The sequence below is a fragment of the Geotrypetes seraphini genome, chromosome 16, assembly GCF_902459505.1.
Source record: "Geotrypetes seraphini chromosome 16, aGeoSer1.1, whole genome shotgun sequence".
In the NCBI taxonomy this organism is placed as follows: domain Eukaryota; kingdom Metazoa; phylum Chordata; class Amphibia; order Gymnophiona; family Dermophiidae; genus Geotrypetes; species Geotrypetes seraphini.
In genome coordinates this window covers 11,708,108-11,852,286 of record NC_047099.1, presented here as the reverse complement: position 1 = coordinate 11,852,286, position 144,179 = coordinate 11,708,108, and the positions used below count along the sequence as shown (strand labels likewise).

The following is a 144,179-nucleotide window of genomic DNA, read 5'->3' as shown; positions in this document are numbered from 1 at the left end:
AGGATTTTCCCTCTCCCTGGCACAACAGATTGTATTGTTTACATTTGTTTTAGCCACCTACATTCTAACCATCACTGGGGACCTGATTATTATTGCCCTAGTGAAAGTAGATATCGCCCTCCACACACCCATGTACTATTTTGTCTCCAACCTCTGCTTCTTGGGAATCAGCTACACCTCCACTACTCTTCCCAAGATGCTCAGAGACCTGCTGGCAGAGAACAAGTCCATCTGTGTCCTCTGTTGCTTCACCCAGTTCTATTTCTTCTTTGTTTTGGGAGCTATTGAGCATTTGCTCCTTACAGTGATGGCTGCAGATCGCTACATGGCCATTTGCAACCCACTGCGTTATTTAGCCATCATGAGTCAGGATGTCTGCAGCAGGCTGGCCATTGGGTGCTGGGTTTCCTGTGGCATGGCTCTCATGATCCCAACCATCGGCCTGTTCCAGATTTCCTTTTGCGGCCCCAACAGGATCAACCATTTCTTCTGTGATTTCACCCCCTTGCTGAAGCTGGCCTGCTCAGACACGGCTCTCACTGACGTTGTGTTCCACATCCTCTCGTGGTCTGTGATCATCATCTGTGTTGCTCTCATTGCGGTGTCTTATTTTTTCATCATCTCGACAATACTGAAGATTCCCTCAACCACCGGGCGTAAGAAAGCCTTCTCCACCTGTGCCGCCCACTTCATGGTGGTCCTCATATACTTCAGCACTATCACCTTCATCTACCTACGGACAAATACTAATGATTCATATAACTCTGACAAAGTGGCATCTCTCTTCTACTGTGCGGTGACCCCTCTGTTGAACCCCATCATCTATGGCTTCAGGAACAAAGAGGTTAAGGAGGCATTAAAGAGAACTTTGGATAAAGTCAAGAATTCATTCTCTGACTTTCTGATTGGGAAGAAAAATGTTTCTTAAAAACAAATGCAGACAAATATATTTTGAGGTTTTAGTGTAGATAGTTCTCTTGAGTTTGGAGGGATCCAGTTTGCAAGAATCAAAATGCTGCTGACAAAACTTTTTATTTATTGCACCTGCTTGGATCTGTTGTTGAAGTGGCATATTAAATTTTAATAAACATATATATAATCTAACATATAATGGAGCTCATTTTCAAAAAAGAAAAATGTCCCAAAAGAGGCATAACGGAGCAGATAAACATTATTCTTGTCAAACTCTTCCAATTCGCTATTTTTGAAACCTATATTCAAGACGGATATCTATGCTGTTGATCAGTAGTTTGTCTAAACTTCAAAGGGCATGTTAAAGGCATGGTGTGGATGAGACTAGGGCGGGCTTAAAACTTGGACGTTTTTCTGACATAATCGAACATTTAAGAAAAAGTCCAGGTACAATATGGACATTTGGGGCTGCTTTTAATAATGAATAAATGCCAAAAAGGTGCCCACTCTGACCAAATTACCCCTACACTTCCCCAGTGGTCACGGACCCTGTCCCAACCTACAAATAAAACAGTACATTCCTGCCTGTATGACAGCTTCAAATGTTATGGCCACTCCTAGCAGAGCAGAAAGCAGGTTCTTGGAGTAGCCTAATAGGCAGTGCAGTGAACCATAGAGATGGAGACCCAGGTACATATCCCACTCTTAACTACTACACTTATGGTGGAATGTGTCAGCCTTCCAAAATTCATCCAAATCCCACTGTACCTATGTATAGGAGACACATGCAGGCATATGAGTTATTTGTGTGGTGTACAGTTGGGTCCAGTAGGTTTTGGAAGGCTCACCATACACCATAAGGGGGTTATGGTGAAATGTGTATCTGGGACTTTTTATATGAAGTTCACTGCAGCGCCCCCTAAGGTGCCCCACAGTTCTGCTGGGATGTCTATGTGGCTAGTATATTACAAATGCTGGCCTCTTCTTCATCCCAGTGACTTGTTCTGTGCATTTTTCATTTGGGCGTGTTTTTTTCAGGAAATGGTTCAAAAAGATAAAAATACTGAGCACAAACATATCCTTAAAAAAAAACAAAACCCAAGATAGACATTTTGCAATTCTAAAAATGGGCATGTTTGGTACTGGATTTTGTGTATCTTCCAAAAAACGTCTAAACTCAGATTTAGATATCATTTCAAAAATGGCCCTCCATGTGTCTCTCCAGCATTGATTTTTTTTTTTTTTTGTCTCTTTCATTTCTTTTTTTCAGATTCTTTCATCCCTTCATCACCACCTCTGCCTTTGTCCCCATCTCTCACCCCTCTGCTTTCCCACTTGTAGTCCCCACTATTTTCTTCACACGCTTCATCCCTCCATTGGCTTCTTCCTACTTTTTGGTCTTCCCTTCTTCTCTTCCAGTTCTCTCTCTCATGACCCAATGTCTTTAACCCTTCTTTTATTTCCTCCGACTCATTTTTGACTGGCTGCAGACCGAAGGTGACAACATGAGAGAGAGCTCTTCTGACTATTCCCACAACTAACCATCTCCTTCCTCTCTCGAACTGAACCTAGAAAACTGAAGGAAGAAGGAAAAGAAGAAATGGATGAGAGGAAGGGGGACAGTGAACGTACTCTTTCACAAGCTGGTGCCATAAAGAATGCTGGTCTGGTTGTATCCACTCTATGGCCAGGACTCAACTTGTAATGTATAACTGAAAATTCAATGTAGGTCTCACTTCAGAAGAGTGCAGGGGACCATTCATCCTTTAAATAAGGAGATCACTACACTGTGAGCTCAGCTTATTTATTAAGTTGCCTTCCCCCATTCTTTCCCACCCAACTAAATGTTGGAAAGAAATTATACATAACTAGTGTTTTAGCCCGTTACATTTGTTACAGTAACGGGTGCTAGAATAGCCCCACCTATACCCTGACCCTGACCCCACCCATGCCCCACCTCTACCATGCCCGGACCCTGCCTCCCACTGATCACAGTCCCACCACCTCATCTTTCACCATTTCCTTAGTCCTCTGTACCCTTTTGGCCCTCATAGATCCTCCACTGCATTTATCACCTGACACGGCCTTTCCCTCTGTATGGGTCTGTCCTCCTGGATCCCCACTACTTACCCGAGGCGGCAGCAGTGGTCCTGATGTACCAACCCCTCCTCCCTCTGTACCCCAAAGCAACAGCGGTCCTACCATTTCCATCTCTCCCTTTCCTCCTTTCACACCCTCTACCATCTCTCTCTCTGACCATGTTTCACCCTTTTGCCATCTTTCCCATTCCTGATCCCTCCGTCCTTCCCCAAGGCCATCTCTCTCTCCTGCCCCCTCCATCCTCCCTGAAGTCTATCTCTCCCTATCCCTTACCATCTCTCCCTGACCCCCTTGTAGCCCCTCTGTCCTTCTCATCCATCTATCTCTCTCTCTCTTCTTTCCTCACTTGAGTCCAACATCTCTCCCTTCTCCCACTCCCTTCCCCGAATCCAGCACCTCCTGCCTCTGTGGAGCTCTCACAGCTCCTCCTCGTCCTACTCCAGCCAGGCTTCAGCCATCTACACTGGCTCCGGGCTTGCAGCGTCGCGGAAGGAGGGCAATGTGGAAACCGCCACAGGCTCCTTCTTGTGATGGGGATGCAGGCTCCTTCTACTGCACATGTGGAGGCATGGAGGCACAAAGCACGGAAGCACGGTGTTTCAAGTGCGCATGCACGCTAAGGGTTTTATTATAGTGGAAGGATCTTAAATGTCTATCTATCTTGGGGCAAAATTGCTCTTCAAAAATCTAGCATAACTGGACTAAATTTTACACGGAGGGAAACCAAAGAAAAACCGCATCAAGTTTGAAAACTGGCCACGCTAGACAGGGGGATCTAGAGCAGTGGTTCCCAACCCTGTCCTGGTGGACCACCAGGCCAATCAAGTTTTCAGGATAGCCCTAATGAATATGCATGGAGCAGATTTGCATGCCTGTCACTTCCATTATATGCAAATCTCTCTCATGCATATTTATTAGGGCTAGCTTGAAAACCTGATTGGCCCAATCCTGTCCTGGTGGTCCTCTAGGACAGGATTGGGAACCACTGATCTAGAGAAATAAAGTCTCCAGAGAAAAGACCCAATGCATTTCTATGGGAGAGGCAGTTCAAGCAGCTGCAGTATAGAAACACTGATGCATTCAAACATCGTGCGTATTGATCAAAGAGGCAGATTATAAACCAGACAAGCCTTTGACACTGTTTGTAACCTTGAAGATCACATCAACTTTCTTTGTCTCAGGGTCAAAGGCATGAGCTAAATCCAAAGGAAAACTTAGATTATGAGCCTGTTTGGGAAGAGAAATAATTCACGTACCTGGATGTAACTCACCGTTAGCTTAGATTTGAAAAAGGAAATAATAAGTCTACAAATCCGAATCCTGATCCTGATCCTGATCACAGACAGATATTCATAGGGTTACCAGATGTCCAGGAAAACCCGGACATGTCCTCTTTTTAGAGGAACAGACAGACTTTCCAAAACCCGGCAGTTTGTCCGGATTTTGGAAAGCCCTGATCTCCGGCCGCATCTGGAGAGCATCTGAGCATGCACAGATGACATCACACACATCTACGCATGCTCCTGGCCCTCCAGAAATGGCCGGAAATTGTCAAGAAAGAACATAAGAACATAAGCAGTGCCTCCGCCGGGTCAGACCATAGGTCCATCCCGCCCAGCAGTCCGCTCCCGCGGCGGCCCGAACAGGTCACGGCCTGTCTGAGTCACCAGAAGGGGCCCCCTTGCCACCTTGGTTTCCCATTGAGTCCTATCTTCCCATCGAAGTCCTAACCCTCCGGTCTTGCACATCCACGACCTGGTTGGATTTCTATACTTATTTCCTGGTTAGCTTTCTATACCTGTGTTACATCCCAGAACCTCTCTCAGTATCCCACGATCCCCCTATCCCTCAGGAATACGTCCAATCCCTGTTTGAACCCTTGTACCGTACTCTGCCTTATCACTTCCTCCGGTAGCGCATTCCAAGTGTCCACGACCCTTTGGGTGAAAAAAAACTTCCTTGCATTTGTTCTGAACCTATCTCCCTTCAGTTTCTCCGAATGCCCCCTCGTGCCTGTTGACCCCTTCAGCCTGAAGAATCTGTCCCTATCCACCCTCTCTATGCCCCTCATGATCTTGAAGGTCTCTATCATATCTCCCCTGAGCCTCCTCTTTTCCAGAGAGAAGAGCCCCAGCCTATCCAACCTCTCGGCGAAGTGAGGAGGTTTGTGGGGGCGGGGCTGGAGGCTGAACTGGGAAGGATTAGGGCGGAACAGTCCAGAGCCAAAGGTGGAACTGGGCAGGACCAGGGCAGAACAGGGCGGGGCTGGAGGCAGAATAGGGCAGGGCCATGTGTCTGGATTTATGCAACCCAAAAAATGGTATCCCTAGATATTCAAAGCATTTTAACTGGGGAGGGGAGGTTCCTGTACAGTTAAGCTGCTCCTGGTTGGTTATCTGTGGTTATTCCATGGCACATAACTAGGTTGTGCCACTGATTACTAAATGGCCATCCTAAATCCGGCAGGAGAGGGAAATTACAGGGGGGAGTCTGGGTGGAACTGACCCTTATCTGAACACTGGCAATATTCAGTACTGGTGTCCAGCTGGTAACCACACAAAAAGTAGTCCTATCTTTGCCCAGTTAGCTAACTTGGGCACTAACCCTGAATAATGGCAAGTACCAGGATAACTTTCTAGGAATGGCCTGAAGGTTTCTCTGGTTCCCGTTACCTCCCGATTCCAATCCTTGCTTCCTCCCTCCCCTGATTCTGATTCCCCCTACCTCCTCTTCTATAAGCTCCACCCAGGCCTCTATTAAAGATCTCTGGTGATCAGGGGTCCAACAGGCAGAAGCGATATCTACTCACTCCTACTCAATGTGACTCAGGCATCAAAATGGCTGTTGCAGCCTCTAGCAGCAGCCTCATGGTATTAGAGCTAATAACACAAGTCTGTCACTTTAGGTAGCAGAGGCCATTTTGAGCCCAGAGCTGCAATGGCCTGAAGTGAGTGGGCATTGTTCCTGTTGGTTGATCCCCTAGACCACTAGGGATCATAGAGGTAGGCCTGTGCATGGGATCTTGTTAGGGGAACTAGTTATCTTTGGAGGGAAAAAGAAGAGAGGGGTATCAGATTTGAGGAAGGGAGGAAAGGGGGCTATAATCAGGGAGTGGGGAGGGGTCTGCTTTCCCTTATGAAGGTCTTGGCTGATATTCAGTCTCTTAGGTGGGCCCCAGATGAATATTAGCCAGGACCCGCAAAAGATCTGGCAGCCAGCAGATGCCCTCAGAGCCTATATATTCAATGCCTTTACCCAGTCATGGCTCAGCACTGACTATCAGGACCATTTTAAAACACACTGACCACCACCGACCAAATTTAGATAGAAATATAGATGTGTGCATGTATGAGGGTTATATTCAGCCAGAAGAGGTCAGTAGTTTTTTAAGAAAGGCTGAATTAAGTCCAGAAAGTCAGTGTCAGGCTATGTCTGGGCTCCATAATCGAATATCTGGGTATGTGTGGTCACCTGGAAATTAACCAGGCACCAGTTAATATTGCGGTGGCCAGTTAGCAAACTGAATTTTGCTGCTAACTGGTTAAGTGCTGGCTCTGTCCTAGCTCCAAAACTTAGTGGAGAATATCTAGGCAGTCACATGCAGTGGCATAGTGAGGATGAGAAGGGCCCGGAGCGGTGGCGCCCTTCCCCCGCCCTCTTCTCCACCCCACCCCATCTGCTACTTCCCCATCCTCTCCGGTCAAGCACATGTGCCCCTTCCCTTCCCCTATAGCTCATTAACGTTTGCGGCGCGAGCAGTAAGCCCAACCTGCCGTTCGCGCCAGTGTCGGATCTTCCTCTGACATCACTTCCTAGGTGTGGGCCCAGGAAGTGACATCAGAAGAAGAGCTGATGATGGCGCGAGCAGCAGGTTGGGGGTTGCTGCTCAAGCCGCGAATGTTAACATGAGGATGTTACTGGCCTGTCTTTTGGAAGATATCCTGCAAACAGGATGGTTGGATAGATTGGAGAGAGCTTGGATGGCAACTTCAGCATTTGGATCATGGAATACCAGATGGACTTTACAGTCTATTTTCCAGTAATATCAAAGAAGAGCCAAGTTAATTTAATCATGAATTTGTAATGGGTATAACTAGTGGGCAGTCTGGATGGACCATTCAGGTCTTTTTCTGCTGTCATTTACTATGTAATGGCGGAATAGAAGTCACTAATGTAATGCAATGTAATGTATATCTAATCTAATCTGATATTTGTGCGTCCCGCATACCTGTACACGCTCAAGGCGACTTACAGTGTAATGAGAAAAAACAGGTTGCATATGATAAGGGGGAAAAGAAACACACACCCCTATACAGTCACACACAAAAACATACACACAGTCGCCTACAAATACACAGGGTTTGGATAGAATTCCATTCAACGGGTTTTTTCCATCACGTGTTCCCCTACTGTCATACTCCTATCCTTGCTGAGCTGCAACATTCCCTCTGCAGTACCCAGGGGTCTTTCATCCATATTTCTGCTATTACGGGTAGTGCACTACTAGCAAAATTTCCCCCGCGAGAGGGTGGCAGCTCCCCTGCAGAACTTTCCTGCCTCCCTCACAGTTGAAACCATGATATACCTACAGCACTCTGAGGCTGTGAGTTTGATTCCCATTGGGTAAGAGAAGAGTGTGGTATAGTGTTTAGAGCTGCAGCCTCAGTACCCTGAGGTTGTGGGTTCAAACCCTAAGCTGCTCCTTGTGACTCTGGGCAAGTCACTTAACAGTTTATTGTCCTAGGTACAAAATAATTACCTCCCTAAAATATGTAAACCAGTGGTTCTTTATTTTTGGGTAGGGTTCTTTTTTTTATTTGGTTTTTTTAAAATTCTTTATTGATTTTCAAACTACAAATGCGCAATAAATGATTCACATTTTTGTACATTATGTAATAAGCGCAACAAACTTACAAATATTACTGCACAAAAAATTTTCCCCCCTCCCAGCTAATAAACAAATATATCAAAACCTTCATGAAACTATTCATAAAATCCCCGGATCAATTCCAATTCCACTCCCTTCCCTTACCCCCCTCCTCCCCCAGGATATGTATGTTTACTTGTCTATAAAATTAAATTAATTATTCCTCTTTACAGTATTTAGCCAATGGCTCCCAAACATCCATAAAATTCTTAAATCGTCCCTGTTGTACGGCCATGCAACGCTCCATTTTATATGTATAACACAGGGATTCCATGGTTCTTAAACCTGTCCTGGGGAATCCCCAGCACGTTGGCTTTTCAAGATATCCCTAATGAATATGCATAAGGCAGATTTGCATATAATAGAGGTAACCTGTCACCAGCAGGAGTGGGATCCCTAGGATAGTAGACTTGGGGGTGGGTCAGCAGACCTGATGGGCTATGGCCCTTATCTGCCGTCATCTTCTATGTTTCTATGTTTAACAGGCATGTAAATCTGCCTCATGCATATTCGTTAGGGATATCTTGAAAACCCGAGAGGCTGGGGGAGGGGGGGTCCCCCAGGTTTAAGAACTACTGGTGTAAACCACACAGAAAAAGCAGTCTATTTATTTATTCAACCTTTCCTCCCATAGAAGCTCAGAATGGGTTCCAAATCAGGTACTCAAGCATTTTCTCTATCTATCCCAGTGGGTTCACAGTTTATCTAGCGTACCTGGGTCAGTGGAGGATTAAGTGATTTGCCCAGGGTCACAAGGAGCAGCACAGGGATTGAACACACAACCTAAGGGTGCTGAGGCTGTAGCTCTAACCACTACACCATACTCTTCTCTTATCCCCTTACCATTGATAGTAGGAATGTTACTACTTATCAGTTCCATAGCGTTAGACGTACACAGAGCTGTACATCGCACATGTAAGAGGCAATCCCTGCTCAATAGAGCTTACAATCTAATTAGAACAGACAAACAGGACAAATAGGGTTTAGGGAATTTCTCACAGAGGGAATGATAAAACAGACATGGGTACTTTTCAAGTTAGAGAGAACTAGGAATTAAAAGCAGCCTGAAAAAAGGGGGATTTTAGCCTAGATTTAAATACTGCCAGAGACAGGGCCTGACGTACTGACTCAGGCAGTCTGTTCCAGGCATACGGTGCAGGAAGATAGAAGGGACGAAGTCTGGAGGTGACAGTAGAGAAGGATACAGATAAGAGAGGGTGGAGAACTCTCCCATGCGCCACAGAGGGAACAAAGTTAGGTTAGCTCTTAGCCATTTAGAGATGTATTTCATTTTCTTAGTTGAAAATTCTGCTGTGAAACCTAGGCTGAACCTGTTACCTTTCTTAATGGTTCTAGGATTATGACAACTAGAGAACGTTTGGAATGGAGAGCTTTCTTTTAATATATTGTTTTTTTTCCTACTTAATTAGTATGAAATTTTGACATTAACAAATTGTTGTGTTTGACGGCTTTTTGAACTAAAGGCGATGAAGCTGGATAATTAACGCTGTGAGATGAGCTGTTTTTTGTTTTGATAGTGATTTTTAGGGAGCAACGACTTATTGATTTTGGGGGTTTTTTTTCAGCATTTCCCTGACGAAGCTTTAGTGAAACAGGGGCCCTGTTGGAAATTATGGTGAACGGTGTGCAAGCGGTGGAGATCGAGTGGCCACTTTGCACTCAGCTTATGCTCCACTTTGTGGGCTTTTCCTGCTTCTACAGCCCAGCACCATGAAGACAACTTTTTTTTAGATAAGTGTGATGGTGCACCTGGGGCAGTGGAGGGTTTCAAGACAAAGTTGGGCAAGTTCATGCTACACTGAAATGTACGCAGGTGAGGCTGGACTCATTTAGAGCACTGGTCTTTGACCTGAGGGCCGCCGCGTGAGCGGACCCAGCAGCGGCAATTCTTATGTTCTTATGTTTTGGCACTGATTTTTATGTAACTCTTATTTAATTAGATGAAAAGTATTTTCACTTATCTTTGGAGTCTTTCAGATCAGGCTGTGTCTTCCTGCCTCAATAATTGCATATTGAGGCAGGTTTGTGTATGTGGGTGTGGAACTTTGATTGTACCCCTATTAGACAATGAGGTCTTTTCTCCAATTTTTTTTACATAATCTGTGCTTCATTATATTGATGTGTACAGTGCTGGGTGCATTATTGGATGTTTATTTCTGAAGAGAATCTATTGGCATCCTTTCTTGTGTTTTTTTGTGTTACCTAGAGAGTGAAATCTTTAAGACTTGGCTAAACCACAAGTCAATATAAACCCAAGTTGGGTGCTATGGAGAGGTACTAGGGATCTCAAGCGCTCACAGCTATAAGCCTGATATATTTTTCAAGCTAATAACCACAAAGTGAGCTATCATCGGTCCCATATATTCTCCTTATTAATTGATTTCAATTTTTCTTAAAATTTTAAAATATTAAAAAAATTGAGAATACTTAAAATATTAAAATATTAAAAAAATTGAGAAGAAAAATTGAAATCAATTAATAAGGAGAATATATGGGACCGATGATAGCTCACTTTGTGGTTATTAGCTTGAAAAATATATCAGGCTTATAGCTGTGAGCGCTTGAGATCCCTAGTACCTCTCCATAGCACCCAACTTGGGTTTATATTGACTTGTGGTTTAGCCAAGTCTTAAAGATTTTAGTGTGTTTCACAAGAGTTTAAAGGCTTATTGGTATTACCTAGAGAGTGAACCATGAAATTTGCTACTAGTTGCTATAGGGTCAATTCTACATGTACAATTGAGCACCTCCACTTAGGTGTCTTGAGGATGCAAAGTAGGATCTTATTCTATTAAAGAGCCAGGGTACCCAGGCTCCATTATAGAATACTAGTGTAATCCAGTATCAGTGCACCTCTTATTTGCAAAGCTTCAGTTACACCAGCCAAAGACTTGGCATAAATGCAAGTACCTAAATCCATCAGGGATGCCATAACTGACAGTATTCTAAAAGTTACATGTGTAACTGTGATCCCAACCCATGCCCTGGACATTTGTATGTCCCGATTACAAATGCTCTGTATGTTAAAGTGGGTATCTGAAGATTAGATTGCGGTCTACAAAATCCTGAGTGGGGTCTAGGACTATTTATCCTGGCTGATCCAGCACGGCTGTTTCATCGTGGTTGTTTCATTGCCGAATCAAAAGTAAAAAATGTTTATTTATGTACACATCCAGGGACGGATGGGAGGAGGGGGTTAGTTCTGTCATAATTTGATCTTTGAATATTTATACTTGGGATGGGTGGGGGATGGAAGGATATGACTAATTTGAATAGGGTAAGGTTACTGGGGAAATCTATGCTGGGTTTTATTAGATAATCATGGGGTGAGTGAGTGGGTGGGAGAAAATGGTTGCTTATGTATATTTGTAAGTTAAGTGTGTTTATATTGCTTATTATATGTGATAAATTTGTGTATGGCACTATTGAAGTTGGAAAAGCAATAAAGAATTTAAAAAAAAAGCAAAAATGTAAAACCCAAAGTGGATCTTATTACCGGTAATTGCCAAAAGGTCTTAAAAATAGAAACATTAATATTATGTAATAAATCAGCCCCAAGAGATATTTTGGAGGAAAGAGCTCAGAAAGGTTGCTAATGAATTCAAGTCAGCTAAAATAGCTGTTCAGCTACGACAACCATATTAAGAACATAAGAACATAATCATTGATCTTCCACCAACCTCCTTAAAGCTTATAAATGTGCAAACTGCAACTATATCACTTGGGTGTACAAAAAATGCAAATTTTCAACTATGCAAAAATTGATTATATAAATAATTTATAAAAAAATTTTGTTCACGTACTCGTTAACATTTCATCTATATAAAACGCATTATAATAATTGTCCAAGTGATTCATATATAAGCGATTCTGGCGGGCCCTCCAGACGCAGCCCGAGCTGGTTGTAGAAGAGAGGAGGCTTGCTGGAGGTGGGGCTTGGGGCGGAATGGGGCGGGTCTGGGGGCAGAGCTGGAGGCGGAACAGCGCCGGGTTAGGTGTCTGGGGTTTTCTTTTTCAAAATATGGTAACCCTGTTCTTATGGCATCTATGGGGTCCTTTTATCAAGCCGCGTTAGCGGGCTTAGCACGTTGGACATTTCATCACGCGCTAACCCCTGCGGCCGGCTAAAAAACTAATGCCTGCTCAATGCAGGCGATAGTGGCTAGCGTTAAACCCCTACCGCAGCTTGCTAAAAGGACCTCAGTGTAAGTAATTGCACACTTTCATGCATAAGTACTAGTATTTTAAAGGGTTTGCAAATTTGGGTGCCTTTTCTATTGGTGGAAAAGCATGACAGTATCCCCTGCCTTAAGTCCGTAACAACCTTTGATGAAACTGAAAAATGCATTCTTTGACATCTGTTGACAATGAAATCAAATAGCAAGATATACTCTCACTTGGTTTCATTTTATTGCTCTTTACATAAGAACATAAGAAGTTGCCTCCGCTGGGGCAGACCAGAGGTCCATCCTGCCCAGCGGTCCGCTCCCGCGGCGGCCCATCAGGCCCACTGCCTGAACAGTAGTCTCTGACTAATTTTGTAATTTACCTCTAATCCTGTCCCTATAACCTTACCTCTACTCCTATCTGTACCCCTCAATCCCTTTGTCCTCCAGGTACCTGTCCAGACCTTCTTTGAAGCCCTGTAGCGTGCTTCTGCTTATCACATCCTCCGGCAGCGCTTTCCCTCTGGGTAAAAAAGAATTTCCTGGCGTTTGTTCTAAACCTTTCCCCTTTCAATTTTTCCGAGTGCCCCCTTGTACCTGTGGTTCCCCTTAGTTTGAAAAATCTGTCCCTATCCACTTTTTCTATGCCCTTCATGATCTTGAAGGTTTCTATCATGTCTCCCCTGAGTCGTCGCTTTTCCAGCAAAAGAATATGTGGCAACAATTCCAAAGCAACACTTTTTTTTTCAAGTGGCTTTTTTAAATTGAAGAAATGAGTTTGGGATGGCAATCTGTATTTATGTAGTTATTGATTTAATAAGACAATTTTCAGTTTGTATAATAATAAGAGTTTATTTTTATATACCGCCAAACCATCAGTTCTTGGCGGTTTACACAATAGTAATTACATCAAGTAATTAAAATACAGATCCAAATAACAATGTCTTATACAAGGAAATAACACAATTCAATAAAAGATACTGACTAACAAAGTACAACCCTAACTTATTGAAAATAAAATATGCACAATACAGGTGTATTTATACTAAAATAGATAAGCAACTTTAAACTTTACTCCATAAAAATAATAAAAATCCGCCGATCATAATAATTTATTAATCTAATTAATTTTTATTTGTGATGTTTTAATTGTTATATAATTTTATGGATTTTTAAAAAACTTTTCTTTTCTATTTTGGAATGGAGTTCTTTTTCTAATTGTTTTGAAATATATATTGTAACCCGCTTGGATCCTTTTTTTGGCTATTATGCGGTATATAAAGTTTTCAATAAACATAAACAAATACCAGCTATTCACATCTCCCCCCCCCCCCAGGTGTGGGACATATGTAGAGACAACACAGACATTCACACGCTTACATGAAGAAACTGGAAAGAATTCCACGAGCCATGCTCTGCATGCTTTCCTCACTTCTTTTAATTTGGCTGAAAAATCAATAATTAAAATTCATGAGGCAAAGTCGATGGCAGATGTTGGTATCTCAGTTCTCAGAGGAAAGTCTGCTCTGACTATGATCCCCCAGGTCCTCTGTTCCCTCTTTTTATAGTCCAATGTGTCTTATTGTACATGTCATTCTAACATATCTACCCTGCACTCTTTTCCATCTAATGCCACAGATGTCTGTCCTTTCCCTGTCCTCCGCGCATATGGAGCAAGAAAGCAGAAGGCTGTGATTCCAGCAGCTGAGGACCGGCTTACAACCCCAAGGTCTGTAGATCCAGATGTTATCTTCCACCTGTTTTTACTGCTGTATCAAGGAGGGTGCATTTTGCTTGTAATAAATGCTGCACTATAGTGGTATTTTAAGGTTCTGATATGAGGGCACAGTTGGGATAACACAATTCTATTCACTGAAAATTCATCTCAAAACTCTCTTTTTCCCTGCTCTTGTCTCTTTTGGTCTCTGATACATACAACATTTCCAAACAAATCACGATTATTTCTGTATTTACTACATATTTGAGGAAATTCACCTAAGTTGCTGGACAGCAAAAATTACACTGCCCAACAAATTTATCTTTTTTTTTCTGGGGCAAGAAGAAAATGAGGTTTACTTTATAGAATTTGACCCCCTGTGTATGAAAGTAGCCTCAGTTTTCTCCTATCACGTATAGTTTTTGAGCAAATCGCAAATTTTTATAGCATGAGAAGTCATAATGTAACGCATTGTGCCGGTTTAAGAGTTCCTATAAATATTATTTTCTAGAATCGTTTTGCTGTTGAAGTGCATTTATAAATGAGATTAGGAGCTTCTCTAATTAATGTCAAACAATAGTCAGCCAGCATTGATGAAGTCCATCTGCCCTGATATCGTTTCTCCATTGGAGAAACCTTTCCCCGTTCTCATCACCAACACTACCAAGATTATCGGGGGGGAAAAAAATCTCATTTGAGGCAAACTGTTTTAATATTTCAGAGATTGTTATAACATTTACTCCAAGCATTAGAAAATATAGCGAAAATGTTAGTTTTTGCATTATAATGCTCTTTTTCCAAAAATCTGAGGGTTATACTGAAAAATTAAGGTCAGTTTTGAATTCACTGACCCCAAATCACTATAAAACACACACTACAGTTCATGCCCCAAAACTTCTGTTACACAGTGTTAGCAGGACACGGACAATCGACAGTTTCAATAATATAAAATATTCAAAGACAGCACAAGATATGGCGTGGTATGCTAATTACAATGTTGAAACAATGCACGTTAAAACATCTTGACACACAACATAGGATATAAGCGGAAGTGGACCGTATAGACCAGGGGTCTCAAAGTCCCTCCTTGAGGGCCGCAATCCAGTCGGGTTTTCAGGATTTCCCCAATGAATATGCATGAGATCTATGTGCATGCACTGCTTTCAATGCATATTCATTGAGGAAATCCTGAAAACCCGACTGGATTGCGGCCCTCAAGGAGGGACTTTGAGATCCCTGGTATAGACAGATAAGATAAAGTAGTTAGAAAATAAGGGTGACTAAGTTAGGGCTAGATTCACTAAGCAAACCGATTGCGTACCGATCAGTTTATGACCCTTTTGTGACCCTGACCCGATTCACTAACCCTGTGGCAGATCTGATTCCAATCCACGCATGCAAATGAGGGTAAATGGCATGCAAAGTAGGAAGGATGTGATTCACTAAACTTTTCAAGGAACACTGGCTGGGCTGGCCGATCCAAAAAGAAGCGACTGGTGGCGACAAGTTGCTCACGACCTTTCCTGCTCTCTGCCGGCTTTGCCTGCCCTTTTCAGCCCAACTTCAGCCCCGACTCTCCTCGCCCTGTCCTGCCTTTTTAGCCTGACTTCGCCTGCCCTTTTCAGCCTGACTTCAGCTCCGACTCTCCTCTCGCCGCCCTGCGCCCCAGCTCGCCGCTCCGATTCTCCTGCCCTTCCCCTGCAGTGTGAGCCCGTGGTTTTAACCCGTGGGTTAAAACCATGAGCTTGCGTAGTAGTAGTAAAAAACAACAAAAAAAAGCAGCTTGCAGTTCCGTAAGCATGCGCAGATCATCTATAGATGGTCTGCGCATGCTTCAGGATTATTCACTAGCTATCTGTGTGGTCGGTGGGAGGGCATTCCTCTGATTGCCCCCATTTGCATGCTGAGCCTTGGTGAATTGGTAGGCCCTGCCCCTGATCGGGCACGGAGAGGCAGGTTGGTTTGGCATTGTTGCTCAGAAGCAACATGTGTCTTCTATGGCTCTCATTGGAGATCTGCATCGCCAAATGCCTGTTACTTGGCACTGTTGCTCTCGTTCAACATCAAGTTACATAAAGCAGCCATTTTCAGCATCTGCCAATTAAAGTGTTAAGAAAAATTGCATGTGGAGTCAGAACAGGTACATGAAAAAGATCTCAGCTAGGGCAGGATCCTGCTACCCATTTCACCTAGGATTATTTTCAAAATACTACTTCTTACTTTTAATGTTCAATCTAATCACATTCCATCCCATATAGATAGGATGTTAATCCCACACGACCCACATAGGATGCTAAGCTCCTCCCAACATCTTTTAGCGGTTCCCTCAGTCCGCCAATTGTTTTATGATACAGTACGTAAAACAATCTTTTCCGTAACCGCAAGAATCTCAATAATTTTAAATCTAATCTTAAATCATTTCTTTTCAGAGATGCTTTTGAGATCTATACTTAATTTTTTGTTCAAAAAACTCAGACAATAGGCCTCACTTCAAAGACTCCCTTTTTTATCTTTTGGTTTTTCTTCCTCTTTCTTTTATTTTAAACAATGTATCCTCCCTATTTCCCCATGTGTATCATGTTATGTCTGTATTTTAATTGTTTATGCATTCCCTTTATGTTATATTTTTTTATATTTTAAACTTTTTAACACTTTCTATTAATTGGAAACCGCTTTGATTATAAAAGCGGTATATCAAGACTTAAATAAACTTGAAATTTAAATAAACTATGATCAGCTGATCTTAGTCCTTCTGTGCAGTGGCATTGCAAGGGGAGGCAGGGGGCAGTCCAACCCGGGCACTGTCTTACTCGGGGTATTGGCACCCCTCCTCCTCTCTGCCCCCCCCCCCGGGCTCCTCTCCTTACCACACACACACACACTTTGCCTTTCCCTTGCCTGTACCACTCCAGACTCTAGAGACTCATTGAAAATGTCAGTCAAAGGAGCTACCAGAACTTCCCTAAGTTCCTTCAGCACCCTCGAATGTACGCCATCCAGCCCCATCGCTTTGTCTACCTTTATTTTAGCTAGCTTCTCACAAATACAACCCTCCATCCCTATTCACGTTTGTCTTCTGCGGTACCACTCCCAGTACTTCAGCTGTGAACACAGAACAGAAATATTTGTTAAGCAATTCGGCCTTTTCTTTATCAGCTTCTACATATTCCTCCCCTTCACCTCTGAGTCTCACAATGCCACTTTTGCACTTTTTCCTATCACTAATATATCTAAAAAATGTCTTGTCTCCCCGTTTTACTGTGTCAGCTATTTTTTTTCATTTGCATCTTTGCTTTCCTGACTACACAACCAGCCTTTCTTAACTCTTCCAGATATTTTTGCCTATTTCTGCAATCTTTTGTAGTTTATGAAAGCTAAACTCTTCTTCCTTACCTTCTCAGCTACTACTTTTGAGAACCAAAGCGGCCTTCTTTTCCTCTTACTTTTACTTACTTGCCTAACGAAAAGGTTTGTTGCCCTTACAATTGCTTCTTTCAGTTTTGCCCATCGCGTTTCCATTCTTTCCAGATGTTCCCACCCAGACAACAATTCCTTGACGTAAACCCCCATCTGAACAAAGTCAGTTTTTTAAAAGTCTAAAACCTTTGCTTTTGAATGAGCCCTCTCTGTACCCATCTTAATATTAAACCGTAACATGCAGTGATCATTGGATGCCAGACGATCACCCACTGTAACATCAGAAACACTTTTCCCGTTTGTAAGCACTAAGTTGAGTATGACCCCATTCCAGGCGGGTTTTATTACCAAATGCTGGAACAGTTCTCCTTGTAGAGAATCCAGGATCGCCCTACTTCTAGAAGACCCCACAATATGGATACTCCAATCAACAACTAGTATGTTAAAATCACCTATTAGCAAGACTTCCCCTTTTTTAGAGAAATTCTGAATGTCTACTATTAAATCTTTATCTATTTCTTCCGTCTGTGAAGGAGGCCTGTATATCACACCAATATAAATATATTCACCATTCCCTCTTTCCAAATTGATCCACAGTGCCTCTTCCTTGCCCTGCATATCCTGTAATCGTGTGGCTTCCTACCCTGTCTTTCCTGAACAGATTATAGCCCAGTATAACTACATCCTATTCATGGTTCTCCGTGAACCACGTCTCCGTGATTGCCACTATATCCAACTCCTCTTCTTCCATCACAGCTTCTAGATCCAGAATCTTGTTTCCTATGCTTCGAACATTAGTAGATACTGCTTTCCAGACATTGCCCCCTTTTCCTATCCGTGTAGAGGTATTCAGTGATTTACTTACTTGAAGGCTTATACTCACCCGGGAGCTTTGATCACCCTACCCCATCACTTCTAGTTTAAAGCCTTCTACAGTAGATTAGCCAGCCTGCCGGCAAAGACACTTCTTCCCTTCTTTGATAGATGCACACCATCCCTGCTCAGCAGCCCTTGTAAACCGCCTAGAAATCTGATTAGGCAGTATAACAGATTTTAATTAACTTGAAACTTGTCATATCTGTCACTCTGATTCTTTCTTCTCGTTCCGCCATAGGCTTCCTCTGGCCCTACTATCTTCCCTCCTTGTTTTCCATGTCTCTTCACTTCCTTACCTCTTTTCTTTTCCATTCACTTATCACCTCAGCTCCTTCTATGCTAGTTATATCTCTTTATGTCTTTGTTTAGGATCACATGAGGCTCATTTTCAAAAGAGAAAAACATCCCAAAAATGGCATAAACCAGTACTTGGATGTATTAATCGCTGAAATGTCCAAGTGCCGATTTTCAAAACTAATTTTTTAGACGTCTTGTAGGTCATTTGCCCTCCAGGATGTCTAAATGTTAAGAGGGCATGTAAGAAGTGTGTTTTGGGTGGGATTTGGGTGGGCTTAGCACTTGGATGTCTTGCAGGGATAGTCAAACCTTTTTTAAGACATTTTTAGACATTTGGTGTTAGATCTGTTTTAAAAGTGAATAAGGGACATTAAGGTACCCAAACTGAGCAGTTGACCACTGGAGATATGAAAGCATGGCTCCCTTCCACACTCCCCCAGTAGTCACTGACCCCTTCCCATCCCCTACCCTCAAAATGTAAATGAAACAGTATCTGTCTCTAGAACAGGGATAGGCAATTCCGGTTCTCAAGAGCCACAGGCAGGTCAGGTTTTCAGGATATCCACAATAAATATGCATGAGATAGATTTGAATCTCAAAGAGGCAGTGCATGCAAATCCATCTCATATATATTCATTATCCCACAAAACCCCACCAAAAACATACTGTACTGCCATATAGGTGGCACCTGAAGCAATAAGGGCGATTGGGTAGTAAGGTGGGTATAGTAGGTTTTGGGAAGTTTGGGAGGGCTCACCATACACCAAAAGGGGGTTCTGGTGAAATATGTACCTGGCACCCTTTATGTGAAGTTCACAGGAGTGCCCCCTAAGGTGCCTCACTGCCTTATTGGAATGTCTGTGTGGCCATTCTATTAAGATGCTGGTCCTTCCCACATCCAAATGGGCTTGATTTGGATGTTTTAAACGTGGATGTTTTTGTATTTGAAAATGGGCAAAAAAATTAGACAGCCTAAGGGCTAAGACATCCAAATAGGTCATTTTCTAAAAAGAAATTTGGACGTCTAACAGCTTTGAAAATGGATGTTTTCCCACCCTCACTTTTGGACATCTTAGGGGAAACATCCAAAGTCAAACTTAGACACACTATTGAAAATGCCCGCACAACCTCTCTACACCTTGTTTGAAGTTCATTCAAAGTATTTGGTTTGAGTTTCTTTTCATGTTATATAGAAATCTTCTATGCTTATCACACATATTTTCCATCATTCTTTTTCTCTCCAGTCCCTCCATTACCACCATCCATCTCCATCTCTGTGAAAAAGTATTTCCCGATATTACTCCTAAGTCTCCCACCCTGTAACCTCAATTCATATTCTCTAGTTCTATCGCTTCCCTGTCTCTGAAAAAGATATATTTCTACGTATGTTAATATCTTTTGAGTATATCAATGTCTTTCCATATCTCTCCATCCTTCCTTTCTTCTAGGATATATATTTTCAAGTCTTCAAATCTTTTCTCATACATCTTCTGGCGCAGACCCCATAAAATATTAGTTGCCTTCCTCTTAACCACTTCAAGTACAAGAGAAAAGGAAAGAGATGGATGCTGGCAATTGGACGCGTGTGGAAGAATTCATCTTTTTAGGATTTTCCCTCTCCCTGGAGCAACAGATTTTAATGTTCACATTTGTGCTGACCGCCTACATTCTAACCCTCACTGGGGACCTGATTATTATTGTCCTGGTGAAGATGGACACCTACCTCCACACACCCATGTATTATTTCATCTCCAACCTCTGCTTCTTGGGAATTGGCTACACTTCGACCACTCTTCCCAAGATGCTCACAGACTTGCTGGCAGAAACCAAATCCATTTGTGTCCTCTGTTGCTTCATCCAATTCTATTTCTTCTTTGTCTTTGGAGCCACAGAGCATTTGCTTCTCACGGTGATGGCCGCCGACCGCTATATGGCCATTTGCAACCCTCTGCGCTATTCAGCCATCATGAGTCAGGATGTCTGCAGCAGGCTGGCTGCTTTCTGCTGGGTGGCCTGCTGCTTGGCTCTCATGGTCCCAACTATTGGCGTGTCCCAGCTTTCCTTCTGTGGCTCCAACAAGATCGACCATTTTTTCTGTGACTTCGCACCCCTGCTGAAGCTGGCCTGCTCGGACACAGCTCTTACAGAGGTCATATTCCGTATCATCTCATGGTCTGTGATCATTAGCTGTGTTGTTTTCATTACTGTATCTTATATCTTCATCATCTTCACAATACTGAAAATCCCCTCAACCACCGGTCGCAAGAAAGCTTTCTCCACTTGTGCTGCACACTTTGTCGTGGTCTTCATATACTTTGGTACAGTTATCTTCATTTACCTAAGAACAGATACTAGTGATTCATACTATGTGGACAAAGTGGTGTCTGTTTTCTATTCTGTGGTCACCCCTCTGCTGAACCCCATCATCTATAGCCTCAGGAACCAGGAAGTGAAGGAGGCACTCAAGAGGTTTTTGGAGAAATGCAGAAGTGTGGCCTCTGATGCTTTCATTCAGGGGAAGAATATGTCTTAATTAAAGTACAGAAACATTCATGTTAGGAGATTAGAAAGGTAAATCCAACAATTATCTTGAGTTTGCCAAAATCAAATCATACTTCTGAAACTTTGACCAACATAAAGCTTGTCACTCCAACATTAACCTTTTCATCTCATTTCCCTCTTCCTCTTTTCCTGCTCTGCTTGTTTCTTCTCTCCATCGCCACCATTTCACCTCTCTCCATTCCCTCCGTCTTTTCCTTTTGTCCCCATTTCTCATCCTTCCACTTCCTCTGTTTTATTCCTCTAATTCTTTCTTCTCGTTCCGCCTTAGGCTTCGTCTGGCCCTACTATCTTCCCTCCTTGTTTTCCATGTCTCTTCACTTCCTTATCCCTTTTCTTATCCCTTCACTTATCACCTCAGCCCCTTCTATCCCTTCCTGACTCTGCAATGGGCTGAAGCCAACATGAAAAAGCTTACCTGACTGTTCCTATAAATAACCTTTCCTTTCCTCTTTCAAGCTGAGTCTAGAAATGTGAAGGTAGAAGGAAGAGAAGAGATGGCCAGAGAGACAGTGAATACTCTCTTTCACAAGTTGAATCCACAAATTGTGCTGGTCTAGCTACACACACCTCATGGCTGGCAGAACTCATGCTTGTAAAGCTCTCTGGAAAGTGAGGGAATTTGTTCAGGTTGTATTCATTTTTTATTTATTACAAATTCTTGATGTAGCACCATTAGCTTCCTGGCACAACATAGCAGTTGGAAAACGGGAGAGGCAGCAATCTGCAAAACTTGGAAATGGATACAGGAGCAGACTGGGACCAAGAAAACATAAAAAATTAAACTTTAATAATACAACATTTGGAGATAAAGGTAAGCCTGACTTGCACATACATGGGATGTGTTAGATGAACAAAAGATATTATTAAATTTATGAAACTTTTGAAGGGATTTTTTATTTTGTAATGCTTTTTGAGCAAACAATATAGTGGCTGATATAAACACTTTGACTAGAGGTACATCATATCATAGGATCTAGGCAAAATGTTATTTTTATGTTTGTGTTTTTATGTAAATATATGTAAACTGCAGATGTTAAATTTTTTTAAATTTGGGGGATTACCTTTTTTTATTTTTGCAGATTTATAATATAATTCACAAGAATCCACTTGTTACAGATACACAGAACCATAAGATGCAGGTTCTACACGCAATTGAATTAGTATTCAACAAGAGGAAAAGACCTCAGAAGCCTGCACCATCAAGAATATTTAATTCTACAATGGTTACTCAGCAGGACAGGTTCTCTATCATTGGTCTCACACACCTCTTATAACCGATTAGCAAAAAAACTTTTTATTTGTGTATTCAACACATCTCACTTTTTAACCGGTGATATAAGCAAAAATGTAATGCACTTATCTGAATTAATGATAATTATCATTAGGGCTCTTATCATTAATTCAGATAAGTGCATTACATTTTTGCTTATATCACCGGTTAAAAAGTGAGATGTGTTGAATACACGAATAAAAAGTTTTTTTGCTAATCGGTTATAAGAGGTGTGTGAGACCAATGATAGAGAATCTGTCCTGCTGAGTAACCATTGTAGAATTAAATATTCTTGATGGTGCAGGCTTCTGAGGTCTTTTCCTCTTGTTGAATACTAATTCAATTGCGTGTAGAACCTGTATCTTATGGTTTGTTGTCTACATTTAAGAGGTTCTTATCCATTTCAGTTTCACAGGCGGAGGAAGATATCTTCTTTTTCAAGGGTCCCACGACAACAAGAGGGCATCCGTTGAAAATCAGGGGCGGGAAACTACGAGGTGACACCAGGAAATTATTTTTCACTGAAAGAGTGGTTGATCGCTGGAATAGTCTTCCACTACAGGTGATTGAGGCCAGCAACGTGCCTGATTTTAAGGCCAAATGGGATCGGCACATGGGATCTATTCACAGGGCAAAGGTAGGGGAGGGACATTAAGGTGGGCAGACTAGATGGGCCGTGGGCCCTTATCTGCCGTCTATTTCTATGTTTCTATGTTTCTATGTTTGTGTACAGATACACAGAAAACAAATCCATAGAAGTAAAACTTACACAGATAGTAACAACTTCCCCTTCCCCTTTTCCCTTAAACCATAATAAAAGGGTGAGAGTTTCCAAAAAAGAAGGAGATTTAACAAGAGAAACTACTAAGGAAATGCTTTTAGCACAACAAATCTAAGGCCATTCTTCAATAAATCCAGCCTCTTTTTATTACATCAAGCAATTCTTTTCAAATCTAGGAAAGTTTTCAGTTGTTCATGGGGAAAGGAAAGGCCATTATCTCTTTCTCTCTCCGAGAGATCCCATGTGCCTATCCCAGGCCCTTTTGAATTCAGACACAGTCAATGTCTCCTTTACCTCTTCTGGGAGACTGTTCCATGCATCTACCACCCTTTCTGTAAAAATGTATTTCCTTATATTACTCCGGAGCCTGTCACCTCTTAACTTCATCCTATGCCCTCTCATTGCAGAGTTTCTTTTCATATGAAAGGGAGCCCAGTACAGGACAATCGAGGCATTGTGACATCACTGATGAGGTTGGCTCTTAGGCATTGGTGGAATGAGGCATTATGACATTATGACATCACAATGTCAGCTCTGATTACCAGAGACTGAAACTCTTCACACTAAGGGGGGAAGGTATCAATGTGGGCATAGGGTCCAGGGTCATATTTTATGCAATGAAGCCTAGTGACTAATAACTGTGGTTAACAGTAAAACAAAATGTCTTAATGGTAGCCCACATTGATATCTTTCCTCTAGTGTTTTGTCATTTACTTTCTTATCCCTCATTTTCCCATCCCAAGCGCCAATACATATATACATATGTCCACTACTCCCTTTCCCCTCTGTAAGTTACAGCACTAATTTTTTCAGTGCTCCATTAGAAGATATCACACACCTGATTAAGGAGAATTAAAGTACAACTCTGTTTGGAGTTAGGTCACCCTCCCTTTTCTTCTTGTCATCTTCCTCCAGGCCCCTCTCACCTCCTGGTTCCTCAGGCTATAAATGATAGGGTTTAACATGGGTGTGATCGCTGTATAAAGAACCGACCCCACCCCACCTCTCCCTGCCAGGCAGGTGGCAGCCGCACTGCCATAAAACATGGCCACTACCATAAGGTGAGACGCACAGGTGGAAAAGGCTTTGCCCCTCCCCTCTCCAGTAGCACGGCTCCTCTGTGCAGTGACCATGATGTGGGCATAGGAGATAAGGATGACAGGAAAGAAGCCACTCAGAACCACACCTGTGAGCAGAAGAGCAAGTTCATTAATGGTCGTGTCACCACAGGAGAGCTCCAGAAGTTGAGGTGCATTGCAAAAGAACTGGTTCACCTGGTTGGGCCCACAGAAGGGTAACCGGGCTGCGAGCAGGGCATGGATTAATGAATGCAGGCAGCCGCCGACCCAGGAGCAGCTTGCCAAGTTAATGCACATACCTCTGTTCATGATCACTGCATATCGCAAAGGGCAGCACACCGCCACATAACGGTCATATGCCATTACTGTCAGCAACATCAACTCTGTGGTGTTCAAGGCCGTCACCCAGAAGAGCTGTAGGAAACAGCTTGCAATGGAAATGCCTTGCCTTGGCTGGAGAAGGTCTACCAGCAGCCGGGGGATCGTGGTGGTAGAGGTGCAAATATCCAAAAACGACAGGTTGGCCAGGAAGAAGTACATAGGGGTATGGAGACGAGGGTCCAGGCAAGCGAGGAGGAAGAGGAGAGCATTCCCCTGCAGGGTGACCGCATAGGTGAGGAAGAAGAAGAAGAAGAGGACCCCCTGCAAGGGGGGAGCTTCGGAAAACCTCAGAAAGAAGAACTCAGTCACTGAAGTTTGGTTCTCCCACCTCATCATTTCTCATGGGTTTACCTGGGGTGTGTAAGACAGAATGAGAGTGAGCAGAGAGCAGTGAAAGGGACGGCTGAAGAGTTTGGATTGATTGATTTATTTCATTCATTTTCTATCCCGTTTTCCCCAAAGAGCTCAGAATGGGTTACAGGTTAAACATACATAATATACAGTTAATACGTAATTACATGTACAAACAGCTATATTCCTATACCATAGGGCTTTTTGGACTCCTGCTAAATCAGCCAAAATAAACCGGTCATACGATGGTTGTTGCTGGACCTGTAAATCATCTGATGGCTCCTTACTTCATATGCTCTACTCCTGTACATATGTCTCATCTTTCTGGCCGAATGTATGGTCTACAATTGCCCGTATCTTGCAAATTACCAATGCGTTTTCCTTTGACTTATTGTTTAATGGCTCTTCGATACTCTGTTCCCCTTTATCCATTACTCATGAACGGTTGTTAATTATACTTTTATTTACTGCTCTCTCCACTATTCTCCACAATTGGAAAGATTCCACTAAATTACATGTCAATCAATGGTGGAACTCAATTTGTCTCCTCGTGAAATATGAATGTCATTTTGCTGAACGCAATAATTCCATGCCCTCTTATGCAAAAATTTGGTCCCCCTTGCTTGAATATTGTAAATCAGACCCTTGACTACTGCACTCATTAGTATAATATGTATCTTGCCTCACCCTTAGTCATTTAATTTCAGGCACCTCTCCGGTTTTACCATGTTTCATTTAATATTGTTTATGTCAATTTCTTTATTTTATGCTTGGATCATTTAAACTGATTACTCTGGTACATTGTTAGAACTTAGCACCTAATATGTTTTATTTCCTTTTCCTGAACTGATGTCTTTTCAACTTCTATTTTATTTCTGATGCATTCAATCATTTATGACTATTATTCCACTATGGATGCACTTCACATTTGTTAATGACATTGTTATAATGTGCTCCTTGTTGGAGCACGCATATTGTTGGCTTTGTATTTCATCTTTTATAAAATCAATAAAACTTTTTGAACTAAAAAAAAACAAAAAAACAAAAAAACAATACAAGTTTGTGATACAAGTTGACACATACTAGGTGTCTATTAGTAATATACATAATATACAGTTTACAGGTTATAATTTGCCATTGTTAGCCTTATAGTGCAAGTTTTCCAATGCGAGTTTTATCCTTGACTTCAGATGTAAACTGACAGGGATTTGAGATTACTTTGGTCAAAAAATGCCATCTTATCAACACATTTGCCTACAATTTCAAGTTACAATCCATTAGCTGACTTAAAAGCAACAACTCTCCTTCAAAATGGCTGTAATCCCTTTATTTGTATGGCTTAAATCTCGCTAAATTTAAACTGCAGGTGTCATTCCTGTCGGGAGATAAAGGGGTTCTTTATACAGTTATTTCAGTTTAGTTTTGTATTCAGCTAAGACAGATTGTACAAGACAGGGCTAAGGGAAGATCCCTGCCTCTGGAGAGTGCAGGCACCCCGCAGACTCGATGTGTTGATAGAACTTCAGAGCCCTGAAGAAATGAACAGTAGATCATGAAACGCTGGCCATCGTCAACTTAGAAAGTAGCAGTCACGGCAGTTAAAGATAAGTGCTGCTTTAATTTTTCCAAGCATGACCTAGGGGGTTTTTCGCCAATGATAGAAAGCTGAAAGGGAGCTAATGAACCGTTTAAGCTCTCCTTTCTAGTCTCAAAGCAACGTTAGCTTTGCAGCATCTGAGGCGTTTCCCCTATTAAGTTTTACTGGCTTGAAGGTAGCTTGCAGTTGCATGTTCACGAGGGTTTAAGGTACTGAGCATTTTTCACCAGCGTACATTTAAATTAGAAAAGGAGAACTCAGTCCCTATTTACCTTCCCCCCATTCAAAGGTACTCAGCGCAAGAAGATGTTTGGCAACCTATTAGCAACGCAAGCAGCGAAACTTGACCACACCATCTCCAACTTACTGACAACAACGAACGACTTTAAATCATTCCGAAAAGAAATCAAAACCCTGCTCTTCAAAAAATTTATACAGCTCTCCTAACCCCGCCCCTTATCCCCCCTCCCTTTTTATTCCCCCCCCCAAAAAAAAAGTCTCTTTCTATTCTGCAATTTCTTCATCTCCAAAGACTCAACCATGTAAACAACTCCTCAAATTGGAAATCTCCTGGAAATGTAACCAACTCCCTAAATTTAATTCCCCTGGAAATGTCCAGTTATCTTTTTTGTAATCCAAAACTCCTAAATTGTATTTTTCCTGGAAATGTCCAGTTAGTCTCTTTTGTAATCCGCCTAGATCTGCAAGGTACGGGCGGAATAGAAGTCATTAATGTAATGTAATAATTGTGAATTGAGTTTCCAGTCTCTCTATTTTTTGTTTTGTTATACAATCAGTGAAGTATACATAAAATTTTGTAGAGCATAATAATAAATAGGAAGTAAAAGTATAGCTATGTAACAAACTTATCACACAAGTATGTTTTTAAAAAATTTCTAAAAACATTATAAGAATACATTTGAGAAATCAAAGGGCTTAACCAAAAATTCATTTTTCCTAATTGAAAAGCAAATGTCTTATTCAAAAATCTCTTGTAACGACAAGCCTTGACAGAAGGGTACATAAACATAAAATCATTACGGGTGTTTTTTGATGATCTGTAAAAGTTAAATTTGGAGGACAAGTACCCCGGGACCAGACCAAAAAGAGCTTTAAAGCAAAAACAGCCAAATTTAAAAAGGATACGTACTTCGAAAGGTAACCAATGTAATTGCTGGTAAAAAGGATTAATGTGGTCGTATTTCTTTAGGCCAAAAATTAGGCGAACTGCCATGTTCTGTAATAATTGAATACGATTTAAATTTTTCTTATTGGATGCCAGATAGATAATATTGCAGTAGTCAAGAGCAGACAGAATTAAAGACTGCACCAGAAGTCTGAAAGAAGCACAGTTAAAATATCTTTTAATAGTTCAAAGTTTCCAGATCTAATGTAACCCCCAATATCTTAATTGAGAGGATGATATCAAAAATTTGATCATTGATTAAAAGTTTTTTGTCTGAAATAATATCGTTAGGGCTGGCAAGTCCCATTGAAGCTGCATTTCAGGGAATCAAAAAGACATCAGTGTACAGGACAAAGCAAGAGGAAGTACAAAAGGAGGATAAATAGGCATGTTTCACCCTCTGATTTCAAGGTAACACATAGTCAATTTAGAAATACAGAGCAGAGGATTCTGACCCTACTCCTGTGTGACTTGATTTTTCGCCAGCTTCCCCAATGTTTAAATACCTACATAATGTAAATGCGCATGAGTCGAGTCTCTTTCATTTGAATGGAAACTCTGCAATCAGAGGGCATAGGATGAAGTTAAGAGGTGATAGGCTCCGAAGTAATCTAAGGAAATACTTTTTAACAGAAACATAGAACAGTCTCCCGGAAGAGATGATGGAGACAGATACTGTGTCTGAATTGAAAAGGGCCTGGGATAGGTACGTAGGATGTCTCAGAGAGAAAAAGAGATAATGGTTACTGTGGATGGGCAGACTAGATGGGCCATTTGGCCTTTATCTGCCATCATGTTTCTATGTTTCTAAAATCCTACATGAATTTTAGGAAATCATTAAAGACTCGCACTTTTAGGAAGTTTTTGTAACATATTTCATATATGAAGCCCTGTAAAGACTAATTTGTTAGGATTATTTGTAGCTCGCTGTTAATGTTCCAGCTTCTCTTCAATTGTTAACTGCATTGATCTGAAAGGTTTTGTAGTATATAAATGTCATGTTATGTTATGTTCTTAAGTGCCTAACCCCTGTGTCAGGTTATAATTGTTAGGTTGTTGTACTTTATTGTATTAAAATCCTTGTTGTTCATCTTGGATCTGCTGTGGTTCCTTGCTTCATCTTCTGCTGACCTGTTTCCTTTTTTTTTTGCTTTTCTGAACCACGCTTTAAAGAAACACACACACACACACAATCCCAGAACCAGAAAAAAAAAAAAAAAAGCATGCAATAAAAAAGACAGAAAAATGAAGGAATGCTTAGTTACTTGGTTAGGCTGAAGGTAGGTGCTAGTTCCATTCCATTAGGTCTTCTCTTGTCTAACAGTTTACTCTTCATGCCTGGGTGGATGGGCTGAACAAAAAAAAACAAAAAACCCCACCTTGGATAAGCAAGTTTTAGAGAATCAAATGTGATCGGACAGTTCGGACCACAGTTTATACAGACTGGAGTCCAAATTTCTGAGCAGTGACGTAAAGAGCATGGTGCAGCTGCTTCACCAGAAGAAAAAGCTGCCAGCTCTGTGATACAACTGGTCTCTTATCAAGCAGAGAACTCGCATGAAGGTCTTCCCCCTTTCCTCCCTCAAGACATAAACCAATCTGCAGCATCTCTCCCTGTAGGACTTGCAGATTGTCAGGGAATTAAAACAATTCTGTGTTGCTCCCTCTTTCCAAATCCTTGGAGCACCTACACATGTTTATGCTTTCAACACCTCAAATTATTATTTTTTTTAAAAAATTAGCACAGCATCTGATTGAAGCAGCACTCCATTCACTGGGTTTCACATTAATACATTTTTGTGTCCTTATGGGCAGAAGTATCATTGGCCAAAGTATGGCCCTCTTATAACTTGGTTCCATTTGCTCCTCAGTGGATTGATATTGGAGAGTGAATTGACTACAGTTAGGACCCCAGATGGGTGCAAATGTTACAGTCTGCATCCTAAGCATTACCAGCCTTAAATCCTGACTTTATAAGGGCCTAATGTGGTCTTGTTTTTCTAACCACAGTTAGTCTAAGCCAGGGAAGTGGGACACAAGTATTGAACTGTGACCACACAGTGCCATGGGGTTGAGCTTCTGCCTACAGAAGAAGACTCATCACCCTGAAAAAGGAGCTAGGGTAAGTTTTCTACCCTATCTCTGAACTAGAATGAACACAGTTTTTGTTAAAGAAGACCTGCCCCTTTCTTTCAATGGAATCCGTATGAAAACCGCCCCTTCCTCCGGCTGGATTCAATGTGTTTAATGTTAAATGATACCTACCCTTTACTGAAACCAGTTTGGGATCAGTGTCTATGTTAGTGGCTGAAATGTTCCTCAAGTCCTGCAAATGCATTAAGCTCAATCTTGCTCACTCGGATTAGTTCATTAAGGGAGAGATTCATCAAGGTGTGGTAAAGGTTTACCCTTTACCGTGCCTCGATGCCCCATGGAATTCAGCAATCTGTGGTATCCTAGTACCCATCCTATGCAGTATTATTCCTGTGGCTCCTCCCCCCCAGCAGAGACAAACCCCCACCAGAGCCCGCCCTCTGGCAGAACCCCCCCTCACAGAGCCCCCTGGCAGAAAACCCTCTAGCATAGCTCCCCAAGCTGAACCCCCACACACAAAGCCACCCCTGTAGAGCCTCCATTGGCCTCCTGCCTACCTTACCCCCGAATCTCCCTAATAGCTAGCTGTAGTCCAGGGTGGTCAAGTATGGTCCGTAAGGGTGGCCAGAAGCAACTCCCTATCTCTCCTGGCCTCTCCAGTGCCACCACCAAAATGTCATTCCTAGTGGCTGTCTAACAAGACAACCACTAGAGGGTCATATTTTCCAATGCTCCTGAGCTACAGGAATACCACTGCCTGCAAGGTGGCTCGCAGGCAGCATTATTCCTATAGGACGGGATACCGCAGGTTGTTGAATCTTGTGGGGCAACTAGGGACGGTAAAGGACAGACATTTACTGCACCTTGATGAATCCCCCCTTAATGCATTGGCCTAGTATGCTACTTGGCATTATTGACCTTTTAATGAGGATGATCCTTGATACAGCTAAACAGTGAAACATGACTCATGTTAAGAACATAAGAATAACCTTACTGGGTCAGACCAATGGTCCATCAAGCCCAGTAGCCCGTTCTCACGGTGGCCAATCCAGGTCACTAGTACCTGGCCAAAACCCAAGGAGTAGCAATATTCCATGCTATCGATCCAGGGCAAGCAAAGATTTCCCCCATGTCTTTCTCAGTAACAGACTTTGGACTTTTCATCCAGGAACTTGTCGAAACCTTTCTTAAAACCAGCTACGCTATCCGCTCTTACCACATCCTCTGGCAACGCGTTCCAGAACTTAACTATTCTCTGACTGAAAAAAAAATTCCTCCTATTAGTTTTAAAAGTATTTCCCTGTAACTTCATCAAGTGTCCCCTAGTCTTTGTAATTTTTGACGGAATGAAAAGTCGATCCACTTGTACCCGTTCTACTCCACTCGGGATTTTGTAGCCTTCAATCATATCTTCCCTCAGCCTTCTCTTATCCAAGCTGAAGAGCCCTAACCATTTTAGTCTTTCCTCATATGAGAGGAGTTCCACCCCCTATATCATCTTAGTCACTCTTCTTTGAACCTTTTTTAGCACCACTATATCTTTGTTGAGCTAAGGAGACCAGAATTGAACGCAATATTCCAGATGAGGTCACACCATGTAACGATACAGGGGCATTATAACATTCCCTCTTTTACTAAGGTGCGCTAACCGATTAGCGCACGGTAATTGAATTAGCGTGCGCTAAACGCTAACGTGTCCATAGACTAACATGCACACGTTAGCAGTTAGCGCGTGCTAATCGGTTAGCGCGCCTTAGTAAATGAGGGGGATAGTCTTGTTAATCATCCCTTTTTTAATAATTCCCAGCATCCTGTTTGCTTTTTTGACCATCGCCACAGATCGGGCGGAAGGTTTCATCGTATTGTCTACGATGACACCCAGATCTTTTTCTTGGGCGCAAATCCCCAAGGTGGACCCTAGCATCCGGTAACTGTGATTCAGGTTATTCTTCCCAATGTGCATCACTTTGCATTTGTCCACATTAAATTTCATCTGTCATTTGGACGCCCAGTCTTCCAATTTCCTAAGGTCCGCTTGCAGTTCTTCACAATCCGCTTGCGTTTTAACAACTTTGAACAGATTAGTGTCGTCTTCAAATTGAATCACTTCACTCGTCATTCCAATTTCCAGATCATTTATAAATAAGTTAAATAGCACCGGTCCCAGAACAGACCCCTGCGGCACTCCACTGTTTACTCTCCTCTACTGCGAAAAATGACCATTTAACCCTGTTGACTGATCTAATTTTTAAAAATTCATAGTTATTAAAAAGTTTTTCAAGTTGATAATAAAATGGAAAATAATTTTAGTGCTTTGGACCGAATTTGGATGAATTAGGTAAAGAGGCCTCAGAGTAAGTTTTTTAGACTCCCGAGGTTCACCGCTGATGGCCCATAACACAATAATTAATCATTTGGTATTTCATTTTATTTCATTTGTTAAAATTTATAAGCCGCCCTGTTCCATGGTGGGATACATATAAACATACAGAATAAAACAACTACAACACATCAAGTATACAGATCAACATTTGGAGGAGTTAAGATCTCGCTGGCCCATCAATACCAGTCCCGTATAAACAAATGTTGCTCCAAAAGATGCTTCAACAGTGTCAAGCTCTGTTGTCATATTCCATGTGAAGGGACCAGGTATTTTTGATCATTATATTGTAGAATACTGGCATAAGTATGCCTAACTTTTTAGATGTGATCACTTACACTAGCTCAATGCTTGCGCTTAACTGAGGTCAGTCAGGTACATAACTAACAGTATTCTGTAACCTTAGGCCAGGGGTGGGCAACTCCAGTCCTTGAGGGCCGGAATTCAGTTAGGTTTTCAGGATTTCCCCAATGAATATGCATGAGATCTATTTGCATGCACTGTTTTCAATGTATATTCATTGGGGAAATCCTGAAAACCCAACTGGATTCCACCCCTGCCTTAGACCCTGATTCTATAAAGTGTCTAAGACCTAAGACACGCTTGGCACAGTTGCCAATTAACTGCTAGGCACTGTTTCTAGAATCGCACTTAGCAGCACCTAAGCAGTCTTAGGCACAATTAGGCATTAAATCCTTAGGCACACTGCCATCTAAGTCACGGTTTTCTTGGCCTACATGAGTACGCCTAAGTTAGGAGTCCATGGAGCCTAACTCAATCCATGCCATGTCCAAACTCTACTCCGAATCTGCCCCTAAGCACTTGCTGTGTAGGCAACGCTAGGCACCTTGGTGTAGACGCCTACTTTGAAGTGGTAGCCACCTACCTAGTTATGTGCCTACTGGCAAATTAATTTTTTTTTGTTTTCTACGGTGTTTTCAATTATTAGCATCAATTAAGCCAATGAAAAAAATTAAGTTAGGTTCCTAGATCTAGGCACTTAAATGTAGGCATCTTTTTTAGAATCAGAACCTTAGCTAGAATTACCAGATTTTGCCTCAAAAAAAAAAAAAAAAGGTCGTGTTGTATCACCATTGTACCAACAGTACTTAATAAAGAGCTTTACAACAAGCATTGTAAACTATTTTGGGGAAAGATTGGTTGGAAGGGAAGGGGTATAAATCAGTGCAATTAAACATTTCCTCTAGAAATTGCCACTGCCTTGGCAGTTGTATATCTGAGGAATGAGTACCAGTTTGGCTGAGGAAGAGGAGCTGATGGGGAGGGAAACAAAGTTTTGAGTAGCAGAGGGACTGGGAAAGGCCTTACATTCTATAAATGAGAAATTGACAGTTAGGGAACCTAAGTTAAAGGAAGAGTTGCAAGAGGAGCTCTTGGGCCTCAGGGATCTCACGTATGAAGAAAGGCAAAAAAAAAACTGCAGATGTACTCACTGGAGGAACGAAGAGAGAGGGAAGACATGATTGAGACGTTTAAGTATATCACGGGACGTATAGAGGTGGAAGATATCTTCTGTCTTACAGGGCCCTCGGCCACCAGAGGTCACTCTCTGAAAGTCAGGGGAGGGAAATTTCATGGTGATGCCAGGAAGTACTTCTTCACCGAAGGGTGGTCGATCATTGGAACGAGCTACCTCAGCAGTTGATTGAGGCCAACAGCGTGTCAGATTTTAAGAAAAAATGGGATATTCACTTGGGATCTCTAGGGGAGTAAAAGTCAGGGGAGTGGGTCATTGGTATGGGCAGACTTGATGGGCTAGGCCCTTTTCTGCTGTCATTTTCTATGTTTCTATGAGGAGTTGACAGGAAGAGTAAGGGAAATGGTTATCTATAGTTGTCATCCAAACCTGTTGTCACTGCAGGGACGTAGCTATGGGTGGACTTAGACTTGCCTACCCAATCTCGGCTCAGGCCCACCCAGTCTCTCCTACAGTGGCACAGTGCGCAAGGAGGGGATAATGGCCCAGCACTCGCCCATGCAGTGCAGGCCTTGGAAGAGCTTGTCACAGCAGCTCAGGTCCTATGTCTGGGCCAAGCTGCAGCAGCGCCATGCCTCCGTGCAGCCCACTGCTCCTCCTCCAGGGAAGGGCAACTCACCACCTGCCCCAATTCCAGCCTCACAGATGTGAGGTAGGCAGGATTCAATGGTGCACTTTGGGGGGGGGGGGTAGAAAAAGAGAAGCTGCAAAGGCTGCTGGGAGGATGGGGTGGGAAGGGAGGGGGAAAGAGAGAGATGCCCACTTTGGGCTCAGGCCCACTCATTCATGACAGTCTGGCTATGCCACTGTGTCACCGATGTACATAAGTTATTTTCTGGAATGACCATTAGGTGGAAGTGAGGCAGGAGGTAGAGCTAGGAGAAAGAGTGGGGAAATTGCAGTGAGAAAGTGCTAATATTCTTGCTCTCAAAAATTTCTTCTTCTTAGTGACATAGTAAGGGGGGCAGGGGGGAAACCGCCCCAGGTGCCATATTCACGGGGAAGAGCTGGCACCTGTCCTCCTCTCCACCCCCCCACCCCCGTGTACCTCTTTAAATGTTCGGCACAAGCAGCATCTTCCACTCACTGCTTGCACTGGCCTATGCTACTTTCTGATGTCACTTCCTGGTCGCGGGACCAGAATGTGATGTCAGAAGAAAGCCAAGGCCAGTGCAAACAGCAGGTAGAAGATGCTGCTTGAGCTGGTGAATATTTCAAGAGGGATATGGGGGCAGGGCGCTCAAGTGGCAGGAAAGAGTGGGGGCTACAAGTCACAGCGATGCTGGGTACCACCACCCCGGGCACCAACTTCCCTCGCTACACCACTTCACTCCTCTGCCTGAACCTTACCTAACTGGCTCAAGCTGATGTTCAACTAAAAATTATGTTATCATGGCACAAACTTCATCTTAGGCAGGGCGGCATGGATGGAATATGAATTTACACTCACATAAAGAAAAGGGAATGTAATACAAAGTCATAATAAGTTTATACAAAAATAAAGATGTCTGTTAGGGTATTCAGGTGATAACCAGGCACAGTGGTTAAAGCTACAGCCTCAGCACCCTAAGGTTGTGGGTTCAAACCCACACTGCTCCTTGTGACCCTGGGCAAGTCACTTAATACCCCCATTGCCTCAGGTACATTAGATAGATTGTGAGCCCGCTGGGACAGACAGGAAAAAATGCTTGAGTACCTGAATAAATTCGTGTAAACAGTTCTGAGCTCTCCCTTGGGAGAACAGTATAGAAAATTGAATTAATAAATAAAATAAACTCAACCCTAGAAGTTATACTGTGAGAGTATGTCCTTGCTGAAGCTTTCATGTGTCCTTCTGAAAGATATAAAAGGGTGTCAAACAGTACAGATATTTAGAAAATTATTGCCTTTTCTAATAAAAACAAGGAAATATCAAGAGATCCAATAATCATTTGGGGGTTTCCGTGTGTCATCCTTCCAGTAGTTCTAGTCACTGGCTTTTGCATCGATTCATTACTTTTTTCAAGGCATTTTTCATCTCTTTGTTCCTTAGACTATAAATCATGGGGTTCAACAATGGGATAATCACAGAGTAAAAGACTGAGATCACTTTATCTATGTGAGAAGACGCTTTGGCCTTAGGACGGATATACATGAACATCACGGTCCCAAAGAAGATGCTGACCACAGTAAGGTGGGAGGCACAGGTGGAGAAGGCCTTCTGGCGTCCAACTGAGGATGGGATACGCAGGATGGTGATGACAATGCAGATGTAGGAGACCATGGTCACCAGGAAGCAACCCAAGATCACTGTCCAGGCCACGACAGAAAAAATGACTTCATTGAGGGAGGTATCTGTGCAAGACAGTTTCAACAAAGGTGAAAAATCGCAAAAGAAGTGGTCGATCATATTGGGACCGCAGAAGATAAGCCGGGACATCAATGCAGCTGGAAGGGAAATTGAAAGGCAACCAACCAGCCAAGATCCCACCACCAACTGGCCACAGATTGAGTTGGTCATAATAGTGGAATAGCGCAGTGGATTGCAGATGGCCAAATAGCGGTCATAGGCCATGACAGCCAGGAGGAAATGTTGAGTTGCCCCAAGAAAAAAGATGAAGTAGAACTGAGCTATGCAGCTAATAGAAGAAATAGCCTTGTTCCCAGTCAAGAGGCCAGTCAGCATCTTGGGTTCGGTGACAGTGGTGTACCAGATTTCTAAGAAGGAAAAGTTACTGATGAAGAAGTACATGGGCTTGTGGAGGCAGGGCTCAGCTCTCACTACTGTAATGATGAGGATGTTGGCACTGATGGTCAGCAGGTAGAAGAGCAAAAAGAGGACAAAGAGCAAGACTTGGAGCTCACGGACATTGGAAAAACCCAGTAACAAGAACTCAGTCACATTAGAAACATGGGCATCTGTCATGGTGTCATGCTCCACATCCTATGAAGAAAGAGGACAAAGAGAACCACAAGTCAATGAAGAACAAAGACTTCTAGTCCATCCCCAAATCTATATGTGTGACCTAGGGCAAGCTCTATTCATGTTTTGGACATATGAAAACCAGCATTTAGACATCCCTATTACAAATATGTCTAAATCCTAATTTTCTACAGCCAGGTTATACACATCTAAAACTGTAGTACATCTGTAAGGCAAGGGGGAGTGGTCTGGGCCTGTTTAGGGTGGGACTAGGGATCGACTATAGATGCCCAACTCTGATTTCAGAAGGAAAAGAGACATCTATATCCAAAAAGATAGAAATTGTTATTTAGCCTTGGTACTTCCACATCCAGGATATAGAGAGATGCTCTGATTGAGCAGCTGGAGGAAATAAGGTATAACGCCTCCTTATCTTCTCAGTGGTTGCTGTCCCCCTCTCTCCCCAAAATGTGAAACCAGCAAGAGATAAAGGTCTTTATGACAGTTTCAGGAAGTAAGGACATTCATGGTACTAAAATCTTTTTTTTTTTTTTTTCCAAATTATTATTTATTTATATTCTTATATATATCAAAGATCATAACTTTGAAAAAAGGAAATACAATCAGCTTAGAAAGAAATAATAACAATATGTGCTAATGTACTTAAAAAAGAAAATTGTATACTATGATTACATTCCACTACTTATGAGGGGAGAGAAATTATACACTCTCAAGGGAAGTTGAGATTAAAGGAAATTACATTAATAGGAATTGTAGAGATCTATTAGACTAATTATTTATGGCTTGATTAAGGTTGTCAATGGAACAATCTGGGTTTCTTGAGGTTGCTTTGCCTTCCAAAAAATATTGCAATTGATCTGGTTCGTAAAAAACATATCTACTAGTCTAATAAGTAATACAACATTTACAGCGAAAGCGAAGTTGAAAAGTAGCTTCCAAATTTAGAACTGATTGACAAAAGGTCAGAAATCTTTTCCATCTAGACTGCGTCCACTTGGAAACATCAGGAAATATCGCTATTTTGAGTCCATAGAATTCAATATTCTCAGTCCTATAGAATAGGCGGAGGACTGCTTCTTTATCTTGTAGGAAAACAAAAGTCACCAATAAAGTAGCCGTTGCTGAAATTTCAATTTGTGAGGATTCCAAAATACCAGTGAGATCTATATCTCTACTCCACTTTATCTTTTTCTTCTTTAGGTAAATTTAAATAGTACAACTTCTGTAATGGTGGAAAATTAGTGTCAGGGTATTTTAGAACTGAGATTAAAAATAGTTGAAATAATTCCTTAGAAGATTGTAATCTGGAAATCGGAAAATTTATCAATTTCAAGTTTAAGCTCCTATTAGCATTTTCCAGATTTTCAACTTTTCTAATTAACAAATTTTTTATCTTTCAGTTGTTGATTAGAAGAAATTTTTATATCTGAGACCGATTTTTCTACTCTGTCCATTCTAATAGTCTGTTGTTAAATATTTTCTTCAAAATTTTTAAACTGTGTTGCAGAATTTTGAGTTGAGGAAATAAAATGGGAGCATACCTTATGCAGGCTCTCAATTGCTCCCCATATTGACTTCATATCGATTACTGCTGGTCTTATTAGAGAGGTAGGAAGAGGAATAGATGAAATTGCAGAGGAAGCAGACTCCGAAGAATCTAAGAATTGAATTTCCCCCATTCCTATCTCCCTCTGAGAACTGAGTCCTCCAATCAATGACGCTGGTCGATGCAAACTCAGCAAAGCTTGAATTTCCTCAGGGGTCAGGGGTGAAATCAATGTGCTCTACGAAGAAAACAACTCTGATGCTTCCTGTAGCGCTGTCGGCATCCCTGACATCCTCCTGGGATGTACAGGGACTCCAGGACCCAAAGGGTTCAGTGACACCTTGCCGTCCAAGTCCGAGGTCTGCCCACCTCGGTCAGCAGAAGCAACCGATCCAACAGGAACAACGAAAGGTATAGGGCTCCTTTTACTAAGCTGCAATAGCGGTTTTAGCGCACGCAGAATTACCTCACGCGCTAGACGCTAACGCCAGCTTTGAGCTGGCGTTAGTTCTAGCCGCGTAGCGTGGATTTAGCGCACACTAAAATTCTGCGCGCACTAAAAACGCTATCGCAGCTTAGTAAAAGGAGCTTACAATCGCTGTTTGGCGTGACAATGAAGAGGCAGAAGAGGCAGAAAGATCACCCCTCTGTTTTCCCCTGCGTTTTGGCATCGCGAAAATGAGAATAACTACTCAGTAAAAGTTAAAGTCAGTATATTCTTGCCGATAGTGTAGGAGCCTTTTCTAATGCAGCCTACTCTGATCTTTAATTAACTTCTTAATAGACTTTTGTGCAAATTTGTGGAGTAGTTTAATGGTTTATACAGTGGTCTAAGAACCAAGTAAACTCAAGTTCAAATCCCACTCAGTTGTAATTTTTTAAAATTGTGATCACGCCAGGGACAGAAAAATGACCTACTGTATCTCAATGTGTAAAAACTTTGCAAGCTTTAAGGCTACTGAAGTGGTGTGCATTCAAGTACAATAGATACAGTATACTTCTGTCCCTGGAGAGCTGACAATTTAAAAGACAAAAAAAATCACAAAGAACTAAAGCGGGATTTGAACCTGAATCTTCCATGTTCTCTCAGGGTTTCCACAGCCTGCATTGTGCCTGTTGCAGGTTTACGGGCCTCGCTGCATCATGTCAGGTAGAAACCGACATTTCAGCCATCATACTGTAGCTTTCTTCAGGGTATGCTGTGAGGTCTGCAGTTTGTCTTTGTAAATAGTGGGTCCACTGACCTGATTGAGAACAGTCCGTTGGTCACCAATTTGAATTTTGGTGGGAAATTCAGCGGCTTCCCATAGAATGGAAAAGTCTCTGGTGAGTTTAAAGATGTTCTCTCATACTTTTTCATTCTATGGAAAAAAATGAGACCAACTGACTTGCCCACCAAAATTCAAATTGGTGACCAACGGACTGCCTTGTTACCAATCAGGTCAGTGGACCCACTATATTTACAAAGGCAAACACCAGACCTCACAGCATACCTTGAATCTTCCAGTTCCCGCCCACTGTTCTAGCCAGTAAGCTACTTCTCTGCTCTGTTTAGATAACTGCATGGCCATTTTATAGCATGCTGTGCCAAAAACATTCATGTCCCTTGTTTTCCCAATTCAAAATCTGAACATTTCAGTTTCTAAAATGGACTTTTATACTGGACATAGCCAACATTTTGGAAGTCCATTTCTCAAGTATTTTAGAACAGGTTGGATGTAGGCAGATCCTTATCTAAAATACATGAGAAATGGACATCCATATTCTGAGTGGACGTTCTTTCTAAAATGCTCTCTACCTCTCGGTGCCTCAGTTTACCAAGATGCATTTGGGTAACAATGAGAGTAATATTGCTCCTTCTCCCTTTGGGAAGTTGCCATTATTTTAGGCAGTTAAAATAATGATGAAACTTTCCACCCCAGAGATGGTTGCACATTAGTGAGGGGGGAGGGGTTCATGTGCATTTGGGAGCCTGAATAATCCAAGCTATTATTATTACTGTTTTGATAAATGTGAGCAAAATGGATCGTCTCTTGGGGATGAAGAGATGCCTATGTGAATTTGCTGAAGTTTCAGAAACAAATCTAGATTAGATATTGAGAAAATCTCAGATTTGTTAAGAGCAAAGACAATTGATCAGGAGGGTAGCAGAATCTGAAGATATTTAAGAGCAGGTTACATGTTTATGTTTAAAATGTCATAGATAAAAATACCTTTTGAGGTCCCTCCCAGTCCTACATAATTTTCTTTGACTGTAGACTGCCTCCTAAGGTCCTCTCCCACACCTACCCTTCTTTGATGCTAGGTGGCCTCCAGAGCTCCCCTTAAAAACCATTTTATGATACCGCATGACCTCCTGAGGTCCCCTTGCATCCTTTCTATAATATCTCATGATCTCTTGAGGTCCTTCCCACACCTACCTTTTTATGAACTTATCCTTTGAGATTCCTTCCAGTCATATTGGTCTGTAATGCCTCTATGACCTACCAAAGTTCCTTCATCTCCATCTTTTATGATTCTAGAAAAAGAAATACTGTACTTGCATTATTTCATACATCATACTTGTTATTTTTCTTTTCCACCAATGTGTCCTCGATCTATCCAATCAAAAATTGAAGAAGGATTGAACAACTAAATTTGCTTTATTGGACTAATCTGAAAAAAAGGAAACTAATTTTCATCTAATAATTATATATGAGGCACCATTTCTACTGGAGAACTTGAGTGCTCGGGTGCTTAATTATAGAATAAATAAATTGTAAGGATGTCTTTCTACCAACACTTTGTAGTAGAACTTTGTGGTAGACCAATTTTGTTTGCCAAACACATGAATTATTGAATGATAATATTTTTACAACAGTGTCTTTTAAGACTGCACCAGAAGAAGGGACAGACAATGGTGTTCAAAATGCATATACGAGGGACCACTGAAAAGTTCTCAGCCCAACCAACAAAGTTGGAGAAGTCTCCATTGAGGGCTTTACACCCTCATACAGAATCTTCTATAGATATTTAACATACCCCCTCCTTTACTAAGGCGTGGTGCGTATTTTAGCGGCGGTAACTGCTCCAACGCACATAAAATTCCTATGAGCATTGGAGTATTTACCACCGCTGCCAGCACTAAAACCCACGCTACACGTTAGTAAAGGAGGGGGATAATACCTACTATACTTTCACTGTTTCAGGTATTGATGTAATGTCCTCCGTCGTAAAGACAGACGCAAAGAAGGAGTTTAGTCTGTCATCAATTTGTTTGTCTTCTTTGATGCACCCTTTTCCTTCCTGGTCGTCCAGCGGACCCACTGCCTCTTTTGCAGGTTTTTTCCCTTTTACGTATCTAAAAAAGGGCTTGAAGTTTTTGGCCTCTTGTGCTATTTTCTCCTCATAGATCTTTTTGGCATCCCTCACCGCCTTGTGATCAGAAGAAATGTCACAAGGCGGTGAGGGATGCCAAAAAGGTCTATGAGGAGAAAATAGCACAAGAGGCCAAAAATTTCAAGCCCTTTTTTAGATACGTAAAAGGGAAAAAACCTGCAAAACAGGCAGTGGGTCCGCTGGATGACCAGGGAAGAAAAGGGTGCATCAAAGAAGACAAACAAATTGATGACAGACTAAACTCCTTCTTTGCGTCTGTCTTTACAAAGGAGGACATTACATCAATACCTGAAACAGTGAAAGTGTTCAAGGGAGAAATAGAGGACAGCCTCACCACATTAGAAGTGGATTTGGACCTGATATACTACCAGATCGACAAACTTAAAAGCGACAAATCCCCTGGACCGGATGGAATTCACCCAAGAGTATTAAAGGAACTGAAGGTAGAAATCGGAGAACTACTGTAAAACCATGCTAACCGTCAATTAGAACAGGACAGATACCAGAAGACTGGAAGATAGAGAACGTCACCCCAATTTTCAAAAAAGGATCAAGAGGAGAACCGGGCAACTACAGACCGGTGAGTCTTACATCTGTCCCTGGAAAGATGGTTGAGGCACTGATTAAAGATAGCATAGTCCTGCACTTGGATACACACGACCTGATGAGAGCCAGTCAACATGGTTTCAGGAAAGGGAAGTCATGCTTGACGAATTTACTACAATTCTTTGAAACAGTAAACAAACAAATCGATAACGGGGAACCAGTGGACATAATATACCTGGACTTCCAGAAAGCGTTCGACAAAGTTCCACACGAAAGACTTCTCAGGAAATTACAAAGCCACGGAATAGAGGGAGACATACTAAGGTAGATAGGCAAATGGCTGGAAAACAGAATGCAGAGGGTAGGCATAAATGGGAAGCTCTCAGACTGGGAGAAAGTGACTAGGGGTGTGCCCCAGGGCTCGGTTCTTGGCCCCATCTTATTTAATATTTTCATCAATGATCTAGAAGAAGGAACGTCCAGTGAAATCATCAAGTTTGCAGACGATACCAAGCTATGTTGGACAATCAGATCACAAAAGGACAGCGAGGAACTACAGAGAGACTTGAGATGGGCAGAGAAATGGCAGATGAAGTTTAATGTGAAAAAGTGCAAGGTGATGCATTTGGGCAGAAAGAACAAGGAGTACGGGTACAGCATGTCAGGTGCAACTCTGAGTAAGAGTGAACAAGAAAAAGACCTGGGGGTAATGATAGATATGACCTTGAAACCATCAGCACAATGTGCGGCGGTGGCAAAGAAAGCAAATAGAATGTTGGGCATGATAAAGAAGGGAATCACGAGTAGATCGGAGAGGGTCATAATGCCGCTTTATAGAGCAATGGTCAGACCATACTTGGAATACTGTGTCCAACACTGGTTTGCACAACACTTCTTCACTGTGGAGTATGATGGGCATTTGTCACTTAATGTTTGTATCATACTGTACGCTTCTCCCTCTGTATTCGCAGGGGATGCGGGCGGACCATAGGCGTGAATACGGAAAACCGCAAATAACTTTTTTAATGTTATTCGCATTTTTTAGAAAAAGCCTTCCGTTTTTATTATTGGAACTGCGAATAACTTTTCTACAGCAATTTCTGGGAAGGCAAGCAACAAAATTCTGGGCAGGCAAGCAGCGATTTTTGGGCATGCTGAGAAGAAGCCTTTCTCTCTATGGATGCTGGAAAGTAGCATTTTTCTCCGTGCGCACTAGGAAGCATGGAAGCAGCGAATTTGTGGGAGAAAGCATAGTAGCAGCGATTTTCAGAGTGAATGTTAAGTGATACACTTTTTTATCAGTACAGTAAAAGGAAAAAGAACCTTAATGATGATGTAATTTTGGGGGGGTGGAGTTAGCTTCCGAAAAATCGTGAATAAGCGAATGTACAGATATGGAAACCACGGAGGGAAAAGTTATTCAAGGATTCCCATTGGTGTTTTCTTATGCAGAGTTCCACAATTGAAAATTCCATACTTTTTGTTGACATGGTTCAATTATCTGAAACAATGTCAAAACATAGCACTACGATTCTACAAATTTGCACTTTGCAAAATAAAATGACACTCTTTTCAACTACAGTGGCAATATATCACTCAGAATTTAGGAAGTTGGTTGGGCTGAGAACTTTTCAGCACCCCCTCGTATGATACTGAGACAAATCAGTCCATGAACTGTTGGCACTCAGGTTCTCCAAGGTCAAGGAAATTCAAGACCCAAGTCAGCAGGAAAGGTCATGGCCACAATGCTTTGGGATCAGGAAGGTCTTATAATTACTAACCATCTTCCAAGGGGTCAAACAATTAATGCAGAATACTACTGTAACTTGCTGTGCTCATTGAAAGAAAAAAGGAGAGGGAAGTCTCTTTTTGAAAGACAATACACTCGCTCATAAAGCTGGCAAAACAATGATGTTTTGACGCGTTCTCAGTGCATAGACTAGTGTATTGCAAACTGTGTGCCGTAACGAGATTTAGAAGTGATTGCAGCAAGAGTATTTTTTTGGAAGGGTTTCTGATCTGAGGAAGAAGGGTTACCTTTGAAAGCTAATCATAAACTACATTCAAGTTTCAAGTTTTATTAGTGCTTGATAAATCGCTTATTGAATATCTAAGCGATGTACAATTCAAATAAAATAGAAAGACAAATACAATGACTTTAAATAAAAACATACTGGGTTAACATACATGAATCGTGAGGATTGGGGGGGAAAGTTACAATATGTTTGTAGAAGAAAAAATACATTAAAGGGAAAATAACTCAAGGAAGGGAAAAAAAAATTGTAGGATATCAAGCCTAGGGACAAAAAATTCTAAGTCTGGGGGTCATATATTAAAAGCATCCTTGAAAAGATAAGTTTTTCAAGCTCTTTTAAAAGAAAAGAGGTCCTTTATGTCTCTTATGTACTGAGGCATAGAGTTCCACAAAAGAAGGGCAATTAAGTTAGTCCAATAAAAAGTTTTTTTTCCCCCCCTTTATATTTTTGTTTTACTTATACATATTACCTGGAAGGGTTATAGAAACTTCAGACATGATGTGCCATGTGTGTTGAACTTAGGGGTGAATACGTGGAATAACTTGTAAATTTCATGGCTCCAAGTCATTCCCTTCTTGATTAGGCTGAGCATAACATAACATCGTGCTTATAGACTGCGTAAATAGAAGTTCAATACGGTTAACAAAAAATTAATAATAAAATAACATAAAAGACACCTAGTCCCCACAACCAACTAAAGACTGATGATGAAAACTGTACCCTGTAATTTATGAGACTGTTAACCACTTTGTAATTTTATAAGTTATTAAGTTTTATATTTTAATAATTACAGCTACGCTTCCATCTTGATCTGTTTACATCAGCCTCCATACTCACACTTCTTTATGCATCACAACATGGCCAATAGAAAAAAGTAATAGATGTCACCCTCTCCTGGCATAGACACAGATTGTTTGGGGAGGTGGAGAGGTTTAGAGGTAGTTGCACAGCAATGATCTTAGAAAGAGTCACCCGCTTATGATGGGAGAAGACATGGGAGAGGCTTCCCGCTGTCTGTCTGCAACTCTGATCAAATGAACAAATTGTTATTTGCCGGCTTTGTGAAAACATGATCTCCCTTTAAAAGCCTATGTGATCAATGTTGACTCAGTAGAGCTTTTCCCTAGTGAGAGAAACTCTAAGGAATGTTACGTTTAGAGATTGTTGATGCCACCTTCGGGGTGGAGTGGAGATACCAACGAGACTTTCAACACATTTTCAGACCTCAGAAATTCATTGTCAAAAGTAAGCTGGATGTTGTGCCAAATATCTTGGAAGGCAAAATTGGAACTCCAACTAGTCACAGGAAACGGAACAGAGTAAGAAACTTGAGAATTTAATTTTCAAGACACAGTATGTGACCCATTATGGGTAAATTCTATATAGCTCACTAAATGTTCAGCACCAAAAAACTGGGCACTAAGCCAAATCTGTTATAGAATACTAATATAAGCCTGCATTTACACACCAAACTTGTCTGTAACTGGGGTAAATGCTGGCGCCTATGTTTCTAGTTGGGAGCACAAATGCATCTATTCTATTAAATGTGCACAGAATGTGCATGTCAGAATGCCCCTGACATGCCCATGCCCCTCCCACTTTAATGCCCCAATGCACTTGAAAGTGAGAGAGGTTAGGCACTCAGGGTTAGTGCCCAAGAAAAGGATCTGGGTATCATTGTAGACAATACGATGAAATCTTCCACCCAATGTGTGACGGTGGCCAAAAAAGCAACCAGGATGCTAGAAATTATTAAAAAAGTGATGGTTAACAAGACTAAGAATGTTATAATGCCCCTGTATCACTCCATGGTGCGACCTCACCTAGAGTATTGCATTCAATCCTGGTCTCCTTATCTCAAGAAAGATATATCGGCACTAGAAAAGGTTCAAAGAAGAGCAACCAAGATGATAAAGGGGATGAAACTCTTCTCGTATGAGGAAAGACTAAAAAGGTTAGGGCTCTTCAGCTTGAAAAAGAGACGGCTGAGGGGAGATATGACTGAAAAAAAAGAAAGGGAGGCAGAGAGAAAGAAAGGGCAGGGAGAGAGGAAGGAAAAGTTGGGGGAGGGAATGAGGTCTGGAGGAGAGGAAGCAAACAGGCTAAAAGAAGGGAAGAAAGATTGGATGCACAGTCAGAAGAAGAAAGTGCAACCAGAGACTCATGAAATCACCAGACAAGGTAGGAAAAATGATTTTATTTTAAATTTAGTGATCAAAATGTGTCTGAATTTATATCTGCTATCTATATTTTACACTAAGGTCCCCTTTTACTAAACCGCAATATAGGTTTTTAGCGCAGGGAGCCTATGAGCGTCGAGAGCAGCGCTGGGCATTCAGCGCAGCTCCCTGCGCTAAAAACTGCTATCGTGGTTTAATAAAAAGGGAGGGGGGTATATTTGTCTATTTTTGTATGGTTATTGCTGAGGTGATAGTGCATAGAGTCATCTGCTTTGACCTCTTTGAAAAACCCTGGAATAGGAATGATAATTAACATTTTCTATGCGTAGTGTGCTTTTTTTAAATTTTATTGTTGGTAAATCATTTTGACTTGGTCATTTTAAAAGTAGCTCGCAAGCCCAAAAAGTGTGGGCACCCCTGGTCTAAATCCATCCGGTAACCCTACTCTGCCGCCAGCTCTTATTTCCGCGTCTCCTAAACATTGCTATGACGACAACAGCAAGAAGGGCGGGACCGTCAGTCGCGTCTATCATGCTAACCCTATGTAGCACCTAATTGGACAGCAGCCGAGAGGCGGGGGATGCTATTTTATAACCAATCAAAGAAAAGCAAGTGTACTGTTAAACGAAGGATTGGGTTGGAAGAAAAGTGCATCACCTACTCCAATCAAGACTCGCCGCCGTTGAGGAACACATGATACAGTCCTGCCTACGGTTTTCCAAACCAATTATGGCGCCTTAATTTTTTTTCTCGAGGTTTTTTTTTTCTCCCTTAACGTCCAGGGTATCTTCAGTCAAGGCAATTAGAAGGGGGAAGTTGAAAAGTATTGATCTTTTTTTTTTAATTGACGTCAGCAAGTTCCTTGCGCAGCCGGTTGCTTCTTTCCTGGATTGTCCATTTATTCTAATCGGCATCTAAATAGACCAATCATGGAACGAAGAGAAAGGGGCGCGCATTTGTCTGAAGGCGGGGAAATGCAGGTAAAGTCAAGTAGCGGCACCAAACCTCTTCGACCCGCCCAACGTCCCCGCCTCCTTTTTCCCACTGCGAGCTCTAAGTGGTTAGACCGTATGATCTACGTGGAGGTGGTCGAATCGAAGAAGAAAAAAGGGGCGCGCACGTGCATCGTTGCTGGAGGGGGGTGGGAGGCGGTTTGAGGAAAACGAGAGCGAGCAGGAGTGGCCGCCATTTTGTGACAGAGGCTGTGAGAGAAGAGAGGGGGCGAATTTATTTTTTCTATATAATTGGAAAAACAAAAGGCGTCATCGTGGCCACGGGCAGAAGCGAGCGAGAGGTGAGGCGGGGGTGAGGGCAGCGAGGGCGAAAAGCCGCGGGAGGGGAGCGACGATTGCGGACTGCGCGGCGGGATGAGCGCCGCGTGTAGGCCGCAGCGCCCGGGCCATCCTCACCTCAATATTTTTCTCCAATGTTCACCTTTATATGCTTATGAACACTTTCACCATAGAAAGATACCGCGATCGCGCTAATAACTAACTTTTTAGCCCATTCAATCCGATTTCTTAAAACCCGTTATATGCAGCGTGGGCGCCTGCCTTAAATGTTATCGTGTTACTTGAATTTTGCGTCCTGTTTTAGAGTTTTTTGAGAGTGCTTCGGCAGTCTGGTGAATGGTTTGTAGAGCTATAATAACGCCCTGAATGGGGGTCGGGGGCGGGACGCGGCCCGAACGCACGTTGGAAACCTTATTAGAACGATCTGGAAAACGCGCCATGTGCGCGAGCGCTCGTTACATTGCGGCGATTCCCGAATCTGTCTTGGACCTTGTCTCTAGCAGTGCGCGATGATTATGCATTTGATAAGGCTTGCAAACCCAGGAGGCAGTGTACGCAAACGGTTTCATGAATACTCATTGTGGCTTTCCTGAAAATCTGACCTGGGTTCAATGGGTTTTTTTTTTTTTAGCCAATCCATGCTCCTCTGTAGCCAGATTATAGCGGTGCTTTTAATCCACTACTTGGAGACCACCTTGTCAGTTGGGTTTCAGGATATCCACAATGCATATACATGAGAGATTTTGCATACTCAAGTATGCAGATGATTTCATGAATACTTATTGAGCTATCTTGAAAATCTGCCCTGGGTTCACCCAGGACAGGTATGGGAATTGTTATGCAAGAATAGATTTTTTTTTATCAGGTTTTTTTGGTTGGGGGAACACAAATATAATTGAGCATGTACTCTATTTAGAAAGTACTGTATACACTATACACCCCCCAACTGTGCAGATTCATGCACCTTATACTACTCTGTACACAGGTTATAGCAGTGGCTTTTAAACAATCCTTGGAGATCACCTTGTCTTGTTTTCAGGATATATACAACAAATATGCATGAGAGATTTTGCCTACCCAAGAGACAGTGTATGTAGATGATTTCATGAATACTTATTGATCTATCCTGAAAATTTGGACTGGGTTTGCCCAGGATAGGTTTGGGAATCGCTGTTGTATAGGAATATATCATTTTTAAAAAATAATTGAGTGTGCACTTTCTTTAGAAAGTGCAAAATATTCTCCACACACCCCTCTACTGCAAATTCATGCATCTTATACTGTTGTGCAAACAGGTTATAGCAGTGGTTTGGGCCAGTTGGGTTTTTAGGATGTCCATAGTTAATATGCATGAGATTTTTTTTGCATACCCAGGCAGTGTATACAGATGATTTCATGAATACTTATTATGGCTATCCTGAAAATCTGGCCCAGGTTTGTCCAGGGAATCGCTGTTATATAGGAATATATATATTTATTTGGGGGGGGTACAAATTATCATTCAGCATGTGCTCTCTATAGTAAATGCACACTATTTTCCACCCCCAGTGCAAATTCATGCACCTTACTGCTGTGCAACATAGGTTATAGCATGAGACAGATTTTGCATACTCAGGAGGCAGTGTATGCAAATGATTTTATGAATACATGCAGTTCCCGAGTTAGATGTCTGACTTGAGTACGACTCATACTTAAGAACGCAGTTGTGGCTTTAGTTCATTTCACTGAGCAGTATTCCAGTGGCATAGACTCTTACACTTCTATAGCAGATTCAAGAATGATGCATGGCCACATTAAGAACAGTGTGTGGTTGTTGTGCATGCTGTACCTTAGAGGGAACAATGGTAGGGACAGTTGGCTTTTTTGTCAGCTGAGAGCAGAGGTAAGCAGCAAGAATCTGAAAATCTACAAGTTGTGAGTTACATAAAAATCTAACTTAAGAACAGCTTTAAAAACATAACTCGTTCTTAACCTGGGGACTGCCTGTACTCATTGTGACTTTTCCATAACAACAGCATTAAAAACATAACTCTTTCTTAATCTGGGGACTGCCTGTACCCATTGTGACTTTTCCTGAAATCTGATCCAAGTTCTCCCAGGTCATTTATGGGAATCACTAGGGATTTAAAAAATTTGTTTTGGGTGGGGGGGGGGCAATACCTGAGTGTACTTCTTTTTGTTATAGGAGTGGACACTATTTCCAAATTAGCCCCCCCCCCCAATCCCATTCAATAATCTCAAGTACAGATTACTATATTTTTCGGACCATAAGACGCACTGGGGGTGAAATACACTTTGCGCCCCCCCTTCCCCGGTACGTTTTTTAGTTGTGGTGGTCTCCTGGACGGCTGCCTTTGTCTTAGAGTGGCGCAACCAGGCAGGAAGCGCAAAGGTCGTGCTCCTGCATTGTGCGTCGCTCTAAGACAAAGGCAGCCATCCAGGAGACCGCGCTGGACCACCGCCACTAATAAAATTTTTGGGCGGACTGCGGGTTTCCCAGCATCAGACACCTACGTGTAGAGGAGGAAAAACCAAGAAGAGAAAAATTCTGAACCCAATTTTTTTTCCTTGGTTTTTCTTCCTCTATAGGTGGTCTGAAAAATATGGTAGTGCACATAGGTTACAGCAATGGTTTTTAATAAATCCTCAAGAGACCACCTGGTCAGTCAGATTTTCAGGATATCCACAATGAATATGCATGAGAGATTACATACTAAGGCAGATGTGAATCTGTCTCACACACATTTACTATGAATATCCTGAAAAGGTGGTCCCTGAGGCCTTGGTTGAAAACTATTACAGTATAATGCTATCATATCATTTACTTGTCTAATTCCATTAGTTCATAATTGGCATTAAACAGTCAGTAATTGGCATAACTTAATTCATTGTCACCAATTGCCATTAAAAGATTTGAAATTAAAGTGATATTTTGGCACCTAAATTTTAAGTGACCCCTTTCTTGAATGACCCTTGTGTGCAAAGAAGAATTCTTATCTGATTTATAATTCTAGTTTGACTTGTATTATAAATAAGATGGTATAAAGCTCAAAATAAATTATCCTTAGTTTTATATCATTACAAAGCACTATAGGAGAGCGTTTATCCCATGCTGAAATCCTCCTTTGTAAAGGTAGTAGCCAGGGGCGCACCCGGGCCGGCACGAAGGAGCAAGCTTTTCATGCTGACATCCCTGCACCGCTCCTTGATAGGCTGCCGTGAGAACTCGCTCCTGTGTGCTGGCCCGCATTTACAATCTTTGGGAGGATTTCAGCGTGGGATTCACGCTGGACCACCAGGGAGCAGGTACACGAGGGAGGGTGGTAATTATCAGTGTTGGCCGGGGCAGGAGATGGAAGGTATCCCTCCTGTCCCGGCCTAAGGTAAGCCTGCAGGAAGTCCGAGAGGGTTTCGGGTGGTCACTGGGGGGATGACCTGAATATAAACCAAGACCCCCATTTTTGGGCCAAAAATCCCGGCTTATATTCGAGTATATACAGTAATAAGGGATCTTGCTGAAAGTGTACAAGGACAGTTGTCTCATAAAACCCCTTGCCAAGGTTATGTTGATGATTAGAAAATGGATGCCAAAAAATTATGGGCCTCATTTACTAAGCTTTTTTCACTCAAAAACACAATTTGGGGGAAGAGGAAAGCCTTAGCAAATCAGGCCCTTGGGTGTTAAAATGATTCAGGCCTTCTTTTAGCACTGGTCAGCACTGGATGTCAGGTGTTAATAGAAAGATGCTTGAAACAGAAAGTAGTAAAAGCCATCCTGAAAAAGCAGTTCAGCCATAACATCCCCTGAGCATGTGTATTTTTATTTGTTTAGCATTAAAGGCCAGTGTGGTGTGTGGTGATCCATTTAAAAATTCTTTTTACAGGTCTTTGTGTGTTTGAATTTTCGGTCTCAGCCAGTGACGCCATGATGGTGCGTGTATGCTGGGTTTGGGGGAAGGAACTTGGTGGTGTTTATCATAGGAACTTGCCAACTTAAAGCAGCAGTACGGATGCTCTTTCCTAGGCTTCCTTTCATCTTTTCTTGGTTGGGGAATAAAGCTTATGCTAATATAACCACACAACTTTAGGTTAAAATTTTCTACAAATTCTATATTAAGCTGTCTGTGCTGCATTCATGTTTATGATCATGATCAGCACAGTAACAGTGCCATTCCTTCATTTATCTAAGCAGGAGGAAAAGCGTTATGAACTTAAATAAAATATCAAAATGAAAAAAATCTCCATAGTTTTAATTTAGATAGTAGATAATGCAAGCTGTCTAAAATAATTTTCTTAAGTACTACTGTTTTAATAGAGATTTCTCAGTAGTGCTATAACCATTCCATTTCATGTAATTTCTCAATTCAGAGTTCCATTCCCACCTAAGATAGATGCAAACTCCATAGCGGTGTAGTTTTGATAATGAATGTGGGTAGGAATATGTTGGGACATTGGATTGATAAAGGCTGGGAAGGAGAGCACTAAGAAACCAACTTCACCTGTTCTAGTTAGATTGCTTTAAATCATCTGTATCAAGTGTCCATCTGCTCTAAGATCAAGGCTTGTTTTTGTGAGCTTGGACAACTGACACAAAATGGGTTCCATGCAGATCTGGAAAGAGGAACTAGATGCTTATAAGAGACAGAATAATAATTTCAAAAACACAATAATCCTCATGTACTGTTTGGCTGTTATACAAGCAGCTTTAATCCCCCAAAGCTTGAATGGACAGCACATATGTGCTGTACTTTAGGTTAGGAAAGGTGTTTTCTGTGGCACTCTCTAGACCGGTTCAGTTCTTTACTGATTGGTAATATCTCACTGTGACCAGCAGGTGGAGACTGAGACCAAAACTGTGGTTATAGTATATTAGCTGAGGCTCCCCTTCCTAAACCAGTCTTTCTCAGTCTCCAAGCAGGTAAGGGAGGGGAAAAAAATTAAGGCTCCCCTTGTTAGGGCTGTCAGAATTTGTTTAGGACTCCTGGTCCCCTTTTTAGTGCCAGACAGAGCTTGGACAGGTCCTGTTTGGGGGTCCATCCGACCTTGGGTGGGTGTCAAAAGTGGTGGGTCTCAAGCTGGGTCCCCCCCCCCCCCCTCTTCCTCACCAAGTTTTTGTGGAAGTTCCTCAGCTGGCAGCCTGGTCACTGATACTGGTGAGGCCTCCAGCTTAGAGAGTCAGTGGAGTCTGTTGTGAAATCCTGAGGCTGTGCTGGTCTAAAGCAGAGGTGTCCTGAAAAGGATAAGGCCCAATTATGGCCGTTCACACTCTGTCATTTAACAAAGCAGATGCATCCGGGAACAATATCTAAGAGAAAACAGACGCCTATCAAAGCAGATGCATCCGGGGACAATATCTAAGAGAAAACAGACGCCTATTATTTCCCAAACATGCCCACTTTTTTTAATGTTCTGTACCTCTTTTTATATCATTTTACATGGGTTAGGGTTGTCAGCATATGACGTAAATGCAAACCATATATGGACACAGATCACATGCAACTTTGAAAGAAATAACAAGTCCCTTACTATCTAAAGACCAAAGTCTAGAGGTGTTTTGGTCAGCAGAGCCTTTTTATCTAAATTTTCTTGGAAATACAGCTAAGAAAACAATTGAATTCACTTCATAACAGAATAAGAAAACACATCTCTCAAACATACAATGGCCTTGTAGTATATCAGCAAGAGAAGGCAAACAGTGTCTGGATTAAACATATCATAAGAACACACATTGTCTCAAACATAAAATGGCCTTGTAGTATTTCAGCAAGAGAAGGCAAACAGTGTCTGGATTAAACATAGCATAAGAACACACATCTTCTCAAACATAAAATGGCCTTGTAGTATTTCAGCAAGAAAAGGCAAACAGTGTCTGGATTAAACATAGCATAAGAACACACATCTTCTCAAACATAAAATGGCCTTGTAGTATTTCAGCAAGAAAAGGCAAACAGTGTCTGGATTAAACATAGCATAAGAACACACATCTTCTCAAACATAAAATGGCCTTGTAGTATTTCAGCAAGAGAAGGCAAACAGTGTCTGGATTTACAGCTTCAAACACAGTTGAAAGAAAAACTACAAGACACATGAAAAGTGTCCCTTCATGTCCAACCTTTTGGCTTCACTGGGCTGCATTGGCTGAAAAAAATGTTTCTGGGGCCGCACAAACTTTCAAACGCTGCAGCAACATACAGGAGGGAGCCGGCAAGATGGTAAACACCCGGGGGCAGCAGAGGAAAACACTGCATCGCCCTCGACTGGGGCCGCACAGAATACTTCATGGGTCCGTTTGCAGCCCTTAGGCCGCAGGTTGGACACCCCTGGTCTAAAGGGCTCGTTCCCTTTAAATTTGCTGTATTCCTACTAACAGGCAATTGTATTGCAGCTAGGTCACGTGTGGAGCAATGAGAACTTTGCAAGTGAAAAACTGCTCCAGATGCAAGGCACTCGTGGCCGGCCTGTGCAGGCAGGAGCGGTGGGGGATCCTTGTCTGCACTGAGTTGGCAGCAGACACTGGGGAAGCCCGGGCTTTCCTCGCCACACATGGAGGGATTTCCCCCAGCTGCCGCCGGTCAGGGTAAAAAGGATTCCCTATCCATCTAAGCTGCTGGGGTCTCCCTTACCGCTGCTGCTGACTTGCCTGCTTTAGCGGCTGGGCGATTCAGGTGCTGCAGGCCTTTGGAGCTCCGATTTTGGCGGGAAGCACTCCCATTTTTCCCTAGCCTCAGGTGACCTTCCCTCTGTGTTGGAAAAACAGGGGCATAGAGTCCCATGGGACCACCAGGGGGTCCCCCCCTGATTTTGTTAGCCCTTTGTAAGGCTTATCTGACTGCAGCTGGAGATCCCGCTTCCACCCTGGTGTTTTCGGGAGAGATTTTGGCCTCAACGTCCTCTACGATTTGGCCCCAAACAGTGCCCAATGTGTTTCTCCCTCCCCCCCTCACCTCCTCTCTCATCCAAGCGGCCGCGGGGCTCTTGGGACGATGACTTTTTACAGGAAAAGCAAGATTTGGAGGAAGAGGACCTGGACCTTTGGGGTGACCACCAGGATCCTCTCGGAACAGAGTCTGCTAGCGGCGGTTTTGACTTCGGCTGGTAGCAAGGATGCATCCGTGGTGTGCATTTTTCAGCAGGACGAGCTTCACGAGGTTATTCTTCAGGTCTCCTCAGTGTTGCATTTTGAGGAAATTGAGAAGGAACTGTGTGTGGTGGACCCCTTGCTTAGGGGGATTCGTTTGACTTCCCGCTCTTTTCCTATGCACCAGGATATTATGCTCGTGGAATGGCAGGTGCCGGAGGCCCCTTTTCGCTTTGCACATTCCATGGCCCATCTGTATCCCAACCCAGAGGGGGATTGGGACACTTTGAAGTCACCTGTGGTGGATGCGGTGGTCTCGGCCATCGCGAAGCAGCATACTGTGCTTGTCAAGGGTTGTTCTGCTTTGAGGGACTTTAAGGAGTGTAAGTTGGAGTCCCTCCTTAAACAGAGTTTTGATGTTTCTGCCCTGGCGATCCAGGCGACAATGTTTGGCGGTCTGGTTTCTTGGGGTTGTCCTTGACCGTGAGTCTAATAATTGGGATTTAATCGAGCAGGAAATAGCCAAGATTGAAATGGGTGCTGCTTATCTCTTGGATGCCATGTTGCGAACGTCGGCCAAGTTTATGGCTTACGGGGTGGCTGCGCACTGTACCTTGTGGCTTCGGGCATGGTCGGTGGATGCGGCATCCAAGGCTAAGCTAATGAAATTTCCCTTTAGGGGGTCTTGTTTGGAGAGGATTTGGACAAGTTGGTTCAGAACCTGATATCTAAAGTACCTCATTTGCCTGAAGGGGAGCAGATGCTGGAAGGGGAAAGAGAGGGGGAATAGATGCTGAAAGTGGAGAGAGGGCGAAGACGCTAGAAGGAAGTGGGGAGGAGAGAAAGGGGAGTAGACGCTGGCTGGAAGGGGAGAGAGATGGGAGGAACAGATGCTGGAGTGGATGCTAGAAGGAAGGGCGAAACAGGAGCAGACACTGGTTGGAAGGGGAGAGAGGGAGCAGATGCTAGAAGGAAGTGGGGAGGCGAGAAAGGGGAGCAGACACTGGATGGGACAGGTTAGAGAGGGCAGCAGACTCTGGAAGGAAGTGTAGAGGAGACAGCGAGCACATACTGGATGGAAGGAGGGGATAAAGAAAGCACATGCTGGATTGGGGAAGAGGATAGATTTAGTGAGATACTGGATGGAAGGAGGGGATAAAGAAAAAACAACAAGCAGATGACCTCAAAGAAGACACCCACAGAGGAATACCGCACAAGAGGGAGAAATTGGCTAGTTGATGCCCAGTAGAAGAAAAAGCGAAGCACACCGAGGACATTGACTTGAGACCGAAACGAAAATTGAAGAAGGGAAAGTCAGAGATCCTAGTGGAAGATTCGATCCTGAGGCATGTGAACAGCCATATAGCAGAAGGGAGAGAGGATTGACTGGTGACCTACCTCCCAGGAGCGAGAACCAAGGACATCGTGGACAAAATAGGAAAGATACTGGAAGGAGTGGAGACTGAAGAGACCACAGTAATGATCCACATCGGGACGAATGATGTCAGCAGGAGAGACTACAGAAGAAGCATACTAATAGAACAATTCAAGATTCTGGGAAGGAAGCTGAAGATGAGGGCCCAGAAGATAGCGTTCTCGGAGATCCTACCGATACCAAGGGCAGATGTAAAAAGGCAGGAGGAACTACAATAAATAAATGCGTGGATGAGGAAATGGAGTGAGGAAGAAGGATTCCACTTCGTGAGGAACTGGACAACGTTCTGGGGCAAGAGCAAGCTCTACAGGAGAGATGGACTGCACCTGAGCGCAGCGGGACTGAGCAAACAACGTCAAGAGAGAAATAGAGCAGGCTTTAAACTTAGAGGAAGGGGAAAGCCAACATGTGACCAAGCGTCAACGATTCGAAGAAGGTATCCCATGAAGATACTAAGGGGAAAAAAGGCTGGGAAGAAACGAAGGACAAATTACAAGTCGACTAACCCAGAAGAGGAGGTTAGAAAGATTGTAGCAAAAGAGAAGAAACTAAAGACTGAAGTACAGGGAAAGGAAATGAAGACAACAAAATACCAGGATCTAAATTGTATATATACTAATGCAAGGAGCCTAAGAAACAAAATGGGGGAATTAGAAGCTATGGCCAATGCAGAGGACATAGACATCATTGGAATCTCTGAAACATAGTGGAATGAGGAAAGCAAATGGGATACAGCACTGCTGGGGTACAAGCTCTATCGCCAGGATAGGTCAGGACAGAAAGGAGGTGAAATAGCCCTATACATAAAAGAAAGCATACAATCGACAAGAATGGACACAGCAGAGACTACCAACAAGCTGGAATCACTATGGGTTAAAATGCCGAGAAGGAAAGGGCTTATGTACATGCTGGATTGGGGGAAGAGGATAGAATGAATGAGGTACTGGATGGAAAGAGGGGATAAAGAAAGCACATGCTGGATTGGGAGAAGAGGATAGATTGAGTGAGATACTGGATGGAAGGCGGGGATAAAGAAAGCACATGCTGGATTGGGGTGAGGGAAAGAGGTAGACACAATGAAAGATAAATTGAGGACTGGCAAGTAAATAGACAGGTAGAAAACACTGAGAAGGAAGAGCAGAAAAGGAAGGAAGAGGAGAGATACTGGAGCATTGGGGGAGGAGACAGATACCAGATCTGAAGGGAGGAAAGGAGGAGGGAGATGGTAAAAACCACCTGGGTGAGCTGGTGGTGGAGAGCCGAGAGGAGAGCGGCGCTTGACATCAGGAAGAGGTGGCGATTGGGATCTGGAGGCGCCATATTTGAGGTGCTCAGCATGCACACCAGTATCGACAAGGATGCAGTTCTGGATACTCTGCTGGCAGAACAGCATTGGAGGGATGGGAGGTCTGCAGAGCAATCTCGCCATGTCTGAGATATCACCACCATGGGAGAGGTTGTTGTGCGGGACTGCATCGGCGAGAGCAAGGGCTGGCAAAAATGTAGGGTCCCAACCAGGGAGCTGAGGAATGGAGTCAGCAGGAGCTGTGAGGAAGTGGAGCTATCAGCACAACGGTGATTGAAGGATGGAGTGGTCTCTTTTTGCTTTTTTGCCCAACATCTTAGAGTTCTGGCCTGGACAGGGGCCTGTCTTGGTCTTTTCTCTGGGTTCAGCTTGCGATCTTGTCTGCCTTTTGTGTGTTGTTCCAGGGTCAGCGTTTGACTGCCATTCTAGATGTGGTTCAGTTCTTAAGGGTGGCCAAATTGCTGAAGCCTCCTGTTTGGCCGCCTGGTCCTTCTTGGATCTTAATCTGATCTTGTCTGTGCTGGTGCGCCCACCTTTTGAAGGATGCCTGCTCGTTAAAGGACCTTACTCTTAAAGCAGTCTTTTTGGTGGCCATTACCTCTTCGAGACGTGTTTCTGAATTGCAGGCTTTCTCTTGTAGGTCTCCCTTCATGGAGTTCTCTAGGAAGCAGGTTGTGTTGCAGTCTATTCCTTCCTTTCTGCCAAAAAGTGGTCTCACCTTTTTATGTCTGTCAGTGGTCCTCCCAGTGTTGGGTAGTCAGGCGGGATCTTTAGAGTAGATAGTTGCACAAATCGGATGTATGGCGGATCCTTTGCTCTTTTGTTCAGGGGACCCAGGAGTTTTGGAATTCGGATCATCTCTTTGTCCTTTCGGCGGGTCCTCGTAAGGGGAATGGCATTTCCAAGGCTACCATTGCGTGGTGGATTAAGGAAACTATTGCTTCCGCATCTCTTTGTCAGAAAGTTTGTTCTGAAATTTTTTTAGGCTCATTCCACTTGGGGTCAGGCAGCTTCTTGGGCTGGGTCTTCTTTTGTGCCTCCAGTGGATATTTGTAAGGCTGCAGTTTGTTCTTCTCTGCATTCCTTTGTCAAACACTACCATGTGGGCATTCAAGCGTGTCGGGGCACAGTGTTCAGTGAGCATGTTCTGGTGTTGGCCCTTGGGTGTCCCAACCTTGATGGGTACTGCTTTGGTACAGTAAAGAGCTGTACCGCTAGAGAGAGCGCCACAGGAGAAATTAGGTCCTTATCTGCTAATTTTCTTTGTTAGCTTCTATAGACCGGTACAGTACCCCACCCTTTCTGTCTTCCTGAGGTGATTGCGGTTTTTGTTCGTGTGAAGATTTAGCTTTTCTGTGGGTTCTAGTATTTTTCTAGGGTTGGGGAGATACAAGAAAAGCAGCTTTGGCTTAGCTGATGAGCTGGGGGGACATTTCACTGCAGGGTTTTGGTTCTATGCATTTTTCAACAGCGTTATGTGTTTGTTGTTTATTCTCCTGTTCTGAGTTGCTAATATTATTAAAAGTTCGTTTTTTTTCTTAAGTTCTGCTTGGCTATTTGACAGACTGTTTTAGGAGGGGAAGCCTCAGCTAACATACTATAACCAAAGTTTTGGTCTCAGTCTCCACCTGCTGGTCACAGTGAGATATTACCCACCAGTAAATAATTATACCGGTCTAGAGAAGCTAAGAGAAAATTAGCAGGTAAGAACCAATCGTATTTTTTGCTCTGTAAGACTCACCTGACCATAAAATGCATCAAGAAAAAAAAATCTGAACCAAATGGTGTACCCTGTCCCACTGCCCTTCCCTCTCCCCTGTCCCACCTCTGGTGGTCTAGTGGTAGGCCTGATAGGGCACAGGGCAGGTCTAGAGGTAGGCAGCCCCCCCCCCCCAAAAACCTTTTTTTAATTCTGGTGGTCCAGGACTGTATCGGCAGGAGCTTTCAGCGCTCCTGCCCCTCCCTCGCTGGACGGCTGTCTCCTCATCTCTTGCTGCGCACAAGGCAGGCGCAAGCTTTTCGTGCTCCTACCTGGTCCCGTGCCGCTCCCTGAATAGCTTTTCTCAGTTCTCGTGAGTCCTGCCTTGTGCGCTGCTCTGCCCCAAGAGATGAGGCAGGCATCGAAGGAGGAGCAGGAGTGCAGAAAGCTTCTACCGATACAGCACTGGACCACCATAATTTAAAAAAAAAAAAAAAATACAGGTTATCGGGGAGGGGTGTATAAAAAAATTGTTATTCGATACATAAGACGCACTTACATTTCCACCCACTTTTTGGGGGGAGGAAAAGTGAGTCTTATGGAGCGAAAAATATGGTAATTTCTCCTTGAATGCCTAGACTTTTTTTTTTTTTTTTTCCTGGGAGCTGGGCTCAGTCACCAACAGGTTTCACTTAAGCCCTGTATTGTTGCCTGCGTGGTGTAACCTAAAATAACATGCTCTGGAGATGAGGGGTAAAGTCAGGTCTCCTCTAGAGTGTGTTTAGGCTCTATTTCTGAGACGGATAACTTTCAGAAAATAGAAATGAAGATGCATGTTGACTAAGGAAGAATACAACTAATCAAAAGCATACATATATTTTCACCATTTTTAAAACTAACCTTAATTATGTTTTTCCCAGAACAAATTATTGAGCCAGCTGTAATGGTGTGGTTCTTGTATATCTCAGTAGTGCAAACTGTTATTTTCCTCCTCACCCCCTCCCCCCCAAAAAAAAAAAAATAATAATAATCTAAAGAAATGAGAAATAAGACTACTTGATATTTTTATTTTCAGGCCTTTATTTTGTTTGTTTTTTATACTTTAGTGCATTTCAAGGTCATGGCTACTTAGAAGTCATGCATACTTCAACTGTCTCAATTTAAGGAAATCTCAGTTTGCTAAACAGAGATTGTTTAATCTGATAAATCTCTGATAGTGAGAGACTAATACCTGCACAGAATACACTCTTGAACTGATGCTTTCCTTGCTTTCTCTATAAATGGGTGAAAAAGTAATGTGTAATCAAGAATAGATAAACAGATCGAAGCTGTGAATCCCAGATTAGACACTGGAGTTATTCCAAAAGTGTTTTGTCTTACAGAGCAGCACATAGAGGTACAGAAATAGATACTTCCCCAGATGTTTGAATTAGAGAATGACACGGTGACAAAATTCATCACTGTTCCCGTCCCCGCGGATAACCGCGGGAAACCATCTTCATGTCATTCTTTAAAGAGAAAGGGAAGAATCAGAATATAATTGGGCACCACCACTGACCCACAAGCTTTGCTTTGAAGAATGCTGGTGTAGAAGGACCGAAGTTGAAATAGACACTAGAAAATGACATGGGATTATTTCCTGCGGTTATCCGCGGGAACGGTGATGAATTTTGTCACCGTGTCATTCTCTAGTTTGAATTCACTGAAATTTAGTTTTGTAATGTCAAGACACTCTGAGTAGATACAACCCTAGAGCCTCATTCTGGCGCTACAGGGCTGTATAACCTTTACGAAAGAACCCTGACTCACTCTTCCCCTTCTCCTTCCACAGGGCAGCGAGGCGACCAGTTTCCCTTTTCCTTCCCCCCACCGAATCCTGCTTTATGGGAGTTCTGCTACTGTCATAAATAAACATAAAATACATATTCTTACATCTATTCCCTGCCCTGTCCCATTCCCCAGAGCAAACAAACCTCCTTAGTGTTGATAATGCGTCAAAATGGCGCTTCCTGGCTGTTGGGCCCCCCATTTTTAAAAATAAAAAAATACAAGGTTTTCACCAAAACTTGGACTTGAGAATGTAATTTTTAAATGGATTTTTCACTGAACCTTTTATTTTTACAACTTTTTATTTTTATTTTTTTTTATTTTTCCACAGCGAATGGGTGAGAAGCGGTGTGCTAGCCCGCTGTAAGATGAAAGGTGTTTGACTTCTGATGTATTGCTATTTTTAGTATTTTTAATATTTTTCAGTGGAAAAGAACAATAAATGGTTGAAATTCGTAATTGCTGAATTACCTGTTAGCAACTCCCCTGGTTTTTAAGAGCAGGGGGGGGAAGCTTGTGGATATCATTTAAGACTAAAACTTAGGATCAAATGCTAATTTTTGTATTTTTAAAGGAAAAGCAAAGAACAATTTTTATAATATGGACTGTTTTTATACTTTTATTTATCTGTTTTTTTTCCAGCCAGGTTTTTTGATCTTCGACTACAGTAAGTCTCCATTTTAATTTTTGTTTTTTTTCTACATTTTTCCTACCTTTCCAGTAATTCCTTTTTGATTGTGATTTGTCACTACTGCTAATGCTTTCTAGTGTTTAATGAATTGATATTTTTTATGTGGGGAGAGGGAATTAATCTGATTTTTTTTTTTTTCTGACTTGGGAAGAATGCTGTTAGTGGGGCAAAAGGGATCAGTCACTGTTATACCATCTGAAGAAGGTTTTAATTTTTCTGCTAATGGTTTGCTATCACATTTCTGCGTTCATTTTTTCTCCCCTATTCCCCCAACCCCTATTCTCAGCCAAAGAAGTAACTGATGTAACTGGCTGCACGTTTAGTTTTTCTGTGTCTGACTTTAAAAGTGTTAAATATTTTAAAAATATATATTTTTTTATTTTTACTTTTTCTACTCATGTATTTTTGGAGTTTGATATAGGATGTTGATGCTGTCCCACTTCCTTAATGGTAATATACAAAAAGCTTTCACTTGGCCTGCCAAAGCCCCACCCACTCCCCCAAACCTCCCAGTCTGGTAATTTCCTCATTTTGACCTCACCCCTCTCACCCCTGCAAACCTTGCCCCAGCTTTACCTGATGGACTGGAGCCTGGAAGCGGCCTTGGCTGCTGGGCAGAAGCTATCCACATAGGAGCAATGGTAAGATGGGGGGTATATGCGTCAGGGGAGAGAGGTGAATGCTTTTAGTGAAACTGGAGGGACAGAAGAATGTATAGAAACATCAAGATTGTTGGGAGTGAAAGCAGCCATGTGGTTTCCTTCCCATTTCACTCTGCTGAGAAAGTGTCTTCTGCTAGACTCCACAATCTGCTGTGCATTACACTCCTACTTCAGTGCTAAGATCAACACAAACAGCTTTGCTATTGGAGCTCACTCCAGTCATGCAGCATCCTCTTGTTCCAGTACTGAGATTTCATAGTGCCGAGTCCTGCTTCACAATCACTTCCCTGCCCTCGTTCCTCCATACACAACTAACACTACATCTTGGGTTTGACCATTAGCAACAACAGTAGGTGAATCCAGAGATTAGTGGGATAGCGCACATCTACCAGCAGGTGAAGATGAAGAACTGATTTGCAGGAGCTCCTCCTGGATAGAACCTCTCCTGGTCATTTAGAGTACTGGTATGCTCTATCTCAGTAGTCTCAAACTCGCAGCCCGGGGACCACATGCGGCCCACAAGATACTATTTTGAGACCCTCGGTATGTTTACCATAATCACAAAAGTAAAATAAAACAGTTTCTTGATCATATGTCTCTTTAGCTATAAATTACAATATTATTATTAAAACTTAGCCAAAAGGAAATATTTATAAACTAAAGAGTTTTACCTCATGCAAAATTGTCATTTATTTAATAAGACATTAACTATTTTTTTCTGAGGCCTTCGAAGTACCTACAAATCCGAAAAGCAGGCGGATAGATGCCATTCCTCTAGCTCCTGGCTTTTAGTGTTGAATTGGATTTTTACTCCTGTTGCCTGTCTTCAGTGAGGTACAGATGTCTGGCTGAGTGGTACCAGTTTTAGGGCCCTCCCAGGTCCCTTCCCCACCCTCTCTCAAGTGATTGAGGGGTCTTGGGTCTCTGTATATTTTTCTTCTTTTCCATAGTAAAAAAAAAAACCCACACACAGTAAGGAACCTGTGGCTACCAACAATATCAAAAGTACTGGTTGGAAGGAAGTGAGCAGTTTCTGTGAGTACACTTTGGTGGGTGTTGGGCTGCTCGTATGGCTACTTGTTTTGGCATTGCAGTGTGTATGGCGGCAGGGGTATTAAAACTGTGTTCGCTTTGTGCTAAGCGGCGAGTGGTTGGTTCAGAGGATTCTGATGAGGGAAAAAGGGTGGTGCCGGAAGAGCTGGGACTTTCCTGTATTAATGGCATACACTTGCATTATCCCTCGCTGTTGGCGGCTCCCCTGTGTTCACGGCCGCTGCCTTCCCCAGGGCTGGAGTTGGCGGACACCCCATCAGCATTGGAAGTGTGGGCAGGTCAGGGGCAGTCTTTGGCTGAGCCACTGCAGTCAGGATAGGATCACTTGCCTTTTCTCTCGAGTTTGTGCTATTAATGCACAAAGCCTTGATGTTGTAGGGGGCTTGTCCTGGGCAGTCTAGGAGCAATTTGGAGGGGGCTTTGATGGCAGGAGGCAAAATACCACAGGGTGATGTCAGCAGCAGAAGCAGACTCTGGTCTGGGAGCGGATATCTCTTCCTCCCTCCTGGGGTCCTTGGCTGACCCGGATATGCAGGACTTGACTTTGGGGGAGAAACTGGCAGGGAAGCCAGATGACCCTATGGCTCTGCGTCTCTTCCATAAGAAAGAGTTCTCTTTTATTTCTCAGGCACTGCAGGGTCTTAATATTTCGCCGGCTGTCACACAGGCTTCTTTGTCTTCAAACCCTCTCATGGCGAGCACTAAAAAGCCACCCAAGAAGTTTCCTGTACATGAAGCCATGCAGGAACTCATTTCAGCGTGGTGGTCCTCGCCAGAGGCAGGTCTCCAGTGGCGAAGGCTATGTGGCAGTTGTATCCTGTGGCAACAAAAGAGTTGGACACCCTAGTGACAGCGGTGACCAAGAAAACCACCATACCAGTTGAAGGTGGGGTGCCACTGAAGGATATGCAGGATAGGAAGTTGGAATCGTCCTTGAAGTTATCCTTTGAGATTGCGGCTTTGACTTTGCAGGCGGTGGTATGCAGGTTATTTCTACTCTTTACAAGCGTAAAAGAGGTCTACGTCCTCGGCTTATGCCAGGGTCTGGAGAATATTTGTTTGTTAATGTGGTCAAGGGCATTTCTCTTTTTCAGGCTCTCACATTCTCTCCTCCTTGCAGGATGGCATGTCCAAAGGGCTGGTGTTTATTTCCCTTATGGTTCAAGTAGCTACCATTACTTGTTACAGAGGCAAGGTGTCTCTTCCTTGGCTTCTCAGCCAGATGTATTACGGTTCCTGAAGGGGGTGCAACACTTTTGCCCACCTTTGAAGAAACTGTCCAAATTGGAGTCTCAATTTAATACTTAGTGGTTTGCAAGGGGGTGCAACACTTTTTGCTTGCCTTTGAAGAAACTGTCCAAATTGGAGTCTCAATTTAGTACTTAGTGGTTTACAAGGGGCTCCATTCGAACCTTTGCATAATGCAACATTCGAGGATGTCACCGTGAACACAGTCTTTCTGGTTGCCATGGCATCAGCTCAGTGAGTGTCAGGAGTTGCAGGCATTATCCTGCAGAGATCCATTTTTTGCATTTCACAGATTCAGGGGTCACGTTTTGGACACTGCCATCCTTTCTTCCTAAAGTTGCTTTGACCTTTCACGTCAATCAGTCTCTTTCTTCCTGTCCAGGGAAGAGGACTACCAGTCTTTATTTCATTCCTTACAATTGCTTGAAGTGCAGGAGCATTCTATGCACAATCTTCAGATTACTAATGACTTAGGCGTTCATATCACCTTTTTATCTTGTTCTCAGGACACAACAAGGGTATGGCAGCATCCTAGATAGTGATAGCTTGCTGGGTCAGAGAAGCTATTGCTTTCGCTTATTTGTTGGTGGGTAAGCAGTTCTGGATCTCCATGCTCACTCGACCAGAGCAGTGGTTACTTCATGGGGCTGGGAAAAGATTTGTAGAGCGGCAACATGGTTGTCCTCAAATGTTTTCTAAACATTACCGGTTGGATTTGGTGGCATGTGCAGAGGCTTCAGTCATTGCGGAGACAACGTTTGCTTCCCACCCAGAATAAGGATTGCTTTGCTACATCCCATTAGTCTCTGGGTTCATCTGCCTCTGTGGTTAAGTAAGGAAAATTGTTCTTACCTTCTAATTTTCTTTCCTATAGATGCAACAGATGAATCCAGAGCCCCACCCTTTATTACTATCTACTGTTGGTTCCCTTGCGGAGCATTCATGTTGCGAGTTATACGGTTGGAAGTTTTGTTTTCAGTTTAGTTGGGACTTTTTTCAATTTGACATTGTTTATGTGAAAATTTTTTTTTACTTGTGCAGTTAGTTTATTCCTAATGCTTTGGCAAAGAGCGATTCTAATTGGCCAGGAGGAGTTCCATCCAAGAGGAACTCCTGCAAATCAGTTCTCTATCTCTACCTGCTGGTAAATGCGTGCTATCCCACTGTTTTCTGGATTCATCTGCTGCGTGTAAATGAAAGAAAATTAGCAGGTAAGAACATGATTTTGCCATGCTTTTATTTTGTGTCAGTGACCATTGTGGTGTCTCCTTAGTATAATCCTTGCATATTTCCCCTCGTTCTTCCTTTTCAGAGCTGCCTTCAGAATAAGTCCTCTACTGCACACAGCAGAACAGGGCTTATATGGCTTAGTTGGATAGAATGCTTGTAAACACTTGCCTATTAGCTAAAATTGGAAAGATGCTGTTTCCTGAGCATATTGGAGGTTCTCAGCAGCAATAATGACACACACAAGGTACTAGGCTCTGAACTATAGCATTAATCTAATGATGACGTTTATAGTCTGTTTAACCAATAAGTTCTAGGCATTTTACAATAATATGCAAAATACAACTTAACATATCAGGTTAGTCACAAAATAAAAATACAACATTAGGTTGCTGCAGTCTGGTCAGAATCCCAAGATTTTCTCCTACTCTGTAAGCACTGCTGTTTTATTGGGCTTAATACTGTGGTTTGCAGATGTGTGTATCTAGCAGTTTTTTATATATATATATATATATATATGTCCAAGCCCTCCTTCTATAACAGGGTGTCTAAAGTTAGGTGCCAACAGCACAAGTAAGTTATCGAATGGTAGAATTTGTGCACATGATGTATATGCAAAAGTGCTAGCTATGTGCTCAGTGGCATTCTATAAAATCAATTAGTGTGTAACTGCAATGGGGAGTATTCTTAGCCAGGTCCCACATTACATGTGTAATAACTTAGAGAATACTGTTAAATTGCATGCTAAAATGCCATATTTAGGCATGTGTGTTTGCTTTAAATGTGCATTTCGAAAATGCCAACTTACACCTTTACTCTATAATGGAATCTGGGTACCTAGATGCCATTATAGAATTTGTATTTACCCCTGGATTCTTTAAATGGTGCCCAAATCTGAATTTCATCTTGAGAATTGCGGGCATTTAACAATAATTGGCTGCTAACAATTATTGACTAATTTATATTTGCATGCAGATCTGGCTATGCATGATTCTATAATGGACATGCCATTAAATCATGGCTCTAAATAAGAGTGACTATCGTAAGGAAAAAAAACCTCAGAAGCTAAGAAGAAAATATCACTTCTGTAGCTGTGAAAGATAAAGCTGTGCAAACTGGCTCCCCTTCACACTTCTGTTTATTTGCACTCTAGCCATAACATTGTAATATACAAAAAAGATTCCATCTGCCCTGTGCCAATTCCTTATAATTTACAGTTCAATACAGCAGCCGGGGATCATTGAGGGCCAGATGCGCTAAACAGGATTGGTAAAACAGCATGGGTCCACTTCAATCTGATTTTTGGTTGACAGAGTTATTGATGCACTAAAAATTTTGCATGCATGCATGATGCAATCCCCGTCTCTCCCATATGATTGATCAACTTTCACACGTGCGCAGAGGCTGCAGGGAAAGTTCCAAAGCAGCATCCTGCCACTCAGGCAATATTATTAATTCAACAAATTAATTCACTTAGATGAATATTTTTAAGCAAAAAGATTTATTGGTAGGGGGTGGTAGGCATAAATGATTATAAACGACATATATGACGGGAACTTGAGAAGATATATATTATAAGAGGTTCTAAGGATTGACGTCTGTATAACTATGATATGCCCACCCCAAGTTTCATTTGTTCAAAATAAAAATCAGAACAATATGTAACAGAATCTATACAGAAGTAACATAAGAGGTAAGATGCACAATGGTATTTATTATAACGGTTAAAATTGTTTAGCGATTTGTGTTTATCATCTTAATTACCCCATTCTTTACTACTCAGCTTTTTTTTTTTTTTTTTTTTTGTCCTTTAAATGGGGACATATGTGCTATGTTTGTTTTACACATAACACAATTTCTGCCCTGGTTTAAAAAAAAGAAAGGAACACGCCCCCCCTGCTGATAACTGCCCTGCCCGATGTCTCCTAGACAAATCTGCACTGTGAAAACACACACCCCTTGCCGAGCCCCACGTCTTAGGCGTCTGAGCCAATCAGAGCTTAGGCTCCTTCCCGTGCATTACATGATGCACTGGGGAGGGGAAGGACCATCATTTTGGACTGGCGGACCTCAGAGCAGGTGGGACCGCATCCCCCCCGCTCCCAACTTGTGAAAAAGATATCATGTGGGTTCAGGGGAGCATCCAGTGGCGAGGGAGTGGGCATCCCTCCTGCTTTTTTTTTCTGGGGAAGAGGGGCAAGGGATGGTTGCCAGGGGGGTATTCGTTGGCAAGAGGAGTGGGCATCTATAAATTTTTCTTATACGGTGGGGTGAGAGTGCATGGCAGGAGGGAGTGGGCATACCTCCTGCCATTTTTGCTGCCACGGGGAGATGGAGAGTCAGTTGCCAGTTTGTCAGGGGAGGGGGGGGCTTTTTTTAAATGGGGCATATATTGTGCATGTAACACTCACAGCATTTGTGGCCAATAAAAAAAGAAAAAAGGCTGAACTATGGTTAGATAGGTAAGTACTGGTCTTGGCCAGTCGTGGGGGGGGGTTGGTTTTTTGTTTTTTAAATCACTAAAACCCCTGTTTTTGGTTTATTTTTTTTTGTGTGTATAGCCAAGTAATGTCAGTATAGCAATCGCTTGGCTAGTTTTCATGGGGTTTAGCTAATTTGCATGGCCGGATCGGAAAATGTACAATCGAGGGGGAAAACCACTCGATGAGTCATTTTGTACATCGGCTTGGCAAATGCGATCGTTGTAAAGCAGTCAAAACTGGTCTAGCGATGATCGCTGAGTTTATTGCATCTGGGCTTAAATGCTTTTGACTTTTTGGAAACAGTTCTATGCTACAGAAGTTCTCATGCCCGCTGCTGCTGATCACATTTCACAAATGTCGTCGTCAATGGCCATTGTTTCACGACAAAACAGTCGCTGCTTCAGGGCTCTAGAAAAGTGACTCCAGGTCCTGCTTGACTCGTATGGCTGAAGAAACCATCAGCACCGGGCATGAGAGCTTCTGTAGTATGGAACAGCAAGTCGAAAGCATTTAGTGATCCCTGGCTGCTCTGTTGAACTGCAAACTACAAAAAATCGGCACAGTGCAGACAAAATTTTTTTTGTATATTACAATGTTATGGCGAGAGTTCAAGTAAACAGCAGGCTTTTTTTCCTATGATAGAAATGTGAAGGTGAACTAGTTTGCACAGCTTTATCTTTCACAGCTACAGGAGTGATATTTTCTTCGTAGCTTCTGAGTGTATTTTTTCCTCCTGATCGCCACTCTTATTTAGAACCATAATTTAGTGGCATGTTTCTTAGTAAATTGCACTGCAGGTCTATTTATATGGTTGTGGTTTTACTCCAGCTCCTCAATTATATACAGTTGTTTGATTCTGTAATGGGCCATGCCCAAATCTCATGTACAACCCAAAAGTAGCCACAGGAGGAGCATGGTGGGTTTGGTGTTACAATGAATTATGTGCAATGTGGAGTACCCTTTATAGGATAGGGCTGAGCACTGATTTATTACCCCCACCCCATCTCGTGTTTGTTTTTACTGTATCTGGCCTTTCTAATGCGACACATTTCATTCTTGAAACTGAGTAGTCCATCCCTTCTCACCAGAATTCTTGTAGGGAGCTTCATTAGCATTTTTTTGGTCCTCCAATTCTCCAGTTGTTTCTCTTTAAACGAGATGGTAGTAACCTGTCTTTTCTGCTCATGTTTATTTTTGTATTTTTGCTGACTGTTGGCTTTTCAGTGCTGCAGAGGATCCCACTCTTGGGACAGCTCTGGTTGTGGAAGAGTGCAGACAGGTTGAGGGTCTGCTTCCAAGAGGCAGTCTGCTTTGCAGTGCACCCACTTTGACAGCCTGCATGACCAGTTTGGGGGCTCTGAGCAAGGCTCTTTTCAGGTTCGTCCACAATAGGCTTGTGTGCAAGCTGTGTGGCTCCTTAGTGGTTTTTGCAGGATCAGGGCTGACTGCTTCTCCTCCTCTCCCCCCCCCCCCATACCCTCCCTGTTTGCATGCGCATGATCCAGTGGAGGTTGATTTCTGCGGCCGGTTTGTTGGGTCTAGGAGGCATTTGAAAGACACAAGCAGTCCAGATTCCAGGATTCTTGAGGCAGAACTTCTCCCTGTAAACTGTTTGTAGCTTCCACACTTGTGGCTCCCAGTACACAGCATGGAAGAGTGAGTAACAAGCTGACAACTTGGCAATCAAAATTTGGGGGGGGTCTTTAAAATTGATTTTTTTGGGGGGGGTTCTGGGGTTAAAAGTTAGGTTTCTCCACCTGTAAAATCACAATAAGAGGGTTACTATACAATTAGAGGGTAAAGTAATAGAGTAATAGATCACTACAGGTCATTGACCCGGGGGGCCACTGCGGGAGCGGACTGCTGGGCATGATGGACCTATGGTCTGACTCGGCAGAGGCAATGCTTATGTGCTTAATTTTTATTCCCCAGGGTAGTTCCCTTGGACCGTTTTTGGTGCTAAAATTGCTAACACAGTGGCCACTTGGATTGCCCAATTTCAAAATAAAAGCATCTATCTGCGTCAAAACACCTCAATTTTGCTTAAAAACAGGTGTCCTCAGGCCAGGATACCTTGGATTCGTAGCAAGTTTGCAGTGGATGGCCATCAGGATTGTCCATATTCCATATGACGGATGACATTTTGAGGTGGTAGACAGGAACCATTGGCTTAGCTGCCTCCTGGTGTCTTGAGGGGGTAGTGCCCAGGGCCTGGTAGAAAGTCCAGATTTGAACTGGGGAGCAGCGCAAGTGCATTTCGGCGACACGCAGTATGATGAGGCTACAAAACCCCAGAAAGGAGCTTGTGAGTATCTGCAGGTGCCGCCTGGGTCCTGGTCAGTGATTTCCCCTTGAATTCATTGATATGATGATCAAAGCTTACATGATTAACAAGAGCTGCATGGAACCCTTAGGGATTGAAGTCCTGTTGGCACTAGGGGGGGTGTCTCCCCCCCCCCCCCCCCACAAGCACAATTCCCCAGCATCACCGACTTGCTGGATGGGGAAATTCAGTCTGAGGAAGACTGGGACAAGATGGGCTCTATTTAGAAACATGATGGCAGAAAAAAGCCAAATGGTCCATCCACTGTGCCCATCCACAGTAACCATTATCTCTTTTTCTCTGAGATCCCACTTGCCTATCCCAGGTTTCTTGAATACAGACACAGTCTCCTCTTCCAGGAGACTGTTCACACATCTATCACCCTTTCTGTAAAAAAGTATTTCCTTAGATTACTCCTGAACCTATCACCTCTTAACTTCATTTCAGACCTACCTTTCAAATGAAAGAGATTTGACTTATGCATCACGTAGGTATTTAAACATCTCTATCATATCTCCCCTCTCTTGCCTTTCCTCCAAAGTATACAGATTGAGATCATTAAGTCTGTCCCCCATCCTTTTTATATCTTTTTCATGGTGCGGCCTCCAGAATTGTATACAGTATTCTAAATATGAGGCTTCACCAAAATTTTACACGGGCATCATTACGCCATGGGAGTAGGACCGTGCGGAGGATTTGGACAGGCAGATGAGGTGGAGACCCATCAGAGCCCGGAGGAAGGACCAGCGGACTGCGCCACTGACAGACCTGAGACCAGAGAGACAGTTGAGGAAGGGGAGATCTGCTATCATAGTGGGAGACTCAATCCTGAGAGCAGTGGACAGTCACATAGCCGGAGGGAGAGAGGACCGACTATTGACATGTCTCCTGGGGGCAAGAACGAAGGATGTCATTGACAGAATTGAGAGGATCCTGGAGGGAGCCGAGACGGAGGAGACAGCAGTAGTAATCCACATTGGAACCAACGACGTCAGCAGGAGGAACTACAGCAGGACTACACTCACTGACCAGTTCAGGATCCTGGGGAGGAAACTGAAACTGAGGACAAGGAAGATAGCCTTCTCAGAGATCCTGCCAGTACCGAGAGCGGACGCAAGGAGGCAGAGCGAACTACAAGCAATAAACGGTTGGCTGAGGAGATGGTGCGAAGAGGAGGGTTTCCACTTTGTTCAGAACTGGACAACTTTCTTGGGGAAGAACAAGCTCTACAGGAGAGACGGACTGCACCTGAGCACGGCTGGGACGAAGATGCTGGCACGCAACGTCCAGAGCGTCATAGACTTGGCTTTAAACTGAGGAGAAGGGGAAAGCCGATGTGTCGATCTGACCTCGACACATCGGGCAAAAGTATCAAATAAGGATACTGAGCAAGGACATTGTAAAAGAGGGCTCGGGACTGAGTGGGAATTTTTGGAAAAAGGACCTAAGGACGCAATACAGGGGCCCAGGGCACAAATGAAAGGGCAACCAAAAATGGGGAAGCAGGCTGAGGACGAAACAGATGCACCGCAGGAGGAGGATGACCGAGACGAGGCTTGGGGACTAGCAACCCATGAGGGGGTCGCCAGGAGCGCCAAACCAGCAAGGAAGGCAAACAACCGGGACTTACATTGCCTATACACCAATGCTAGGAGCCTAAGGGCCAAAATGGGAGAGCTGGAAGTCATAGCCAGCAAGAAGGACCTAGACATAATTGGAGTCACAGAAACGTGGTGGACTGATAACAATAAATTGGGATGTGGCCATACCAGGGTACAAACTCTACAGGAGAGACAGGGCACACAAAAAGGGTGGAGGAATAGCGCTATATATAAAAGACTCCATACCCTCAACCAGGATGGAAACAACAGTAAGGGCGGATGGCTTGGAATCACTATGGGTTAAGCTACCGGGAGGAACTGGAGCAGACATAAAATTGGGACTGTACTATCGCCCACCTGGACAATCGGAAGAAATCGACCAGGACCTGGAGGCTGAACTGAGACAGGTATGCAAAAGCGGAAGTGTGGTGGTGATAGGGGACTTCAACTACCCTGGGATAGACTGGAGTATCGGGCACTCAAACTGCACAAGGGAGACCAAATTCCTGGAGGCCACGAGGGACTGTTTCATGGAACAGCTGGTCACGGAAGCAACACGGGGAGATGCCACTCTTGACCTAATCTTCAATGGACTAGGGGAACCCATAAAAGAGGTGGCGGTACTAGCCCCGCTAGGAAACAGCGATCACAACACGATCCATTGCAGGCTAGAAATTGGATCATCAAAGGTGTAAAGAACCACAATGACAGCACTCAACTTCAAAAAAGGGAATTATGATGCCATGAGGAAAATGGTGGGAAAGAAACTCAACGGCAACACAAGGAAGATGGAGTCCGTAGAAAAAGCCTGGACCCTACTCAAGGGCACGGTGCATGAAGCACAGAACCTGTGCGTCCCCAAGTTCAGGAAAGGGTGCAAAAAAAATAGAACAAAAAAACCCAGTGTGGATAACAAATGCAATGAAAGGCAATAAGTGAAGAGAAAGCATCGTTCAAAAAATGGAAAAAGGACCAAACTAAGGACAACCAAAAGGAGCACAAAGAACACCAGAGGGAGTTTCACCAAGTGGTTAGGAAAGCAAAAAGAGAATTTGAAGAGAGACTGGCGGGGGAAGCAACAAACTTCAAATCATTCTTCAGGTACGTTAAGGGGAAGCAACCAGCAAGGGAGGAAGTGGGACCCTTGGATGATGGAGACAGAAAAGGAGTGGTAAAAGAGGAAAAAAAGATAGCTGACAAGTTAAATGAGTTCTTCACGTCAGTCTTCACGAGGGAGGACACAACCAACATCCCGGAACCCGAAGAGATCATAAATGGAGATCAGGATGATAAACTGGTCAAACTAGAAGTGAGCCGAGTGGACGTCCTCAGCCAGATAGACAGGCTAAAGAGCGACAAATCGCCAGGTCCGGATGAGGTCCGGATGGCATTCACCCAAGGGTACTCAAGGAACTAAGGAACGAAATAGCAGAGCCACTTTGACAAATATGCAACCTATCCTTAAAAACTGGAGAGGTTCCGGAGGACTGGAAAATAGCAAATGTCACGCCCATCTTCAAGAAGGGTTCAAGGGGTGACCCAGGAAACTACACGCTGGTGAGCTTGATGGAAGCGCTGATTAAGGACAGCATCTGTGAGCACATCGAAAACAATGGGCAGCTAAAGTCGAGTCAGCATGGCTTCTGCAAGGGTAGGTCATGCCTCACAAATTTATTGTACTTCTTTGAGGGAGTAAACAGCCAGGTGGATAAAGGGGAATCCATAGACATCATTTACCTTGACTTCCAAAAAGCCTTCGACAAGGTACCACACGAAAGACTGCTTAAGAAGCTATGGAACCACGGGGTGCAAGGGGAGGTCCACCAATGGATCAAAAACTGGCTGGCAGACAGGAAACAGAGGGTTGGAGTAAAGGGCCATTACTTAGACTGGCAATGGGTAACGAGTGGAGTTCCGCAGGGCTCGGTGCTGGGACCGCTCCTGTTCAATATATTTATTAACAACCTGGAGGCGGGAACAAAATGTGAGGTCATTAAATTTGCGGATGACACCAAACTATACAGCAGGGTTAAAACCACGGAAGACTGCGAAGATCTCCAAAAGGATCTGACGACACTGGAAGAGTAGGCCAAAAAGTGGCAAATGAGCTTCAACATAGGGAAATGCAAGGTCATGCATGTAGGGAAAAAGAACCCGATGTTCACTTACAAAATGGGGGGATCACCGCTAGGGATAAGTAACCTTGAAAGAGACCTGGGAGTGATGGTAGACACAACATTGAAGGCGTCGGCGCAGTGCGCCACAGCCTCAAGGAAAGCAAACAAAATGTTGGGTATCATTAAGAAGGGTATCACGACCAGGATGAAGGAAGTCATCCTGCCACTGTATCGTGCAATGGTGCACCCGTGTCTGGAATACTGTGTCCAGTACTGGTCGCCGTACCTCAAGAAGGACATGGCAGTAGTTGAGGGAGTCCAGAGAAGAGCAACTAAGCTAATTAAGGATATGGAAAACCTCTCATATACTGACAGACTGAAAAAGCTGGGGCTGTTTTCCCTGGAGAAGCGGAGACTTAGAGGAGACATGATAGAAACTTTCAAGATCCTGAAGGGCATAGAAAAAGTAGACAGGGACAGATTTTTCAAATTATGGGTAACCACAAGTACAAGGGGGCACTCTGAGAAATTGAAAGGGGACAGGTTTAGAACAAACGCTAGAAAGTTCTTTTTCACCCAGAGGGTGGTGGATACATGGAACGCGCTTCCGGAGGCTGTGATAGGCAGGAGCACGTTACAGGGCTTCAAAGGTTTGGATATGTTCCTAGAGGACAAAGGGATTGAGGAGTACAGATAGGAGTAGAGATGGGTTATAGGGGTAGGAGTAAAAGGTAAGTTATAGAAATAGTCAGGGACCACTGCTCAGGCAATAGGCCTGATGGGCCGCCGCGGAAGCGGACCGCTGGGTGAGATGGACCTCTGGTCTGCCTCAGCGGATGCAAATTCTTATGTTCCTTGTTCCTTCTGGCCATACAGCTCCCTATACACCCTAGCATTCTTATAGCTTTTGCCATCAACTTTTCAACCTGTTTGGCCACCTTAAGATCATCATATACAATCACACCCAAGTCCCGTTCTTATGTCTTGCACATAAGTTCTTCACCCCCCTAAACTGTACTGTTCCTTTGGGTTTTTCCAGCCCAAATGCATGACCTTGCATTTTTTAGCACTAAATTTTAGCTGCCAAATTTTCAGACCATTCTTCAAGCTCGCCCTGTCTTCATGTTATTCACACCATCCTAGGTGTCTACTCTGTTGCAGATTTTGGTATCATCCACGACAGCCCTGCATCAATATTTTTTATAAAAATGTTGAAAGGAACACGCCCGAGATTAGAACCTTGAGGCACACCACCGGTAACATCCCTTTCCTCAGAGCAATCTCCATTGATCACTACCCTCTGTCACCTTCCACTCCACCAGTTCTTGACCCAGCCCGTCACTTTGGAACACGTGCCTTCCCTCAAAGACCCATGATAGACCAACCTCTGCGCAGGATCATGGCACACCAGGAGCCGGTGATTCTAGTGGCACCAGATTGGTTGAGGCAAATGTGGTATTTAGACGTAGTCAGTCTGCAAAGGGATCAAATTCTCAGACTTCCCTGTCATCCCTGCTGCTCATGCAGGGTCCAGTTGCCCTGAAATCCAGAAACTTTGGTCTTGCAACATGGCTTGAGTGTGCAGCACTAGCATCTAAAAGCTATACGGATGGAATGGTCTCCACCCTTCTAAGATGTAGGAAGAAGGCAATTATAGTAGCATATGCGAAAGCCTGGAAGTGCGCTCAGAAGAGCGAAAACCCAAGCTTGGCACAGATATCTATGGTGCTTGCCTTCATGTAGGATGGTCTGGAAAAAGGCTTAGCAGTTGGCTCCATGAAAATTCAGGTTGTGGGGCTCTCCTGTTTTGGACCTAATAAGGGCACCTTAGCCACACATCCAGATATGGCCAATTTTTTTGAAGGACGTGTAGCGCCTCCGTCCTCCAGTGTGAGAGCCTTTTCCAGTATGGAGTCTTTATTTGGTCCTCCAGGCAAGAGCGCCCTTCTAGCCTCTAGAGCAAGCTTCTTTGATGGACTTCACCATCAAGACGGTGTTTTTGGTGGCGATCACCTCTGCCCGACAAGCATCGGAACTTCAGGCTTTGTCATGCAGAGATCCATTCTTCAAAATTTTGGATTCAGGTGTGTCCCATCTTTCTTATCGAAAGTAGTTTCCAGCTTCCACATCAATCATGAAGTACACTTACCTGACTTCACTCTTTTGGGATCGAGAAAGAGTACTCGGATGTTGAAATTGTTGGATGTGTGTAGATTCTTGCTGCGGTATCTAGAGGTTATGAATGATTTTGATTGTTGTATCATCTGTTTATAGTGCCGGGAGCTGCCCATAAACCTCGAAAGCAACCATTTCAAGATGGATCCATTTGGCCAGTTCTTTAGCCTGTATTAGAAGTGGAAAATACTTGCTTATATTCATAAAGGTGCACTCCACTAGAAGCATAGCTTCCTCATGGGCGGAATCTTGGCCTTATTCCCAGAAGAAATCTGCAGATCTGCCATTTGGTCTTCTCTCTATACATTCATGAAGTTTTACAGGGTGAACGTGGTGGTCAAATGGAACTCTGCATTTGAATGTTTAGTTCCGACAGCAGACTGTCCCACACTACTAAACTCTGGGAACTGCTTTGATGATGTCTCACGTGTTCAGGAATAGAGTGTGTGTTGCACTAGAAGGAAAGATTAAGTTCTTATCTCAATAATCTTCCTAGTTGACAGACTCTATTCCTGAAACCCACCCTGTCAGATATTCATTTGCCTGCTCACTGCCTCAAAGGTGCCGGGGAGTCTGGACATTCTCCAGTCTTGGCAAGGATAGAGAACATGACTGAGTTGAAGAAGCTAGGGAGTATCTATAAAATCTGCCACACTCTTAATGCAGGTTGTTCTCCAATTGATGACTTGTTTGTTTTTCACCTTGTTACGTTTTGCAAATGGTTAAGTTTTGTTTATCTGTTCCTTGTTTAATGATATGAGCAGAACAGACATGTTTCTAAGGAAGTGTTCCTGTACCCCTCCATGTTCTTTTTCCTTTCCGGGGCTGACCATCTGCTTTGGTACAAACTGAGGAATTGGAGGACAGCCCAGAAGGATGGAAGTTGGAGCAAAAGAATGCTAACGAAGCTCCCTACAAGAATTCTCATGAGAAGGGATTGACTACCTACAGGTTTCGGAATTGAGTGTCTGTCTATTAGAAAGGAGATTATTGAGGTAAGAACCTAATCTTTCCTTAGTGTGCTGCATCTTGGTACCTAACTTTTGATGCCCTTTATAGAATTGCCACCAATGAGTTCATGCTGAAATTTAGCCTTGGGTGGGAAGGGGAGAACAAACATGTTTCACTTGTCTGGCTGTGCGCTCCCTGTAAAATCTATGATGCGTTCAACTGCTTATAAAATATAAAAGTCTTAACGCCTTTGGTTTTTTTTTTTAATTGCTTTGGAACACTTAAGCTCTTTAGGTTAAACCTTTCACAGACTAATTGTGATGCATGGCTTTTGGGAGCCAGCCCAGCAGCTCTATCAAAAGATAAGAATTTGATTCCTTGATCATGTCTTCTCCTGGTGAAGTTGCAGCAGCAGCAGCATTTATAGGCCATGGTAGAGGAGTCCAAGTCATCATGTACTAGCAATATCTAGTGTCTATATCAGGACTCTTTAATTATAGGGCTCTTGAAGGCAGTCAGGTACAAGGTCCCAGGCTAAGGTAATCTTACCTGGATGGAGTATAAAATGGAGAGGAAAATACAGTAGTCATGAATTGAAGGCTCATGGCATCTAGATTCAAGCTGTATGTGGATTGAGCCAGAATCAGAGCAAAATTAGTGCTCCTGGATTATTAGTAGTCTGGTTTGTTTTGGGGTTCTTGTTTTTTTTTTGTTTTGTTTTTACGTAGAAATTAAAAAAAAAAAAAAAAAAAATAAGGAGATGAGCCCAGGTTTGGTCTGTCTGGAGCCTACTTATGCCTAAGGGTGCTACACTTAGGGCTAGGTTGAGTGTCTTCTCCCTAAGAAATAGGACTTGAAAACTTTATCTTATTTTATTTATTTATTTCAGAATTTAAGCTTACAATGGAGACAGGAATCTCAGAGCTTTTATTGGAGATTCACTGTCTAGGCCAGTATGCCTATAGAGGGAGAGTTTAGTGCTGTGAGACCCTCAAGGGAGGCTTGTGATCATGAAAGGCCTGATTTTGGTGGGAAATTACACCATTGCTGAGCCAGAGGAAGAGGAGGAGGTAAGTCTGCTGGTATTGAACTGGATACTGAAACAAAAGACATCATTTGGAGACTGAGAAGACTTGAGGAGCCATGATTCATCCAGGTGTGCGGATTTCTTACTGGACTTTGTTCTCCTAATGCACAAGGCGCTTTTGTCTTAGATCTGGTCACCCAGTGGAGGTGCACAGAAGCCTGGAGGTCTATGCACATGGGCCATCAAGGGGCAAGAAACTGTATATTTCATTAGAGAAGGATTTGACACAAGGCTTTAATGGCCTCGGTTTACTCGCTTGGTACGGGCAGAGAAGGAGACAATTCCCATTTCTGGGGTTAAGATTGGCTAGAAGAGATGAATCCAGGGAAGGTCACTATATCGGGGAAGCCAATTAATCTCAACACAATATTATAATTGCACATAGGTCCTGTCAGTGCTGCAGATTTTCAATTGGTGCCGGCGGAGAGTTAGAGAATCCTCCTACTACAAAGATTCAAGAAGCTATCTCGAGCCATTCTGGTCCACTAAGCTGCCAAGGATATAAAAACCTCAGAATGGGATTCATCGATCACAGACTTGAAAGTCATGAAGTTTATGGCTCATCTATACCCTATACCAGCAGTGAAATGAGAATTACTGTGCCTCCCAAAGATAGTTTTGAAGGCTTTACAGCACAGTATATGGAAACTTCTGAAGCAAGCTTTGAGTTGTGTGTTGTAACCTTAAAAGCAGCAGTCTGTGGAAGCATATTTTCAGTGGACCAAGCGTTTATCCTTGGACAAGCAGTGAGCATATTTTCATGTATGGGTGATGTCATCCATGGAGCCCAGATGTAGATAGCTGCAAAAGTATTTTTGCCTGAACTTTAGAAAGTTCATAACTGACCACACCGCACATGCGCGATTGCCTTCCTGCCTGACGTAGAGCACACGTCTCTTCAATTCTCGTTTTTCTGTGGAACCGTGAAGTTGTGTTCAAGCACACTGCGTTGGTTTGGTGCCTTCTCGCTGCAAAATTCTTTTTTCCTGATCTTTTTTTCTTATTCTTTCTCTCTTCTCTTAATAAAAATTTTTAAAAATGAATCTTATTTTCAACTGTTTTTGACAGTGGGGCAATGTCTTCCGCCTCAGCCTTCGGACTAGAGAGCTGCACGGGGACGACGGGAATCCCGCGGGACCCCCTTTGGGTCACAGGGGTCCCGTGGGGATGCCCCCTAGGATCACGGGGATCCCGTGGGGATGCCCCCTAGGGTCACGGGGATCCCGTGGGGACACCTCAAGGGTCGCGGGGTTGGATCACACTCGAGCCACGAGGCTAGTCTCCTTCTCCTTACCTGCCCTGCCGCAGCACACAGCCGACCGGAAGTCTTCCCGATGTCAGCGCTGACGTCGGAGGGAGGGCTTAAGCAAATCCCTCCCTTCCTCCGACGTCAGCACTGACATCGGGAAGACTTCCAATCGGCTGTGTGCGGCAGGGCAGGTAGGAGAAGGCAATGGCGTACCAAAGAGGGGGGGGATTAACTCTTTTCAGGGGAGGATGGGAGTTCTTTGCAGGGGGAGGTCACTGGAGGTGCTTCCTGTAGAACTCAAGTTTTGCGGATCCATACTCAACGTCAATGCAGCTTGTGGATTTACGCAAAGAACATGTAAGATCTATTTGCTGGGGCCCATGGTAGGGAATTGGTCCCTTAGTGAAAAGAAATAGTAGAGGTAGACCAGAAAAATTCCAACACGAGGCACATTGATCTGCATTTTGCTGCAGAAGCACCTGCCTCAGGAGTCAGCAAGTTACAGTAAACAGATATAGAGTCATACATTATTCATGCAGATGAACTGCAGAAACAAGAAATGGTGACAGTGCTACAGGATCAAAGAAGAAAAACCTTCCTTTTTTTTTTTTAACCTGAGGACCCATACTGAACAATGATTGTATTTTTTCAAAAAGTAGAAGTTTTTAACCTATGATGTGTTGTCTTGATTGGATCACTGTATCATCAAACTGCACTTTCCAAAATATTTTGATATAGTTGTCAGTTTTTATTTTTGTTTCACACCTTTTTTTATTTTTTGTTTAATAAACATTCTACAATAGGACAGGCTTCATTTTGGGCAAAAAATTTGCAGAGCAGCCATTTGGACATCTTGTGTGTCTATAAATATTGGATGATCAGGCAACAGGAGATGAAGCTTTTGGTGAAAGGGTTTTCAGGGCTGGTCTGTCGGCTCCATGCTCTTTTAAAATTACTGCCTTGGTATTTTCCCCATGTCAGGAAGGATGGCAACGAAGAAGAGACAGAAGCCTACTGCAGGAGTGCAATGCCTGTTATGTTGTTTTTAATTCTGTTCTAACCTGGAAGCAAAATCTCCAATACTTGGGGCCCACTACTGAACAGAAGTCTTATTTTATTTTAGTTTGCGTGTGTGGTAGTATCCTCGTTTTGACCGCATTTTTCATTAACCTTAATTTTTTTTAATCCATTAGTATTCCATTGTAATTTGAACATATCCACTGCAGTAGGGTTCCTGGGCCAGGAGTCAGACAGCATCTCCTGCTTGATCAAGGTCTCCAGACTAAATAGAGTTGCCCAGAAAACATAATGAATATGTATGAAATTGATTTGTATGCATTTTTTTATTAACATTAAGCAAGTCTCTCTTGCATATTCATGAGGATATTCTGAAAACATGAATAGTTTGTGGTCTTGAGGACTAGAATTGCTTTCCTCTACTCGAGATACTCTACAACTCTAGATACTAAATGTTGCTACTGAGTGTTGACGGACTCCCTGCCTGTTAGAAGTTGTAAATGCTGCTGCCTCAACATTCTGAACCTGGCCAGTTGCAAGGAAGGGTAGAAGCCAGACTCAGGAATGGAGCTCATGTCTTCTGATGGAAGTGCACATTGCTGCCTAAACAGGAGTCAAAAGCACTTCATGGAAGTAGGACTTGCTATGAATTAGCTTCCAGTAAAGCAGGAATAGTAGTATCTACTGATCACATAAGCAGCCCTTTTTGAGAAAATCTGCAGCAGTTATATGGACCAAAATGTTGAACAAATGGGTGGTAGTGTAGAAAAGTTACAGTGGGGTAACTATTAAGCCAGTGGTGGTTAGTGTTTTTTGGTTTCCACCAATATTATGGCTGGATGCTTAAAGTTTCAAGTTTATTTAAAAATTTAATTTTATCGTAATATATTCCAATGCGATTTACAAATAATAATAAAATCAGGATAAAAACACCGGGGCCAGATCTGGGCACAAGCATTGAATATCCAGGTTTGTGCATCCAGCACAAGTTAAACTGGATAAAGATAGGAGCTCAAAACAGTCTTATTTGTCCAATTAACTTATGTGATTAAGTTCTGAATATCAGGACTTAACTACATAAGTGCCAGTTCTGTCCCCAATTACCCACAATGCACCGACTGCAGATAGCCCTACACAAGTGATTTAACTGGAAAGGATCCTCTTTTGCCTGGTTAAATGCTTAGAACATTGATCCCATTGTAACAAAATTCATCTGCTCCACATAAATTTCTGCACTTAAGGTAGACCTGTTTTTTGTGGTCTAACTTATGTGTATGAATGGCAGCATGTACATTCAGTGACACTTTCAACGGCATGCTCTGTTTATACGTGGAAGTTAAGAGCCAGTGTTTAACTTTGCAGGCCAAGCTGGCTGCATGTCAGATCCACAAGAGACTGGTAGTTAACATAATGCTGGAAGTCCAATTAGACTGGATGCAAAAGCTGAAATGACTTGTTATGGAGTGGAAGTCTTAGTGTTGGCAGTGAGTTGCTAAAGCTTGTAGCTTTTTTAGTAGCCATTCAACTGCTAATTTGAGAAGCAGTAATTGATAGGAAACCTTATGCCTTGATTTCTGGGAATATTTTGTTATTGGATTGATTTGATGCTTTGTGCCCCCATCCCATTCCTCAAGGTGCTGCCACCCGTCCACGTACTGTCGGTATGGCCAGCAATGTGACGAACAAGACAGACCCGCGCTCACTGAATTCACGGGTCTTCATTGGCAATTTGAATACATTGGTGGTTAAGAAGAGTGATGTGGAGACTATTTTTTCTAAGTATGGCAAGATCGTGGGATGCTCAGTGCACAAGGGCTTTGCCTTTGTGCAGTACTCCAACGAGCGTAATGCCCGCACTGCTGTGGCTGGTGAGGATGGTCGCATGATTGCTGGCCAAGTCCTGGGTGAGTTGAGCTTCCTTCCATTGCGTCAAATCAGTCTTGCAAATGACATGAATGCTGTTGGCAAGAAGTATTTGTGACCCACTGAGTGACAAGGTACCAAAAGTGGGGTTACAAATAACAAGAGAGACTATAAAAGTTTGGAAGGGCAATTTTCTATTTTTGAAAGTTTTGTGTTCTATGGGGGTCTATACAATGGAACTATGCAATTTTTTTCACAACTTAAAAAAGTTTTTCATATTCTGTAGTTTAAAATGGGGTATGTGATCTCTGGTTAAAAAATAAATAAATATATATATTGATAAAACATTTCTCATTTTTAAAGATGTATTCTAGTGCAATAGGTGTGTCATTCTGGACAATGGGTTATATCCCAATGACCGCGAGCCATTCGGAAAGAATCCACTCTGACTTTTGAATCTCTTTTACTTCGCCAGAGGGCTCTGCTGCCCCCTTCAGATTTTTCCTTGTGCACGCGAGCCAGAAGGAGTGTTTGATTTGCTCTGCTTATTTCCTATTTTCTGTTCATGTTTTTTTTCCACATTTGTTTGGATTTTTTTTTTTCCAGTTCTCTTAACTTAATTTTGATACTAAGACCTTCCCTAGACAATGGTACAGTTCTGCCTGCATGGAGAAGCAGCAGACTAAGAAGTGTAGCTGACAGGCCAATCCTTTGTGGTATCTGTTGGCTAGCTTGCAGAAGTTTTTGGAGCGTGGGGATCCATTCCCCTTGTATTGCTTGCCTACTGCCTGGCAGGTGTTTGAGCGCAGGCTGTTAGGCATATGTTGGGGGGTTCAGAAGGGTCTTGCGGAGAGCCGGCTACATTTTGCCTTCCTCCTTTTCATGCTGGTAGGGATTGGATGCTCAGTCAGACTGGCAGCCTGAAGATTCAGCACTTTTCGAAGAATGTTCCTTTTTGAGATGGTGTTTTTTCTCTCAGATCCAGCTACCTTTGAAGCTGAGGTAAGCTGTAGCAAATTGCCCTCACAAGTCAAAGTGAGTAAAGGCTGTTAAAGCCTATGAGGAAAATCGAGGTGGGGGAACGGGTCTGTAAATTTTTATTTTTAAATGTTTGACTGTTCTCTGATCCCACACCTCTAAACTTGCTAGTTTTGTTTCGGTTGTTGCTGTTGTCCAGATCTTGCCAGCCATGGAAGCTTAAGAGTACAGCTAGTTTGTTTTATTTTAGTGTTTTGGAGCAGTTATTTAATGCCAAAACGCTGCTGCAGCAGTCATCTTGGATTTCCTGATTTATATTTTTTTCCCCCAAAGTTCTCCAGAAGCTTCAAATCACCTCATTTTGCCTCAAAACTGACAGGGTTTGAGTCCTCTGTCTCTTTTACCCCTAATTCATGACAAGTTTGTGCTGGATGGGTGCCCAGAGTGCCCTTTGTCACATGCTGCACAGCACATGAAGCAAGGCAGGAACGGTCAGCTTAGCCTCCCCTTTGCTCTTTAAGGCTGAGGAATGTGCAGGAAGCCCATTTGTTAGGACCAAATTTCTTCAAAAGCCTAGGAATAGTGGCCGTCCTAAATGCAAGGTCACAAAGGCTGCGGAGCCCAAGAGAGGCAAGCTGGAGTCATCTAGAGGAGACTTCGCATTGCTTAATGCAGATTTTCTCCAGAATGTCTATCTGGTGTTGATAGCCTTTCAGGATGGCTGAAATCCACAGGGAAAGCTGGCAGCACACCAAGTGGCATGCGAGGGGGTTTGGGCTCCCAAGCGCACCTGCCTTAGTTTTAGAGCTGACCAGATTTGCTGGATCTTTACAAGGGCATCTCAGAAGGAAATGCCTATTGATGGGCTAGCCCTCTGTTTTGGACTGCAGTGTACATCAAATAGCCTCCATAGACAGCCAACTGTTCAGATCCTCAGCTCTGATAAATATTATACTGATTCTTTGCTGGAGTTCCTTTTGGTCTTCTGGCAGGTTCCCTAAGCTCCCTGCTTGGTAATGGGCAGGATAAGAGCCCAGTCTTAGGCATTTCCCTGACATCCTGGTTTATTTATATTGTTCCCTCAGCATTGGGATGCTCCTGAAGGGTTCCTCGCAGCAGCCATGGCAATGGCTCAGCTGAATCTTATGGCACGGAGGTATCAGCAGTTGTGCACTCAGCCCAAGTTTAAATTCTTGACAGCACAGGTTACGAAGCGCACATCCCTGGCAAGTGTGTGAAGTGTGGTAATAAAGATTATGTGGTCTGGCTAAGTGGATGTGATTCTTTAAAGGCAATTTGAAGCGCTGGCCTGACTTCAGCTGCAGCAGCTTCCTTTGTCGCATGTCTTGTCATATCAGGTTGCGGAGTCTTGTTCTGGTGGAGGGTCAGCCTTTATCCCAGCTCCTATTAGATAGTGCAGGGGTGTCCAACCTGCGGCCCAAGGGCCGCATGCAGCCCCGTGAAGTACTTTGTGCGGACCAGGTCGAGGGTGATGCAGTGTTTTCCTCTGCTGCCCCCGGGTGTTTACCGTCTTGCCGGCTCCCTCCTCTGTCTTGCTGCAGCATTTGCGCATTTGTACGGCCCCAGAGAAATATTTTTCAGCCAATGCGACCCAGGGAAGCCAAAAGGTTGGACATCCCTGGGATAGTGGATCATGTAGCTGATGCTCTTTACAACAACATCCGAATCTGTCACGTCTTGTCATACCAGTTTGCGGAGTCTTGTTCTGGCGGAGGGTCAGCCTTTATCCCAGCTCCTATGGGATAGTGGATCATGTAGCTGATGCTCTCTACAACAACATCCGAGTCATTAGCAAAGTTTTGTTGTCTTCGTTCTGAGCCCACAGAGCGCATTAACGCTAAATCCATAGCGATTCACCTGAAGATAAGGGGACGGTTCTCAAACTCTGTGTAAGGCTGGGCATTAATCTTTTGTGGATTTTTCAGAGTGGCTACAAGCTCGAAGTTGCACTGCCCTTGACGGGTGGGTTGGCAGACTCCCTGGTTGATTGTCCAGAGTAGGCAAGCAGGGTTGAGACTACAGTTCAGAGGCTGTTGAATTTTTCAGGGCATACAGTTGGTGCTGTCTGAAGTAGAGAATGACACTGTGGCTGTTACCCATAGTTAGCTGCCAGTAGCCGCGAGTAACCAGCTGAAATGGTGGGGTAAAAAAGTGCTCATCACGGGTACAAGGCCACTCACCGCCCAGTGGAGCGGTGAATGGCCTTGTGTCCACAGTTCAGGGAGGGAATGCGTATGGTCAACGATTGCATGCAGCCCCCTCCCTTCCAATCGCCGCCACATCTATCTCCCACCCTCCCTACCTACCGATTGCCACCACCACATCTATCTCTCTCCCTTCCTCTTACTTTTGGGGCGCGTTTTAATTTGATAGCAGCCTTAGCCTGAAGTCGCGTGTGTCTACAGAAGCTTCTCCTCTGAGACAACTTCCAGTTCCGTCAGAGGAGAAGCTTTCACAGTCATGTGACTTCAGGCTCGGGCTGCTTGAACAAAGTAAATTAAAACGCACCCCAAAAGTAAGGGAGGGAGGGAGATGCATGGACCGCACGAAGAGTGCTGAAGGGGGGTGAAGAGAGGGAAAGAGGTGGAAAGGAAAAGATGCTGAGGAGGGGGGTGGTGGAAAGGAACAGACACTGGAAGAGAAACGGAGAATAGAGTGGGGAGAAGACGCTGGAAGGGAAGAAGACAGAGATGCCAGACCAATGGGGGGGGGGTGGAGGTGGGAGAAGCACAGTAACAGAGCAAATGGAAGAGCCAGAGAGAGGCAGACAGTGGATGGAAGGAATTGAATGAGGAAAGCAGAAACCAGACAACAAAGGTAGAAAAAATTATATTTTATTTATTTATTTATTTATTTGCTTTAAGATATATTATATTAGTTGTGTAGAAAAAATTTATAAACAAAGCCCTGCCAGCTGAACATCTCTCTAGTTAAGCAACCAGAACTTTGATTTATAAAATGACAATTGTACAGAATATTGTTTTTCTTTATACTTTTAAGAAAATAAGTTCAGTATAAAACTATTCAAGGCTTGTATGGATGGGATCAGATGGTTTGCGGGGACCAAGTTCGCAGGGACGAGGATGAGCTCATGGGGACGGGGCAGAGACGGGGACAAATTTGTTTTCCCTGTGTCATTCTCTAGCCTGAAGATGCTCGGGCACATTCTCCACATACTTAGTTATACCTGCAAAGGCTCAGATAAGTGTTGATACCTTCCAGATCCTACATTCCCATGGAAACAGGATAATCAGTCATAGCAACAGCAGCCCCGGGGGAGTTTCTGGCCTCCCTAGATTTGACAGAAGTGTGCCTGAGGTTGCATGCCTGCAAACCATGACCAGTTCTTGGCTTTTCCCTTTGGACAAACAGCAGTGCCTTGCACATTCATCAAGATGATTGTGGTGGTAGTAGCCCACCTGTGCGAGCTGGGCTTGCAGGTTCAGCCATACCCGAACGTCTTGCTGTTTAGAGTTTCATAATTCCCAGAAGGAGAGCAAGCAGTTGATCTTGTGGTCTGGGTCCTACTGAGTTGGATTGGAATTGGATATTCCAAAAGAGCCAACCAACTGTTCCCATCACAATTTCTAAAATATCCAAGCTAGTGAGCTTAATGACCAATCCAGCTTAATCCGCTTGGCACTTCAAGTGCTAGGTTCCAGGTCAGTCACAATAGACAAGGTCGCTGGGCAGAAGCTCATAGGTGTCCTCTACAGAATGTGTTCCTCTCTTGGTTTATCCCTAAATTGTTCATACCTTGGATTCCCCTGCTGTGGTCACCGGTAGTCTGGGCCAGGATGGGCTGTTAGCTTCGTCTGCAGATGTTAAGAGGCATGCTCCTCTGAATATCAAATTAGGTGATTGGGACAATGGAGGAGCTCACTTGTGAGATATGGGCTGAGAGGGACAGGTGGCTATCCAATACCACCCCAAGACTGCGCACTTGGTCCTTTGCTGTCAAGAGTGTGGAATCCCAAGATAGCATTGGCAGATGAAGCTGGTGTTTTTCTTTCTGATCCATAGGAGTTCAGTTTTGGCAGCATTCAGCTGCAGTTTATTGTCATCCAGTTCTTCATGTCAGTGACAGTGTTGAAGGTTGGTGATTTGGATAGAACAGTCTTTACCTAGTTGGAGGAGAAGCTGAAGGTCATCAGCATAGGAGTGGATTTGATGTTGTATTTTTGGGCAAATCGATAACTAGTCCGATGTACAGGTTGAATAGGAGCGGGCACAATAGGGCACCCTGGGGGACTCCATACTGATGGGTTTGGGTTCAGATTTGTTTGGGCCTAGTAGTACTGATTGAGTTCTCTGTTGAAGGAAGGATGTGAACCATTGAAATGTAGAGTTCTTGATACCTAGGTCTGTGAGCCGGTGCAGTAGGAGTTGATGGTCAATAGAGTCAAAGGCAGCGCTTAGGTCCAGCAGTACTAATAGGGCATCGCTACCTTTGTCTAGTATTGGCCAACTATAGTCGATGTCTAGAACAGATTTTGCTGTGCCTGGCTTGGAAGCCAGATTGAAAAGGGGAGAGGGCATTATGTCCCTTCCACAGCCGCCCCTGTTCAGTCTCCTTCCGCGGCTGCCTCTGTCCAACCCCCTCAGCCTTTGTTCGCAGCGGCCGCAGGCATCTTGGGACGAGGATTCTTTTATAGATGATCAGTTTTCTCCAGCTGAGGAATAAGATCTTGGGGAGAACCTTACAGATCCATTCAGGGGCCTGATTGTTTGGATGGAGACTTTTTAGAGGCACCAGTTGGCAAGGACACATTTTTCAATGGGAAGAGTTGCAGGGGCTCATTCTTCTTCGGTTTTGCACTTTGTAGAGGAAGTTAAGGACCCCCCTCATGTTGTGGACCCTCTCTTGAGAGAGATCCAGTCAGCATCCCTCTCTTTCCCTGTGCATCAGGATATTCGGGATGTAGTGCATGCTCAGTGGAAAGTTCCAGATGTGCCCTTCATATGGTGTGCTCCATGGCAAAACTGTATCCCAACCCTGATGGCGATAGAAATACCTCTAAGTGGATGCGGTGGTCTCAGCTATCACATGCAGACATTCCGTGCCGGTTGAAGGCGGTTCGGCCATTAAAGACCCTTGGAGCCGTAAAATGGAGGCTCTGCGTAAACAAAGTTGTGATGTTGCTGCCCTGGCTGTGGCAGTCTGGTGGCCCAGGCATATTTCTGGTGGTCTGAGCGAGTCCTTGACAGCAAGTCCACTGACTGGTCCTTAGAGAAAGGGATTGGGATTGTATACCACTTTTTTGTAGTTATACGATATTCAAAGCAGTTTACATACAAGTACTTCAAGCATTTTCCCTCTCTATCCTGATGGGCTCACAATCTATCTAAAGGGAGGATTAAGTTACTTGCCCAGAGTCACAGGGAGCAGCATGGGGTTTGAACCCACAACATCAGGATGCTGAGGTTGTAGCTCTAACCACTGGATCAGAAGTGGCTAAGATTGAGCTAGGCACTTATCTCTGATGCATGTATGATCTTTTGCATGCCTCGGCTAAGTCCATGGCTCTTGGAATAGCTACCTGCTATACCCTGTGGCTTTGTGGTTGGTCAGTGGATGTGGTGTTTAAAACTAAACTCCGTAAGTTCCCCTTTCAGGGCTCGTTTTTGGGGAAGAGTTAGATAAGCTGGTTCAGGCTTTGAGTGAATCTAAAGTGCCTAGGTTACCGGAGGACCGACCTTGCCAGGCTTCGCAAGGTCGGTCCTCCTGTGTGACTTTCGGAGGTACCGCCCTGATCGGGGGTGCAACCTCTTTTCCTTCCAGAGGACATGTCTTTCAAATCATGCAGTCCTTTGGGGGGGGGGGCATGACTCCACCACCCTTCTGGCCCAATGACTCGTTGCAGGTCCTTCCCCCGGTTCAAGTTGGTGCCCGGCTGTGGAAGTTATACCTGGGGGTGGGCCAAGATCACCAAGGATCAGTGGGTCCTGGAAGTGATTCTGAACAGTTAAGCTCTGGAGTTTTCACGATCTTTACCAGATCGTTTCCTCTCCTCTCCTTGTTGGGTGACTTGGAAGAGGGCTTTTTGTCAGACACTGCTCAGGTTCCTGAACCTCAAAGCAGTAACATAGAAACACAGAAGATGACGGCAGATAAGGGCCATAGCCCATCAGGTCTGCCCTCTCTACTGACCCACCCCCAAGTCTACTATCCTAGGGATCCCACTCCTGGTGACAGGTTCCCTTGGCTTAACCCTCTAAGGGATCCCACATGGGCATCCCATTTGCTCTTAAATTCTTGCACGCTGTTTGCTTCGATCAACCACTCTCAGTGAAGAAATATTTCCTGGTGTCATCATGAAATTTCCCGCCCCTGAGTTTGAGCGGATGCCCTCTTGTGGCTGAGGGTCCTTTGAGAAAGAGAATCTCTTCTTTCATCTCGATACGGCCGGTAATATACTTAAACGTCTCGATCATGTCTCCTCTCTCCCTACATTCCTTGAGTGAGTACAGCCGCAAATTTTTCAGCCTTTCCTCGTACGATAATAGATCCTTGAGCCCCGAGACCATCCTGGTGGCCATCCGTTGCACCGACTCTACTCTCAGCGCATCTTTTCGTTAGTGTGGCCTCCAGAATTGCCCACAGTATTCCAAATGAGGCCTCACCATGGTTCTGTATAATGGCATTATGACTTCAGGCTTCCGGCTGACGAAACTCCTGCGGATGCAACTTAAAAACTGTCTTGCCTTAGATGATGCCTTCTTCACATGATCAGCAGTTTTCATGTCTGCGCTGATGATCACTCCCAAGTCTCGTTCTGTTGAAGTTCTAGCTAAGGTCTCACCATTCAAGGTGTAAGTTCTGCATGGATTTCTGCTGCCGAGGTGCATGATCTTGCATTTCTTAGCGTTGAAGCCCAGCTGCCAGGTCGAGGACCAAAGCTTCAACAAATGTAGGTCCTGTGTCATACTATCGGGTGAATTTCCATCTCTCACTATATTGCATAGTTTGGCGTCGTCAGCGAATAACGTTACCTTACCTTGAAGCCCCTGAGTTAGGTCACCTATGAATATGTTGAAAAGGAGCGGGCCCAAGACGGAGCCCTCCGGTACTCCACTGGTCACCTCCAATGTTTTAGAGAGTGTACCGTTAACTACCACCCTCTGAAGTCTGCCACTCAGCCAGTCATTGACCCATGTAGTAGTCCCAGTGCCTTCTCAGGAGATGCGCACCGGCAGGTACTCCATTTACTTTATGGTGCCCAAGAAAGGGGGGGTCTTTTTGGCCCATTTTGGATCTCAAAGATGTCAACAGGGTTCTCTGGGTTCCCTCTTTTTGTATGGTAACCCTAAAATCTGTAATTATGGCAGTCTAGCCTGGAGAATTTCTGATTGCTTTTGACCTGGCTGAGGCCTATTTGCATGTTCCGATTTGGGTCTCCCATCAACGGCTCCTTCGTTTTGCGATCTTGGGAGAACATTATCAGCTTTGTGCGCTTCCCTTTGGTCTGGCCACGGACCCTCACTGAGATTGTGGTGGCAGCAGCAGCCTTGCGCAAGGAGGGCATTCTTGTAACCCCTATCTGGATGACTGGTTAATTTGTGCAGTGTCATTTAAAGAGAGCTCCCGGGTTACAACTCTGGTTGTGGAGTTTCTGCAGTCCCTGGGCTGGTTGGTCAACCTGTTCAAGAGCCGTTTGACTCCATCTCTGTGCTTGGAAATTTAGGGAGAGTGTTTCTTCCAGAAGCCAGTGTGTGCAAATTGCAGTCACATATTCGCTCCCTGATGGTTTGTCGTTGCCCTTGGGTGCAGGACTTTCTACAGGTGGACTTGGGCTCACATGTGCCCTTTTCAGTATGCGCTGCTTCTGCGATGGTCACCACAGATTCACGATCTGGACTATCCTCTTCAGGGGTTAGTTCATCTTAGCCTGTGCGGGTGGCTACAGTCTTCCAATCTGATCAGGGAGTTAGCCTAAATCAGCCCCAGTGCTTCTCACAGACGCCAATCTCCTCGGGGGGGGGGGGGGGGGGGCTTAATGTCTCAGTCGCTCGACTCAGGGCAGCTGGTTGTCAGTGGAGCTGTCCTGGTCGATCAGTGCTCTAGAGATCAGAGCCATTTGGCTAGCATTGGTGAAAATTACAGTCCTTGCTGGAAGGCAAGTCAGTTCAAATTCTCTCAGACAGTGTCACAGCAGTGGCCTATGTCAATCCTCAGGTGGGCACCAAGAGTCATCTAGTGTCGCAGGAGACCTCCTTCCTCATAGAATAGGCTGAGATGCATCTTCTGGACATCTCGGCCTCACACATTTCCGGAGTGGACAATGTCCAGGTGAACTTTCTCAGTCGTCATACTCTGGATCCCGGCAAGTGGTGTCTCTGGCTGGAGGCCTTCGAGTTGATTGTTAAGTCCTGGGGCCAGCCAATCAGGGACCTCATGGCCACGTGTGTAAACACCAAAGTTATGAGGTTCTTCAGTTGGCACAGGGATTGCCAGGCCGAGGGGCTGGACGCTGTGGTACAGGCTTAGCCGACAATGGGCCTGCTATGTTTTTCCACCATGGTCTCTGGTGGGCAGAGTTCTTCGGATTGCCTGACACACAGGCCATGTGATCCTGGTGGCTCTGGATTGGCCCAGACACCCGTGGTACACAGATCTGGTTCGGCTGCTCGTGGCAGATCTCTCCCGCTGCCCCTTTGCCTGTTTTTCTGTCTCTGGTTCCCATTCATATGTTCGATCTAGGTCCCTTTTGTCTTATGGCTTGGCTTTTGAAAGGGCTCGCCTAAGGAAGAAGGGATATTTGGATAAGGTGATCTCCGCTCTAATAGGGTATCGGAGACTTTCGACCTCTTGGGTTTATGTGCATGTTTGGCATCTCTTTGAGGTCTGGTGTTCCACACAGGGGGGGGGGGGGAGGTTGAGCCCTTTCACGCTGTTTTGCCTCGCAACTTGGAGTTATTGCAGGATGGTATGGAGTGCGGCCTTGCCTGGTCCTCTCTTAGAGTACAGATTGCCGTGATGTCTTCCTTTCACGGTCTTACATGGTCGGTGGTTGGCCTCTTCTCCGGATGTGATTAGATTCCTGAGAGCTGCAAAATTGCTCCGCCTGCCTGTTAGGCCGTTGGTTCCTGCCTGGGACCTCAATCTGGTTCTCTGTGCTTGTTAGTCCTCCGTTTGAGCCTCTTGGTTCCTGTACGTTGAAGGACCTTACTCTTAAGGTGGTCTTCCTGGTGTCCATTACTTATCCGAGATGTGTTTCAGAACTGCAGGCTTTCTCTTGTAGGCTGCTTTTCCTGGAGTTCTCTCGGGAGCAGGTCATGCTGCAGCCTATTCTCTCCTTTCTGCCGAAGGTGGTTTCGGCTTTTCATGTCATCCAGTCGGTCCTCCCAGTTTTGGGTGATCGGGAGGGGTCTTTGGAGCAGAGACAGTTACACAAATTGTATGTCTGTAGGGTCCTTCGTTCTTCTGTTCAGAGGACCCAGGAGTTCTGGAAATCGGATGTTTTTTGTCCTCAGCATGTTCTCATAAGTGGGACGGTGCTTCCAAGGCTACCATTTAACGATGTATCAAGGAAGCTATTGCTTTGGCATACCTTCTTCAAAAGAAGCCTGTTCAGGAATTTCTCAAAGCTCATTACACTCGAGGTCAGGCAGCTTTTTGGTCAGTTTTCTCTTTACCTTCAGTAGATCTCTGTAAAGCTGTGGTTTCGTCGTCTCTCCATTCCTTGGTGCGTCGAGACGCAGTGTTTGAGCGCGTTCTAGTGGCAGCCCTTTGGGGGTCCAACCCATGATGGGTACTGCTTTGGTACGTCCCATCCATTTCTGTGCTGGTCTGGAGGGACAATAAAGAAGGAGAAATTTGTTCCTTACCTGCTAATTTTTTTTTTTCTTTTAGTTTCTCCAGACCTGCACAGAGTCCCACCATGTCGTGGTGATCTGTGTTTTTTGCAAAGAGTACAGGGTTTTTTTCCCCCTTATGGTTGTTGGAGAAGTTATAAAAGCAGCGGCATTTGGTGTAGCTGGGAACTGGGATGTTTGGGGAAAGTTCTTGTTCTAATCAGTATTAACAGTGGTCCCCTCGGGCTAGGCTTATGTTTTATCTCCATGTGTGTGGAGTCAAATGCTCTGAATCAGCTTAGTTGATTTCTGCTTGGCTATTCGTAAAGACTGATTGTAAGAGGGACTGCACAGCCCATTTGTACTGATGCCAAAAGAAAGTGTCTTCACCTCTGGCAGAGGAGCGTAAACCCATCCATTTCTGTGACGGTCTGGAGGGACTAAAAGAGAGAAGAAAATTAGCAGATAAGGGCCTAATTTCTCCTGGCGCTATAAGGAAAAGGAAGAGCTTTTCTCGGCTCCAGTCTCCATGGTGGTAGCATTCCTCCAAGCTGACCATGACGTGAGACTCTCACAGTGGAGGTCTTAGAGTCCATGTAGCGAGACACTCGTTTTGGAGCTCGACCGCAGCATTGCGCTAACATCTCACCTATACCTAGCCAGATTCCTAAAAAAACCACTTCATATCGGGTCCCTGGCAACGCCTCCTTTCACTTCATGAGGTCTGAAACGTAGTCTTGCAGGGTCTGTCAGGCTCCATTTGAACCACGGAGGGAAGCGTCCTTGATGGATTTGACACTCCAATTTTTTCTGGTTGCCCTTACCTCAGCGCAGAGGTTCCCAAATTAACGGCCCTTTCTTGCAGAGAGCCCTTACTCAAATTTACAGAAGCTGGAGTCTCTTTGCGCACTCTTCCATCTTTTTGGTCAAAGGTTGTTTTGGCGTTCCTTATCAATCAGGAAGTCAGATTGCCAAAATGACACACCTATCTAATAGAAAAGATATTGATAAGGTAAGAGCCTAATATTTATTTAATCCGTACCGGAGGTTGAAATTTTGCAGAATACGGTTGATATCCCTTTATTTTGTGGTATAAATAATTCACAAACCCCACTTTGGTACTTTTTTATGTTCAGCAGGTCACATTTAGAGGAACAGTAATGGCTTAAGTTAATTTATTGTTGTATAATCAAAGAATAGTAGTGAAACTGATCACATTTCACAATTTGAGTACTAAGTGAAAAATTCTGATTAGACATGATGTAGACTCTGATGTCTTAAATGATTTTGTGTTGCCTTAAAAGGAAACCTTAATTTTGGTGTATGTTCAGAAGCTTTTGAATAATTCAGTAGGAATAGGAGAGGCAAAAATGAACTCTCCTTTAGCTTTAGGTTACTAAGTTTACCAGTCTGAAATGAGATGGTAGTCAGCACTGCTATCTAGCATGCCTGCACTTCACAGCAGATAGAAAATATCTTCATCCCTTTCCTTTCAGACATTAATCTGGCAGCTGAACCCAAAGTGAATCGCGGCAAGACAGGAGTAAAGAGGTCTGCAGCAGACATGTACGGGTGAGTTCCTGACCTATGTTCCCTCTAAGCTGAGCATGTGAGCAATTGATCGTATATTCTAGGAGTGTCGCTCACAAAATTACATTCAAATCTGGGAAATTGTTGGTTTTAAGAACTTGCTGCTCCCACGAAAACAATTTAACTTGTTGCTCAAATGAGCAAATATTTGCATGTATCTTGCCAATCCTTGGGGGGTGGAATATTGTCCCTGACCCACTATGTACACCATATTTCCTTACAGAGAATTATTTGCTCTCCCTACACAAATCTGCAGCGCGAGAGCATTCACAAGGCCATATGTCTTGTTCTCATGCTCTATGTTCAGTTCGATCTTTGTGTATCTGTACCATCTGCGTAGCTGTCCACTTTCCTTATGATATGCAAGTCCCTCAAGCCAGCTATATCTCTTGTGTAGTTGTTTCCTATATTACATTCCTCACACATTCTTTCTTTTTTTTTTTTCAGTTCTTCTTTTGACCTGGACTATGATTTTCAGCGGGATTATTATGAAAGGTATATTGTCTGCTTCAGTTCAAATCCTTTTATGGTAGTTCCATTTTGGGGAACATTTGCCTAGAAAGACAATTTAAATTCAATAAATTCAACTTTCTGTATGTCCCAGTCAGCCATTTCTGTTGCCTGTTGATTACTCTTGACACTGTCTTGTATCTTTCCACTTCTTTCCTATCCTGCAGAGACATGTGAAAAAATTAGGACACCCCATGAAATTTCAGTTCTTAAGAAATGTTCACATATCGATGTCAAATCTTATTTTTATCTCTGGAAAAGAAAGTGATGTAATTGCAGGTAAACACCAAAAGTTTTCCTTGATTTACTCATGAAATAAAAGATATCCACAAAAATGTGTATGCTTACTGAAGAATAAATTAGAACATGCTACACATTAATAGCTAGTGTTACCCCCTTTAGCTTTAATTTTCTTACAGATGATCACACATGTTCCTTGAGCACCCTCTAATACACGGTAGAATTCATAGTGGATTCTATGATGGTCTCACGTGTTCCTCGAGCACCCTCTAATACAATGTTCTTCAACCCACCGGTCCATGGACCAGTGCCGGTCCATAGAAATTTCCTGCTGGACCACAGGGCCAGCACGTGTATCGGGCACAAAACGGTGTTTTTCAAACGGTGCGATCGATGCGGCGTTATCTTTGAGCCAGCTCCCCCTTCCTAACTGATTGAGTGCACAAAGCCATGGGCAGTGGCTCCTAGGCATCCTGCGCCTGAACCAGAAGGCTTATATCTGACATTGCAACGTCAGAGGGAAGGCTTCCAGATGAGGCACAGGACGTGCAAGGTGCAATTAGTACTATTATGGGGGTGGGGTCTGGGGTGGAGATTGGGTAGAGATGGGCGGGGTCTGGCCCACGACTTAGCCCCGTGTTCTTCAACCGCCGGACCACGGACCGATGCCGGTGCACAGAATAATTCTTTTATTTCTGCCGGTCCATAGGTGTAAAAAGGTTGAAAAACACTGCTCTAATACACAGTAGAATTCATGGTGGATTCTATGATGGTAAGCTAACCAGGTCCTGCTGCAGCAAAACATCCCCAAACCATGGCACTTCCACGGTTGGTATGAGGTTCTTCTCCTGGAATGCTTTCTTTGATGTATGCCAAACGTCATCTTTTCTGATGTCGAATTAATTCAATTTTAGACTGTTCATAGAACACTATTCCAGAAGTCTACGTTCTCTCTTGCAAACTTCAGTCATGCTTTGATGTTTCTCTTAGCAAAGGTTTCCTCCTTGCACACCTCCCCATACAAGTTAATTAGTGCATTCTTTCTGATTGTAAAAGCATGCACTTTCACGTCAACAGTAGCAGGAGCCTGCTGTAGGTCCAGTGATATATTAGGGTTTTTGGAGACTTATTTTAGCATCTTGCGGTCTACTCTGGGGGTCAACTTGCTTGGACAGCCAGACCTGGGCATGTTGGCAATTTGGAAAGTTCTCCACTTGTACAATATTTTATCCCAGGACAAGCAGGCAGTATATTCTCGCATATGGGTGATGTCATCCACGAAGTCCTGATGCAGACGGTTGCAAAAAACATTTTTGCTTGAACTTTAGAAAGTGCACGACTGACCCATCGCGCATGTGTGAGTGCCTTCCTGCCTGATGCAGGGCGTGCGTCTCCTTAGTTCTCGTTTATCTGCGGAGCCATGAAGTCGTGTTCATAAGCTCTGCATTGTTTTTGTGCCTTCTCGCCGCAGAAATTCAAAGAATATCTTCTTTCTTTATTGTCAGCCATTTTTTATGGCGAGGCCTTGTCCTCAGCCTTCGGACTTTGATTTGGCTGAGGTGGTTTTTTCCTTCCATTGAAATTGAAAGGGGACAGGTTTAGAACAAACGCTAGGAAGTTCTTTTTTACCCAGAGGGTGGTGGACACATGGAACGCACTTCTGGAGGTTGTGATAAGCCAGAGCACACTACAGGGGTTCAAGGAAGGTTTAGATAGGTTCCTAAAGGATAGGGGGATTGAGGGGTACAGATAGAAGTAGAGGTAGGTTATAGGAATAGTCAGGGACCACTTCACAGGCCATAGGCCTGATGGGCCGCTGCGGGAACGGACCGCTGGGCGCGATGGACCTCTTGTCTGACCCAGTGGAGGCAACTTCTTATGTCCCATCAGTTAACCTTCTTCAAGAAGTGTAGGAGATGTTGGCACACGATTTCACTCACAGACCCCCATAAAGTGGTGCATCCAGTGCCTAGGGCCAGACCACTGTGTGGAGTCTTGTTCGTGCTGTGCCATGCTACAAAAATGGTCCATCAAAAACCGTCTACTACAACAAAAGCAGATTTTCGGTATATGGATGCTGCTTCGGTACCTCCAACACTGGCCAAACCTTCAATGTCCAAGGCATCGACATCGCCAGAGGTACCGGTGTCCAAGTCAGTGTCGCCGTCCCAGTCAGGTAAACCAGCCAAGATACCACCAGCTTCCCAGACATAAAAGTAAGTCAATTCGTACCAGCCAAACAGAGACCTCTGATGTGGCTCGCTTCCAAGTCTAGAGGTGCATTTTCCTCAATGTCTTCTTCACCAGAGCGAGCCATGGCACCAATTATACCGGCATCCACACCCCCCCAGGTATCGGTGCAGGCTTTTCAAGAGAAACTCAATGCTCTCTTAGTTTGGTAGCATGTTTCAAATGCTCACTCCTATGTCGGTTCCTCCTGTACCGGTCCAACCTGAGCAATCACCCCATGCCAAGTGAAGGTACCAAGGTTGCCCCAACAGTACCGCCTTGACAACACTGATGGTAGTCATCGAGCCATGCTTCTCGACACCAGTCTTCAAGGTATTGATCTGCTTCACCAAAGTGTCGCTCTTCTAGGGTACCGTTCAGCTTCTCCACAGCAGGTGCAAAAATGCCATCGTGCTTCTGGGTACAGGTCTAGTCCTTCTAGACATTCATCTCCATGACTTCATCTTCAAAATCTGGGAAACATGCTTCCAAATCCAAGCATCTCTCCCCTGCATTCTCAGTCAAGCGTAAGCGATCTACATCACCTGCTTTTTAACCCCGCTTCCGTTCCAAGAGCTGGTACCCATCTTCTTCCATGCCTGAGGATTCGGATCTTCATTTACAATCTACTCATGGGGTTTCACCGTCTCCACAGAGGCTTACGGTTCCCAAGCAGAGTGTTCTCCTTGTTCCACTTGTATATCTGGATTTTCCTTGTTTCACATTGTATATCTGGATTTTCAGAAGGCGTTTGACAAGGTTCCGCATGAACGACTACTTTGGAAAAGCAAGGTATGGAATCGAGGGTGAAATACATGGATTAAAAACTGGCTGGAGCATAGGAAACAGTGGGGGTAAATGGACAATACTCGGACTGGAAGAGCGTCGCCAGTGGGATGCCGCAGGGCTCGGTGCTTGGACCTGTGCTCTTCAACATCTTTATAAACGATCTGCAGATTAGTATGAGTGAGGTGATTAGATTTGCGGACGATACGAAGTTATTCAGAGTAGTGAAGACACAGGGGGATTGCGAAGATCTGCAACGCGACATAAGCTCAAGAAATGGGCATCAACATGGCAGATGAAATTCAATGTGGATAAGTGTAAAGTGATGCATGTAGGTAAAATAAATCTTATGTTGAATGCAGGATGTCTGGGGCGGTATTTGGAGAGACCTCCCAGGAAAGAGATTTGGGAGTTCTGATCGGCGAATAGGGCGAACAGAATGCTAGGAATGATGAAGAAGGGGATCACGAACAGAAGAAGGTTATCATGCTTATGTTCTTATGTTGCTGTACCGGGCCATGGTGCGCTCTCACCTAGAGTAATGCTTCCAGCACTGGTTGCCGTACATGAAGAAGGACACGGTACTACTCGAAAGGGTCCAGAGAAGAGCGACTAAGATGGTTAAGGGGCTGGAGGAGTTGCCGTACAGCGAAAGATTAGAGAAACTGGGCCTCTTCTCCCTCGAACAGAGGAGATTGAGAGGAAACATGATCGAAACATTCAAGGTACTGAAGGGAATAGACTTAGTAGATAAGGACAGGTTGTTCACCCTCTCCAAGGTAGGGAGAACGAGAGGGCACTCTCTAAAATTGAAAGGGGATAGATTCCGTATGAACATAAGGAAGTTCTTTACCCAGAGAGTGGTAGAGAACTGGAACGCTCATAGGGGAAAACACCTTCCAGGGATTCAAGACAAAGTTAGCAAGTTTCTGCCAAACCAGAATATACGCAGGGCTACTCTCAGGGCGCTGGTCTTTTGACCAGAGGACTGCTGCGTGAGCGGACTGCTGGGCACAATGGACCACTGGTCTGACCCAGCAGCGGAAATTCTTATGTTAACTTCTCAGCAGGAACCTTCACCATGAGAACCTGTCTCATTTACCCGGTTCATTAGGCAGATGGATAATGACCTTGCGATAAAAGATGGAGGCAGACTCTAAATATTCCAAGGAGTACACGGAGAAATTAGAAATCAAATATCCTCCTAAAGAACTGTTTAAGCTTCCTATGAATGGCATCCTGAAGCACACCTTTCGGAAGAATTTGGAAACCCCATACTCTGTGCCAGCAACCCCTAGGAAACTGAACTCTCAGTATAAAAAATTATTCCTTGTCCGGGTTTCGAGAAACCTCAGTTGTCTCACCAGACTGAAAAAGTCAGCCCCTTCTAAAGTGTACGCAACGGGACTTCCATAGCGTGAAGGTAGCTCAATAAGTTTGGAAGGCAGTTATATCAAAACTCTATGTTGGGGCATATCGTATTTGAAATACTGGATTAAGACTATGCCAAACTATTTCAAATGCTTGCCTTCATATTGTCTACCGGATTTCAAACATATGTACCTCTCTCTCACTCAGCTCCGGCAGCATCTGGTGCAATCTTCCTATGATGCTTTTGAGCTCTTGTACAGAATTTAAGCCATAGCTATAAGGAGACTGGCGTGGTTAAGAGTGGCAGATATGGACCCTAACCTCAAAGACCGGTTAGCCAACATTCCGTGCCTAGAGGATGAGCTTTTTGGGGACTCCATAGAAAGTGCAACCAAAAAGCTCTTTCAACATGAAAAATCTTTTAACTTGCTGTTGAGACAAAAATCTAAGTCTTCAGCCTCTAAAGTGTACAGACCATCTTCCTCCTACCAGAGACTTTGTCTTCCAAAGTCTGGCCCTTGTCTAGACCACCATAGAAAAAATGCCAGCAGCATCTTCAGAAGACTTGGACCCCTGCTGCTTCCAAGACAAATCAGCCTTTTTGACCGTCTCTTACTGAGCATAACTTCAGTCAAAATATCTGTCTCCCCTCTTCCTATCGGAGGTCGTCTCATCCATTTCTATCGTCGCTGGAAATTACTTCCCGACCTCTAGGTGCTCACGATCATACAAGAAGGTTATTTTCTTCATTTCCTTCACTTTCCCCCACCACCCACCAAGAGAGTTTCCTTCCAACCCTCTGCAGGCATCCCTTATTCTCCAGGAAGTCGAAATTCTGCTCGTTCTCAATGCTAGCAGAACACGGGGTTTTACTCCTGGTATTTCCATGTCCTGAAAAAGATGATTTTGGATCTCAGGGCTCTCAACAAATTTCTTGTCTGAAAAATTTTGGATTACATCTCTGGCGTCTTTGCATTCCCTTCTGGATCACAATGATTGGTTATACTCTCTGGATCTCAAGGAGGCTTACACTCACATTCCCATTCATCCAGCCTCTTGCAAGTGCCTCAGATTTCGGGTAGGGAATCAACATTATCAATACAAGGTGCTACCTTTCGGCCTGGCATCATCTCCCAGAGTTTTCATCAAGTGCCTGGTAGTTGTAGCAGCAGCTTTACGAAGTCACAGACTCCAGGTTTTTCCATATCTGGACGATTGGCTCATCAAAGACCCTATGTCAAGGGGTTACTGTAGCGACACAACAAACTCTTTTGTTCCTGCAAAATTTGGAATTCGAAATCAACTTTTCCAAATCTCAAGTACAGTTCTCTCAGACTCTTCAATTTATTGGAGCTCTTCTAGACACTGTGCAACTCGGAGCATTTCTTCCCTAACAGTGTCAGGATACTCTTGTACAACTTTGCCAATGAGTGTCCACCCTTACTTCACTCTCAGCGAGACACCATGATGGTTCTCCTAAGTCATATGGCCTCTACAGTTCACGTGACTCCTTTTGCCAGACTTCACCTAAGGATTCCTCAGTGGACCTTGGCTTCTCAGTGGTCACAGGCTTTCAACCCACTCTCCCAGCACATTACAGTGACATCTTTTCTAAGGCAATCTCTTCAATGGTTGATGCTGTTTCCAATCTTTCCAGAGGTTTGCTGTTTCAAACGCCCCCTCACCAGAAGGTTCTTGCAACAGATTCCTCGACCTACGCTTGGGGGGCTCACCCAGATGATCTCCGTACTCAAGGGCATTGGTCCACCACAGATAGTCAAAATCGCATAAATCTGTCGGAGCTCAGAGCGATCTTCAATGCTCTCAGGGCTTTTCAGCATCTTCAATATCAAGCCATGCTCATTCGTGCAATCAAGTAGCCATGTACTATGTGAACAAGCAGAGAGGAACAGGATCCTTTCTCCTTTGCCAGGAAGCTCAGAAGATTTGGAATTGGGCAATCCCTCAACATTTTTAAGAGAGCTGTCTATATTCATGGAGAGAAAAATTCACTGGTGGACAAATTAAGTAGCATCCTGCACGAATGAACGTTCAATTCAGCGACTCTCCATCAAATTTTTTCTCAATGGGGAACTCCTGAAGCAGACATTTTTGCATCTCTCCACAACACGCTGCCCCAGTTCTGACCCAGACTCTACTCTCCTCATCGCCTGGAAGCAGATGCTTTTCTCCTGGACTGGATGAACAAATTCCTCTATGCGTTCCCTCCATTTCCATTTATTCTCAAGACACTTGTCAAACTCAAGAGGGGATCTGCCACCATGATTCACAGTGGCCCAGACAACCTTGGTTCTCCCTTCTGCTTCAACTCAGCAGCAGAGAACCATTTCTAAATATTTCTGTCTCTGCTTACACAGAGTCACGATTCTCCTTCATCCCAACCTGCAGTCTTTACATCTGACAGCTTGATACCTTTCGGCATAACTTCAAACCTTCAGTTTTCACAATCTGTCAGACATTTTAGATGCTTCCAGAAAGCCCGCCACAAGACAATATTACAAGTTTATTTAAAATTTCTTATACCGCCCAATCGGCCTTCCTAGGCGGTGTACAAATTCATAAAAACATAAAACAAACTTTAGCTAAAATAAAAGTTTTAAGCTGACATTACGTCACCAAACTAACTTAATAACTTTTGAAGACTTTTAAAAACAAAGACAAAACGGGAACAAAAAGTAAAAAGGCAAGATCTACAATAGTCAAAGTAAAAGAGAACTAAGGAAAAAATAATAGGAGGGGCTTCAACCAGAAGTGGACTAGGTTTTCTGCTTGGTGCGATCTTCATCACCAGGAGCCCTCAGTCTACCTCCTTGTTTTCAGTTCTGGATTATCTGTTTCATTTATCATCTTCAGTTCTGGCTCAAATCCACCTCTGTTATACATCTCAACCATTAGATGGAAAATCTCTTTCTGCTCATGCTGTGGTTTTCAGATTTATGAAAGGTCTTTTCAATGCCAAACCACCTCCAGTGGTTTGGGATCTCAACGTCGTACTTGCTAAGTTAATGAAACCTCCATTTGAACCAATGTCGACGGCTCATCTTAAATATCTCGCTTGGAAGGTAGTCTTCCTTATCTCTCATTTCTGCTCGCAGAGTCAGTGAGCTACAAGCTTTGGTAGCAGACCCACCATTTACAGTATTCCAAAATTCTTACCCAGGTTATTAAAGATTTTCATCTCAGTCAATCCATTGTACTTCCAGTGTTTTTTTCCCAAACCTCATTCTCATCCTGGAGAAACAGCTCTTCATACTTTGGACTGCAAGCGTGCTTTGGCCTACTATTTGCAAAGGACTAAATTGCATAGATCTTCTCCTCAACTTTTTGTCTCCTTTGATCCAAACAAGTTGGAACATCCAGTTTCCAAGCTGACAATTTCCAACTGGTTGGCTGCTTGCATCTCATTTTGTTATGCTCAGGCTGTGGGCTGTAACGTGACCCTCCAGTTGCAGCCCAAAGTTAAGAGCTATGGCAGCTTCAGTAGCTTTCCTATTGAGGAAATCTGTAAAGCTGCTACTTGGTCCTCAGTTCATATCTTCACTTCTCATTACTGTCTGGAATCCTATTCCAGACAGAATGGCCACTTTGGCCAAGCTGTATTACAAAATTTATTTTCTTAAACACCAACACTCCTACCATCCCATTCTGGTTAGCTTGGAGGTCACTCATGTGAGAATATCTGCCTATTGTCCCTGGATAATACCTATTACGTTAAGTAACTGTGCTTTCCGGACCGTGGAATAGCTAATGTCAAAATTCTTTCGAGATCTCTTTAAATTCCTTACCAGACTTATAAGATGCTACAATCTTCTTTCTGAAGGCCTCAGACAGCTCTTTTGATCTCACATTGGTGTTCTCTCACCGCAGCAGTCTTGAGCACACCAAGTTAAATATCTGATGTTTAAGTAGGGCAAACTTCCTTCAAAATGCTGAGTAACAATGTTCTAATCATGTGCACCTGTGTTTGATTTGAGCCACTTTAACCGCGAGGGCGGAATATAAATCTCTAATGTAATGTAACATATGTGGGGGTGTCCTAATTCCTCAGAATTTATTTTTTTTGTGGATATCTTGTTTCATGAGTAAATCAAAGAAATTTTTTGTTGTTTACCTGCAATTACATCACTTTCTTTTCCACAGATGATAAACGATTTGACATTGATAAGTGAACATTTCTTAAGAAAGAACTGACTATTTCATGGGGTGTCCTAATTTTTTCACATGACTGTCCTTCCTATACTGCTGCTTAGCCCTTCAGAAATTGTTGTTCACATATTGTTCTAGGCTTTGAGAATGATACTGTTCGCTCTCCTTCTGCTCTTTCTCTTCCCCTCTCCCAACCACCACCTGCTCTCTTTTGAGGATGTACAGCTACCCAGCAGCACGTGTGCCTCCACCTCCTGCTATTGCACGAGCTGTGGTGCCATCAAAGCGCCAGCGAGTGTCGGGGAACACCTCCCGTCGGGGTAAGAGCGGTTTCAACTCTAAGAGCAGCCAGAGAGGATCCTCCTCAAAGTCCGGGAAATGTGAGTATATATACAATACATGTAAGTAACACAGCAGAGAAGAATGAGGATGTATATAGACAGTTGAGTACTGATACAGATAATGCATTTTTGATCTCGTATTACATTATCAAAGAATATTTGTGTAGAAGGCCCTTGAAATATTTCACTTCCTCTCCTCTCTCATTTTTCAGTGAAAGGTGATGACCTGCAGACCATCAAAAAGGAGTTGAGCCAAATCAAGCAGAAAGTGGATTCTCTATTGGATAGCCTAGAGAGGATCGACAGGGAGCAGAGCAAACAATCAGGTAGACTGTCTTACTGTGCTGTGACTGAAGAAGGCAGAAGTGGGCAGCTAAAAGATTCAATGCTGTCTGGTAGCACAGATAATTAAGAATTATCTTTAAAAGAACAGGAGAAGAAAACATTATCATGAAGCCTTTGTATAAGCCCATAAGTTCTGAGTGCCCCATTTTAAAAAAGGATATAGCAGAACTAGAAAAGTTCAGAGAAGGGTAACAAAGATTATAAAGAAGATGCCCTTATAAAGAAATGAGAAGGGGATATGAATGTTTATAAAATCAAGTGTGGGGTTCAAGGATAAATTAGGGAGTAATTGTCTAACTTTGCTTGAGGACACTCCATGAACCTAACAAGCAGCCGACAGAATCAAATCATAAGAGGTTTGGGGTTTGTTTTTTCTTCATGTGGCTCACAGTTAAAGTGGAATCTGTTGCTAGAGAAAGCACTTGGTTTAAATAGGCAGCTTTATGGCTTGCTTGCTTGCTATGTGTTGCATAAACACAACCAAACTGATGGCCTAAGTGACTGGTGTTCCTTTCTCCTGTCCTTGGTGAGCCCTCGGCTACCACTTACGCAGTCGCTTTTTCCTCCCTCCCTGGCATTTAAGCAGTTCACTTAAGAATCTCTTTATAAAGAAACATTAATGCCAATCTTCTACATCACAGCCAAGCCATGTGACCAGTGTATGGAAGTAGATATGCCTGAATTTCTCTCTGAGCTCCAATACTGTCCCTGCAGAGATGAAGACAGATGATGAGCAGTCAGGAAAGAAGGAGGAGACGCATATGAAGATGCAGTCTGAGGAGGGTGTGGACTCTGGTGAGGAGGGAGACTTGATGGATGACGACGAGGAGCAGGGTGTAGAAACGGTAAGGTTCTGTAGGGAAAATGAAGGACCACCTACTCGTACCACTTGCACTATTCAATATGTATTTTGTATGCTTTTGCATACATTGCCTCTGGAATACAGTACTTTGAGAGGATTGTTATATAAACACTTAGTTTATGTGGATCAGATAGATAGTAGAGCCAGATTTTGTTAAAATCACTTGGTTCAGCCTGACCGGGTGCTCTTCTGTTGGCAGGCCAAGACCAGTGCACAGCAGTATCTGTTTTCTGCTTCAAGTTCATCTTTAAGCACGCCCCCATGTGGTTACTTGCTTTGGTCTCGGTGTAGATTTTAGACAAGTAAGACTATGTGGCATAGCAAACCAAAAAATATTTGGGGATCTCAAAGCTGAGAATTGAATTTTAGGGTGGAAAATAGATTTGGAGCAGGGAGTAGAAAGCAAGTATCATTGGCTGGATTTTTCAGCCTTAACTCAGATCTTTTGTCTTGGAGCCATCTTTAGAAGTTACTCCACAGAGGAAAGAAGTGACCCAGTAGAGTTGAGCTGTACCTGAGTAAAATACATGAAAGTGAAGCCAGTGCTTGTATATCAAAATTCTATTTTCCAAAGTAGTACAGACTGGGTGGGTCAGTTGGTCTTTTTTCATCACTTACTCTAACCAGCAAGGGTAGATCTAATTCTTCAATTCTGAAAAAGAAAGATCCCAGGACAAGCAGGCAGCATATTCTCACATATGGGGTGACGTCATCCACAGAGCCCAGTATGGTCAGCATGAAAGTGTACTGTCATCTTAAGTTTTAAGAAACTGCTCGTGTCTGTGCGAGTGCCTTCCCACCCGATGCCCACTTGCAGTACCTCAGTTCTTCATTTTCTGCGGAGCGAAAAAGTCTTTTTTAGACTGACTTTGTCAATCATTGCTGCTTTCACGTGTTTTCTCTTCTTTTTCTTTTATTTAGCTAAAAAAACCTTTTATTTTGTTTTAGTCATCGGGCTTTAGCCCTTTAGTTCTTTCCTCGGCGAGTTTATTTTTCATTATTGAGTTCAATCTCGCCAATTAGATTTTCCCCATGTCCAAACCTGCAATGGGGTTTAAAAAGTGCAATAGGGGTCAGTGGCCTATTTCAATTACTGATCATCATAGTTAGTGTATTCAATGTTTAAGTCCTGACCACTGAAAAGAATCTTGTATTTGGTGTTCCACCCTGAAAATGCTCCATTTAAAGCCCATCAGATTCATCAGGAAAAGCTGTTTGGCTCGAGCATAGCCTGGATTTCGGAGCCATCGTTATAGATACCTTCTACATTGGCGTCGGGGACTCTCTTCACCGAAAAGATCCACTTCTAAGGATTCTACTTTCAACAAGTGTCAAAGGTCTCTACAGCATTGAGTCTCTCAATGCAGGCCACTCATTGATACCATTGTTCTACATCACAGGTTGTCTCCCCTTCTAGGTGTGCAGCCTCATCGAGGCCACCCTCTCGGAGACAACCTGCTGCACCCAAGGTATTGGCTGATGAGCCTTCAGTACCGGTGCATGCAGCTCCACAGCTGTCGCAGGCCTTGACAGCATCGAGTTCCTTGATGCGGGCCACATGTCTATGACATCGTTCTGTGGATCTTCCAGGTTTCTCTTCTATATGGTGTGCATCCCCTTTGAGGTCACTCTTCAACGGTACCACCGGCTGAGCCATCAGTACTGGTGCAGTATTTCCGCAGAAGCTTGACGATTTATTCCACAGGGAGATTGCTACGGTTTTAAAATCACATTGTATGCGTCTCCTGCATCTCCTGCAATCATCTCCCTCGGTACCGGGCCCGCCAGAACATAACACCTCGAGACCCGCAGTACCGATACCATCGATCCATCACAGCACTGAAATACTGCTCAAGGATCTCTTCTAAGGTGTCATTCTTTTCCATCCCTACACAGATATCCCTCCAAGCATGAATCTTCTACAAGTTCTACATCTTCTAAACGATCTTCGAGGCATCGAATGGCTACTACACAGTGTATGACTTCCTTCCATGGATCATTCCAAATCAAGACATCCGAGTTCCTCATCGCGATGACATCTGTTTTGAAGCAAAAGAGGGACCTTCATTGGGACTCCTCAGACCAGTCCAGGAAGCGTCGCAGGGCTTCTTATAGATGTCCTTTTCCAGGTTTTTTTTTTAATTCCACTGAGTATGGGATTTCTTTTTCTGATCCTGAATCTTTTGATCCCACACTTCTCACCAACAGTTCGTCGTCCAAGGGATTTGCTTTTCCTGCCTGCATTAATCAGTTCTGCAAAGACTTACCAGTTAACAATGGAGGCTGATATATCATCTCCTGCATTTTCTGGATGTTTTACATTTTCAAATCTTATGTTCTAAGAATTGGGAAATGCCTTTATCGATCAAGACTGCTCCAAGTCATCTAGATTCCCTTTACAAACTTTTTTCATCTCCAGGATTTAATAGTTCGCAGCTTCCACATCATTCACTATTAGTGGAATCAACCCTTAAAAAGTACTTTGCTATCAGGGTGTGTGTTTCAGTGCATCCTGGTCGTGAGAGCCATACTATGGACGCTTTTTGGCCATCTCCTTTATAAAAATTCTATGGTATTGAACAGAGTTCTTAATTATTCTTTCTACATATCTCGGTATCTCCAACATCACGTGCGGTGGTTGTCTGGATTTGTGCAATATGTTCCATCGGAGCACCTTTCAGATTATCAACACACTATTCAATCCCTTTCACAGACTGCAAGATATCATCCAAAATCATTATCGGATGCTTTTCAAATATCATCTTGAGCATCTGCTCCGTGGGTAGCAATGAGACACCTGGCTTGGCTCAAGCTTTTTGATAGGGATAACTATGTCCAGAATAGACTGGCTAACATTCCGTGCCTGGGGTGGGAGTTTTTTGGTGATGCTGTTGAAGTGGCTGCTCAAAATTTGGTTCAGCATACACAGACTTGGACTACTCTGAATAATACAAAGTCTAGGTTTCCTTCGTCGAAGCGCATCTTCTAAACAAACTCCTTCACATTGGAGACCATTCTCTTCTACACCACCTGCTTTTGGGCAACCGCCACAATTGCAGCAAGAGTTGGATGACCTCACCCTGCATCAATGGCACACCCTAACTCATAGAATATTGATGGGTAGTTGTGCTATTGCTTTTTCTAGCATTACTTCACTTTGAGACTTATCACTCGGTGGGGTTTTCTCAGTCCTTATTGGTAGTTACTGTATTCAAGCACTGTTTCTATTTCATTTTCGTATACATGGGAAATTCTCCATACTATGATGTGCATCTCACACTGTAGCTCTGTCAATTTGGACTCCTTCCCTTGTTTTGGGCACAGTCACCGAAAATTATTCTGCATCAGTATTCCACTATAAGGTGTAGGATCTGCAAGGTGGTTGGTATTTCCTGCACTTCCATTACATTGTAGAGGACAATAGAAGATGGAGCCAGTGAGCAATATTTCTGGCCCACTAATATCCCTTTCCGGGCTTTGCTTAACCTTCCCAGCAAAGTCAACCTGGCTTCTTTTATTGAGGCATGCCTTCCACTGTACCATCAAGGCCTCTGCACAACATCCAGAATGCTGCCATGTACTGAGACACTTTCCCTATGGTTATGGAACATTCTTTACCAAATCCATTTACTCTTTATTTTCATTTAGAGGTCCCTGGAGGTTTGGGAGTGGCTGTAGGGGAGGTGGAGGCCACGAAATCCTTTTTAAGGATTTTTTTTTTTCTTTTGCACAAGTCTCTGGACTGAAAGTTTCTTGTACTCAGTCTAAACGTAGATGTTTGTGCTTTCAAATGTCAGTACGTTCCTTCCAAGCCTGTTCCTGCTTGGCATTCCATCTCATCTCCTCCTAGTATACTAGGCCACTCCTATTGTGTTGTGTTTTCTATACATCACAGGAGGTTCTTGGACTCCTTGTCAAGTGATCCAGCAGATTTTGACCTTGGAACTTGTCACATGTTCCTCTTTCTGTTTCCCTTTGCAATCCATTTATCATTCTATTCTAGACAATACTCTACTCATCGTTTAGCACTGGAGGGCTTTTTTCTTGATTGGACCGACAATCTCTATGTTACCAATTCCTCCTCTTCTCAATATGCTTAAGCAGGAATAGGTCTCTGCTTCTTACAGTCCTTCGAGAGCCTGGACAACTGTGGTTCTACCGTTTACTTCACCTCCAGGTCAAAGATCCAGTAATCGTACAGACTTTTCCTTCACTTCTCATTCAGAGTCAAGGGTCTTGTTTACATCCTAATCTACATTCATTAAACTTGACAGATTGGTACCTCTCAAAATATCCTCACCAATCTCTACTTTTCTGACCCTGTCTGTGTCATTTCAATATATCCAGGGAACCACCTAGGCAGCACTGCTACCACCAGCAGTAGACATGGGTTTCAGCATGGTCTTCTCTTCATCACGATGATTCATCCTCTCACATATCTTCAGAGTTGGAATATATTCTCCAATTATCTAGCTTAGGTCTTCCAACCGCTTCAGACAGAGTTCACTTTAGTGTTCTGTAGTGCTGCCAGATTCGCATCGATTCATAAATTCACTTTGGTGAACCAATTCGATCCGATGCGTTTTCTAAAAAAAATCAGGCTCGCTGATTCAGTGACCAGTCCTTTTCCCCATACCTTCGGGCCTCCTAAAGTAGGAGCAGCAGCACTCTGGCAGCAGCCATCCTGTCCTAAGAGCTTCCTTTTGCTGGCCGCTGCTGCTTCTGCTTAAGGGGGAGGGTCAGTCAGGAAGTGCTGCATAGGTGCCAGCGCTGGGTACCCTTGGCTGTGTGGATTTAGGGGGGCCCCCAGAGGCCTGCGTTTTTTCCCCTTCTTTCTAGCGTCCTCTGGCCTCCCGGTCTCACCTTCAAATCTAATTACGGCAGCCTGCAGAGGATCACAGGTGCTGTAGCGATCCTAGCAGGCCGCCGTCGGCCTCCGCAGCACATTCCCTCTGCCGCAGTCCCGCCTGACACCTGTAACCATGAGAACTATTTCCGAATGACTTGCGGCCTATATTTCTTTCTGCTATGCTTAGTTTGGGCTGCAACTCGGTGGTCGTGTAACAGCACATAAAGTCTAAGCTAGGACAGCTTCAGTTGCATTTTTGAGTTCCACTTCCATTGATGGAATCTGCAGAGCAGCCACTTGGTTCTCAGCTCTCATGTTTCCCTCACTACTGTCTGGAATACTTTCCAGATGAGATGATCACTTCGGCCAAGCAGTATTACAAAATTTGATCTCTTAATGGCCAACTCTCCCTCCATCCCATTACAGTAAGATAGGGAGTCCCATATGTGAGAATATGCTGCCTGCTTGTCCTGGGATAAAGCACAGTTATATACCGTAACAGGTGTTATCCAGGGACAGCAAGCAGATATTCTCACATCCCTCCCCTAGTTGGCTTCTTAGCTTATTTACGGAACTGAGGTACCATGAGTGGGCAGTAGACAGGAAGGCACTCACAAAGTTTCTTAAAACTTAGTGACAGTACACTTCTCCCTCCGTATTTGTGGTTTCGATTATTCATGGTTTTTAGCTTGCTGGCTCCTCCCCCCCCCCCCCCCGCCCCCCCCAAATTACATCAGCTTGCATAGAGAAATCACCGATTCCAAAGATTTACAGCAAAAAATTGCTGATTCTCAGCACTTTCTTCACCGTGTTTTGCTTCTCCTTCAGGAACAGGCCAGGTCTCCCACCATGTTGTTCGTGGTTTCACCATATTCACAATGGTTTGTAATAGAAAACAGCGAACAACATATGAAAAAGTTATTTGTGGGTTTTCTGTATTTGCGGTTCTGTTCTGGGCTCGGTAGATGATGTCACCCATATGTGAGAATATCTGCCTGCTGTCCCTGGATAACACCTGTTATGGTAAGTAACTGCTTTTTAATAAGAGAAGGCAGTGCAACAGGGATCTCTCCAGTAAGCAGATGGCAGCAGTGGGCCATTATGTGCTGGTCTTGGCCTATCAACAAGAGAAAATTTTACCAGTCTGAACTGATATGGAGATGTGAGAAAATATGTTGGGAAGAGAATATGTGACTTGGTCAGAGGTATGCATTATGGCAGCAAGGTGCTTAGAATAATCCTATGGATGCGCAAAAGGATCTGATCAAAATGTGAAAAACTTTTTGTCAGAGCAAATTAAGCATCTGATGCAGTTAGTGAGCTAGCTTTAGGGCACATCGCATTAGGTGTTACCTATTACATAGGTATCTAATTGAGCAGCATGCTTTAGGCACATGGTTTCCCTACTAAATAGCTGACTTTTGACTGCCCAGTCTGTTGTTCAGAGGGTTTTAGATTTCCTGTACTGTTTTCAGAATGTCTAGATGTCTGATGTACCTAAGTACGATTGCTTACCCAAGTAGTTGGTTCCTATTCGTGTAGTTGGTCCATGAATAATGTAGTTTGGCGGCATAGCTGTATGAACCAATGACATCTTCGTCCAATTGAAGTAATGTGTGGCACTGCCTGGTATGGTTTCTCCTGGGGGAACTGACAAAGGCAGGACCAGGTTTCAAGTGCAGTGTGTGCATAGGCAAGAAGAGGGAGATGTAACCCTCATAAGCCCACCCCGCCAATCCTGTCTATCTTCTTCACCTTTGCCACTTATCCTGTATATTTATTCACTCCTAAGCGGCAGTGGCAGAAATTCTGATAGCAGATTTCAGCACATGTTACTAAGATGCCTGGGTAGTGCCTATGAGCTGAATTATTCTGTCATAGTTCCTACCACTACTGCTTGAGATTAGTCACCATACAGAACAGTGGCACTGTGCCCTCAGGTCCATAATAAGGTATGGTGGTAGTGGCAATATTCTGTGCCCATCAGAATTGAGCACAGGGGGTAGTTGTCTATACCTAAGTAAGGGTAGATTGGTCATACTTTAATATTGTACTTGCAAGGTGGCGAGTGACAAGGGAAAAATGTTCAGCAAGGGACATAGCTATGATTTTTAGCATGTACATTATTCCTTTCCTTCTATGAGTGTGTAAAATGTTAGCTATGAATTAGCCAGGAAAAAGAGTCTTGGTAAGATTAGATGGAAGAGCAGGAGAGAGAGCATAGACATGCTTTTAGGAATGCAGCTATAGTAACAAACTAAATAGTTTTAACACTTTCCTCCCCATGTCTCTCTCCCCTTCCTTTTCTCTTGCTTTCACTTTTCATCTGCCTGTCTCACTTGCTTTCTTGCAATCTCCCTTCTGTCCATCTGCCTCCCTTCCCTTGTCTGTGTCTTTTCATCCTCTCCCCATGGTTTGGCTCATCGCCTACCTGCCTCTCTCACAGCCGGAGGCCAGAAAGGACGATAAGGAAGCGGAGGAAGGCGAGGACGACGGGGACAGCGCCAATGGAGAAGACGACTGTTAGGAGCTTTGTTGGAGCTCAGCGGCCCCCCTCCTCCCCTCCCTTCCCAGCGCGCCCCAAGAGATCATCTGGCAACAGTCCTCCTCGCCATTCTCCTTCCCTTTCCACGTCTCGTGTGCTCGTTGCCCCACGTCAGCTAGCGCCTTTCTCTCAATAGTTTGTTTGCATCCATTGTAATTTTCCTTTCTTCATTTTGATACCTCTTTGAGACTTAATAAAAGGATGTATGGTTTTTAGTTTGGCTGTTTTTCTGTGCAGTTATCTTTCCAGTAACAGGGAAGTGTTCCTGGGCTCCCCAGTACACTCCCAGGGTCTTCTGAATGTGGAAAAGCTGCCTTCCCTCTGTCACTATGGGGCCATGGATGACTCCTTTTCTATCTGGAAGTACTGATCCAGCTAGATGTTAAGTGACACTTTCTCTGAAGCAGTATTGACCATGTGACCCAGTATAGTGCTATAGGCACTCGTATTTGAAGTTTCTGTGCAAATGACTGGTTACCCTGACTATCCTTCATTGGCCAGGCATTTAGTCTTGATTTCTATTATTTTCCAATTTAGAACAAAAACAGCAGACTTCAGTTTTTCTTGATGTACATAGTAAAGAGGTTCATCACCAAAGTTAATGACTTCAGAGGTGTCATGTTTTTACCATATGCAGACAATTTCCTTGGAAAGCTCTGGTCCGTATGTGTTAGATGTCACAGGAAGTAGAACAAGTCATGCGCACCTATAATGATGGCTTTAATAGCCATAGCATTAAAAGTAGTCACATGTCAAACTTCCCTGTTCCAGACTGCTGCATCTTGTACTCCTTTGTTTGGCTACTTAAAAAAAAAAAATCTTACTTGAAATCGTTCTAGAATTCTCTATTCGGTGCACTTAAGCTTTAACAGCACAACAGCTTTTGTTTCAGTTCCTACTAGAACCTAAAATAAAATTGAAACCATAGAATATTTTGTAATTCAGTCATTCAGAAATACTAGCGAGATACATACACACAAAACTCAAAGAAAAGCCATCCAAGCAGCCTAAAGGTCTTGTCATTCCCAAGATTTTGAGTTCAGATAAGTGTCAGAAATGGCAAAGAATGGAGCTCTCTTCCTACCATTCACAGAAATAAAGGTCGGCAAACAGGTGAGACTCTATTGGACCAACTTTTGAGAGCTGTAGTGTTTGAAGAGGTCCACATGTCCCAAATTACAAGTAAGTTATAAGTTATATTATCCCAGGACAAGCAGGCAGCATATTCTCTACATGTGGGTGACGTCATCAATAGAGCCCCGAGCGGACAGTCTCGCAGGCAAACTTGCTTGAAGATCTTCAAGCTTGTGAGTGTACCGCGCATGTGCCATCCCGCCCGAGTCGGGGCACACGTCTCCTCAGCGTGGCCTCAGTTCTTAGTTTTCTGCGGAGCCAAGAAGCTCCTTTCTCTGCGTGTTATCTAAGTGCCTCTTGCACCGCGGCTTGCTCTGTTTTGTTTCGGAGTGAGTCGCTGTGCAGCGCGTCTTCTACAAAAACAAAAAGAAAATACTTCCTATTTTTGACCTGGGTCTCGGCTTGGCCGCCTGGCTTCGTTCGGCCGTGGCTGTCCTTCTCCCCTATGTCCCGGCCTGTTACTGGGTTTAAGAAGTACACTCGGTGTGGTCGGGTCATTTCCATCACTGACCCTCATTGTTACTGCATTGAGTGCCTAGGGGCCACCCATTGCGCTGAATCTTGCCCACGCAGTGCCACTCTTCAGCCGCTGGCACTTCACAGGCGGCGTGCCCGCATCCTCAAACTCTTTGGCACCATGGATCCCTTGGAGGTTAAGACCTCGACTCCGGCCTTAGACGGGGTCCCGGCCTCGAGGGCTTCGCCTTCGATTAAGTTGTCCTTGACCTCGAAGGTCTCGACGGTTGTTCCTGGGAAGGCCTCGACTTCGGGTAAGTCTCCTCTTCCTCCTTCAGGTACAATACCAAAGAGCCTCCCACGGAGTCTCAGGCGGGTACAGCTGCCTCGGCCTCTTCGAGACCTCCTTCCAAGTGTGCCTCCACTGTAAGGGAATACTCTTCCTCAGTCGCAAGATCCCATGGTCTCGGTGCCGATGTTCAAGGACATGTTGAAAACCATTCTAACAACACAAATTTCCTCGGTGTTGGGTCAGCTTGCCCCGACCTCGACCCTGTGGCTGGCCGGTCTGAGCATCCTCCCAAAGCCCCTCGGGATTGGTCTCGCAAGTTTCGCTGCTTGTCTTCTAGTGCTGCTTCTTCCTCTGGGGAGCCTCAGTCGAGGTGCCACTCTCAGCCCGCCTCGCCCTCGAGGCACTTGCCGTCTAAAAGGTCGAGGGACCCATGCAGTTAATGTTTCTCCAAGTCCCAGCTCCTGCCGTGGCGTTATCCGCAGAAGTCTACACCGGCTTTCTCCCACCTGCCTCCAGGCACCAGCAGCAGCGTCTTTCTAAACCTCAGGCGCCTGCTGTGGCCAAGCCCGCTCCGTCTTTTTCAAGTTTCAAGTTTCAAGTTTATTAAAATATTTGATTGAACGCTTTTCAGAATACAAAGCGTTTTACAAAGACATAAAATTGGATATATTAAAATTACAAATACATCGTAAATAAAAATTATTAATTAAAAAATTAAAAAACGAACTGGGGTAACAAACACATGGAACAGTAGGAAAGGAGGGAAAAGAAAAAATACAACAAAAAAATAAAAAAAACAAGATGAGTTAATCAGGTTGGGTTAAAACATAAGGATAATGTGAGAAAAGGATTTACAATCTTGAAAATCTAAGAGAAAAGGATTTACAATCTTGAAAATCACAGAGAAAGAAAAAAAAAAAAAAAAAAAAAGGGGTATATACTCAGAGTATAATACAAAACGATAAAATTGGGAATGAACCGAAAAATAAACTTTTAGTTAAAGGCTTCTTTGAAAAGAAAACACTTTAAACTGTTTTTGAATTTATTCAAATCTTGTTCAAGTCTTAAATGAAGAGGAAGGGAGTTCCAAATGGTAGGGGCTGTAACCGAAAAAATAAGGTCACGGCGAGTACCTATGACTTTCAAAGAGGGAACATAAAGGGACGCTTGTGAGGAAGATCTAAGAACTCTAGAAGGGCTGTAGGGGATCAGAAGCCTATCTATAAATGCAGGTGTATTGTTTCTTAATGTCTTAAAGACTAATAGTGCTATTTTATAGGTGATTCTATATGAAATTGGTAGCCAGTGAGCATTTTGAAGCAGTGGTGTAACATGATCGAATTTTTTTGAACCTGTGATTACTTTTATTGCAGTGTTTTGTATGATTTGGAGGCGCCTTATATCCTTAAGATATGCCCCTTTTAACAATGAATTACAGTAGTCTAGCTTTGAGATCACTAGAGAATGTATTAAGGTATTGAGTGAAAATGAATCTAGAAGGGGAACCAATGAGCGGATCATTCTTAATTTATAGAAACAATTTTTTACCAAAGCACTGATGTGTAATCTGAAAGAAAGATTATTGTCTAAAATGACGCCTAAGATTTTTGTGTTGGTAGTAAGATATAGAGGTTTGTTATCTATTAAGATTGGGTTGATTAGTTTTACACCTTCTCTCCCTGAAAAAAGCATAGATGTAGATTTATTAATACTTAAAGAAAGTTGATTATTGTTCAACCAATCATGAACTTTAGCCAACTTACGGTTGATTTCGAGTATATCCTGGGAGCTTGAAGAATCAATAGGGTGTAAAAGTTGGAAATCATCCGCGTAGGCATACACTGTAAATCCTATAGATTGACAAAGAGTTAAGAGAGGGGCCAGATAAATATTGAAAAGTAACGGTGACAATATGGACCCTTGAGGTACACCATAATTTGTTTGATAAGGCTTTGAAGTAGAATTGTTAAAGTGTACAGAAGAAGATCTATTGGTAAAATATGACTTAAACCAATCTAAAACTTGGTCTTTGATGCCAATGGAAGAAAGGCGGTGAAGTAGTAAATGGTGATCAATAGTGTCAAAGGCTGCCGCTAAGTCTAAGGAAATGAGAATGACAGATTTGTGTTGGTCCAGAAAGTAATGAATGGTAGTAACAAGACCTAATAAAGAGTGTTCAGTTGAGTGATTCTTGCGAAATCCTGCTTGATTGGGATGCAAGACATGAGTTTTATCTACAAAGTCTGATAACTGTTGAAATACTACCTTTTCAGTTAGTTTTGCTAGGAATGGAAGACTCGCAATTGGACGATAGTTAGAACATTCAAAAGGACTGGTTTTAGGATCCTTGATAATTGGTAGAAGAACAGAATGTTTCCAGTCTTCTGGAATTGATGATGTAGACAAGCTTTTGTGGATAATTTGTAGAATAATTGGACCGAAAATTGAGAAGTATCGTTTAAGTAGAAAAGGAGGGAATGCTTCATTTTTCGAACCTTTAAGTTTTATTGATTGAAACAACTGTTTTAGTTCAGATAGGGTAGGAATGATAAACTTGGAGCATGTAGCTTGAAAATTAATTTGGTCTTCATCGGAAATAGCAGGAGTTTTGTTGGATATGTTAGCTTTGATGGTATTAATTTTAGTATAAAAAAAATCAGCTAAACTGTCAGCTGTGAGGGAATCATTGACAGGAATATCCGGTTTATGTTTAAAGGTAGTTAATTGTTTTAATATTTTGAAAAGTAAAGAAGAATTTTTAGTCATAGATATTTTTTTATTGTAATATTTTTTTTTCGTTTCGTTGATCTTTTGGCGGTAATATTGGGAATGATTTTTGTACGTTTCCAGATTGTTTGATGTGGGTTTAGCTCGCCATTTACGTTCAACTGAACGTAACTGTTGTTTTAGTAATACAAGAGAAGAGTTGAACCAGGGATTTTTTTGTTTTTTTGGAGAGATAGTTTTAATTGTTATAGGAGCAATTTTATTTAAAAGAGATTGACAGGTGTTGTTCCAGGTAGTTAGTTGGTCGTTTATAGATAGAGAGTTAAAGTTATCCAGATCCAGACCCCATCGTCCACCAGCTTCTCTTCTCACTTTTATCATCGGTGGAAGTTGATTACGTCGGACCTCTGAGTTATCACCATCGTTCGGGAGGGGTACTCCCTTCAATTCCTGCACTTGCCACCAGATCTCCCGCCAAGAGAGTTTCTTTCAAACCGGTTGCAACTTCCCCTTCTCCTTCGGGAGGCTCAGGCTCTCCTTCACCTCCAGTCGGTTGAGGTGGTTCCCTTGGACCAAAGGGACACAGGGTTTTACTCTCGTTATTTTTTGGTTCCCAAGAAGACTGGGGACTTGTGTCCGATTCTGGATTTGAGAGCTCTCAACAAATTTTTAGTCAGAAAAGTTTTGCATGCTCTCTCTGCCAACCTTGTACCCCCCTAATGGATGAGAGGGATTGGTTATGCTCTTTGGATTTCAAGGAGGCCTACACTCGCATACCAATTCACCCGGCCTCTCGCAGATTCCTGATATTTCGGGTGGGGAATCTCCATATCCGGTATCATGTTCTCCCATTCAGCCTCGCTTCTTCCCCGAGGGTCTTCACAAAATGCCTTGTGGTGGTGGCTGCGGCCCTGCAGACGCAGGGCCTTCAGGTTTTTCCCTACCTCGACGACTGGCTCATCAAGGCGCCGTCTTGTCAGGGGGTTATTACAGCAACCCAACAGACTATTACTTTTCTCCAAAGCCTGGGCTTATAGGTCAACTTCCCCAAGTCCCAGTTATGTCCGTCTCGATCTCTCCAGTTAATTGGAGCAGTGTTGCATACATTTCGCCTAAGCTCTTTTCTACCCCGGCCTCGTCAGGATGCCCTCATCCATCTTTGCCAAAGGGTGTCTCTCCTCTCGACGGTTTCGGCCAGGCACATAATGGTACTTCTGGGACACATGGCTTCCACGGTTCATGTGACTCCTTTCGCCAGACTCTACCTCCGCATTCCTCAGTGGACTCTGGCCTCACAATGACGGCAGGATCGAGATCCAGTTTATCGACACATTGCAGTGACTCCTTTGTTAAAAGCAGTCTCTCTGCTGGTGGATGCTCTCTTCAATCTTTCCAGAGGTTTTCTGTTTCACGTTCTTCCGCAAAAGGTGCTCACGATGGACTCGTCTGCCTACATTTGGGGAGCCCACCTCGAGGACCTCGAGGATCAATCTGTTGGAGTTCCGCGCTATTTTCAACGCTCTGAAAGCTTTTCAACATTTGCTTCGCGACCACGTGGTCCTTGTCCGGACGGACAACCAGGTGGCCATGTATTATGTCAACAAACAGGGAGGTACAGGATCCTTGTCTCTTTGCCACAAAGCTCTCAAGCTGTGGGACTGGGCGATACGTCACAACATCTTTCTCAGAGCGGTTTACATTCAGGGCCAGCGGAACTGTTTGGCGGACAAATTGAGTCGCCTTCTCCAACCTCATGAATGGACACTCAATTCATCGACTGCGTCAGGTGTTTGCTCGTTGGGGGACTCCGCAGGTAGATCTGTTTGCATCCCCCCTCAACCACAAGTTGCCTCATTTCTGTTCAAGGCTTTACACTCCTCACAGGCTCAAGGTGGATGCTTTCCTTCTGGATTGGACGAACCTGTTTCTCTATGCGTTCCCTCCTTTCCCTCTGATTCTGAAGACTAGTCCAGCTCATGTCAGCCCATGCCACCATGATTCTGATAGCTCCTTGGTGGCCCAGACAACTGTGGTTCTCACTTCTGCTTCAGCTCAGTGCCAGGGAGCCTCTGCTTCTACCAGTTTTTCCTTCTGCTTACGCAGAGTCGGGGTTCTCTGCTTCATCCCAACCTGCAGTCTCTACACTTAACAACTTGGTACCTCTCAACATGATTGCCTCGTTCCAGTTGTCACAATCTGTCCAGGACGTTCTCGAGGCTGCTCAGAAGTAGTCAACCAGACAGTGTTATGCTCAGAAGTGGACTCATTTTTCTTCTTGGTGTGTTGCGCATTGCAAGGAGCTGCAGTCTGCCTCCTTGTCTTCAGTACTGCACCTGTCTCAGGCCGGTCTCAAGTCGTCATCTATTCAAGTTCACTAATCTAATCCTTAGGTTTGTATACCGCATCTTCTCCACGTTCGTAGAGTTTGGCACGGTTTACAGGAGATGAAATAGGAAGGAACTACAATAAAGAGTTAGAGGTCGAAGTATGAAGAATATTTAGAGGACTTGGGATGCCAGATAGGAAGAGTTTTTTGAGGACTTGGGATACCAAAGTTGGAGAGAGGCTTACATTTTTGAGTGCCATTGCTGCTTTTAATCGGCCAATTGACGGAAAACCGCTCTCTGTTCATCCTGTGGTTTCACGATTCATTAAGGGTCTTTTCAATATCCTTCCTCTGCTCAAACCTCCTCCAGTGGTTTGGGATCTCAGTGTGGTCCTTGCTCAGTTGATGAAACCCCCATTTGAGTCCATTGATAGGGCTCATTTGAAGTATCTCACTTGAAAAGTAGTGTTCCTTATTGCCCTCATGTCTGCTCGCAGGGTCAGTGAGTTGCAAGCTTTGGTTGCGGATCTGCCTTTTACTGTTTTTTATCACGACAAGGTGGTTCTCCGTGCACATCCTAAATTCGTGCCCAAGGTGGTTTCGGAATTCCACCTCAATCAATCCGTTGTTCTTCTTGTGTTTTTCCCTAAGCCTCATTCTTACCCTGGAGAAGTGACACTTCACACTCTGGACTGTAAGCATGCGTTGGCTTTCTACTTGCAGCGCACTCAGGCTCATTGGCATGTTCTTTAACTTTTCATAACTTTTGATCCGAATAGGTTGGGGCATCCTGTTTCTAAGCGAACCATCTCCAACTGGTTGGCTGCTATGCTCAGGCTGGTCTCCCGCTGCAGGGTCGTGTCACAGGGCATAGGGTTCGAGTGAGGGTGGCGAGACTTTCCTCAGATCAACGCCTATTGAATAAATTTTCAAGGCTGCCACTTGGTCCTCGGTTCATACATTCACCTCTCACTATTGTCTAGATACCTTTTCAGACGGAACAGCCAGTTTGGCCAGTCAGTGTTGCGTAATCTGTTCTCCTAAATTGCCAACTCTCCCACCTTCCCTTTATGGTTAGCTTGGAGGTCACCCACATGTAGAGAATATGCTGCCTGCTTGTCCTGGGATAAAGCACAGTTACTTACCTTAACAGGTGTTATCCAGGGACAGCAGGCAGATATTCTCGCAACCCATCCACCTCCCCTGATTGGCTTCTTTGTTAGCTATCTGAACTGAGGCCACGCTGAGGAGACGCGTGCCCTGACTTGGGCGGGAAGGCACACGTGCATGCGTGGTAACACTCGCAAGCTTGAAGATCTTCAAGCAAGTTTGCGAGACTGTCCGCTCGGGGCGCCATTGATTATGTCAGCCACATATAGAGAATATTTGCCTGCTGTCCCTGGAAAACACTTGTTACGATAAGTAACTGTGCTTTATGGTGGTGGTTTTCAAAAATCTTTCTTTCTCTGAAAATAAGGCAAGTTCTATACATTTCAAGTCTTCCACTAGAAACAAAGTTCTACAGTTTTCAGGGTAAAGAGATTTCTGTGCATATATATTGGTTAGTTTCAGTGATCCTGAAGCTTTTTTAAAGCCTGCTCTATAGTGCTTCATGCTTATGTATGAGCTTTGCCTTGATTTCAGTCAGAAATTCTGTTTATCTCTTCAAGTCAAGATTTAGGCCTGTTTGACGTTTTAAATAATATTAGAAATTTTAGTTTTACTGCTGTTAATTAATTCTAGATCGTTACCAGATGTACACAGTGCTATACAGAGTCGCAAAGGAGACAGTATCTACTCAAAAGATCTTACAATCTAAACAGACAAACAGGATGCCAGGGTGAGGATACAATTAGGGGGAGATGGTTAATCTGCTGGCTAGAGTGATGAGCAACAGAGTAGGGTTATGGACTGAACGCTAAATCATAAAGTAGTCCTGAAGAAGGTTGGTTAGCCTCTAGCTCTTCTTTCAAAGCATCTCCTGTAACAGGGAGTTACTGTCTTTCTACCTGAGAATTTTTACTTCCCAGGAGTACAATCCACCTTCTAAGATGCTGTGAGAGGAGGTGGAAACTGCACCTATACCTTCCTCCAGAAGAAGGACATAGTATTGCATCAATGCAACTTCCAGGAGCTGGGAAGTCCTCAGCTATTGCATCTCAGTAAGGAAAAGGAGTGTCATACATACCCTCAGAAAGACCCATGTCATGGTGTCTAAAACCGCAGATGCATGTGGAATCAGAAAACAGTTTTTGCTTATAGTCCCACATAGCTTAACAAGTCTACAAAGTTAAATTCTTGAGCGAGAGGCATGAGTTCTGTCCCTTTTTGGGAAGGTGGGGGCGGTATTAAGTTTCTTTAGCATCTCTCCAGACAAGAACAAATGGGCTTACAGTCCTCTGCAAGCAGGTGGTGACTCAGACACATTGACTTTTGGCAGTAGTACATACCTTTTAAATAAGGCCTGTTGGATCTGATTGGCCTTTCTATTATCCCTTTTTTTACTGTCCGGACAGAGCTTGGGGACCCATCCAACCTTGGGGGTAGCAACATTTGAAGGGTTGAGTCCCTTCCCCCCACATCCCCAAATCTATTTTCTTTAGAGGAGCCTCAGCTGTATGCCTTCTGGCACTTCAGACAGAGCTTTGAGAGCCTGTGGGGTCTGCTCTTTTGTCCTTTATAGCTTTTTGAGGTAAGATCAGTAAAAAAAAAAGGTCCCGAGGCAGCCAGTCTGAAGGAAGCTTTAAATTGGATTTCTTTATCACCTCTCCAGACCGGTATAGCCTTCACTGATGGATAATAGCTCACTTTGACCAGCAAATGGAGACTGAGACCAAACTTTGGTTGTAGTACTAAATAGCTGTATTCCCTCTAGGAAACCAGTCATTGCTCAATCTCTCAGCAGGTGATGGTGAACTATGCCAGTCTCCCCTTATTTAGGGCTGTTGGAATTTGTATAGCGCTCCTTGTTCCCCTACTTGTGCCGGACGTCTGTGCTGAAAAAAAAATCCTGAGGCAGTGCCAGTCTGAAGGGATCCTTTGTTGTTGCATTTTTATTGTTAACTGGCACTTCTATTTCAGCTAGGTCGCGTATTATGCAATGAGCACTTTTAAAGGTTAAAAGTGCTAATTGTATTCCAGACACAAGGCATTCGCAGCTGGCCTGTGCACGCGGTGTGCAGGCTGACGCTAAAGAGAATCCTCGTCTGCATCGGGCCAGCATCCAGGGATCCCTTTCATGAGTCCTTCATTCGCTGACAGCAGGGAAGCCCGGGCTTCCCTCGTTGCCCACACAGGCTTTTCCTCAGCCGCCAATGGTCAGGGAACTAAGGTTTCCCTTACCGCTAATGGTGCTGGGGACTCATCACCACTGCTGCCGGCTTGCCTGCTTTAGCGGCTGGGGCGATTCAGGCCTCTCAGCTGCTACAGGCCTCAGGGTTTCTGTTTTTGTCGGGAAGCACCTCCATCTTCTGGGTCCCCTGCTGTGGCAGGGAATCCTATTGGGCCACCAGGGGGATTTCCTTCTGATTTTGTTTTTCCTTGTGTAAGGCTTATTTTCAAGTGGCCAAGGTTCCTTTTTCCGTCCTGGGGGACTCTTGGGGGGGGGGGGGGGGTCCTCGACATTCACCCCAGTTCTGCTCCCCTTAGCGCCAGTTGAGTTCCCTTCTCCTTTCTCGTCCAAGCGGCCGGGGTCTCTTGGGATGATTTTGCTTATGAGGAGCAGTTTTCTATTGATGACCTGGATCTTTTGGAAGACCTCCAGGATCCTCACAAGGGAACAGATGCTGTTGGTGGCTTAGCAGTTCCGTCTGCTGGCAAGGATGCATCCATAGTGTGCATTTTTCAGCGGGAAAAGCTCCAGGAGCTTATTCTCCAGGTTTCCTCGGGATATTCTTGTGAAGTGGAAAGTGCTGGATGCGCCCTTTCATTTTGCACGTTCTATGGCCCGCCTGTATCATTTTGTGAATTCTATGGCCTGCCTGTATCCTGGAGGGGGATAGGGATACCTTTGAAGTTGCCCATGATGGACACAGTAGTCTGCCATCGCGAAGCGGAAAACTGACCGTTGAGGGCGGCTCAGCCTTATGGGACGCTGAGGAGCGTAGGTTAGTCTATTCTTGAACAGAATTTTGATATGTCTGTCTTAGCAGTTCAGGTGGCAATATGTGGCGGTCTGGTGGCTCGGGCCAGTTTTCGGTGGGCCGAGCATGTCCTTGACTGAGTCTGATGGCTGGTCCTTGGTGGATCAGGAAGTAGCCAAAATTGAGATGGGTGCCTCTTATCTCTCTGATGCTCTGTATGATCTGTTGCGAGTTTCAGCTAAGTCCATGGCGCTTGGGGTGGCCGCTCATACCTTGTGGCTTCAGGCTTGGTCGGCGGATGTGGCATCTAAGACTAAGCTGACAAATTCCCTTTGAGGGTCTTTGTTTGGCGAGGATTTGACAAGTCCTTGACTGACTCTTAAGGTGCCCTGTCTTTCTGAGGATCGTGCCTGCATGCCAGCACGAGGAGGTATTGCTTGGGGGTGTTTCTGCAGATATCGCCCTGTTCTAGGGGCTGCTTTCTTCCTGGCCTTGGAGTCACCCCAGGGCTGTTTCTTTCAGAGCATGCAGTCCTTTCAGGGGGCCCATTGGGGAGGGTGTGATTCCTCAGCAGGTTCCCCCGCTGCCCGTCCAGCCCAATAGCATCTTGCAGGCACCTCCCTTGGTTCTGGTGGGCGCTCGGTTGTGAGAGTTTTACCAAGCGTGGGTCGCTATCACATTGGATCAGCGGGTCCTGGAAGTGATTCGGGATGGCCATGCTCTAGAATGTTCCCGCTACCTTGCCAGATCGTTTTCTTGCTTCTCCTTGTCAGGTGGTGTAGAAGAGCCTTTTGCCAGATGCTACAACATTTGCTAGATCTCCAGGCGGTGATGCCAGTGCCTCTGCAGGAGTGGGGCACAAGCAGATATTCAATTTACCCCGTGGTGCCTAAGAAAGAGGGGACCTTTCGGTCCATCTTGGATCTGAAGGGGGTCAACAGGGCTCTGCGTGTTCCATCTTTTCACATGGAAACCCTGAGATCTGTCATTTTGGCGGTTCAGCCGGGAGAATTTCTGATGGAGGCCTACTTGCATGTTCCGATTCGTGCCTCCCATCAGCAGTTCCTTCGCTTTGCAATCTTAGTTGGCACTACCAGTTTTGTGCTCTCCCTTTTGGTCTGGCCACGGCTCCACAGACATTCACCAATATGATTGTTGTGGCGGTGGTGTTGCGGAAGGAGGTCATTCTGGTTCACCCCTATCTGGGCAACTGGTTGATCAGAGCAAATCTTTTCAGGAGAGCTCCCGGGTTATGGCTCGGGTTGTGAAATTCCTGTAGTCGCTAGAATGGGTAGTCAATTAAGTGGGTAACAATTCCCTATCCTACTGTTCTAACACTGTTCTCTTTTCTCTTAAAGCATTGTAGTTAAACCTGTTCTCTTGTTTCATGTATCGTTATAGTCTTAAAGTTATGTATGTCTTTTACTAAAACCCTGTTTTTATATTTGTAAATTGCATTGAATTATGATATTGTGATCAAATTTTTAAAAAACTCGAAGCTTCAACCTTTCTAAGAGCCGGTTGGCTCCATCTCAGTACCTTGGGGGGTTTTTCGACACCAGCATGGGGAAGGTTTTCCTTCCAGAGGCCCACGTGGGCAAGTTGCAGTCGGATTCACCTTCTGATGACAACCCCGTGTCCTCGGGCTCAGGTTTTCTCTAGGTCTTGGGGGTTGATGGTGGCCTCCCTGGATGTGGTTTGGTGGGCTCAAGCTCACATGTGCCCACTTCAGTATGCTCTGCTTCAGCGGTGGTCGCCTCAGGTGCACAATTTAGACTCTTCGGGGGGTTAGTTCGTCGCAGTCTCCGTTGGTGGCTACAGTCTTCCAGTCTGGTGCAGGGGGTGAGTCTGGATCAGCCCCAGTGGACAGTTCTTATCAAGGACATCAGTCTCCTCGGTTGGGGAGCTCAGGGCAGCTGATATCCGGAGGAGGTGTCTTGGTCGTTGAATGTTCTGAGGACCAGAGCCATCCAGCTGGCCTTGCTAGTGTTCCATATGTTGACGGTACGTCTGTTAGGGTTCTCTCGGACAATGCCAGAGATTGACTTATGTCAATCGTCTAAACAAGGAGTCGTCTGGTGGCACGGGAGGCGGCTCTGCTCATGGCGTGGGCAGAGTCTCATCTTCTGGACATCTCCGCCTCCCACATAGCAGGGGTGGAAAATGTTCAGGCGGACTTCCTCAGTTGTCTAGTCTAGTCTTTGGTTTATATACCAGGTCATCTCGTTGTAGAGCTCTATTAATCTAACAGTCTGAGTTTATTCCAAGTTTCTACCAGTTTAAACACAAGAGATTGGCTAAGCTTCCCAACAGATTTAATTCCTTTAAAAGAAGGGAACGATAGTTTATATTTTTGTATAATTCTCGAGTAGCAAGATCTAGAAGTATTCCAATGTAAGGGAACAAAAGGGTCAAAAATTCCTTAAAGAAACTTGAAGACAATACATGCACACTTAATCCTAGAACGAACCGGAAGCTTTCTCAACAAGGAAGTGACATGGTTGTACTTTTGGCAGCATTTAATTTAATTTGAATAGACAGTGCCCACGTCTGAAGTTTGGAAATATAACACTCTATACCGGAGACTTAAGTCACTGAGATCAGGATTAACTTCCAATAAAATAAAAACATCACCTGCAAAAGTAAATATAGTTTCTGCAGATGTAAGACAAAAATTTTTCAATGAAGTCATATAAATGTTAAATAAGATTGGTGACAAAGGGGAACCCTGCGGCACTCCGCAACTAGGTTTCCATGAAGATGAAATCTTGTCCTCTAAATAAACCTCGTAAGATCGCAGCAATAGAAATTTACTGAACCAATCCAAAACTACTTGGTTTAAACCTATATCTGATTAACATCCGAATCAGAATACCATGATGAACAACATCAAATGCAGCTGACAAATCAAATTGCAGCAACACAGCACATTTGTTATGCGACTAAATTTAGAATCTTTGATATTAATGACAATAAAAGGGTTTCTGTACTAAAATTTGGTCTAAACCCATGTTGGAATGGTAATAAAATGGAAAATTTTTCCAGGTAATTGCAAAGTTTACTAGAGATAATTGATTCCTTCATTTTTGTCAACAAAGGTATATTTGCAATTGGACGGCAAGTTGTCACTTTTCAATAGATACCAGAGAGTGGTGTCTCGGCACTTTTCAATAGATACCAGAGAGTGGTGTCTCGGTCCCGCAGCCTTCGAGTTGATTGTGTGGGCTTGGGGTTAGCCTGTCCTGGATCTGATGGCCATGAGTGGCAACACCAAAGCACCTCTGTTCTTCAGTCAGCGCAGAGATGTTCATGCCAAGGGGTTGGATGCTCTGGTGCAGCCTTGGCCGATGGCGGGTCTCCTGTATGTGTTTCCTCCGTGACTGATGGTGGGCAGAGTTCTTTGCATTGCTCGGCACCCCGTCCATGTTATCCTGGTGGCTCCGGACTGGCCCAGGTTCCCCTGGTACGCGGATCTGGTTCATCTTCTGATAGTAGATCCTCTTCCACTGCCTCTCGCCAGATCTTCTGACTCGAGCCCATTCCCATCTTCAATCAGAATCCCTTTTATCTTATGGCTTGGCTCTTGAACAGAATTGCCTAGGTAAGATGTTTTTCAGATAAAATGATCTCCACTCTCTTGGTGTCTCGGAGGCTTTCCACTTCTAGGGCTTATGTGCGTGTTTGGCATATTTTTGAGGAGTGATCTGCTGTGCGGGGCGTGATTTCCTTTCACACTTCTTTGCCTCACATCTTGGATTTTTTTGCAGGATGGCCTGGATAGGGGCCTGTTCTGGTCTTCTCTCCGGGTTCAGCTGGTGGCTTATTCTGCGTTTTGCTGCATTAGAACATAAGAATTGCTGCTGCTGGGTCAGACCAGTGGTCCATTGTGCCCAGCATTCCGCTCATGCTGTGGCCCTCTCGTCAAAGACTAGCGCCCTAACTGAGAGTAGCCCCACCTGCGTATGTTCTGATTCAGCAGGAACTTGTCTAACTTTGTCATGAATCCCTGGAGGGTGTTTTCCCCATGGCAGACTCCGGCAGAGCATTCCAGTTTTCTACCACTCTCTGGGTGAAGTAGAACTTCCTTATGTTTGTATGGAATCTATCCCCTTTCAATTTAGAGGGTGCCTTCTCGTTCTCCCTACCTTGGAGAGGGTGAACAACCTGTCCTTATCTAATAAGTCTATCCGCTTGAGTACCTTGAATGTTTCGATCATGTCCCCTCTCAATCTCCTCTGTTCGAGGGAGAAGAGGCCCAGTTTCTCTAATCTTTTGCTGTATGTCAACTCCTCCATCTTATTCGCTCTTCTCTGGACCCTTTCGAGAAGTACTGTGTCCTTCATGAGGGCACACCATGGCCCAGTACAGCGGCATGATAACCCTCTCCGATCTGTTCATGATCCCCTTCTTTATCATTCCTAGCATTCTGTTTGCCCTTTTCGCCGCCGCACATTGCGCGGTCAGTTTCATCGAGTTGTCGATCAGAACTCCCAAGTCTCTTTCCAGGGAGGTCTCTCCAAGTACCGCCCCAGACATCCTGTATTCGTACATGAGATTTTTGTTACCTACCTGCATCACTTTACACGTATCCATGTTGAACCTCATCTGCCTTGTTGATGCCCATTCCTCAAGCCTGATTGTCGCGTTGCAGATCTTCGCAATCCCCCTGCGTCTTCATTACTCTGAATAACTTCGTATCGTTCGCAAATTTAATTACCTCACTCGTCGTACCAATGTCCAGATCATTTATAAAGATGTTGAAGAGCATGGGTCCAAGCACCGAGCCCTGCGGCACCCCACTGGTGATGCTCTTCCAGTCCAAGTATTGTCCATTTACCCCCACTTGCTGTTTCCTATGCTCCAGCCAGTTTTTAATCCACATGAGTATTTCACCCTCAGTTCCATGGCTTGCAATTTTTCGAAGTAGTCGTTCATGAGGAACCTTGTCAAATGCCTTTTGAAAATCAAGATACACAGTGTCTACCTGGTGGCCCTTATCTATCTGTCTGTTTACTCCCTCAAAGAAGTGCAGCAAGTTCGTCAAACACGATCTGCCTTTGCTAAAACCGTGCTGACAGATCCTCATCAGCCCGTGTCTGTCAAGATGATCAATGATGCGGTCCTTTATCAGCGACTCTACCATCTTTCCTGGTACCGAAGTCACTCACCGGTCTGTAGTTTCCAAGATCTCCCTTCGAATCTTTCTTGAAGATCGGCGTAATATTCGGCTCTTTCCAGTCTTCCGTATTCTTTCCCGATTTGATTGATAGATGACTATTAGTTGAAGCAGTTCAGCTATAGTCCCTTTCAGTTCCTTGATGACCTTGATGCGGGCTTTATCTTGGCCTCCCTGCAGTTTTCTAGGGAGCAGGTTGTGCTGCGGACTGAACTGTTCCTTACTTTCTGCTAAAGGTGGTGTTGCCTTTTCATACCAACCAGTCTGTGGTGTTGGGTAGCCGGGAGGGCTCCTCAGAACAGGCAGTTGCGCAAGCTGGATATAAGTCGGGTCCTTCGCTCTTATGTTCAGTGGACCCAGGAGTTCTAGAAGTTGGATCATCTTTTTGTTGTAGTGCAGTGGTTATTAACCTTGTCCTGGGGATCCCCAGCCAGTTGGGTTTTCAAGATATCATTAATGAATATGCATAAGACATATTTGCTTGCCTGTCTTCTCCATTCTATGCAAATTTCTCTCATGCATATTCATTACTATTAAATAACAACGGGATTTATAATTCCTGTTCAATAGCTCTCATACATTAAAACATCATTTGATACACCATAGAGAGCACATTAGCAATTACAACACATATAATCATTTAAAATTTATTTCTCATATATAATTTCACCCACAACCATCAAAAATTTCATGTAAGCCACACTAGCACCAATACTTAATCACATAAATATATCTAATAAATATCTGTGAACTCTTCCCCTCCAATAAAAGTTCATATCAAACTTGTATCATTGTCCATATCCTGAATTTCAATGTCTTCAAATACTTTTACAAACTTTTCTTTTTCCACAGTTTATTTGTCCATTAGACTTACTTCATACTCCAGGCATCATTTCTCTTCACAATTGAAGCACTGTGCCCAACACAAGACTGTTTCGCCCATCAGGGGCTGAATAGTTCCAAGCTTCAATTAGATTCTGTATTCTAAGATATACAATGTATATTTCACTATCCTAATACAAACAAAACCTAATCTCATTCCCATTTATCTATCAAAAACAGCATAATCTCAGTTAAATATTCATATCTTTTCATTTATTATACAATGTATGTAAGCCTCACACTTGGGAGCATTCCAAACCACGCTATCTTATCTTATCTTACAAGTGGGGTATATATACTTTCTTTTAGCTGATATAAGACCCTACCCTATTGTCGTGTTGCTCTTGTGGCTGTTGCGTGGGCAGATTTTTTTTTTTTTTCTGTGGGTTCTAGTATTTTTCTAGGGCTGGGGAAGAATTGAAGAACAGCGGCTGTGGGAACATTTCTTTCTTTATCTCTCCTCTGCATTTTCCAACAGCATTTGGGTATGTTAGTTATTATTCTTGTTCGGAATATTGCTTATTTCTATTTCCAGTTCTGCAAACTGATAGGAATAGGGGAAGGTATCTGTTCTATTCCACAGTTTTATTTTCAGTCACCACCTGCTGGTCATGATTGGGATATATACCCGACTTGTAAGATTTAACATCTACCGGTCTGAAGAAGCTAAAAGAAAGTAAATTAGCAGGTAAGAACCTGATTTCTCCTTAATAGCTTTCTTTTTTTCTAACTGGCGGTTTTGGACGTTGGTCTCCTGCGCATACGCTATTAGCACTTTTAAAAAGCAGAAGTGTGGTTTGAGTGCATGAAGTGCTCTGGCTGCTTAAGAGGGAGAATCATTCAGCTTCGGGTGTCAGCAAGCACCACTTGTCAGCTTTGGGCAGTGGAGAAGCCAGAGCTTCCCATTTTAGAATGACAGGAATGGGTCCTAGCTATTCTGCACCAGCAGTGATATCTGTTGTACTGCCAGGGGGTTTTGCTCCTGATTTTGTTTTAGCCATGTACAAGGCTTACTTAAGAACAACTGGGGGGGGGGGGTTTCCTGCTTCTTCCCCTGGAATCTGGTTCTGCTGGGGTGTCTTGGCCTTCCACATCTAATCTATTTGTGCGTCACGCACACCTATACAGGCTCAAGGTGACATCAAGAGGGGAGGGAGGTGAGAGAACATAAGAATTGCTGCTGCAAGTTCTCTGTAAAGGATATCGTCTACAACATTATTTTTTATTTTTTGCAGTGTTGTACTGATGCATGAGGATGCAGTTAGATGCGTTTCTTTCCTTTTCCCCATCTGGCACACTTACTGATAATGTCGGCAACACAGGGGCTAATAAAAGATGCAAATGGAGAAGTATGCTTCCATTGACAGCAGTACTTAACCGATTTGTATACTGGCTGTTAGTGAGAAAGCTTCTCTTAGAGCAGATAACATTATATAGTTGAACATAATCGGTCTCCGTACATATGTACGAGCACTGACCTAATTTTCAAAAACAAATGGTTCTAGCTGTTATGACTCGGGAGGTCCTACATGGCTTTAACCTTGCCACCGCTGTTTAACCCATTGCTTCTACAAACCTTTCATACACAATAGAGGTGAGCTTGTGTGTGCTGGGTGAGTTCAGGATATGCAGTTACTTAGCAATGCCCAGCCTCCCTGTGTAAAGCCTTTTATAGATTTTGTTGCCCACACATGCATAGAGGGGTATGTAAAATAAGATGGGTCTTAGTCCCTGAATACTAGCACACATTGAAACATTGATGGATGTTTAAGTTAAAGCCTAAATAGAGGCATATCCCTGTGCTGAATAATTTGTTTCCTCAAGGCAACTGCTTGGATTGAGGGTGGATGTGTGCTACTTGGTTCACAGACGAAAGCTGCGCGAGGACAAAAACGCTTAGACAGTTGCATGCAGGACATCGGTGTGCCGGAATAAAAGGTAACTTTAAAGCATTCCGAGGGGGGGTGTGGGGAGGAAACCCCCCCCCAAAAAAATTTTACTTAGAAGTGTTGGTACTGCCGTTGGGGGGAGGAACCCACCCATTAGAAAGGAAAGTAATTTTTCCCAGTGTTTTAATTAAAAATTAGTTTCCTCTGTAGGGGGGGGGGGGGGGGCAATGGCAGCAGCAACACTTATAAGTAAAGTGGGGATTCCCCTTCAGAGCACTTTAAAGCTACCTTTTAATCTGGTGCACTGATGTCCTGTGCGCATTCTTATTGTTTTTGTCTGGCGCGCTTTAGTCCCATCACAGTGCTACTCTGGGTGAGGCTTTTTCCAACCCTTCTGCTTCTGGGTATCTGGTGGTGGTCTTAAGTGCTGCTAGAAATTGTCCAGACAGCTGGTCCTTCTGCGCTTCTGTAGTCCTCTTAAATATTGCTGCTTTTGCACTCTTATCGAAATTTGGTTCTAAGCACCATATTCACATATCTACTGTGAAAATGAGTTGTCTTCATACTCACTCATCTAGCTGCAAGATGACAGGAGACCTGGAATGAATGGAGTGGGGGCTATTCTAGTGTTAAGAGGGCACAAGATGATACTCAACATGCGCATAAATTCTTGAATTTGAATTATGGTTATTTCCGTTTTGTATGTACTCTCTGGGAAGATTAATGCAAAGACAGATAGGCTCCAACTCTTCTGTAACATAGTAACAGATCAAGAATCATGCACAACAGCTGACTACTCCTGAAATATTCCATGAGACCACAAGACTACCTGGAAGGATTGTGTATTCTTGTACTCTTAGCCCTGGGCCTTGTGAATGGGTAAAAGTTTGCACGTATTAGATGCTTATTTTATTAATAGCTCAAATCACCCAGTGCTGTATATAAGTTGCCTATAATCTCTCCACCCCCACCCCCATGTTGGAACATTATTAGTTCCTTGCATTTGATTATAAGTTATTTCTTAATGCTCATTAGTCTAAGTTGGATAAAGACAACAGCTTCCCTCTATGGATTCAGTTACTGGCAGACTTCCAACATCCACACATGGTCTGCCAACTACTTAATAAATTCTCCCTGGGGCTAGAGTTGTACATAAACATTGTTAAAAGTATAAGCTGAAACTTCTGCTCCCAGGATAACATTAAGTAGAAAAGTTTTAGTCTGTGGGGAGGGACTCTGATATCTTTGTACTTTGAGGCTACATGAATTATGTATGTATGTATGTTAGACATTTTTTTTAATAAAAATTATGAAATGACCAGTGGAGGACCAGCTAAAAATTTGATTTATATATTTTGGCTGGTGATAATGGAGTTGCCGCCCCTTCTGTTTGAGAATGTATATTAGGAAATGTGATGGGGGAGAGAACTACCAGTGGTCCTTCCTTACCCCTTCCTAACACATGGTTTTTGCCATCCCTTTTCTAGTCTCATTTTCAGCTGTTGCCTTTATATGGTAATTTTAAAACATCTGCCTATATTTGACCTACACCTGTTTTATTCATGTATAAAAGGGCTTTGTAAATTCTGGATCTGGGTGAACTTGTGCCTTTTAATTATGTAAATGTGCATTTTATATTCAAATACCTACAAACCAGTACCTCCTCGCATAAATCATGTGCAGATTTAGCTTATTTAGAGATAGTAAGGAAAGCATTTCCACTGTGCTGAATCCTTAGGTACGAATGTAATAGTGATTTTTCCCCAGCTTGCAGTGTTGGAGATCACATCTAATTTTTTGTCCACTTAAGTAACCACAGAGCAATTGCTCAATAGGTAAGGCTGTTGTTCAAGTACATTTAACCACTTAAAGATAGCCATTACACAACAAATCGGTTTTGGCTAAGGTGACTTGATGGATCTTTGGCTAAACTATGTACAAGTTTCCCTCTATATTTGTGGAGGTTAGGAGCAGAGCATGCCTGCAAATAACTTTTTGGGCCAACACTGACCCACTCCTGCCTCCTGGACCTCTCCACACCTTACCTGGTGAAGCAAGGCATAAGCACTTTTCCTATACTCTTGCTCAGTGCAGAGCCATCAACAAAAATGGCTGCAGTGAGTTCCTAGTCTCGTGAGATCACCACTAGGCCACCAAGTATAGCATGGAGAGGTCCGGGAGTTGGGTGCTTATCCCAGGACAAGCAGACAACATATTCTTTTTTTTTTTTTAATATTTATCATATTTTCCAAAAACATCAAGTGTATCCACTTGTACAGAAAGATAAAATTAAGTGAGGAAACAAACATTACAAATTGTAATAATATAAACAACCATAATAAAGAATTAAAGCTTAACTTCAGCTCAAGTCCTCAATATTAGGATCCAGGAAATATATTCATCGAGCAATTGCTAAAAACAAATCAAGGAAGAAGAAAACAGGCAATTCAATCACTGAAGGAAATGTCCAAATTGAACAATAAGCACTCATGCTGTCCCTGCTTTCAGACGAGCAGCTGACAAAAAAGCTGTCAGTTGGGTAGGATCAAAGAAAATATTCCTGCATCTGCTATTGTATCACACATTTGCATGGGTGACAGAGAAAAAAGTCGCTCCAAGAGCAGTAACTCAGTTTTAAAATAAAAAATACACAATGACGTTTTTGTGTCTCGTGCCAGGCCTGGAAACATCTGTATTCCATATCCAAGAAATTCCTTTAGCTTATCTTTGAAGAAAAGTTTAAGCGACCAGTTTTTATCTGGTGCTAAGGCTACTGTGAGGAGTAATGTTGCCGGTGTAGCCATTTCCCTATTGGAACATTCATGATCATTGAGATATTTAATGGCTGCTGATCATCTTGGGATTGTTTTTTTTTTTGTAATTTTTGATGTTCTTTTCGTAAGGGCAAATAGTAAACCTGGGTAAATGGCAATAATTCCTCTGAAATTTCCAACACCTCCATCACATGCCATTGTTAAAAGGATCTCCCAAGGACCCTCTCAGCTGGCTGGGTCGGGCAGCAGCGGGACTGCCTGTACCGATGTAGAGTGCTAAACAGCACTAGCGACAGCGCCATTTCAACATATCTCTAGGAGATACTGTTGCTACTCTAGGAAAGTTAATTGATCTGAGGTTATCATTATGAGAGAAATTGTCTATGGATTCCAATTTCCTTCTCAGATTTATATTATCTCTCACTAATGTTTCTGCAATCTGTTTAGAGGCAACATTTGAGTTTTTAAGGTCTTGTAATTCAGTTTTGAGATTTTTAATATCAGTTTCATGCGTATTTACTTTTTGTTCCAGCTGAAACAATTGAGGCTTAATTGATCTTGCCAGGTCCGCCACAAGATCCCAAATAGCATCCAGAGTTACCTCTCGGGGTTTATCTAATACATCAGTAGACGGCCAGCAAGAGGCAGCACTTAAAACATGCTGTTCGCTGCCCCTCCTGCTTTAGAAGGCCTGAAGGTACAGGGAGGAGGGTTGGTCATCAAATTGGCAAGCCCAATTTTTTTTAGAAAATGAATCTGAATCGGGCAGCATTACTTACAACCCATCCACCTCCCCTACTTGGCTTTGTTTGCTTAATGAACTGAGGTAGCTATGTCGGGTGGGAAGGCACTCGCACATGCGTGGTACGGACAATTGCAATCTTTCTAAAAGTGGTTGTAGTGGGGCTTTGTGGATGTTGCCCATATGTGAGAATATCTGCCTGTTGTCCCTGTTGCAGTAAGTAACTGCACTCAGTTTAGAAACTCGTGAATAACCAAAGTTAGTCCTAAACCCATGTATATAGAGGGAGAAGTGTAATCTGATTTTCATGACCTGTGTGACTGCAATGTTAGATATGCTAGGACCTTATGGTCAATCAGTGTCCTACAAACTTTTTAAAGCCACGGCATGCTAAACTCCCAGCTGGGGGGGGGGGGGGCAGCCAGAAGTGTGCGGACATCAATGCGATGACATGTTTGCATATGCGCTGAGGCCCTACAGATAGGGCTTTGAGCCTGCAATTACTAAAATGGGGGTTACTGGAGGAGGAGAGGTGCCAGTTGCCTGCTTACACAATATACCTCTTTCAGCAAGAAGTACATCCTTTAAGGTGCAGTCACCCGGTGCCTTGCAGCAAAGGTTTACGATACACTGGTTTTATGTAACCAATGCAACTGTAATCAGTAAATTCAATGCTGGTGCCTGTGTTTGATATTAAGGATAGTGTAGCTTTAAAATGGCATGTGAGGAAAATTAGCTTCTTAACCCTATGTTTCTTCCAGATTTGAAGAGCAGCTGCAGGAGCTGGGTGTAAGATCATCTCCACTACTGGCCAAAATATACTAACAGCAACACGAGGAGAACTTTATTCCTTTGGTACAGAACTCCAGGACACCGCTTTTGTACCCAACTTTAAATTTGTGGAAACCCTTGAGCCCTAGGAAGTTGTTTTTATGGCCAAATTGAACCTAACTGGCATGAAATGTCAGAACTCTGGTACCTGGAAGAGTTGAGCTGTATCTGTTTTGTGAGGTAGGGGACTCTTAATCATTGGTTGACAGCTTGCACCATGCAAATAGATTTATGCAGCAAAACAGTAGCAGCTAATGTCTTTTGTTTTTAGATTATTCGGTTTACAGTTAAATAAAACAATTGTGGTCCCCTTTGATCATGCTACTTAATTATTCCCTTGAGCAGATTTTCTGGGTTTGTAAAGTTTCGGAAGGGGCCTCTGTGTGTGTTGTTTAGTTTTTGGTGGGTTGGTTTTTTTTGTGGGGGGAGGGGGTGCTAAACAGAAATCATCCTTTTCAGTACAATGAAAACTTGTTCCTTACTGTGGATGCTCAGCATTCGTGGCGCTGGTTCCTATGGTGGTGGTATGATGTTGGCCAGCTGAAATCAGCCACTGTCAGACAGACTCCAAATTTATAAGTCAAGCTATTTTTCAAATTGCTCTGTAGAAGGACTCGTGGGTCAGGGTTTGCATATGTTCCTCTGAAGAGAACTCTTGCTGATGATTGCAGAAGATAGTGCTGTGGCCTATCAACTAGGAGGCTGGAGTCCCTAATGTGGGCCAGCACCTCATCAGCTTCTCCAATGTTACTAAATCTAGCAATGAACATAGTTGCCATATTGGCACAGACTGAAGGTCCCTCAAGCCCCATATCCTGTTTTCAACAGTGGCCAACCCAAGTACCTAGCTCAATCCCAAGTAGTAAAACAGATTTTATGCTGCTTGTCCTAGGAAAGCAGTGAATTTCCCCAAGCTCTCTCAATAGCCATTGGACTTCTCGTTTAACCCTGCTAAGCTAACTGATTTCATCACATTCTCTGGTAATGAATTCCAGAGTTACATGTGTGAAGAAATATTTTCTCTGGCTTGTATTAAATCTACCATTTGCAAATTAACTGGTATAGCAACAGATAGGTGAAAGCATGAGTTAGGTGGGATTATCCCACTCTATATCATCAGCTAGAGATTAGTGATATGGATGCTTATGCTAATAGTAATAGAACCGAAAGCAAGGTAACATGCTAATTTATGTGGAAAAGCTGATCTATGCAAATATGTAAGGGAAAGTGATTGGGTCTTGTATACTGCCTTTTTGTAGTTTTACAACTACACTCAAAGTAGTTTACATGCAGGTACTTAAAGCATTTTCCTTCTCTGTACTGGTGGGTTCAAAATCTATCTAATGTACCTGGGGGCAGTGGAGGATTAAGGTCCAAATTCTGTAACCAGCTTCTAAAGTTAGGCACCTATTTCGGAGGCGCCCAACTAGAAAGGCACCTATCTAAATTAAATAACAAGCCCAATTAAGCTTTTTAATCAGCACTGATTGAAACATAGGCGCCTATCAAGAAAGCGTGATTCTGTAACAAGGTGCCTCTAAAAATTTAGGCGGCCTTCAAAAAAATAGGTGCTATGCATGTTAGGCGTGGGTGTGGCTACGTGTTCTTACAGAATCGCTCTTAAGCGTGCTTAAGTGCTCGCATGGGTGCCTAACTTTTAGTTGTACCTAGAGCTGGCCTATTTAATGGGCGCCTCCACAAAAGGTGCAGCTTAGCGTGATTCACTAAACACCCAATTTTACTCGAATCACGCTGAACAGTGCCTATATTGGCGCCTACCTTTTGGGCGCTTCTTATAGAATTTGTCCAAGGTTACAAGGAGCAGCAAGTGGTTTGAACCCACTAAGCCACACTCTCCCCCAAATATGTAGCAGGTCTAAAGTTGCTGGATAATTTTGCCTGGACATTTGGTTAATTGATGCTGAATATCTGGATGGAGATAACTGGATAAAATTATCCAGTTATTTTACCTAGTCAGCAGGGTTTTGAATATGGGCCACCTTGCTTTTTAAAGTTCCACTTCAGCAAATACTTTACAATACAAATGAAATGGAAGAATTAGGTCTTACCTGTTATTTTCCTTGAGTGTCTCCAGACCAGTCCAGGTAAGTCCTTGGGGTTACACTCGTCTGCCAGCAGATGGAGACTGAGAGCAATTGGTTTGATGACAACACACTATAGAGTCTTATGAAATCCACAGCTAACAAGTATTTCTGTAACAAAGCACAATTACCTTGTCTCTTCCAAGGAATAAGAGGGCAACAACATAACTGCAAACCAAATCAGAAGACAGCCTACAGATGCAAACCAAAAGGTGCTTTTCTCTACCGAATCGAACCTTCTGTGGAATTCTTCAATATTAATTAGATTGTAAGCACTTTTGAGTAGGGACCATCTCTTAAGTACTTAATGTACAACGCTGTAGTAGTTGGGTGTGCAAGTTATAGAATAATGCTAGTTGTGTGCTTACAATATGGTCTCTGCTAGCCTATTGACATTTCATTCCTTCAGAATGGAAATGTGCACTGGTTCACCCTATTCTAAAGAAACAAACCATGGACTGTTCTGTAATAACTAATTTTCAATCAGTATCGAGCAGGGACTGTTTTCTTACTCTTTGTGACTGTGCAGTGCTGCGTGTGTCTGGTAGCACTATATAAATAATTATTATTAGTAGTAGTATCAAATATTCCTTTTTTGCTAAACTTGAAAAATCTTGTTTTTCAACAATTGTCTCAACATAAAGAAGCTTCAAATTTTATTCATCCCAATCAGGTTTCTGCAAATACCATTCCACAGAAACAATATTGGCCTCACTTATGAATGATTTCTATTCTGCTCTGGGTCATAGTTCAGCTATTCTTATCTCTCTTTATCTTCAGCCTTTGATCTAGTAAGCCAATCTCTTCTTATTTCACATTTATATTCTTGATAGGTTTATTTCTTTTCTCTCCAACAGGACTTTCAATGTAAGTTATGCTTTGTCATGATCCTCTCCCTGCCCTCTTCTCACTAGTGTTCCACAAGGATCATCACTGTCCCCACTATTCAATATTTTCCTCAGTCCACTCACATTTTTAATACAAGAATCTCAGATACATTCTTATATCTACGCTAATGACATCTTACTGGTAGTTCCCCTTGATCCCACTAATCCTGATTTCACTGAAGTTCAAATATGTTTAGACAAAATTGATAAATGGCTAACTGAGAATCATCTGTTTCTTAATTCTCAAAAGACATTAGCTCTTTGGGCAACTGGGACACCTCTTTCCCCTACCACTTCTCCTTGCCTTTGAGGTTCTCCAATTCAACTGGTTTAAAATTTCAAATACTTAGGAAATTGGATTGACAGTGTCCTTACTTTTCAACAAAATCAGTCGTCTGCTATCACTTCTGCCTGATCCGCTCGGTGCACCCATACGTCAATGATGCCTCCTGTGCTACTCATTTATACACTCTGATCAAAACTTGACTACTGCAATATCCTCTATTCTGGTCTTCGAGATCTGGTTATTAATATACTACTGTACAATCTATTCAACACACAGCTTTCAGGCTACTTACACGTGTACTATGGTTTGATCACATCTCTCATTTGCTTAAATACCATAGGCTCCCAATTAAGTTTTGTGTTCAGCCCAAAGCCCTGACAATAGCACACAAAACAATGTCTTTAGGCCTCCCTCATTATCTCATAAAACATATCATTCCTTATAAACCAGCATACACTCTGCTCAAATATAAGTATAGAAGTTAAATTAATGGAATTTGGCCATAAAGGGCTATAAACATCTTAGCAGGAAATATTGAATATTGGTACATACTTACAGAATGTTGCACAGCCAGAAAATAATTTACCCACAGCAAAATGTTCAGAACTTTAGGAAACTGCTGAAAAGACATCTGTTCTTTAAAATTTAATATAGGGTCTGAGTTTGGCTGAGGGAGAAGTGGTGGTTGACATCTGGAATACTCTCCCAGGGGAGATTATTGCGGAATCGACAGTCCTAGGCTTCAAAAGCAAATTAGATGCATATCTCCTTGAGAGAGGCATATAAAGATATGGTTGGCTATAAAATAAGCCAGGTGTATACCTGGCAGGGCGTGTGCGGATCGCCGGACTTGATGGACCGAAGGTCTGATCCGGAGATGGCGCTTCTTATGTTCTTATGAGTAATTTAATTTAATTCTTATATACCGCTAATAACCGTGAGTGCTGCTCACGGAGGTGTTTGATGGTCTGGTTTGTTTTATTTGGTTTAATGATGTCTTATTGAGGCATCTTGTATGACTTTTGAAATTTTATATTTTGATGTATGTGTGGGTTTGGCCAGTTTTGGCCTTAAATGATATTTGTCTACCATTTTCTCTGTTATGCTCCCTTTCTCTGGAATAGTATCCCAAATTACTTACGTGAAAATCGATTCTTAATCATTTCAAGATGAAGCTAAAGACATTTCTCTTTCTTGATGCCTTCGAGACCTAACTGTCCTTTTAAGGGCAATTGAGTTCGACTTTATTTATAGCTGCCCCTCCTATTGTTCTTCTCTCTAATTGTTCTCTTTTACTTTGTCTATTGTAGTTCTTGTCCTTTTACCTTTTGTTCCCGTATGTCTTTGTTTTAAAAGTCTCCGAAAGTTATTGTTAGGTGACGCTCTGTCATCTTAAATTTGTATTTTAGCTAAAGTATGTTTTTATGATTTTGTACACCGCCTAGAAAGTTGATTGGGCGGTATAAGAAATTTTAAATATACTTGAAACTTGTTGATGCGACGTGTATGTTATATGTAATTTGATTTGATATGTAAGTATGTCATTTGTTACCGTGTGTCTTTGAAGTGTTTTGTACGACAAATGTAAATGTTTTATTTTGTATGTTAATACGTGGACCTACGCCCCCCAAGGAACTCCCGAATAAAGAAGATGGGGATCATCGTAGGCGACTCCATTATACGACACGTGGACAGCCACACAGCAGGAGGAAGAGAGGACAGAGTCGTCACCTGTCTGCCTGGAGCAAGAGTAAAGGATGTGACCAGCAGGATCTCCAGGATCATAGATGGCGCACGGGGAGTGGACACCGCTGTGCTTATCCACGTGGGAACAAATGATGTAAGCGGGCGGAAGTATGACAGGGAAGAGATGAAGGGCCAGCTCCGCTCACTCGGAAGACAACTGAAGATCAGGGAGGAACTCCAGAGCGATTTGTGTCGGTTAGAAAAATGGGCGGAGAAATGGCAGATGAAGTTCAACGTGGAGAAATGCAAGGTAATGCATTTAGGCAGTAAAAATAAGGAATACGAGTACAGAATGTCAGGTGCAACTCTGGGGAAAAGTGAACAAGAAAGGGATCTGGGTGTACTGATAGATAGGACCCTGAAGCCGTCGGCACAATGCGCGGCAGCGGCAAATAAGGCAAATAGAATGTTGGGCATGATAAAGAAAGGAATCTCGAGTAGATCGGAGAAAGTTATAATGCCGCTTTATAGGGCAATGGTCAGACCCCACTTGGAATACTGCGTCCAACATTGGTCTCCCTACCTAAAGAAGGATATAAAACTGCTGGAGAGGGTGCAGAGACGAGCAACTAAACTAGTGAAGGGTATGGAGAAACTGGAATATGAGGATCGACTTAAAACACTGGGATTGTTCTCCCTTGAGAAAAGGAGACTGCGTGGGGATATGATCGAGACCTTCAAAATACTGAAAGGAATTGACAAAATAGAGCAGAGAAGATTATTTACAATGTCCAATTTGACACGGACAAGAGGACATGAAATGAAGCTAAGGGGGGGGCAAGTTCAGGACTAATGTCAGGAAGTTCTGCTTCACACAGAGAGTGGTTGACATCTGGAATACTCTCCAGGGGAGATTATTGCGGAATCGACAGTCCTAGGCTTCAAAAGCAAACTAGATGCATATCTCCTTGAGAGAGGCATATAAAGATATGGTTGGCTATAAAATAAGCCAGGTGAATACCTAGCAGGGCCTCCGCGTGTGCGGATCGCCGGACTTGATGGACCGAAGGTCTGATCCGGAGATGGCGCTTCTTATGTTCTTAATATGTAACTCGCCCTGGATAAGGGCGGGTGAGAAATAAACAAACAAACATATACACTGGTCGCCATAAATGAAGGACACATTACTACTCGAAAGAGTCCAGAAAAGAGCGACTAAAATGGTTAAGGGGCTGGAGGAGTTGCCGTACAGCGAGAGATTAGAGAAACTGGGCCTCTTCTCCCTTGAAAAGAGGAGACTGATGGGGACATGATCGAGACATTCAAGATAATGAAGGGAATAGACTTAGTAGATAAAGACAGGTTGTTCACCCTCTCCAAGGTAGAGAGAACAAGAGGGCACTCTCTAAAGTTAAAAAGGGATAGATTCCGTACAAATGTAAGGAAGTTCTTCTTCACCCAGAGAGTGGTAGAAAACTGGAACGCTCTTCCGGAGGGTGTTATAGGGGAAAACACCCTCCAGGATTCAAGACAAAGTTGGACTAGTTCCTGCTAAACCAAAACGTACGCAGGTAAGGCTAGACTCAATTAGGGCACTGGTCTTTGACCTAAGGGCCGCTGCATGAGCGGACTGCTGGGCACGATGGACCACTAGTCTGAGCCAGCAGCGAAAATTCTTATGTTCTTACAATGAGGAAAATAAGCAACAAATGGAACGTTTTGTGGGAGACTGCAGAGGGCTTAGCTGTCGTTTCTGACAGTGCGAGAGGCAAGTTACATTTGTTGCTCTGCTTTCCATATCTTAGTAAAAGGACCCCTTATGGTAGGGCTTTCATGGTGAAACAGAATGAAAAATGCAATGAAATAGAATTGAATTGTTTATTTTGTTTCAAAAATGAAATGAAATTCCGATGAAACTGAGGTTGTTTTTTGTATGGTTTCATTTCATTAACAGTGCCCGCTATCACAATAAATATATACTTTTAAAAGTCCAAAAATCCAGACTGCTCGGGAATTGGGTCAGTTCAGGTTTTCCAGATTCTCAGGCAATAGTTTTAAAATTCAAATTTAAGGAGTACAAGAAGATGAGATGAACAGCCAATTTTGATTTATTCACTTGTGACCTGTACTTGGGGCTTGGATTGGCCTCCGTGAAGATGGGATACTGGGCTGGATGGACCATTTGTCTGTCCCAGTAAGGCTATTATTATGTTCTTATAGGACAATCAAGCCATTGCGACATCAATGATGAGGTTGGTTCTTAGGTATTAGTGGAATGAGGCATTATGACATCACAATCTCAGCTCTGGAATGTTGCTATGCATTGGGGTTTTGCCAGGTACTTGTGATTTGGATTGGCCTCCATGAAGATGAGATACTGGGCTAGATGGACCCAGTAAGGCTATTCTTATGTTCTCATAAATACAAAATGCTTCATTTATCATAATGAGTATACTTACTGGAAATTATACAAAGAAACTTATTTATTATGTCTCATTCAGTTAGATCATATTAGGAGAGTCATAGAATACATGGCGGGGTATTTTTGATAGGACATCTAAGTCCCATATGACATCCAAAGTTAGGGATGGAGAAAAGTCCATTTTCGAAACCAATAGACAACCAATTTTTATTTATTTATTTTTTTTTTTTTAAATCATCTGCTTAGACGTC

At 43.5% G+C, this 144,179-nt stretch overlaps 5 protein-coding genes across 12 annotated transcripts in view; 3 read left to right on the top strand and 2 right to left on the bottom strand.

Moving 5' to 3' along the window:
* LOC117349605 (olfactory receptor 6M1-like) overlaps positions 1 to 928 on the top strand; it is a 972-nt gene extending 44 nt beyond the window's left edge. The window contains exon 1 of the mRNA XM_033923196.1: positions 1 to 928. This exon is cut by the window's left edge and continues 44 nt beyond it. Within this exon, the coding sequence (XP_033779087.1) occupies positions 1 to 928 (928 nt within the window).
* A 19,066-nt stretch (positions 929 to 19,994) lies between these two features.
* Positions 19,995 to 20,966, top strand: LOC117349604 (olfactory receptor 6N1-like). Its single transcript, XM_033923195.1, has one exon. It carries the CDS (start codon positions 19,995 to 19,997, stop codon positions 20,964 to 20,966), a length of 972 nt encoding a protein of 323 aa, XP_033779086.1.
* A 2,955-nt stretch (positions 20,967 to 23,921) lies between these two features.
* On the bottom strand, positions 23,922 to 24,842 carry LOC117349603 (olfactory receptor 5V1-like). The gene has a single exon (XM_033923194.1). The coding sequence runs from the start codon at positions 24,840 to 24,842 to the stop codon at positions 23,922 to 23,924; it is 921 nt and encodes a 306-aa protein (XP_033779085.1).
* Positions 24,843 to 35,581: 10,739 nt separating this feature from the next.
* LOC117349602 (olfactory receptor 11L1-like) lies at positions 35,582 to 36,517 on the bottom strand. Its single transcript, XM_033923193.1, has one exon. It carries the CDS (start codon positions 36,515 to 36,517, stop codon positions 35,582 to 35,584), a length of 936 nt encoding a protein of 311 aa, XP_033779084.1.
* Positions 36,518 to 46,877: 10,360 nt separating this feature from the next.
* On the top strand, positions 46,878 to 136,874 carry LOC117349929 (heterogeneous nuclear ribonucleoprotein C-like). 8 transcript variants are annotated; one of them, XM_033923668.1, is made up of 9 exons: positions 46,888 to 47,201; positions 61,501 to 61,525; positions 82,377 to 82,646; positions 94,896 to 94,971; positions 95,437 to 95,484; positions 104,509 to 104,672; positions 104,846 to 104,959; positions 105,693 to 105,823; positions 136,476 to 136,874. In XM_033923668.1, exons 1-9 carry the CDS (start codon positions 47,151 to 47,153, stop codon positions 136,479 to 136,481), a joined length of 885 nt encoding a protein of 294 aa, XP_033779559.1. In that variant the 5' UTR covers positions 46,888 to 47,150; the 3' UTR covers positions 136,482 to 136,874. The 8 variants fall into 8 exon arrangements, with proteins under 8 accessions (XP_033779563.1, XP_033779564.1, XP_033779559.1 ...); XM_033923666.1 differs by lacking the exon at positions 136,476 to 136,874 and adding an exon at positions 113,136 to 113,449 and having other exon boundaries at positions 46,894 to 47,201; XM_033923667.1 differs by lacking the exon at positions 136,476 to 136,874 and adding an exon at positions 113,136 to 113,449 and having other exon boundaries at positions 46,898 to 47,201; positions 104,518 to 104,672.
* The last annotated feature ends 7,305 nt before the right edge of the window (positions 136,875 to 144,179 follow it).

What these genes read in the sequence shown, in the direction of transcription:
- LOC117349604 (XM_033923195.1), top strand. Translation starts at nt 19,995, where the DNA reads ATGGATGCTGGCAATTGGACGCGTGTGGAAGAATTCATCTTTTTAGGA.
- LOC117349602 (XM_033923193.1), bottom strand. Translation starts at nt 36,517, where the DNA reads ATGACAGATGCCCATGTTTCTAATGTGACTGAGTTCTTGTTACTGGGT.
- LOC117349929 (XM_033923666.1), top strand. Translation starts at nt 47,151, where the DNA reads ATGGAACGAAGAGAAAGGGGCGCGCATTTGTCTGAAGGCGGGGAAATG. An exon ending in CAGCGGGATTATTATGAAAG is followed by an intron (nt 95,485 to 104,508) that starts GTATATTGTCTG and finishes CTCTCTTTTGAG; the next exon opens with GATGTACAGCTACCCAGCAG. An exon ending in CTCCTCAAAGTCCGGGAAAT is followed by an intron (nt 104,673 to 104,845) that starts GTGAGTATATAT and finishes CTCATTTTTCAG; the next exon opens with TGAAAGGTGATGACCTGCAG.
- LOC117349603 (XM_033923194.1), bottom strand. Translation starts at nt 24,842, where the DNA reads ATGATGAGGTGGGAGAACCAAACTTCAGTGACTGAGTTCTTCTTTCTG.